The sequence below is a fragment of the Aptenodytes patagonicus genome, chromosome 5 (assembly GCF_965638725.1).
Source record: "Aptenodytes patagonicus chromosome 5, bAptPat1.pri.cur, whole genome shotgun sequence".
NCBI lineage: Eukaryota > Metazoa > Chordata > Aves > Sphenisciformes > Spheniscidae > Aptenodytes > Aptenodytes patagonicus.
In genome coordinates, this window is record NC_134953.1 from 4,062,173 (window position 1) to 4,202,804 (window position 140,632).

The 140,632-nt window shown below is 42.1% G+C and overlaps 9 protein-coding genes and 1 long non-coding RNA gene across 18 annotated transcripts; 4 read left to right on the forward strand and 6 right to left on the reverse strand.

Moving 5' to 3' along the window:
* Positions 1-665: 665 nt before the first annotated feature.
* On the reverse strand, positions 666-9,470 carry PRXL2A (peroxiredoxin like 2A). The gene is made up of 6 exons (XM_076338354.1): positions 9,376-9,470; positions 5,987-6,166; positions 5,529-5,620; positions 2,487-2,627; positions 1,288-1,452; positions 666-1,150 (listed from the first exon to the last, which is right to left on the reverse strand). The coding sequence occupies exons 1-6, from the start codon at positions 9,383-9,385 to the stop codon at positions 1,052-1,054; spliced, it is 687 nt and encodes a 228-aa protein (XP_076194469.1). The 5' UTR covers positions 9,386-9,470; the 3' UTR covers positions 666-1,051.
* Positions 9,471-11,964: 2,494 nt separating this feature from the next.
* Positions 11,965-24,283, forward strand: LOC143160569 (uncharacterized). Its single transcript, XR_012995405.1, has 3 exons — positions 11,965-12,227; positions 22,248-22,428; positions 24,105-24,283. It is a non-coding gene; the product is annotated as an uncharacterized LOC143160569 (long non-coding RNA).
* On the reverse strand, positions 22,015-25,377 carry EXOSC3 (exosome component 3). Its single transcript, XM_076338355.1, has 4 exons — positions 25,072-25,377; positions 24,829-24,978; positions 23,777-23,928; positions 22,015-22,311 (listed from the first exon to the last, which is right to left on the reverse strand). Exons 1-4 carry the CDS (start codon positions 25,351-25,353, stop codon positions 22,110-22,112), a joined length of 786 nt encoding a protein of 261 aa, XP_076194470.1. The 5' UTR covers positions 25,354-25,377; the 3' UTR covers positions 22,015-22,109.
* Positions 25,378-28,365: 2,988 nt separating this feature from the next.
* DYDC1 (DPY30 domain containing 1) lies at positions 28,366-37,583 on the forward strand. 5 transcript variants are annotated; one of them, XM_076338357.1, is made up of 7 exons: positions 28,366-28,390; positions 28,458-28,483; positions 29,736-29,888; positions 29,989-30,111; positions 31,873-31,953; positions 32,896-32,991; positions 35,426-37,583. In XM_076338357.1, exons 3-7 carry the CDS (start codon positions 29,742-29,744, stop codon positions 35,477-35,479), a joined length of 501 nt encoding a protein of 166 aa, XP_076194472.1. In that variant the 5' UTR covers positions 28,366-28,390; positions 28,458-28,483; positions 29,736-29,741; the 3' UTR covers positions 35,480-37,583. The 5 variants fall into 5 exon arrangements, with proteins under 5 accessions (XP_076194472.1, XP_076194471.1, XP_076194475.1 ...); XM_076338356.1 differs by lacking the exon at positions 28,366-28,390 and adding an exon at positions 28,402-28,420; XM_076338360.1 differs by lacking the exons at positions 28,366-28,390; positions 28,458-28,483 and adding an exon at positions 28,613-28,631.
* A 13,987-nt stretch (positions 37,584-51,570) lies between these two features.
* On the forward strand, positions 51,571-69,882 carry MAT1A (methionine adenosyltransferase 1A). Its single transcript, XM_076338361.1, has 9 exons — positions 51,571-51,903; positions 59,179-59,256; positions 60,116-60,238; positions 61,975-62,087; positions 63,619-63,762; positions 64,432-64,650; positions 67,658-67,840; positions 68,349-68,482; positions 69,114-69,882. The coding sequence occupies exons 1-9, from the start codon at positions 51,810-51,812 to the stop codon at positions 69,214-69,216; spliced, it is 1,191 nt and encodes a 396-aa protein (XP_076194476.1). The 5' UTR covers positions 51,571-51,809; the 3' UTR covers positions 69,217-69,882.
* Positions 69,883-73,119: 3,237 nt separating this feature from the next.
* Positions 73,120-77,978, forward strand: LOC143160573 (uncharacterized). Of its 2 annotated transcripts, none has more exons than XM_076338362.1 (6): positions 73,120-73,398; positions 73,720-73,799; positions 75,256-75,370; positions 76,053-76,159; positions 76,391-76,505; positions 77,343-77,978. In XM_076338362.1, the coding sequence occupies exons 1-6, from the start codon at positions 73,332-73,334 to the stop codon at positions 77,528-77,530; spliced, it is 672 nt and encodes a 223-aa protein (XP_076194477.1). In that variant the 5' UTR covers positions 73,120-73,331; the 3' UTR covers positions 77,531-77,978. The 2 variants fall into 2 exon arrangements, with proteins under 2 accessions (XP_076194477.1, XP_076194478.1); XM_076338363.1 differs by having other exon boundaries at positions 73,122-73,300.
* A 1,190-nt stretch (positions 77,979-79,168) lies between these two features.
* On the reverse strand, positions 79,169-93,520 carry LOC143160574 (uncharacterized). Of its 2 annotated transcripts, none has more exons than XR_012995406.1 (3): positions 93,116-93,520; positions 91,076-91,192; positions 79,169-81,233 (listed from the first exon to the last, which is right to left on the reverse strand). XR_012995406.1 is itself a non-coding variant. In XM_076338365.1 (3 exons), exons 1-3 carry the CDS (start codon positions 92,499-92,501, stop codon positions 81,054-81,056), a joined length of 342 nt encoding a protein of 113 aa, XP_076194480.1. In that variant the 5' UTR covers positions 92,502-93,108; the 3' UTR covers positions 79,169-81,053. The 2 variants fall into 2 exon arrangements, 1 of the variants encoding a protein (XP_076194480.1); XM_076338365.1 differs by lacking the exon at positions 93,116-93,520 and adding an exon at positions 92,457-93,108.
* A 1,498-nt stretch (positions 93,521-95,018) lies between these two features.
* LOC143160575 (pulmonary surfactant-associated protein A-like) lies at positions 95,019-100,866 on the reverse strand. 2 transcript variants are annotated; one of them, XM_076338366.1, is made up of 7 exons: positions 100,766-100,866; positions 99,547-99,636; positions 99,226-99,329; positions 98,176-98,255; positions 97,399-97,590; positions 96,674-96,751; positions 95,019-95,902 (listed from the first exon to the last, which is right to left on the reverse strand). In XM_076338366.1, the coding sequence occupies exons 5-7, from the start codon at positions 97,538-97,540 to the stop codon at positions 95,526-95,528; spliced, it is 597 nt and encodes a 198-aa protein (XP_076194481.1). In that variant the 5' UTR covers positions 97,541-97,590; positions 98,176-98,255; positions 99,226-99,329; positions 99,547-99,636; positions 100,766-100,866; the 3' UTR covers positions 95,019-95,525. The 2 variants fall into 2 exon arrangements, with proteins under 2 accessions (XP_076194481.1, XP_076194482.1); XM_076338367.1 differs by lacking the exon at positions 99,226-99,329.
* A 5,455-nt stretch (positions 100,867-106,321) lies between these two features.
* Positions 106,322-111,508, reverse strand: LOC143160576 (pulmonary surfactant-associated protein A-like). Of its 2 annotated transcripts, none has more exons than XM_076338369.1 (5): positions 111,190-111,508; positions 109,239-109,404; positions 108,554-108,619; positions 107,635-107,712; positions 106,322-106,882 (listed from the first exon to the last, which is right to left on the reverse strand). In XM_076338369.1, the coding sequence occupies exons 2-5, from the start codon at positions 109,387-109,389 to the stop codon at positions 106,506-106,508; spliced, it is 672 nt and encodes a 223-aa protein (XP_076194484.1). In that variant the 5' UTR covers positions 109,390-109,404; positions 111,190-111,508; the 3' UTR covers positions 106,322-106,505. The 2 variants fall into 2 exon arrangements, with proteins under 2 accessions (XP_076194484.1, XP_076194483.1); XM_076338368.1 differs by having other exon boundaries at positions 111,167-111,508.
* Positions 111,509-129,253: 17,745 nt separating this feature from the next.
* Positions 129,254-137,005, reverse strand: SFTPD (surfactant protein D). The gene is given in 10 exon segments (XM_076338370.1): positions 129,254-129,775; positions 131,918-131,933; positions 131,999-132,093; positions 132,727-132,834; positions 134,091-134,172; positions 134,174-134,300; positions 134,883-135,111; positions 135,996-136,084; positions 136,757-136,883; positions 136,970-137,005. Coding segments are annotated over 6 exon segments (771 nt in total). The 5' UTR covers positions 134,285-134,300; positions 134,883-135,111; positions 135,996-136,084; positions 136,757-136,883; positions 136,970-137,005; the 3' UTR covers positions 129,254-129,416.
* Positions 137,006-140,632: the final 3,627 nt, after the last annotated feature.

The window sequence follows — 140,632 nt, forward strand, 5'->3', positions numbered from 1 at the left end:
ACTGACCTGCTGCCAGGACAAAAGAATCCTTCCCTTTAATTCTTCTGCTAGCTTAGTATGTTCTAGCCCGCACATTTTCCCAAAGTTACCTATCCTTTTATATACACCAGCTAATGAAGGATACGCAACACTTGATAATCCTCTCTTAAGTGCAGTGTTAAAATTTTGTTTATACTTTGAAACATCAGCACATTTGGAAAATTCATGCTGTCCTGCTCATACTTCAGTCTAGGTACGTGTATTTGGCTATGTATGTATTGGTACGGGCTCTCATGGATCATATTGTGCAACACTACATCTATTTTTAGGAGTAACAGCCCAGCCATTCTACTGCAGAACTCAAGCCAGGATGGAAACTACCTAATCTGCTCTCTGATTATTGTTCCCTTTTTTTTTTTTTAGAATCTTAAACACAAGAAGGAACTTGCCCTCATGCCACAATTATCTTCTGAAGTGAACATTAGATCTCTTCAATCTTCCTTGCAAGGACTCACACAAAGAGCTGGAAGATCTAGAGCCAGTAGTTAACTAACAAGAAACTTACTGGGTAGACATAGTGGCATGTCTTGACTGTAGGATCTCAGAATAATCTAGACTGACAGGGTTTAGTCTTCTAGAAACACAGATGTGTTTACATGTTAATGAAAAAGCAAAAAGCAAAGGCATTTCACTCACATAAACTTTTATTATCCTTCAACCTCAGCTGGTACTCCATTTCTCCAGCCTTAGCAGAGTTTTGCTGCCCTAGGTAGACAGGTTTTCAACTGACTGTCTCTGACTGAAAACATCTAGGCTAGGTCAGGTTTTAGACCCAGCCTTTCATTAATACAGTCAGACACAAAAGAGCAGTTGAAATCCTGACCACCTGAAAGGCTGCAAAGCAACAAAAAAAGATCCAGGAGGATTTCCATCATTTTCTATGTTTGAATAGAGAATCTTTCCTCTGCGGTGATCACTAAATAGTTAAGAAGCAATTAAACTGCACGTTCAAGAAACAGATGCATTATACATTTCAAGCTGTGATCAGAAACATGTGCAACTATTTTTCCGCTTACAAAGCTTGTGGTTTTATCTTCTCAGCAGCTTCAAGGACAGATGGAAGGCTGACTTTGTCTCCAAATTCTTTCTCACGATGCTCCAGTAAAACACCCTAGTCAAAGACATAAGAGAGAAATTCATACACTAGTCTCCCTGTGGAAGATCAACTGACCAGCAACTGAACAATTCCAGAAATGAAACTTTTGGTCTCACAGGAGACATAAAAGCCTCCTAGATGGCCTGCAGTACCTGTCTTCCTGCCCCAATCACATATACTCCTCCCAGGGTGAATCCTTCTCCTTCCAGGTTACCACTATATCCACTTTTCCAAGCACGATAGAAATTTTGCCAGACTCCAAAGCGGAAGAAGCCTGACATCATCATTTTTCTTCTGCGTGGACCATAGAAGCCCTTCTGCAGGGAAACAGAAAATACCTCAGCAAACAAAGTGAAAAGGACTTTTCCTCCCAAATGAAACTCAGGAAACCAGCCAACCCTGTATCCAAGAAAGGTCGCAACACACAAAAACTAACCAGGCAGAGCTAGAAAGAAATTGCACCTGAACTAACCTCTTTAACGTACCACCTGACCACTTACCTCCACACAGCCAACTAGCGGTACTGCCACCATTCATGTGGATTTTAAGCTGATCCTCACAAGCATTTAATGTACATCTACATCCCTATTGCTGACAACAGGGGTGCTTTGTGATAAATGTCTTTTTTCTTATTTTTGAAGCATGGCAATAAAAATACTGGTAAAGAGACAGCAGTGGTGCCAAGTCCTGAAACTTTATCAGCCATCTGTTTTTTTGTTGGTGGTTTTTTGGTTGGTGGTTTGTTTTTTTTTTTAAATCAGCCTGATTCTTTCACACAGGCAGAGCGGGGAGGGAAAATAAAAGTATCTTCTAGTCGATTTTGAGTATTACGTATTCTTTTTCCTTCAGAAGCCAAATGATTTCTAAATGCGTCTTTTGGGTTAAGGAGTAAGCGGGGCTGTGGTTTTGTAGGACATGAGACTGGCAATACAGCATGTGCCAGTGTACTGGGTCAAGCCACATCACTGCAATTTGGCCCGTACTTCATGAATTAGTTATGTCTGTCACCTTCAGACCTTGACTCGCACATCATAAACACCAGCAAGTCACACAGCCAGTGGAAGAAAGGAATAAATATTAATAGGCCATATTGTTTACCAGTTAAAGAGGAGGGGAGGAATAATCCTGCGACAGCATGTTACCAGTGCACAGCTACAGAGCAGTCTGTAAGCCGAGCAGGAGATTATATAGAGAGAGAGAAAAGCAAAGCTAATTAACTTCTTAAACTACAGTGCTACTAAATCCTTTTTCATTCAGACCACATTCTAACTATATTATTTATACAAGCTCTTCAAAGAGGACGTTCATAAGCTCGTTTTTAAACAAAAGGAGAACACCAACTTCACTATACCTTTTCATCCAGAAAGATTTCTCCTTTGAAATAATGCTGAAAATCCTCCACTTCAGTCCCAATCTTCTCTTTCACAACAGCATAGAGAGGGACACCCAGCTTGGACAGCTGAGGTTTCAGAGAGGAAAGCTCAGAAGCCTCCTAAGAAAGGAAAAAACCCCAAACATTTCAGGCAGTCGATGGAGCTTGGAAAGCTTCACCTTGAATTTCAAGAGCATCAGAAACATAAATAAATTCTTGCTTGAGGTGCAAAACAGAAACAGACCTGTAAATCAGACATTTAAGCTAGCGCTACTCCTAGGCAGGTCGTCATTAGATTTACTAAAATTCTCTTCATTAAGCACGGACGAAGGAGATTTTTTGAGCATTTACTGGGTAAAATAGTAAAATCCTGAAGAAAACATATTTTTAACTCAAAACTGTAGATACACCTTGCCTGTGCTAGGGCTTCAACTATCTTTTGAAGTGTTTACAGAACAGTGGAAAGATAGTGCCTGCACATCACTTAACTTTCCCTGAGAAAATAATCAGGGAATTTCTTCACACATCTTCAGTATCCCAGAAGCAACACTGCTTTTTCTGGTGTGTAAGAGCGTAAGGTATTGCCACTCATCCACTGGGTTTTTTGTTCTGCTGAAGGAGTCTCAGCTCCCACAGTTTGTACAAAGGCCTCCGAGGTTTCCAACAGATCAGAGTGCACACTGCAGATATGTTTCTTCTCATCTCCAATGGAGAAAGGTCATTTTTACCGGACAAACTCCCACAAAGAACTCCACACTTTAAAAAATGGACACAGTTTACGTGAACACCCTCAGCCACCTAACTGAAATGCTTTAACTCAAAGGCTTGCGGGGTATCTAGAATTTACTGAGTATCAAGTAGCAGACAGATAGGGGTGACCAGCCAGGAGAAAAGACATTAGAGAAAGACTAGGTGAAAGGTTAAGGGCAGCTTTCCAGTTCACTACCCTCTGTCTTTTTCAGAGGAAATGAAAAAGGATGAATCAGCATCGCAAGCAAACACCGAGTAGTGAGTGCGAGAGTTAAAGGATCATAGCTTACACTTGTTAGATCTTTCCCCACTTTTCTGTTCTTAAAGATCTGGTAATCATTTTCTGTTTTCCCTCGACAAAATGCCTTATGATCTTCCTAAAAGAGGGGTTAATAGCAATTTTATCTGGGATTTTTTTGTGTAGTTCAAAACTCTCATTATCAACAAAACAAACAAAAAAAAAAGTATTGCGACCTAACATGTCTGAGAACTGATGTTTCAGGCTAGTGCAGCGGGGTGCCCTGTAAGACCAGAAATCGCTGTCTCTGGATATCATGTCAGTGATACCATCAAACCTTCATTAGCATTTTGGAGAAAGGCACTTCAGCAGTTTGGTGGGGTTTATTTTGTGTCTCCTGGCTTGGCTTTTGGGAGGGGAAAGAGCAGCAATAATGTAAGAGCATAGTTAAGTTTTGAAATTCTCAAGAGAGAAGACTTCAAGCAGCATCTTGGGACTAGACCCGACTTGTTTTTCTTTACTGCTATTTAAAAATTATACAATAAGAGAAAGCAAAGAAGTCTATTTTTGTGGGCAAATTATAGCACATAACAGGTGTAGAGCCTTACGATGTAAGCAAGTGTATTTTGTCTCTTGCAAAACAATAAAAACCTACTGCCTGCAGGTTAACATATATGGCAAGTCACCTGTACTAAACCATTCCACCAGCTCAGAGTCAGTGACAGTGGGGAAAGAAGCAGCTTTCATACTATGGAAAAACATTAAGGGACAAAAAAAAAGGGCAGCTGAACTGTTTTTAGGAGAAAGGCAAGAGTCAACTCACAAAAATGGTTTCAGTATACAACAACCAAAAATAATTTCAGTTTAGACAATCTTAAAACTTTTTCAAACACTTTCACAGTTAAAATACAAAACAATTCTTTACCCTAATTAGCTGATCTAATTGTGGCAGTGTGACTGCCTCTGTTAAAAATTTGAAGTTTTGAGCCAAAAATAAGAATTAGAAAATTAAATTTTTCTCTCATTTTTTTCCTGAAAGAAAAAAAACCACAATTCTTTGAATTGGGCTCTTTATTTCTACGTAGAAAGTTACCATTAAAAAAAAAAAATCATTAATGAATTCCTGTCTGACTGTATGCGAAAGGCACAGAGTCAGGCACGTAGCACGTTCTCCTCCTGCCTACGCTACACCTGTTCAGAGAGCAAAGTACTTTAATCTTTAACCTTCCATGAATTCTACACATACTTAAGCAGTTACTACTGATGGGAGCAGATCCCTTAATTAAGTGGTTGCAATATTAATTACTCCATGTTATAGAGTAGTGAGTAACAACATAATAGCTATTTTTCCCCATAGCTATGAGAAAAATAATGACCAACGTGCAAGTTATGGCTGTTCCCAGGCACACGGTACACTCAAATGGTATTTTAAGTGTCTCCTCTCACCGCCACCCAAGGAGCCTAATGCCAACTTAAGGGTCAAATTTTGTTTCCCATCTCACCTTGTTATGGAACAGTAACTCCTTGTCTTGAGACTCCTTACCTCGCTGCCTCACATTCAGCATCCAGAACAGCGAGGGACTCCCCTTTGTGCACATCTCTTTTTTGCTGATGAGATTTATCTGATGGCTTTCTGCCAGTCCAGTCTTGGGCTGCTTTTGACCAGAGACTACCTGGCTCACAGAGATTTATTCTGGACACAGGGAATGCAACTAGCTCATAAGACTCATTACCAATTGGATTTTGTGTAATCTCCCATCCTAATAACCATGGGCTAGGTCCCTGGCAGATGTAAAAATCGTGTATCCATCGCCTTCAGAAGGAAAATGCTCAGGACCTAGACTATACAAACCAGCTGCAAAGAAAACTAAGTATGCTGTTAGCTGGCAACCAGTTTGGGCTAGGAAACAAGACCTTTCAGATACTTCAGATGCATTTGATGACTGCCCTGTTCACCCCCTCCCTTTATTTAAAGGGAATCTATGCAAGTAGAGCTCAACTCTTCCTAATTAATCCCCAAGCCCAGCAAGTACCTCTCTGCACAAAAATCATCCAGGTCTTCGCACAGCCATGATCACTGCACCATTCTTCTTCCATAGTTCACCTGCTTTGAATGTTCTTTGTTCTGTTTATACAGGAGAAACAGCATCAACAATAATATCAGCTGTTCTTTATAATGATTAATGCTTTAAGGACCAACACAAAGCATTGCAGAGAATTCCACATTCAAATACAGTTCTATCAGAAAAAAATTCTGTATGCATAACAGGGTATTATTGCTTCATTGATTTTTAGAAGTGTGTCATGTTTCATCCAGAAATAATGAGTTTCAGTTGTTTTTCCTTCAGCAGAATTATCTGCTATCAAGGGCACCCAACTTTGTATTATAACTAGGAAACACTAAGAAAAACTCTTCCAAACCTGGCCTTACAAAGGTTCTTATAAAAGCCCAATTATCAAAGAATGTGGGCTGAAACATCCAGAATCTTACCTGATCCCAAAGTTTTTAGCTCTATCTCCTCTAAAAACTCCAGCGTAGCCTTTTCTGGCTTGGACAAAAATATGTCAGTGTTAGCAAGGACGATCCCTGTCACAGCTGCACCAATGGCTCCAAGACCAACGGACCACATGCCCATGGTGAAGATCCCAAAGTTGGGCAGGAAGGAGATTTCTGGAAAGAGAAAGAAGAAAGCAGCTCTAACACCGGACATCAATGATGCCAGACAAGGAGGAACTGGATTAAAACAACAACTGAAAGCTCACGTGGATATTTTTGGTTTGACTGGAGACGATCTGTATATTTATTAATGTACTGAACTGGGTTTTAGAAGATCTAGATTATGTTCCAGTTCTGCGCCTGACCCACATGAAAAATATTAACAAGATATTATTACCTTTTCCTGCTACCAGATTGACAAAAACATTCATGATTAAATTGTTCAGGTGCAATGGGGAGAAAGATGATTGAAGTATACGTGTGTAATAAAAAGCCTCTAACAAGATGACCTCTGTGTTAGCCAGTAACTTAAATTATTACATTAAGACAGTGGTTTCTTTAAAAAAATAAGCATTTGTAGATTAAATGGGGTTTTTTCCCCCCCCACTAATCTATATTAAACAGTGAATTTTACAAATATACCACAGAAGACTTTAAAAAAAAGTAATAACCTATATCTGGTTCACCATAACTGGTGACCTTTCCTGTTCCTTAGAGTTCCACACTAGAACCAAGGCAGGCACCAAGCCAAAATTAGAGCTCATCAGTCATGCCTGCAGACAGAAATATGTAGACTTGCAACCATTTTATTAGACACAGTGATCCAACATTCATGCCCTGGACAGCACCTTCTATATGCTAACCAATTTCCACCCTTGCTAAAGCAGAAATGACATCAGGAACAAACAACTTAAACTCACACCCATCAGTTAGAACTGATAACATTGCAATGGAAGCCATTACATATGCTTGCTCGAGTCTTAAAGTACAAACACTGCTTGTTATTACCAGTGACTCTAGTTCGGTAGCAATTTTATTTAACCACCATCCATCCACAACCCCCCCGCCCCCCAGCCCAATCCTGACCCTTGCACATGTTTCACAAGCCTGGAAAGGGCTGACAGCCACCTTCCAGTGAGGCAGTATCAGTTACGAGGATGTAGGAAAGCACAGTTAGCCCTGCCTCGTGGACACAATTCAAGATCCAGCTCTGAGCAATAACTGGTACAAGAGTCACTGGAGTTTTGGCAGTATAAGAAGTCACTGCACGCTTACATCACAACAGTTATATGTTACAAAGGGCTGTAGATTTGCAGTCACTCAACTTTAGTATTACACAATACGGAGAATCAAATTTTTTCCAGAGCCATCTGCAAAACCCTATTCCCTGACAGACTGTTTTGGTAAATACTGCAGTCTGTATATACTTTTGTATGGGAGAGGGTTTTTTCCCTCATAAATATAGGAAAATATTACCATTTTGAACTGTGACTGGCAATAAACCAGAGACACACATAATCTTTATCCCCACAGCTAGCTGTTGCCAGAATTCAGAAAGTAAGAACTAGGAGTAGCTCCTTGCTTTTGTGTCAGAGCCACAGTGCCCAGAATTTTCTGGGAGAAAATCCCTTTCCATCCTTAACACTAGCTCCAGAATACTACTGACAAACAAATACAACCACCTGCCTACCTGCCGAAATAGGTAGAAAACATTTTGAAGAAAAGATCGCTTTGATCTTTTAACAGTATACTTGGTTCCAAGGAAGACAGTATCGCAGTATCTAGAAATGCAAATAATCCATAATCCCAAGCAGGAACCAAGGCCAGTTTACACAGACATAACGCAGATAAGAGAACAGATTCTACCCCATTTCACCACTTATTTCTAACCAAGGGAAACCTTCCTTGACCATTATCTGCTTTCACTATGCACTTTTTTCAAACATAAAGTCATACTGTAATGACAATTTTTTGATATCTGCCTCTGACTCGTATCAGAGACCATCCTGACCCCAGCCTTTGGAAGGACCAAAATGTAACTCAAAATGTATTGCTGTAATGCAGCAACATCCTTGTGTTAAGACTTAAAATCTCTGTGGCATACCCAAAAGACTACAGCCCTGCTCCCTCCTAGCGTTTGATTATCCAACTATTCTTTGGACTTGAATCTTGGCTGGTCAAGAACTGTTTTTCTCTTAATTCTTAGTTACAAGAAGAGAAGCGGGGGGGGGGGGGGGGGGGGGGTAAAACCCAAGTATTAATCCCTTGTGCATGTCATTTGCGTACAAAAATGTTGCCAAATTTGGCAACTGATTCATGAGTAATTCTCACATAGCTTTTTATTTTTATTAGCATTATTATTATTGTTAGCATTACTAGCAGCGCTAAAAGCCAGCTTCCACTCAGTCGTAGTTGATAGAGAGGAGATCATTAGACTCATAGAATCACTGAGGTTGGAAAAGACCTCTAAGATCATCGAGTCCAACCGTCAACCCAACACCACCATGCCCACTAAACCATGTCCCTAAGCGCCTCGTCTACTCGTCTTTTAAATACCTCCAGGGATGGTGACTCAACCACTTCCCTGGGCAGCCTGTTCCAATGTTTCACCACTCCTTCAGTAAAGAAATTTTTCCTCATGTCCAATCTAAACCTCCCCTGGCGCAACTTGAGGCCATTTCCTCTCGTCCCATCGCTTGTTACTTGGGAGAAGAGACCGACCCCCACCTCGCTACAACCTCCTTTCAGGGAGTTGTAGAGAGCGATGAGGTCTCCCCTCAGCCTCCTTTTCTCCAGGCTAAACAACCCCAGTTCCCTCAGCTTAGTCAACACACCTCTTTAGTTTAATTGGACTCTTTGGTCTCTACTCAGTGACAAAAAAACCCTATTCAAATATGCGAATCTTTTGCTATTTAAATAAATAGGGGAATGGAAGAAGCGGCTCTACATGGTGATACTGAAATTCCTCCCCTGCTAAGCAAACACCATAGTGAGCCACTTTGAAAAATACGTTTGGGAAATAGCAGCCAGGATTATGAAAATATTTGCTAACAAGGCAGGCTGAACCCTTACACATCTATGTCACTGAACCCCAAATGAAGAGACTAAATGGAAAACAGCTGAGCGTTTGCAACTAGCAGCTTCATTTCTGTTTAGCTGCTGTTCATCAAGGAAATCTGAAGCTCAAAGTAACTTCACAACCCTCCACCCCACCTTCAAGTACAAATGCTATTGCCTTGTGATCAAACTCTATGAGTTTTTAAACATCACCCGACAACCCACAATAAGAAGATACAACAAAGCATCCCGTAAGCCATAATCCACGAGGAGAAGATACAACAGAACATCCCGTAAGCCTTTAACATTTAGGTGCACGCACTCACCAGAACCCATGCAGCCTGCGGGAGCATCAGCCACCACCAGCTCCCCCTGAATGCGAGCGCAGGCAGGAGAGAAGACAAACTGCGCTGCCACGGGTGGCGAGTGGGCAGGACTAGGCAGGAGTCCAGCTCTGGAGCTTTTGCCCTGCGGCCAGGACCTGGCTCTTGGCGTCTCTGAGCAATCCGTGCCAGAGTCGCCCTGCGGCAGTTACGAAAGAGCAGCTGTCCAATCCACAGCACCATTGTTTTAAAGGTATCTTAATCATTCAACATTTTTTTTTTTTTTTTTTAAAAACCGAACACATGGTTACCCTCTTTATGGGGTGGGTGGGTGCAGGGAACGGGAATTACAGAAAGCTTTTCTGAAGCTGGGAACACAGCACTGAACTTCTGCATGCTAAACTGTGCTTTTCTGTAGAACTGTGCATTTTTATAAGTAGTATTTTCCCTATGTTTCAGTCTCTTCTACTTCTAACCCCCGCCCCGCACTCCAACAATACAAACAACCCTGGAAACAACTAAAAAGCCATCACAATGCACAATGTTAGAAAAAAGCTTCAATATAGAGGCTGTACTGGTGAATTAACCCAACTAACCCAGCGTTTCTATGCTAGGCTACCTACTTTAGTGGCAACATCCCCTCGCTCAAGAGCATCATTTTCTCTGGAATCAGATCTGCAAGCTCTCAGCTCTGCTAAAACCTCCAGAGGGGAAGGAGCACTTCTCTTTACAGAGAAGTTTCTTTGGCAGAGGCCAAGAAAAAAGGAAAAACATCTTTTTGTGTGTTTTTGTGGTGACCACAAGAGACCTCCAAGATAACAGTGAGTTATTTTATGGTCTGCCAGTACTCCACTAACCAGAATTTAAACAAGCTTTGTCTTAATCCCGTCGTAAGTGCCAGCTGATGACCTTCACTTTGTGTCAAGACCAGTTAAAACATGGTTTTCTAGATGTCTCATTTCCCTTCCACCCACAACCAGAGACAAAATTGTCATTAAGAAGATAGCTCTCCTTAAACATTTATTTTAGCAGTGTAAACAGGACCCATTGCAGCTGTGTCAAAAAAACCTGGAAAGTCTGTTTTCAAGTTGTCAATAAAACTCAGGGTAGCACACAGATTTACTTACATACTTTTCCTAAGACGACAGCTGAGCAAAAGTGGAAACACTCAGTGGGCACTCTCACAAGCTGGACTGCACCAGCACATATACCCTAGTCTAAAATGGCTTTGACCATTGCTTATTCTTCCCTTCTCTCCCACTCCCAACTTCCCCAAGACATTCCGTATCGAGCCTAAAAATCTTTCGGAGCTTTGTCACAACTTGCATATCCCAAACATAAGTTGAGCTGATTATTTTTTATGAGACGTTCCCCCCAGAAATGAGTCATACGATTACAAATATCTTTGTACTCTAACTCCTATAAAGAAAATTTACAATTCACAATAACCTGGTAACATGCTCGTCAAGATTTCATGAGCTTTTAAATACCAGTAAGGATTACAAAATACAGCATCCTGACCGATCTTCAAAATGAGCCCTGCTTTAAATAGGGATTTGACTGGAGAAACTTCAGAGGTCCCTTCCAACATAAATTGTCCTTTAAACGCCAAAATCAACGCACAAAGAAGCCTCCTAACATTTCTGATGGCACGAATGTAAGGGACTTTCACAACACGAGGGACTTCTTTATTTTCTTTTCGCCATTGTCAAGAGCCTGTAACAAACCATTCCTTGTGTTGAGAATAAGTCATCTTTTCAGGTTTCTTCCCAGTCTGCGCATGTTTCATTACCGAATTCAGTACAACACTGCGCTTGGCTCTAGCTGAAGAGAAAGTTGCTGTGTCAAGCAAGCAAACCATACTCCTTCTTTTGAAAGGAAGTTAGTTGTTAGGCCAAATAATCCCCCCCATTCTGAGAATGTTTTAAAGAAACCCAGCATCTCAAGGAGCCTTTTCTTTTGAGCAAGGGAGAGCAAAGAGCTCTGGCAGAACACTCTGGAATCTTCCAACTCTCTAGGTTTATTCAGAGGGAACAGGCTGCTAGATAGCGTGTATGGGAGAATTCAAATCTCTGCTCAATCAGCAAAATGGAGGTACCACGGAGATGGGAAGAAGTACCAGAGCACAGAACTGCAAAAAGTACTTATGTGAATATACTACAGGCTAAACTCACTGCTGGGTCTGCTGGGGATCCAGAGCAGGAAAGCTGCACGCTGTGGCAGGCTGCAGAGGTGGGGGAAGAAGGGGGGTACCAACAGACCCACTAATAATGCAAATCAGCGTTCACCAAAAACACAGCGACCCGCTAGGCAGCAAGCGGCCCCTCCTGCTCCCACCCAGCCGTGCTCCTACAGATTCAAGCGTAAATTAAGAATTATTTTTCCACCTTTCTGGCTTCTTAGGCCTTGCTTATATTTTAACTTTCACATCCCTCACATTCCACAATTCCTAAGAGCAAAATTATTCGTTACTAAAAGCAAAAATACAAAATAATCAATACACGCTTCAGCTCCAACCCATTCAGCAAGGGCGGCCCTATGCATAAATAGGGCTGTAACGCATTCGGCTCAGATACGCCCAGCCGAGAACAGCTTCCCCACAACCTGGTTCACCCTTTCTGCCGCCTGCTATGAACCAGGTCTGACGGGGAGGTTGCCCCCGCCGTTCCAGAAGAGCAGGCTGGGAGGACCCTGCGCTGCTGACTTCAAGCAGCCCCAAGGCGCGTTCGGTGGATTTCTTCAGCCCGAGTAGCGCGATCGCACCCGGGACCAAACCGACGCGTCAGGAACGAAGCAGGCTGCCGCTCTGTCTTTCACCGACCTTGCCGTGCCCACCGGCACCCGGGTTAAGTTAGGTAAGAGAGCAGGGATCGACCAGGGTATCGAATCACCGGGCCGGGCGTAAGCGGAATTTCAGAGCCCAGACCGCCGGGGGAAGCGGCAGAGCACCGACGGCGAGCGCAGCAGGTCAAAAGGCCGCCACACGGCCGCTCCGCGGGGGCGGCGTGGGGGGGACGGGACTCAGCCCGCAGCGCCCCTCACGCCTGCCCGCTGCCCGCGAAGACGCCCCAGCCCCTCGTTGCTCGAAAGCCTGCAACCGCTGCGCGCCTCTTCCCCGCTGCGTTAGCGGGGCCAGCCCCGTCGGCCCGCGCTGCGGCTGGCACGCAGAAGGCGAGCGGGGACGGGGAGAGGAGCCGGCCGCCGGCCGGGCCGGGGCAGCCCGGCCCCCGCGGCCGGTGCGGCGGCGGCGCTTCCCGCGCCCCTCCCCGCCGGGCGTCTTCCCCCCCCCCGCCACCCCGCGCCCCCGCACTCACGCTGCCGCGCCCCGCCGCTCCCGGCCCCGCGGACCGCCGCAGGCCACCGCCGGGCGGGCAGCGCGCAGGCACCGCCCCCGCTGGCCTCCGCGCAGGCACCGCGCCTCGCCGCGCAGCGGGGACCGGCGGCGCCTCGGCGAGGCCGGCAGGGTTGGGCGGCTTCCGGACCGGCGTCCCCGGGGCTCCGCGCCGTGCAGAGCCGCGGGGCTCGACAGAGCTGCTGCGCGGAGCGGGGGGGTCATCCCCGCCGTTAGGGACTGCAGTGAATAAGAACCTTCTGTTCCCTCCCGGGACCCGTTTTCTCCTCGCTAGGATTTTTTTTAGCTTCTGGCCGAGCAAAGAAAGAAACGAAATGTATTATGAGACACGGTGCTTAAATATATTTGAGGCAGAAAAAAACCATAAAGACTGAAGTCCGAGAACGTAGTGAGCTTATCATTCAAGTAGTCTCATTAATGGGGCACTTAAAATGCTTACATATATATTACATTCAAGTACATACTTGCTCAGGTAAGCCAGCCAATAACATGTCACAACATCATTTAATGAACACGCTCTTGAGTTGCTTGTGGTCATTAGGCACCGCTCCAGCCAGAAACTCGGAGGACTCGTCTTTACTACCTTGGGACTACTTCCTAAGGTCTCCTGTTAACCTGGCACTTAAAATACCAAAAAACAAACAAAAAAAGCTAGTAGCGACGACAGCACAGTCTGGCCGCTAATGCACCAAGCAGCTCAGGAGAATGCACATAACCTCTTTGATGGTACCAGAGTCTACATTCCAAACGACTGAGAGCCGCTGGTTTTCAGCATGTCCCAAACTTAACTAGACCAAATGGCCTTTTCTTATCTCTCTCCTAACTGGGAGTCACCAGCCACTCTGGTTGGACCTGCTCAGTTTACCCCTTACCTGCAGTTTCTGTTTATCTTCAGTGCAGAACTTGTTTTTTTTGAGGAGTCTCACCACAAAACAAGGTCCCTGCTAACCAGAAGCAACAGCAGCGTTGCGGTTCTGACCTAGCACCGATCAAACTGGAGGCCACATCCCACGTGTGCTGGGATGCACCAGCAGGTGCTTCACCTGGAAGCCTGCCTGAGCACCCCGGCACCCCGCTTCCCAGAGGCTGGCTGCTCCCCGACCACGCTGCCCGGCTGCTGCAGGAGAGCACAGCGGCCCTGCGCTGCTAGACAGCAACACCGAAAGGTCGTTCTGCAAGACAGAGCCCCGTTGCATCGTGTTGCTTAGTACATGTCAGGATGGCACAGCCGCAGACAGTTGCAGGGACAAGATTTGGGGTCTTTTGGCCCAAAATTGTGGTAGCTATGCTTTTATCTATACATGTTTTTAGAAATCAAATGGATTATAAAAAGCACTAAAGTCACTCAGACTTACCAGCAATTAAAAAATAACCTAAGGAAACTTCATGGCAGAAACAGCGTTACCAGACTACCTGAGCTGGGGAATCTGGGAGGACCGTAGGGTTTGGGGCTGCTTTTTTTTCTTGAAAATACACAAAACCAAATAATATCTCTACTTCTCTTTAACCAGTGTGGGAAGGTTCTCTGTCAACACCAAACATAATCGGCTGAAGTGGCTTTCTCACTGTTTCTTAAGTGCAATCAGCATTAGAATGTATGTATCTTTGCCACTGTGCCACAGCAATCTTCAGAAAAACTTTATGACAAAAAAATATGATTGACAAATTTGGCCAGCCATCATCCTATAATTAAAACCCTAATTTCTGCAGGCTGTCAACATTCCTTTCTTCTGAATTTTAGAATGGTTGTAGCTCCAGCTGTCAACATTTGGCAAGGGTAGAATTGCAGCTCCATTATTTTTGTTGCCATAGTAAGCACACAAAACAAAAACCCAAACTTTTTTCTTAATGATACTTCTGCATGTTACACGTCTAACAGTCTGGCAGCTGGCCTTCACAATTCAAAGGTAGCCAGTATTCCTGAGGGAGAAAAACCCCACCTATCACAAGATGAAAACATCCTTTTTTTTATTCTTTGCTCCGAGTTGGAGTCTGTGACAAGGCATCAGGCAAGAACAGTAAGCAGTTAATCACAGAAGTGACTCTGACTTCATTTGTCCCTATTGTAAAAAGGAAAAATGCAGAAAAATCTGAGCCCGCACATCTGGAGTCCATCCAAGAATATCCTCCTACTTCACAAAGCAGTGAAATCCCCTTGAATGCACGGACACTTCTAATAGACGCAGAACTCAAGGAAAAATGGTGTCATGAAAACACTGGAACCTAACCTTCTCTGCCTACGGCTGCAGGAAGGCTTGCTTTCCATGAAAAGCTGCTGTGTTGCATAAGTGGAGCTGCAGCAACAATTACTTTGTCCTTCTTAGACTTCCTTATCAGACTACCTTTGCCTTCATTGCTTCAGAAAGGTAGTGAGATTTTGGCAGGAAAGCTGAATGGGAATTTGACGACTTTGGTTTTCTGTTTTTCCCTCTTGATAAAATCATATTATGATTGAACTATAATAGTTTAGCTTTTCCATACACCTGTTCAGATGTTATTCACACAGTTTTCCTGTTAAAGAGAATAATGAAGTCCCTAACACGCATGCGAAGAACATTTCACAGAGCAACAGGCACCAACATTTAATCCTCTAGTTCTCAGGTTTTGAATAGTGCTCTTAAAAAGCACACGGAGCCCTTCTCCTGTTTTCATCATTCGGTTTTACAGCAGTTAAACTCAATGAACAGCAAACTGCTTGTCTATCAGTTAATTAGATTACCCCAGCATGCCTGTGCATAAGTCACCCAGCATGCACTGTATCAGTATCTGTGCTAAAACATGATCTAGCATTACGAAACTTTCAATTCACGTACAGAATGACAAAGCTGTTTGTTACTTCAGAAGTTAATTATTTCTGTTTCTTGTTGGATCATGCTTCTATAGATCAGCTTTAGACCAAGGGCGTTGTTAGACGAATGGCTTATATTAAACAAACTGTCTTTTCTATCAGGAAACAGGAGATCGCAAAAGCAACGAGGAAACAGACAGTGGTGGGCTAAGCCAGGACCTAGGCCCTATGTCTGTAGAAGGATTTCCAGACTAATTAAGATTTTCAATATTGAGCCCATAAGATTGGATGCAGATATACAAAAATACAACTTGAACTTTTCACCCATGTGCTTCTAAAGGCATATCCACACAGATGCAGACTGACATAGGTTTCAGCTAGACCAGGCAACAGCCATCTCTTCTTTGGAGGCTGTCCGGCGATACGCACTCATGTGGTGGCGTTTTCAACCTCATCCCAATTCTCGGGAAATAAAAGCACCAGTCTGTCTACAGCCAGCCTGGACGCAGGAGCTTAGGTTTATCTTCAGTAAGATCAGGGTGCGGTAGTCACTGAAGAAACCAAAGGACCTACAGGTCTTTTGAACAAATCGGCTTCACCCGCATGAGCGGGTGTTCACAGTGGAACGCTGAGAAGAGATTGGTGCAACACCCTACATCTGGACAAGAGCAGGAAGAAAGAATTAGTAAGTCTTTTTAACGGGCATACAGATGCTTACACAGATCTCTTTTGGCAATGGTCTTATAAACACTGAATCCCAGAAAAGCCTACCATTTACGACAATGCAATGGATAACCTTTGGAAAGAGCGGATGAGGTCATTAGCCCTGCTGTCTGTCCCTCAGTCTTTAGGATCTTTACATCAGTGTCCTGGTTTCGGCAGGGATAGAGTTAATTTCCTTCCTAGTAGCTGGTACAGTGCTGTGTTTTGGATTTAGGGTGAGAACAATGTTGATAACACACCAATGTTTTAGTTGTTGCTAGGTAGTGTTTACACTGGTCAAGGACTTTTCAGCTTCCCATGCTCTACCGACTGAGCAGGCTGGAGGGGCACAAGAAGCTGGGAGGGGGCACAGGCAGGACAGCTGACCCCAACTGGCCAGAGGGACATTCCATACCACGGGACGTTATGCTCAGTATATAAAGCTGGGGGAAGAAGAAGGAAGGGGGGGACGTTTGGAGCGATGGCGTTTGTCTTCCCAAATCACCATTAGGCGTGATGGAGCCCTGCTTTCCTGGGGATGGCTGAGCACCTGCCTGCCCATGGGAAGCAGTGAATGAATGCCTTGTTTTGCTTTGCTTGCGTGCGCGGCTTTTGCTTTCCCTATTAAACTGTCTTGATCTCAGCCCACGAGTTTTCTCACTTTTACCCTTCCGATTCTCTCCCCCATCCCACCGGGGGGGAGTGAGCGAGCGGCTGGGTGGTGCTCAGTTGCCGACTGAGGTTAAACCACGACAGTCCTTTTTGGCACCCGACATGGGGCTCAAATGGTTCGAGACAATGACAGGTTTGATTGGAATGTGCTAGATCGAATTTATAGCTGTTATTGCTGTTTAGCTATTAATTGACAGGCTCCTGTGCTTGCCATGGGGCTTGCTTGCCTTACTGTATATTAGAGTCTAGTGCTCGTTAGTGGCTGCTTTTTGCTTTCGCTGCCTTGCTGTACTGCTTATCATCGTATTCTGCTGTGCCTGGGAACATTTTGATAACGCAATGGCGATGCGCCTGGGCTGGCAGATGGCCAGGGCATCGCTGCTGTTTCTGTGCTGCTGTGCTGGACAGGCTGGAACTCCAGTGTGAACTCGAGTCGAAGGGACTGTGACCTGCGGATGAGTCCATGCGGGAGCAGGACACCCCAAAGCGTCTGTGGCCGTGGATAAGCTCATGCCAGAGCAGGTACATCTCGAAGCGTCTGTGGCCATGGTTATGTTTGTGCTACAGCAGGTTTACTTCTGAAGGGACTGTGGCTGCGAGTAAGGCCACGCTGGAGCAGGTATATCTCTGAAGACATTGTGGCCCATGGAGAAGGCCGTGCTGGAACAGGTGCATCTCAAAGTGACTGTGGATAAGTCTGTGCCGCAGCAGGTGTACCCCTGGAGAGACTGTGGCTCATAGATAAGGCTCCACTTGGAGCAGGTACTACCCTAAGGGACTGCAGTCTGTGGATAAGTCCAAGCCGGAGCAGGGGCAAGGGGAGGAGTTCATTGCAATGTTAAACCCTATAGTTTGATCCGAAGGGACCAGGGGTGGAGATTGTAATGGAAACACCTTTAAATTGTTGTGACCCATGATTTGAGTTGCATGTTATAGGAATTACTATAGCAGGAACCACCTGAACCAGTGGAGGACAAGCCTTACAAGAAGCAGTGCAAGTGCAGCAGTGACCCGACCTGAGCTGGCAAGTGTCATTAAAGCAAAATTGAATCTCCATGGCCTACAGTTTTTCTTTGTCCCGTTTACTGCAGTGCTACCTACACTGTTATTCTAGTCCATTTTTTTTAGTTTTTCTCATACTAGGTAGGACACTGAGGCCTAGTAAAAAGAGTTCTTTTTAGTGACTATTCAAGCCACTAGAATAGTGATCAAGCTTCAGGCTCTATAAGCAAAAATAGGCTCCTGAACATCCCAAAATACCCATATTAATAGCACCAAAAAGGCAGTAAGTGCAATTCTGCGAGATCAGGACATCAGGGGAAAACGGTCATTCTGCAGCGGTCCTGGTTAACCGCCCACAACTACTACACAGTTTCTATTAAAATCCAGGCACCCAACATGTTTCTAGGCTATTTCTCTTTCAAGTTGTTGGGGTGACAACACTGACACGTTTAATTCCTTACTATAGCCTTCAATAGTAGCTATGCATCTTGCAATCTATACAAGTCATTAGCAAGGACAAGGCTGTTTGTGTTACTAATACAACTAAAGTGTTCCACGTTGTCCTTAAGACAGCTAGCTTCTATACTCAGTCAAATAACGTATCTCACCAAGTGGGTTGTATGCAGCTAGAAAAACTGGTGGGGTTTTTTTTTTATATAAGTATGTAAAGCTTGGAGGTGACCAGTTTGTAAGGTTTAAAATAACTTGTTGATTTACGGGTTGATTTAGCTGTAACTCAGAATTATTTGTTTAAGCACTAAGGAAGAGAACTGGGCTTTCTCTAACAAATCTATGCTTTTCCAGTAGTAGATGAGCTGCTCTTAATATTTAACATCCAAGAGAAAAATTCCATGACCTCTTCTGCTAAAAGAACATCCGGGTTAGAAAAACAAAATAACCCTGCTGTTAGAAGCGTTGATGCCAATCTGGGTCATTTTGACAGAACTTGGCTAGGAATCAAATACACATGCCAGCAAACCTCAGTTGCAACTTCTGGTGGTAAGGTGGTAATGAGCAGTTGGGCACAGTAAACTTCTAATGTAGCAGGGCTACAGCCACACTCTAACCATAGCCTTAGAGTTAAGCTCTGAATCCTCTTATTACATCGAACTATTTGTCTGTGCAACTTTCTTCTGCTAGAGGAAAACACAAACGTCTTACTATCACGCTTAGTTTTAACACTGCATATCTGTACGTTCTGTTAGCATTTATTCTTGGTCTTTATACAACACATCAACCTAGGAAGGGCCACAAACTATTTATTTCGTATTTTCAATGTATGGTTTCCACTTAATTCTTTGTGAACTTTCTTTTTAAGGGGTTGTGCTAATCTCTGGGGATACAGACTGTGTCCATGTTGACATCTACCATCTCTACTTCTTAACTTTCATCACAACTTGAAAGAAAAGCAATATAGCAAAGCACCCAATGCACAATCACCGAGTATCTGAAATGAATTACTCTACATAATGACTTAAATTATCACACAGATAAACGCAACAGAAAGACATTCTACTAAGCAAGGTACATTTCAAGTCCACAGCATCACTTCTGCAAGTTCCATTTCCCCGAAACGTACGTGTTTATGTGCCTTTAATGGGAATGTGAAGGACTTCCTGTAACATTTCCAGCAGAATACATAATTAACTCATGATCGGTCTTTCTTCCTAGAACCAAGTTATATTCTACGTCACTCTTTTTGGCGACACTGGTTTAGTCACCAAGCCAGAACTAAAAGTTCACGAAGACATCACATAGATTTTGCCTGAGTATTTTGTCCGTTAGATAAAGTTTGTCAAAGCTAGTAATTGGTGTAAGGAATGTAGTTTTCTTTTCTCCAAGTAAAAAAAGAAAAAAACCAAAACACCAACATTGCCGTCTTTTAGTAATGCATTTAAACGTATTTGCTTTCAAGCATTTTTTTCCCCACACCCATTTTGCTCACATCCACCGTCATTTTTGCCACTGCATAAATTGTCAAACAAACTTCAGTGTAGTACGTACTTAACATGATTGCGTAGGGGGTAAAACTCAAGTACCTTGTGGATACACCATTTTGTTAAATTAAACACAAGCATAATTTTAATGCATTTTGTTTCCTGCTCTTGGTTTAGCTAAGGTTACATTTGGGTGATAAGCAGTTGACAGTGGGACAGAACAATGGGTGGTGTGAAATAGGGCACTGATGATGTTGAAAACTTTCAAGGTCACCATTTGCTATGCTGCAGCACCAAAACAGCATTTTTCAGTCTGGGACTGTTCGCATATCTTGCGGGTTAGGCTTAAAACTCAAGACTTTTTGGGAGGGAAGGGAGGTTGCTTAGACAGGTAGAAGGGGGAGTGGTGAGGCTAATTGCATTTCAAGCTACAACTCTTCAGGAAGTGATCCATGTCGTTCCCCATTCCTGTGGGTTTACTATTATGATCCAAGAACATTCACCGAAAACAAAGTCAGCACCCTGAGATGATTTGGCAAGTGCTTTGCTGCTTATGCCAGCTATTGTTCTAACAACAGACAACCTGCAGGGGCTCTGGTTAGCTAAAGCTGAAAAAACAACGGAGAAGAGCAGAGTTCGTGAAATCCTTATTAAATTACAGCCTTTCATGTGTAGCAAGAGATAGATTATAGGCCTAAAGGATTTATGGGATGTGAATGAAAGTCACTTCAGCTGGGAGAAACGGGTGAAAAAAGATGACTAAAGATCTACCAAGCCAGATGAGCAATACCCTAAATGCTAAATAGGGAGGCCAGTGAAACCCAGAAAGAATTCTGAATTGTAGCCATTAGACTCATATGGAAACCATTAGAGCTGTGTTTTTACTGAATCAGGGGAAGCCCTAGGTAAGTGTATTAAAGATGAGTCAGAGGAGCGGCTCTGAACTGAAGCAATTTCTACATGAGAGAGATGCCAAAGAAAACCGTATCATCAAACACAACAGGCTGAACTTTGGATGAAATACAGAATAAACAGAAAGAATTTTGTTTCCACTTGGAATTAAGATTATATTCAGGCTTACTCTAATTGGTCCATTTTTTCTAATTTCTTTTAACTATTGCTATCAAACTACTAAGCTTATTAAGAACCACAAAACATCACAGATCTAAGTAACTGCTTAAACAGCTCCAATGCAGTTCATTGGGTACATACAGTCAAACTTTTCTCCCACAGGAAGCAGCCATCAGTAATTCCCCTTCCATTACTCCAGGGTTCTCTTTCTCTCTCAAAAGAACAGTAGCAAACTATGCAGGTACTAAAATAGACTGACAGTTCATCCTCCCTAGGGCAGCGTTTCCTCTACACGCATGTGAGGAACTACTGCACAATGAAGCCTAATACAGCTTTTTTCAGAAATGCTGGTTTTGTTAAACATGAAGCAAAGCTATATGGAATCTTCATGCTGTAACTAAACAACAAATCTAAAATGTCTAGAACTGAGAAATACCTGGCTATTGCTGCTTTACCTAATCTCTAGTTAAAAAGCACTTATGAAGAAGTTCCAAGTGACTTCAAACAGCATTGCTGTTAAGTATATTTTTTACCTCCAGTGAGCCATCAAGCCTCCTGAATGTTCACACTGAAGTTACATCCTAATCACCATTTCCTTACGACTACTAGCCAGGTTATCTTTTAGGGAAAAGTGGCAAGGTCACTGACCATATGTTGGGTCTTATCTGATCATTTGCTTTAACCATCCTATGATTATTTTATGCTACACCCTGTAATTTTTTTTTTCTGGTATTCCCCACCTGCGTTTCTATCCCCAAATTTTGTAAAATATTAAATAATCACTTCTTGTGACTGTATAAATAGAGCACCTGACCAGAATGAATGACCTGTAGGATACTTCCTGCTACCCCAAGTAAACATGTATTGTTTGAAGTTTTAATATTGACTAGAAAAGCAAATATATGCAGTTTACCAACTGACCAGTTTTCTTACAGAAGACTTGGTTAGACCTCAAAACTCAAGAGTTAATGGAAGCTTTTAAAGACTGTCTCCACACCAGAAAATTCATAAGCATAAACAGGGTTTCATAATCACAGAAGTGAGTAAAAACAAAGTTCCTAAACAACACAAGCTGAGTGGATAAAGAAGGGAACTGAAGAACAACAGAAGTCTGGTACTTCATTTAAAAAATGGCTTTTAATATAAATCTGAATACAAAAATAACCAAAACACCCTACAGTCATCTCAAACAAATCCTCAAGGTTTTCTCTTATCAATTCCCTGACAATCTGGCAAGTGCTTGTTTTCTCTGTTCTGCAGTCATATACTCACAGGCTTCCAAAATATTTACTATAATTAAAGTCTGTTGAACTGTTTTGGCTTTTACCCATATTCTTCCGTTCATTCCCAGCACCAGCTCAAACGGGTACAATTGTGACAACTCCTGAATTATTTCACATTTGGGAGCCAAGAGTCTGCAAACAAGATGAAAAAAAAGTCAGAGGAAGAAGTAAGCGCTCACTGCATTATTATCCATCAATAACTAAACTGCAGTACTGGTGTTACGGGAGCTATTGAAGCAACACCAAAAGGTAAGATGATCAAGCTGCACATGCATCCAAAACAGCAATACAGTATCAGATTTTTAATTCTCCTCTCATATAAAATCTACGCACCTAAAAAAATACAGCACTTGTGAATTTTGTCGTTTTTTCTAATTCAATTCAGAAGTAATACCTGACAAATTTAAAGTGAATCGATACTTTTACACAATTCTATGATTTAGTAAACTCTAAAACAACACTGTTTGACAAAGTGATGTTTTTAAAGTGCTGCTATTTATAAATTTGACACCAGAGTTAAAGATGTGTCTTTCAAAACACGACTTCCCTTCTCCTTCAGGAGACAATATTAACAGCAGTAAACATAGAATATTTTCTTTTTATTAGGCGACAGCATACTAAAAGTGTCAAGAATACTGTAATACATCTAGGATTAAATCAAGCTTCAACAGGCTTTCTCAAAGAAGAAACAAACATATCAGGATTTAGCAGTTTACTTGTAATATACTGTTATTTCTTTACTTGCGTACAGACAAAATTTGGAAAAGCAGAATGGCTGCAAAAATATTTTCTATCAATTCACGCTGACTTCTGATGGGACATGTAAACCAAACAAATCATTACTTAAAAAACCCAGGTATGAAATAGCTGCTCTGCATCTCCAGATTGCTTTTCCAAAGAACAATGAAAACAAACAAAAAACCCCACCCAAAAGCAACAACAAAGCTTGACTACCGTTTATCCATGTAAGCTGGTATTCTTTGATAGTCACAAAAATCTTGTATTTACACCAGCATATGTAACTCCAAAGTTCACAATACGTTTAAAAGCTTATGAAACGGTTCCTGGATTAACGTGTCAGTTTTAAATGAAAATTCCAGATTTTTTAGCTGTATCCTTACTTCAATGCAATTTATTTTTCTTTGGAAGTCAGAAAATAATGTGTATTGATGTGGAAAGACCCCTTTAATCAGCTGTCAGCCAAACTTACATCCCCCACTACTGCATTAAGCGGAAAAAGGACAGTAAGCGTTTCCAATTTTTAAACTCCCAGGTAGTAGGCACATACCTGAAACCCCAGCTTGAATGCTTGATTTTCCCAGGTCAATGGTTTTATTTTCCATGCTGCCTTGGCAACCACGTAACTTTCTTTAAACAGGTCACACAACACCATATAGAAGAGCATCTAAATCTCTTAAGGGGGAAAATACATGCTCCTTCTAGGTCAATATCCATACTCTGTTCGGTAAAACTGGTACAAATGCACTAGAACAATTACACACTCTACCAAATCGTCCACACTGCTCAGAGGAAATAGGGTGAATCCTACCCACCATATTACATGTTAGAGCAACTACTTACTTTTCTTAGTACTTACTTTCTTACTAGACCCAAAGAAACTTTAAAGAGGAAGCCATCTTGTCCAATTATTCCCATTCCACTTGATCTTCCACTGCTGTCTATACAGACCATCTCTGGTTCCATGTCTTTATTTGCTACAAGGAACTGACCATAAATAAGATCTCCCACCTAAACAAAGCAGTGTCAAAAAGAAAAAGTCTTAGAGGAGACCGTACTGCACATTTGTAAGAAATACTCAATTGATAAAGATCCTCCCATGAGGCTGCAAAATAGTTTTAAAATATTGGTGATAGAAAAATAAACTGGTATAACAGGAATTTTCTTTTTCTTTTCTTCTACTAAAGGAAACATCCTCTCGCAACAATTCTCGTATCGCTACTGGAATTTGAAAGATACAAAAAAAGTACAGAATTGTATTTCATGAAGCATTTCGCTTTTCTTTTTTAAATACCCAACACGAATTCCTCTTTCTTCAGACTTTTAAGGATATTAAAAGTCTAAGCAACCTGCTCTTGTCATCATTTATCAGGACAACAACAAAAAATATCACACTAACGTATTTTGTTTTTCTTTACAGTCCATTTTTGCATTCTGGTGAGGGTGTTTCAGTTCAATGCAGAAGCTGTGGCATGCATGTGCCACACAACTGTTTATAACAGTGTTCTTAAAAACCCAACTGTTTTCTACCAGTATCAGATGGTGTAAAAGCTTGTTTTAAAACCTTAACTTCAGAGTGCCCCCTTGGACGCACGTTACTCGTGACTGCCTCTATACTGCGGGCAGTATTTTGGGAAAGCTAAAACGTAAGGAGTGAAAAAGCTTGCCATCTGACAGATACCACACCGCACTAGTTGCACGTTCTCTTAAGAAACCTCAGAAAACCCGCAGCCTAATCGTGCAAAAACCTCCAAGGAGGGCCACAGCAAAACCACTGCAAATAAACCTGCGCTCCCCCTCTTACGCGCGACTCGTAATAATACCTTTTACTAAGAAAAACTGCTAAAGCGCAACAGAAGCGCCACCAAAGGGCATCGCTAACGCGTTACCTCCAATAAACGAAGGCATTACCTGCACGTTTGGCCTGTTCCTCTTCGTGGCGCCTTCAAAGGCCAAGTAGGACAGAGATGCCTGCTCGCTCCCACCGACGTCCAGCTTGAACACGTCTCCCGCTTTGGCCGTCACTATTCCTATGACGTGGTCGCCCTTGACCGGAACATACTGCAAGCGGGGTCCGTGGGCAAACAGGCCCGTTAGGAGCGGACAAGACGGGGGCTTCCCCCCACCCCGCACCCGGTCCCTCCGCGCCCCTACCCGCTTCTGCTGCGAGTCCACCCAGTAGGCGCCTCCCGCCGCCGCGCCGCCCGCCTGCCGGTGCCGCAGCAGGCCGCACTTGGTCACCAGCAGCCCGGCCGCGCACCGCCGCAGGCCCGGCCCGCAGAGCAGCCGGCCCCGCGGGGCCGCGCAGGCACCCAGCCGCAGCCGCTCCCCGTCCTCGTCGGGGCGGGCGGGGAGGAGCAGCACGTCCCCCGGCAGCACCACCTGCCCCACGCGGGCCTCGGCCTCCGCGGCAGCGCCGCCCGCCGCCGCCGCCATGGCCGCGCAGGCGCCCCGGGCGCCGCGCAGGCGCGGGGGCGGCCGGGCTGAGGGAGCGGCGGGGCTCCTCTGCCGGCCGCTGCCAGAAGGGCAGCCGCGGCCCGGGGCAAAGGCGGCTCCCGCCCCCGCTTCGCGGCGCGGCAGCGACCTCCTCCGGCCGCAACAGTAACACCGGCTCCCGGCCGGTGCTCTCCACCTTCCCTTACGTCCTGTGAGAAACACCGCAGGCAGCTTCTCGCCTTTCAAAAACGAGTTTTAACGCCTGCGTGCGTCATGACTCCGATGCAGCCTCTCACTCTGGAAAGAATTCGTTCTGCAGTCTCCCACTTCTGCGAGGGAAAGGCCGAGACAGTGCGATTAAGCTTCAGAACTAATACAGACGCTGCATTAATTCTTCCAATTAGAACGCAATCTGGCCGCTGTCGTTAAAGACAACAAAAAAAGTTTTTACAAATATATTAATGACAAGAAGAGAGCCAAGGAGAATCTCCATCCTTTATTGGATGCAGGGGGGAACATTGTCACTGAGGATGAGGAAAAGGCTGAGGTACTCAATGCTGCCTTTGCCTCAGTCTTTAACAGGCAGACCAGTTATCCTCAGGGTACTCGGCCCCCCGAGCTGGAAGACGGGGACAGCGAGCAGGATGAACCCCCCGTAATCCAAGAGGAAGCAGTCAATGACCTGCTATGCCACCTGGACACTCACAAGTCTATGGGGCCGGATGGGATCCACCCGAGAGTGCTGAGGGAGCTGGCGGAGGTGCTCACCAAGCCACTCTCCATCATTTATCAGCAGTCCTGGTTAACGGGGGAGGTCCCGGACGACTGGAGGCTTGCCAATGTGACGCCCATCCACAAGAAGGGCCGGAAGGAGGATCCGGGGAACTACAGGCCTGTCAGCCTGACCTTGGTGCCGGGGAAGATTCTGGAGCGGTTCATCTTGAGGGCGCTCACAAGGCATGAGCGGGACAACCAGGGGATCCGGCCTAGCCAGCACGGATTCATGAGGCAGGTCCTGCTTGACCAACCTGATCTCCTTCTATGACCAGGTGACCCGCCTAGTGGATGAGGGAAAGGCTGTGGATGTGGTCTACCTGGACTTCAGCAAGGCCTTTGACACCGTCTCCCACAGCATTCTCCTAGAGAAGCTGGCGGCTCACGGCTTAGACAGGTGGACTCTGCGCTGGGTCAAAAACTGGCTGGATGGCCGGGCCCAGAGAGTTGTGGTGAATGGAGTTACATCCAGTTGGTGGCCGGTCACGAGCGGTGTTCCCCAGGGCTCAGTACTGGGGCCGGTCTTGTTTAATATCTTTATTGATGATCTGGATGAGGGGATTGAGTGCACCCTCAGTAAGTTTGCAGACGACACCAAGCTGGGCGGGAGTGTTGATCTGCTTGAGGGTAAGAAGGCTCTGCAGAGGGACCTGGACAGGCTGGATCGATGGGCCCAGGCCAACTGTATGAGGTTCAACAAGGCCAAGTGCCGGGTCCTGCACTTTGGCCACAACAACCCCATGCAGCGCTACAGGCTTGGGGAAGAGTGGCTGGAAAACTGCCTGTCGGAAAAGGACCTGGGGGTGCTGGTCGACAGCCAGCTGAACATGAGCCGGCAGTGTGCCCAGGTGGCCAAGAAGGCCAATGGCATCCTGGCCTGCATCAGAAATAGTGTGGCCAGCAGGAGGAGGGAAGTGATCGTGCCCCTGTACTCGGCCCTGGTGAGGCCTCACAGGCTCGAATACTGTGTTCAGTTTTGGGCCCCTCACGACAAGAAGGACGTCGAGGTGCTGGAGCGTGTCCAGAGAAGGGCAACGAGGCTGGTGAGGGGTCTGGAGAACAAGACTTATGAGGAGCGGCTGAGGGAACTGGGGTTGTTTAGCCTGGAGAAAAGGAGGCTGAGGGGAGACCTCATCGCTCTCTACAACCACCTGAAAGGAGGTTGTAGCGAGGTGGGGGTCGGTCTCTTCTCCCAAGTAACAAGCAATAGGACGAGAGGAAATGGCCTCAAGTTGTGGCAGGGGAGGTTTAGATTGGATGTGAGGAAAAATTTCTTTACTGAAAGAGTGGTGAAACATTGGAAGAGGCTGCCCAGGGAAGTGGTGGAGTCCCCATCCCTGGAGGTATTTAAAAGACGAGTAGATGAGGCGCTGAGGGACATGGTTTAGTGGGCATGGTGGTGTTGGGTCGACGGTTGGACTCGATGATCTTAGAGGTCTTTTCCAACCTCAATGATTCTATGATTCCAGCTGCCGTTATTTGCAGGGTTTTTTGGCAACCCGATGAAAGGTTGCCCGTAAAGCAAACAGCTGGCCAAAGCCGAGGCGAACGCCGGCCAAGAGGTCCGTCAGCGAGGAGGAAAGGTCCGCCTGCTTCCGCCCCGCACTGCCGGTGCGGGAGCTCGCAGCTCTGTTTACAGAGGTACCCTGCGCTTGGCTGCAAACCCTACCGGCTCAGTCCTCCCTCGGGCTCCTCACGCTAAAATTCCAAGAGTTATTTCCTTTCCTAAACCGCTTTCTAGTCTTTATCTGCAGGTGTACACGCATTTATACACGCGCACACGGGATTATTTGATCTCCAGATTAAACAGGAGGGATCTGTACCTTGCCGGCGTGTTGCATCAGGGCCGATTAAAGATGTTTTTCGGTTTTGTGGAAACCCCGCCTGTTACCGAAGGAAACCGTTCGCGGAGAGATGGCGTCCAACGCACTTAAAACGGGTTTGCCCCTAGGAGGACCCCACCGCGACCCCAAGGAGCGGCAGCGGACGGCCCGTTCCCGCTGCCGTCGGTGGTTCGCCCGCCCCGCTCCGCTCCTGTGGAGGACGCGGCTCCCCTCCCGCGGCCCGCTACCGGCGGCCGCCGCTGGCACCGCCCCGCCGTACCCTTCCTCCAATCGCGTGCCTCCTTGCCCGGCTACGTAGGGGTCGCGGTGCGCTCGCGGGCGGTGTTGCTCAGCAACCCAGCGCGTCCTGGAGCGGCGCGCGCGCGCACCTCCCGCGCCGCTGTGGCCGTTACCGCGTTGGAGCGGCCGGAGGAGAGGCGGCCGGAGGAGAGGCGGCCGGAGGAGAGGCGGCCGGAGGAGAGGCGGCCGGAGGAGAGGCGGCCGGCAGCCGCTGGGCCGCAGACGGGCGGCCGGTAGGAGCGGGGGGGGGTGGGCGGTGGCGGCTGCCGTCCCGGGGCTGCGCTCGGGGCTCCGGGAGCTAGTGCCAGGGAGCAGCAGGAGCGGGGCTGCCCTCCGAGGGAAGGCGAGCGGGGAGCCGAGGGCGGCCACAGCGCAGGCCGGGTAATCGCCTCACGGGCAGCGCGCAGAGGCAGGGCGGTGACAGCACCGGGTCCTAGCGACAGTCCACGGAGCACCGGGCGAGGCAGGGCGACGTGCCAGGTCCACCCGGGAAACCCGAACAGCACCACAGGAGCAGGGCCAGGAACAGGTCGTCCCCCCCAGCGCGCGTAGCTCGGGGCGGTAAAGGCCCCAGCCTGCGCTTAAATGGAGCCCGGGGGCAGAGGGCGCGGGTGGAGGCTCCAGGTGAAAACGGTCAGGGCGGTTAAGGTCTGCCAGTGCCCTCGGGGCCCCGGCAGCGAGCTCCGGCCCCGCCGCCGCAGCAGCCCGTGTGCGCGCGGAGCGGGGGAGCGGTTGTACACCGGCGGCGTTTCACCCGGGGCAGCGGGGAGCTCTCTGCTGCCGGCGGGGCGCAGGGCTGGGCGGCGTGCTTAGGGGGACCTGCCGCTCGACGGGCGCCGTTCCTAGCGAGGGACCCGCTGCCCCCTCCGGGCCGGGGCTGCGCGAGACGGATTCGGTCCCCTTGAGGGAAAACGAAGGGTCTTTGGGCATTGCAGAAAGCGGGTTTCGGATGTGTCATCTGCTTGCTGCCGCGGGGCCGGTAAAACCTCCTGTGTGCACAGAGATTTGTTCCTTTCGTAAGCGTATAGAGCGATTGCTTCAGGCCCTGGTCTTGCATGCATATCCTGAAGATAGCTTTGTTAGTTCAAACTAAAACCTATCCTTAATCATTCACAGAAATACTTTGCTGTTCTTCAAATACCCGTATAGAAATTTTCTATGTCCTGTTGTGGTTTTGAGGTTTTTTGCTATCGTGCTGACCTAGAATTACCAGCATATTTCCAAGCAGTTTCTGAATTATACGTGCCTCAACAGTAAGGGGCGGGGGGGGTTGAGCATTTTTTCTGCAGTGCTTGGTACAACTGATCTATCGCCGGAGCTTTTAAGAACTAAGCCGATATTAAATTTAAATAACTTTCTTCTATTAATTGCCAGGTTAATAAAAAGAGTAATGTCATAATCAGTATTTGGTGCCTGAGGCAATAATTCTTAAACCCCCTAATTTAATTCTGACATTGATGGCTAATGACTCTCTGTTGTTAGTAGATGTGAATGGAGTCCCAGTATCTGAAGAGATGCCTGGGAACTTGCTTGAAAAAGGGACTGGCAGAGGTTGTGGAGCGTCGGCCAGCAGATCCAATAGAGTATCTGGCACACTGGATTTACAATTACAGAAGAATCTTAGATGAAGAAGAAAAGGTGGATCCATCTTGGGCAAAAAAAATTCACGACAATGTAATTCATGCTATTTAATCTCTCTTTATTTTTTTTAATTGATTCTGTATTATCTCTGAAATAGAGAATGTTGGAGAGGATTGAGCTGGAACAAGAACGGGAGGCGGCCCTGGTAGAACTCGAAACGTTAAGAAAAATGAAGGAAGAAGAGCTAATGATCCAGCGGAAACTTGAAGAACAACGTCAGGTTAATAATACTTAATAATAGATAATTAAAAATAACATATGATGCTGCGGCATCTTTTAGCGCTCTGTATACTTCTAATCTCTGTATAATGATTTGGATAGAAGGTAGCATAAAACAAGTACTTTAATCTCACTTTTCTAAATAATAACTGAAATGCTTAGTCAGCACATGGGAAGGAAAACCTACATACCGTGTGGTAAAATGTTATTAAAAAAAAAAAGAAGGAGCCTAAGGTAAAAAGCAAGCAGTTTAAGACTTGCATGAGAAGTAACTTAAAATAAGTAGGCTGTCTTCTCTAGTCAATTAGGAACAAGAGCTGGTGCAAATAAAGCTAAAAAATTTTTGACAGGCCTGCTAGGAGGCCTGGGTGTAATAACCGATCATTGTCTCGAGCTACTTCAATGTAGTATCAGTAAGACAAGAAAAAGGTAATGAGAACATATACACAAATGTAGAGTCCTGAAAATGGTTGGGAATCAGTGAATGAAGATTGCATATTTAAGCAGTATTTATAGCCTGGTCCAATGAGGTGCCTTTTTCTTTCCTTAGCTACCTGAGCATTCTGTTGGCATAAAGCAATTTGAATCCTATACTATGTGGACTTGAAATAAGAGAAAAAAAGATAACATCTGTGTTTCTAGCTATCCTTTATAAAGGAGTCATGTGAATTTGACCACACGTGTAATAGCCTCTGTTGCTGTGGTAATGTTGACATTGTCTGACTGGATTTTTGTGCATGGCTGACTTTCACGATGTTAAAATCAAAAGTGCAATTTGAAATCTGTGCTGATCTTGTTAAGCCCAGTTCTGGTGTAAGATGCATTCATTCTATTTCGCTTGCGCTTTTAAAATTTGGAATTTACTAATTTGCAGACCAAAAGTTATGTGCTTAAGGATTTCATGAGTCATTTAAAATAGTAAACGGAATCAAGAATATGAGATTGTGTCTAGAGATAACTCACACAGAATTAAATGAATTATTTCATGTAAACTAAGGGAAGGATGTTGAACAATACTTGCATTAGACACATTTTCAACCTAACTCATAATTTTGGCTATAGTCACATACTCAGGCATGTTTTGATTATATGTACCAAAAAGGAATGTGAAAACTAGTTACTACAATATGGCAATGTTTGTAGTAACTGCTCGCAAAATGCTACAGCAAACAGTGTTCTCTAGGCCCTAGTGTTGTTGAACGTGAACGCTTAGATTACGCCGTTTCTGAAGTTTTGATGCAATAGGACTTAGGGTCATAAATAATAATAAACACTTTGTATTAGATATTTCCAACTGGAAATTTTAAAGGTTGATGATTAATGTTAATGGGATTGCTTACCAGTCTTTTCTATAGATTTGATTCTATGTGTGTGCATAAATACTATAGGAAGTATAGTCTGTGCTAAATACTATAGGAAGTATCAAAGAGCTTAATCCAAAGTATAGGAGATAATGAATATAGACTGGTAAAGAGCATGAGGAATGAGACAGTGTCTTAAGTGTGTACGCTAACTTCAGTTGTCTATTTCTTCTTCCTTTTGGTAGTAAAGCCTTTCTATCCATGCGAGTCTAAAACCTACGAAAACGTTGAGTCAGATGATACTGAAAGGACTTTATGTTATTAACATTGCAGTTATGTTTTATGCTACCTTTTTTAATTTTATTTAAGATTTCAGTCATGAAATACACTGTAAGCAAGGGGGTGGGGAAGATGAATGTGTTTTTTTCCGTTTAATTTGTCCTTTCTTAAACCGACTACAGGGTCAGTTGGAACAAGAACGTGAGGAGCTGGAACTGCAGAATGAAGATGACGAAATGTTGTTGCAGCAGAAAGATCAAGAGGTTTAAGCCAAAGCTTAGTCAGTGGTTTGAAAATACTGTTAATCAGCTGTCTTTTCCAGATGCAGGCACTAAATACGAAACACAAGGCAGAAGCCCATGGGTGTTGAACTAACACGTAATTTTTAAAAAAAATTGTGAAAATGAGGGAAGAATGTCTAACACCTTGCTTCCAGTCTGGGTTTTATACTTGAATTTTGGTCTGTTCTATTAGGTTTATTTAGTTTATATTCAGAACAGAGCGTAAATTTATTGCAAAATTTAGTGTAAGGTCAGCTTAGTTGATGCTTTCACATTCCTTGATGATATTTATGAGGAAGTATTATAACTTAAGCATGTCTAATTTCAGTGTCTAGACAGTAATGTTTTACTGTGTGTCAGTGCAAAGTCCATTTGCTGTACCCGGAAAAGGAACTGTGGTTTGGAATTGGGATGCCTCTTGATTCTGAAATCCTCCTGGTGCACAGGAATGTATACTAACAGAATAATTCATATACAGATGTCCGTGTGAATGTATGGTCTTTTAATGCTATTTCAGTAAAAACATACACTGATAATTGGCATGTTTATCTCAGTAAAGCTTTTAAATGTGAATATCTTAAATTTATGTGGAGCACGTAGTATTTTAGAGATATGTATGTTTTCAGAGAGTTAAAATACTGACAGAACATAATTGTAGAAAGATGACAGTATGAAAGTGACAGGAAAAATGAATATGTAGAAATTTAAACCAAAATTCCTGTTATTTAAAAAAAATGATAAAAATAGTCTTAGCAAGCATACAGAGACCATATTCGCATACTAACGCATTTGTATAGCACACATCTAAAGTATTATCTTTATATTAATACATAATGTCACTTTAACACATCTGAAATATTCTCTGTAGATAATTATTCATGACATGGAATACTTTTAACTGAAAACTGGTGTTCATTACCATAGGAAAATGAAGAAAAGACGATAGCTGAACTTACAGATAGACCTGGAGCGCCTAATTTGACCAGAGTTGAGGAGCTAGATGAGAATGGACAGCTTGAGGTAAGTGTTTAGAAAGAACTGGAAGATTATAAATGGTTGATTCTTACAGATCTGCTTTTCTGTGCTGACATATCAAAGGTTAAAACTGTTGCAGTTAAGACTGTGCTGGTTCTCTCCTATGGTTTTAAGGGATGATATTTTGGCCACAACCTCCAAAATGCCCTTAGCCTCTTCTCTGGTGCAAGTTAAGCCATTCTAAAAGACTGTGTCGTGTTGGCTGACTAAATCCTCAAGATTTAAAATGCCCTTTTGTATTCAGGTATGTTAAAAATGAAAGTATGAATATCCTCAGAGAGGAGGCAGCCTTCCTTTGCCATGTGAACAGATAGTCATATACAACATGTACTAAATCACAAAAGATGACTCGGTTTTGAGTGATTGAAGTTATTTATATTTTTCTGGTTGGTGTGAAGCATGTTTTTTGTGCAGCAGAATGCACTCTTGTGCAGAGATATCTGAGCAAATATTTAACATAAAAGACCAGATACTATGTGCTCACTAGGGCTAGGACCTGCTGAGACTCAGGTTATCTGAGCCCTGTGTCAACATGAATGTACTGCTTTCAGTACTACAACTATGGCTCTATATTGTGATCCTCAGACATCTTCTATGCTCAGCTTTTTTTTTTTTTTCCCCATTCCTTTTATACTTGACAGTCCAGGGAAATCATAGAATAGTTTGGGTTGGAAGGGACCTCTGAAGGTCATCTAGTCCAACCCCCCTGCCCTGGGCAGGGACATCTTCAACTAGATCAGGTTGCTCAGAGCCCCGTCCAACCTGACCTGGAATGTTTCCAGGGATGGGGCATCCACCAACTCTCTGGGCAACCTGGGCCAGTGCTTCACCACCCTCAGTGTAAAAAATTTCTTCCTTAGATCTAGTCTTAAATCTACCCCCCTTTAGTTTAAAGCCATTCCCCCTTGTCCTGTCGCAACAGGCCCTGCTAAAAAGTTTGCCACCATCTTTTTTATAAGCCCCCTTGAAGTACTGACAGGCTGCAATAAGGTCTCCCCGAAGCCTTCTCTTCTCTAGGCTGAACAACCCCAACTCTCTCAGCCTTTCTTCATAGCAGAGCTGTTCCATCCCCCTGATCATTTTTGACCCTCCTCTGGACCCACTCCAACAGGTCCGTGTCTTTCTTGCGCTGAGGGCTCCAGAGCTGGACGCAGTGCTGCAGCGGGGGTCTCCCCAGAGCAGAGCAGAGGGGCAGAATCCCCTCCCTCGACCTGCTGGCCACGCTGCTTTGCATGCAGCCCAGGATACGATTGGCCTTCTGGGCTGCGAGCACATATTGCTGGCTCGTGTCCAGCTTTTCACCCACCAGTACCCCCAAGTCCTTCTCGGCAGGGCTGCTCTCAATCCTTTCATCCCCCAGCCTATGTTGAGACTGGGGGTTGCCCCGACCCAGGTGCAGGACCCTGCACTTGGCCTTGTTGAACCTCATGAGGTTCACACCATGAGAGGCCATGAATCACCCTTCATTCATTATAAGGCATGGCAGTACATTTAACAGATACTATCAACTCCTGCGAAATCACTCAGCTTTATGAGTATTCACTGGTCATAAAGATATTGATATCTGTCTGACTTTTTCCAGTTAGAGTATTCCAAGTGGTATGACTTGAGATTTCGATATACTAGTTTTAGTACATTGTTATCAGAACCCTTTTTCCTCTATTAGCCTTAATAATTTGCTCGCTTAATTTCTGGTATCAGTAGTGTAATTGTAGCTCAGAATTTATATTGTGATATTAATATGCTTTATGCTTAAGGTTACTTTAATAACAGCCTGTTTTATAAGTGTTCTCTAAATAGATTTATGAACATACTTACGACTGTTCTTAGGGTCAGGTTTTCACAGGTGTGTTTTTCATCAAGGTAAATCAGATGAGTTCTCAAGGTTTTGTATAGTCCCAATTTTTATAGTTTTCTGATAATTACATATTAAAAAGTATTCTTGAGGCTTCAGGCATATTTTATGTGTTCTTAAATAAGTGAATTGCGAAACCAGAAGTGAAAATGAATAGTAAACTTAACGTGCTTCTCCTTACATGTGCCATCTTCCAAGTTTTCATGCCAAAAGCCGTTTAAAGTTGGATTACCTTGGCCTTTGGTGATGTTGTTTCAGGTTTTACAGTAATATGTTTGTTGAATTACACTACAAATTAGGAAGAGATCAATAAAATTAAAACATACAGACTTGTTCTATTGAAACTATTCTGTTCTCAGAATTGTAATACTTCATCCAGACTCGCTGGATTTTATAATAAAAGTCTGGTGATAAACTTCATATTTCACTGAATGGAAGACTCCGTAATTATATTGATGAATACTGGCATGTCCGTCACGTGGGTTTTTTCTTTTCTCCTCTTTTTTTCTTTTTACAAAGTTCAGTTAATGCTGGAAACTGATAGAATTTCTTTTTTCTTTTCAGAGTATAACAGATCTCAAGGCAGAATCAGAACAAGAAAGTTCCCAACTGATCTGAAAGCTGTAAATATATTTTCTACTCATTACTTGCTGATCCTGAAGTGTAATGTCTTAATTTATGTATTTTATATAGAGAGCTGATTTATATACCTGTTGTTTCAGTTTCTGTGCTTTCTAGGTGTTTGTATAAAGTCTGTTAATTCTGGCATGGGATGCTTCCTTTTTGTTCTTAAACCACTGTAGCTAGCATGGCTGACTCGGAGGAAGAAAACTGCAATTGAAATGAAAGCAGTAAATATATTTTCTACTTATTGCCCATTGATTCTTGAAGTGTAACAATGTAATAATTATATCTATAGTTAATGTGTCAAGATTATTTTGGAGTAGAGGCTACAATATGATAATTTGAGTCAATATTAAAAGAATAAAAGATCATTGAAAAAGGATTTTCCAAGAATTTGAATGGTTTCTGATAGAAAGAATGAATGCTCTATAGATTAGAAGATGGAGAGAGAGTTCTGCACATCAAACTAGATGCAAAAATCAAATCAGAAGATTTTCCAATTTATCTGGAAGAGATAAACTGAACTGTGTGTGACTGAGTAGACAGATGTACTAAAGGATCTTGTCTGTCTTAGAAATCATGAGGTGCTTTTTGTAACACCAGGTGTTTGCTCTAGGCTTTATAATAACCTGATACTAGGTGAGCTGCAAGTGTCTGCATATCAGTTTTGATTAGTCAAGTCTTAAAATAATCTTTCCTGCATTTGTCTTGAATTTGCAAATCAATAAATTACATCTGTGTTGTCTTTACTAAATACCATATTAGTTCTCAAAGCTTCACTTCTAAAAAAATTTGAAGAATATTTAGCTTGATCCATATTTATCTATAAAAATAAATTTTATAATCCTTAAAGATTGCATTAATTTTTATAAGAAAAAATTTCTGTAATCACAGATATCTTGGTACAGGTTGTCAACAATGTTCCGTGTCTGTTCATTATAAATGGAAAAGACACCAGCATTAAGAAATCCTACGCTTCTTGGCTAAAACATGCCTTTGCATCTCAGTGTCTTCTAATAATACAGGTTAGTTGGACAATTAACATTAAGTCATTGCCAATATTGTATGATGAAAATACTCTTCATTACAAATTCAGGGCATAGTTAGTGCATTCACTGCATTTTTCAGTTTTGGGATGAAAGATTTTTGGGATAATTTCACTTTCATTTGTTTATATTATAGCTAGCTTTAAGGGATTTGCTATTTTTGGCAAACTGTTAAAAATATCTACATACTCAATAGGCAAAGGTCAATCATGTAATAAATATTTTTCTGCTTTAAATAACTTGTTCTGTTCATGTAGCTCATACTAGGCATAATCCTATCAATTTTTAAAAAGGTAAGCACTATTGATTTCTAGTATGGTAATGTATTATTTTTCCCTTAAAAATAATAAAGTACATTTATTAAAAAAAATCCTGTTGCCCTCTTTATTGCCATATTGCTTTTTGGGCAGTGTTAATTGGCATGTCTTATATGAACACCTTTAAAATCAAAAGAGAAAATATTGCTTTCCAGGTATAAATGATTAGAAATGTTTGTGTAACTTTTTAAGTAATGAAAAATGGAACTACTTTTGTGACTAGGTGATCAGGCTTTGCTATCCATGTTTATTCTGCATCGGTGCAGGTTTGCAATTTTTGTGACAGTCAAGAACCTTTTCTATGGAATGAATATGCCCTTATGGTTGATATTGCAGTAAACTGATTTTGTCACAGTTTATGATTATATTTATTAGTAACAGTTAAAATAGTATCATGTTAAGGCCGCATTTTAAGATACTACAGTTCTAATTGTATCCATTAACACTATATGCACAGCAGCTTCTTGTGCCAATCTCAAAGGGATGGAGTAACTGGCTAAATAGATGGAGTTTCTCTTTTGAGCCAGTATGTATAACTGAATCTTGTTATTTAGATTAAAATTTTCAAAAATTGATAAGTAACTTGTGTCCATTTGCATTTTACGTCCAATCATGTTGACTATGAAAATTTCAGCCTTCATATTGAATTAGGAAATATGTTCAAGTTGTAAGACCGTATTTTAAAACATGCTAGTAAATAATTCTAATTACTATTTCCAACATGTGGCTTTCATTTTCTATCTTTTCATAACGTTTGTATCTTTTTGTTATATGTGTGTCCACTAGAGTGCATCCTAAATAAACACACTGGTGGCTCTGTCAGTTACAAGCCATGAAAACTACAACTTTTGTTTGTCATTTTGTTTCAGCTTATTTTTGACTGTGACTTTTTCCTTATGATCCTGCGGTTCATATTCCCCGTTCTCTTTCTAGATAGGAATTGAATTTTTGGATGGACACTTTTATCAGAAAATTGCTTAGCAAGGGTCAAAATGAAATGGTAGATTCCAATTTACCTATTCCTTTGCTGTTGTATTATGTACAGAAGACTTAAGTTGTTCAAATGTTATTTATAGGAATTCCCATTTTTTTCAGGATTTGGTGTGCATAGATCTAGTGCATTGATCGCCTTCTACAGCTTTATAGGAATTCTTATGTTGGATATGGGACCAGAGGGTAAACAGTTCTTGGCTCAGTGCTTTCTTAAGGTAACTTGGAAATGTAGTTCAAAACAAAGATGACTTCTGCTTGGGTGTCTAAGCCTGGAGGGAAATAAGGGCAGCTTAAAATCATCTTTGCCTTCTCCTTCTGAACTTTAACCTTCTTTGGAGTATAGCAAGCTAGAGCCTGGGACAGGAAGAGAATAGAGGAGAAGACACTGTTTTGTTTTTACTGCACGTGATGTGATTCCAGAAGTGTTAATACAATTTAACCTCTGCATAAAATCTAAAGTCGTGTATTGAAAAAAAAACATAAAATGCAATTACTTAATTCAAGGTACAGCTTGCATTCCCTTTGAATACATTTTTGTGGAATGAAGAAGATGAAATTCAGAGGCAGATGATGGAAAATGTTGCTGAAAATAAGATGCTGAATACTGACAGAAGATTTATGAAATTGTCATTTTTCCTTTCTTCAGAATAGGAGCAGACTTAGTTAGGCTGCTATCAGACCCCATGTACAGATCCTCCAAAGAACGTGCTGGTAGTAACGTGCCCATTCACAGCTGTTCTCATTCCAGCAATACTGAAGCATAAGGATGAAAACAGATATGAAGCCCAGAATAGGACAAAATGAATCAGATTAACTATCAGTCTGCTCACAAGGATGGAAACTCAGCTCTGCAATGTGAGAACCTTTTCTCCTAGAAGGAGAAACACACGTTGCAGCAAGCACATTTTTAATGTTGTCTTTTAACAGAATAGGCTTTATTAAGTCTGCAGTCCCCTTTCTTATAATGGATGATTTTCCTTCGTAGTCTGAAGGAACTAACTTATCTTTTTGTAAGCAAAAGCTTTATACAGTAATTTGCTAATGGTAATGAGAGTCGGATGAATTAGTCTGGATTAAATGGAAAATTGAATTCCTCTGAACTTTGCTAATACAGTTTACTCATATTTGAAGTCGGCTATTAATTTCTTTACTTCTGTGAAGTTTTTCCTGTACTTAGTTTAGATGAAGAACAGTGTTGTCTATTGACTACAGCTAGAAAAGAGAGTCTAATCCTGTTATTTGCTGATAAGGACTGATCTACTTTTTAAAATATCTTACCAGCACACTTGTTTGATGTTTTTTTTACTTTTGTTTGTTTTCTGGCATTACCGTTATAAACCTTCATACAGTCTTTGTGCTTTATACTTGTGTATTTGTTTCAATTCATATGATGGAAGAAGCTATTCTATTATAAACATTTATATAGGTATTATTGGGCTAATAGTAGTGGAAGAAAGGCAAGGTAGAAGAACGTGTCATTTAATCAAGCTGTCACAGCGTAGCAAACTTTTCAAGAAGCAGAAGACTGATTCACAGAATTTGAGAGCTCTCAGATGTATATCCAGCTTAAATGCTGTGGGTCTTCCCTGTTAACCTGCACCTTGTAGAATCACTATCACAAACCCAAATCAGCGTTTAACTTCGATCAGAGGTCAGAATTGTTGTCGTTCATACTACGTTTCATTTGAAACAAGTTACTCTAGAAGATGCTATGTCATGAGAAATTACGTTCACTAGGGCCTGTGTGGAGATGCTCAGTGCTTCCGTTTTATCTTTAGTTGTCGGGCACCCAAAATCAATGGCCATTTTGAAAAAAATTGAGATGACCATTTCCTTAGGTTAGTCCTTTGACCATGTGGACATGAGTTAATTGAGGGGGAGGTAGGAAAAAAAGTGATTATGTTAAACCATTTTATTATTAATACCAAGCATGTTTGTATTATCACCGAAAGTAAATCCACAGGCAAACGGTCAAGTAATGTAGTAAGTAGAGAAGGTTGCCATTTGCTTCTTGTTGGTTAATCTTATTTGAGTTGTTACCTATTACAAAGGCTGTACTGATGTCTCTACTGACACAGAAATACATGCTTCACTAAAAATCAACACTCTTCCCCATCATTTTGCATCTGGCATAATTTAAAATTTCAGTGTACTTTAAATGATGATGCGAAGCTTGGGTTTGATTTAGGAACATTAATGTTTAGGAATATCATACCAAAGTTATCTGAATAACCTTACCCTCTCCAAGGAGTATTTAGAAGGTTTAGGAATCTTATAACAAACTCTCCAAGGACACTTTGCCACTTTCTGCATGTAGTCATTCATGGTTCTCAACAGAAGTTGCTATTACAAAGGATTTTTTTTTTTTTCTCCATAATCTTGGGAAATTAAGTGTGAAAAATATGTGATTTTCATTTAATGCAAGAACCCATTGGTGTTTGAGTTCAGCAAATTGTATTCTGGACAAAAGAAATTATTTTACTCAGTGGTTCCTCTATAATATACACATAGTCTAGCAGATTCCAGATAAAGAAATTAGCTTTTTCTGGGGGAGGAGGAGGAAGTATGTCTGAACTTGATCAGTATCTTGGTTAGTCTGTTTTTCTTAATGGACTGAATCATATTTTCAGCTCTATAATGGAGCTGCTTGTTGTTGTTGTTTTGTTTCCAAAAAAAATTTGAAGCAAAACATTTTTTGGTGCACTGAGGAAGTAGTCTTCCAAGGGTCTCAATTTTGTTCTCGCTGAAGTTGCTGGAAAAGCTGTGGTTGAAATCATGAGAGGATTGAGCTCTCTACCAACATGAGCATGAGTTCTACCTCTGAGAAGCCGTCTCCTATTTACTAAACTTTTAATATACTTAATATTAAAACATGATAGAATTGATTGACTCAGACTACATGTAGGGAAAGATACTGCAGAAGAAAACAGAGATTAATTGTTGCGGGGAGGGTGGGAGAGAGGAAACATTCAGATAATAAATCATTCCCATTGCAGCAAAGGGGCACTGCAGCTCCCCTTTGCGCAGTTTCAAGTCACATTCCTGGGAGTGTGTTGGGCTTCTCCAATCATTCTGCTTCATTTCTACTCCACCTCCTGAACGTACTTTCTTCCAGAAATGACTGGCTGCATGCAGACACACCTGTATTTGGTTCATTATTATCTTAAGCAATTGTGGTTTTGCCACTGATGTGTTTAGTAGATAAGTTAAAAAAATGCTATTTATTTAGGCGATAATTGTAACCCTGGAAACAGGATCTGTTGTTTGTTTCATTGTAAGCCTAGCTGCACTGAAAAGTTACCCTTCGGCACTGACAGCTGAAAATTTCTAGGGCTGGGACTGCTGTGAAGTTCTGAGGCAGCTGTTCTTCAACATTTTTCCAGTGGGCATATGTATTTATCGAAGCGGAGCCTATAGAAAAAATGCACCACTATTTTGCTTCTCACTTGAGCTTGAGTTAAGTGTTACTGTATTTGCTTGTATTTTAAAACTATTTAGTCAGGTTTCTTGGCAAGAACTATGATCAGTCATCCCTCTGAAACGCTAACTATTCTCTTATCTCAATAGATCATGTTTTCATAGACACTGATCTCTTAATATCTTTAGGATAAATGTTTTCACCACTGCTCAGACATAGGCCACTGTTAACTCAAACACATATTCCCCTTACCCTTCTGATGTGACTTTTCTAGCTTTTTTAAAAAAAAAAAAAAAAACTATCACTTGGAAACTCAGCATAGTTACATGATGCATGAATCTGTCTTAGAATTTGCCCAAGCTTTGCTTGGCACAAAGAATCAGGAGAATACAGCCAGACCTATATATTTCTATATACTTAGCCTGACTCTTGACATAGAGTACTGTAAAGGCAGGTTTTTGTTTTTTGTTTTTTTCCTGCAGTTTCTTCAAATGTCTCTCCAGCAGCTACAACTGTCTCACTATTCTGTGACTACAAGAAAGTTGCCACTTGTATGTGTGGTAAGCTCATGCAGCTGGGAGCAATACGCCAATATTCTTTTTCACACTTCCTTAAATCAACGGACCATCTAACCTTTAAAAAAAGATCCGTTGACTATGTTGTATTTTGCTTTGTTTAGTAGGATAAGTAAATTCCTAGTATTAAGCAAAATAAACTTCTATTGCTTACAGTATTTCAATGTTGTAAACACTGTAAAAATGAGACCTGCTGCTTTGAATAAGTTCAAATATTTGTGAATTCAAAATCTGGAAATGAATTTTGTATTCTCGTTTTCTGTCCATGTAGAGAATATTTTAGTTTCTAAGGAGATCAGGTCTGTGCTTACTGATCTTACTGGCAGGACTCCCACTTGAGTCCTGGCAAAACATTCATGCCAGCTGCATGGGAATGTCTGTATGTGTCTTAAAAGTAATTACACATTGCAATCACTTTGCTGACCTTGCTTCTGAAGACTTACAGAATCCCAGTGACATATTTTATGGTACTGCAGAGGTGGCGAGGTAGCAAAATAGGACTGATCTCCCAAAACCTCCAAATGCCTTGTTCTCTGACTGCTGCTGTTGGGATGCTAAGCCATCAGTAGCAGTTGGGAAGTGGTTAATAATAAACTGCAGCGTAGACTTACCATTAGTTTTCTCATTAGCCAAGATTTCTAAAGACACAGGAAAGAGGATGTCTTAGAGGAGTCGGTTTATGATGGGTGCCAATTTCAATACTAATTTTCAAAAGCAGAAAATGTGACCTTCTTTCACTTCACTGTCTATACCTTCTAATATGTACAGGTCAAATGCTTTTTCTTTTTAAAGTTGATAGGAATAGTTGATAGGTTTTGGTTATGGCAGGTCTGCTCTGTTCTCTATTTTCTGGTTGACTTCACTAACTGTTGAGAGGCCAAAGGCAATACTGGTCTTCAATTACAAGCAACATGGATTGTGGACATGAGAAAGGAGCAGTAGCAGGAACCCTGTAAGCTGTCAACCTCAGAAACAGGAAACAGTCCTCTGCCTAGGAAACGGAATCAATGCTTGGTATGAATTTAGGAAATTAAGGCACTCCTTAAATCCATTAGTGGGAAAAAGAAAAAGAACCAAGGGATGAGAAAATACTGGAGTGGAAGAAGAAGGAGATACACCCTAAGAGCAGCTCTTGCACATGTTATAGCTATGAGCTACTACCCGTGGGTACCCTATGTACCCATGTAGGGTAGGGCTTAGGATGGTAAAGAGAATAGTTGGTAGTTCTGTCCTTCTCCTTCCCTGCCTAGTAGAGCTGCAGGCTTCAGTTTCCCTTTACAGGGCTAAAACTGGGTCTGCTTCCTTGAGAAGATCTAGTGTTGCTGGTCCAGTTCCTGGAGTACTGTGATTTTTGTGATGAGCATAACTTGAACACTCTGCATTGCAGAAATGAAAAAAATTATCGATCTTAATCCTTACGAACCAAATTTTGAATTTTATAGTCTTAATTCACATTGCAAACACTGACACTGGATCATATTCAGGAGGGTTTTTTGTTAGTTTTAGTCCTTTTTGCATGTTTCAGTACAACAGGTAAGGTGTGACATTCTTAGACCTGACATTTCTCTTTGCTAAAAGTGTTCTTGTTGCTAAGGGTCAAAATGAGATGATTACACCTCACAAGTCCCACTTCAGTTCTTAGCTAGACCTAGTGCCATTTGGCAGAAGGGTAAAAATTTGCCCTCACAGAAAAGACAAAGCTGTTACACATCTACTTCTAGCAGAAGCGCCTGGGTTGGTTTAGCATTCTTCAGTAGTTTTTCTGTATTTTCCAATAGAGAGCGAGTAGGCTGTCAGTCAAAAAGGACATGGGGAATAAGAAACTACTAGGTGCATGTGTCTTTATTACTAATTATTTTGGAAGGATCATTAAAAAAGTCTCTTTTTTTCTATTTTAAAACTTTGATAATCCTGCATGTGACTTTTAAGAAATTGCTTTTTAAAAGGATATTACTTGCATTTCAGTCTCATCATAAGCATTCTGTTGCAAAAACAATGGCATAGATAACATGACTCAGTTGTGCACTTAGCCCAATATATATGAAAGTTTATAACAATAATTGTAACAAGCTCCACGATACTATCTTGAAAGTTTAGAGTCTAATTATTCTAAGCCACCTTCAACTCATCTATCTCATTTCAAGGTATCATCATGATTAGGTGCTTTCAGGCATCCTGTGATGTCAAAATACTTGTTTAGAAATGGAGAAAGTAATAGGAAAAATTCCTTACGCTGTAGAAAAAGTATGTGGATAAATATATATATATTTATGCATATGAAAAAAATGTTTGCAGAGACCTCTTAACCCTTATTGTTCCTTTCTAGTTGGTTATCAATGAATTCTTAACCTAATAATTTTAATAATTTTTGGAAAATAAAGCCAAAACAAAGATTGGGGGGGGGACATAGTGATATCCTGCACTGCACATCTTGTGAGTTTTTGCTGACATTCCCCAGAGCTTCCTCTGAACACAAAGTTTCAAAACTAATTCAAAAAATTGCATGGCAGCATTTCTGGAATGCTATTTACAATGTCAATAGCACACAGTAATAGATGTTAAACTCTTATTTGTCTCGTTTAAGAAACCAAATTTATTTATTTACAAATCTGGAAAAAGTCCTGAGACTTTTAGTTTGTTTCAGGGCAAAGGACTTGGGGAAAAAAAAAAAAGAGTATCCTAATGAAACTGTGAGATTGCGACTATGTCTATAAGCTTGAAGATCTTTTGGTGAGATTGAAATTTTCTATTCCATATTCCATCTATGAATGGGAATCTGTAGAAATGTTTGTGTGTGAATAACCCATGGATAGGAATCATGACTAAAAAAGTTGCTGGATGTATGTTGTATCTTTTTCTCCAGATAGCCATACGAGCCTGATTCTGGAGCTCACGCCATTGTGCAGTCATGCAAAATGAATGTAAAATTCTGCTACGCATTATTTACTAGATTAGTACTGAGTGTGTAAGTAGATGTGTTTGCCTGTATCAAGCATGCTGTTCAAGTATGTAAATATTTTCATTGTGAGCATAAAAGGTGCATCTGCAAATATTGGTTATTGTTTCACATACACTATGCATATAGGGTAGACTTACATGGAGGTTTTTGATCACTAAATGTTTCAGAAAAGTAATTGCAGTCCTATACCGCATGAAAGAAAAGTCTCTTCTGGCATTATATATCTAGAAAAAGTTAAAAGTGTCTGAATTTAACCTAATGTTCCTTGTCAGGAAGCCAGAATTTACGAATTCCACAACTGTTATTGCAGATAGGTTCCTGAAACCTGACTTCATGTACTAGAGTCAATATTTGTTTCAAAGTCCAAAGACCACCTGTACTGTAAACATCCATGAAACACTGCAGCAAAAACTCTTGGGTAATGGCTGTTTAAATGCATCAGTCTGTTTCCTAAGGTACTGAGGAAATCCTAATGGTTTACATATATACACTAATCATGTCGCAAGACACGTGAAAGCAGAAGATCATACGGATCCCAAGCTGCTGGAAGACAGCTGAAGTTCCCTAGCCAAATTGTTTTTGAGATCTCGATCTATGGCTGTAAGGGGGTTTAGTCTGGATGGGTGATCAGACCTCGACCTGTCGTTAACAGCAAGGAGCCCTAACTATTCCCCCAGAAAGGAACTGCGGCTGTGTGTGTATCTGATGTGTGGTCACACCCCACGCAACTGAAATTAGGGGTTGTGCTTTGATACATATCAGATCACAATCTTTCCCTAGCCAAACAATTGACCGTAGCAACTGGAAAAAATATCCAGGGAAAATACATGGATGGCTTTCTGTAAGGTTAAAGGGAGACCATTTCTAATTGAAGACTTTTCCATTCCTGTCCAAGGCATAACTTTAACAATGAAGGGGTTAGTTTATTAAATTTAGCATAATAGCTTATGAGCAAAATGCTAGAACTGTAAGTTACGCACTGTTACGTTTGCAAACTGAAAAAACTTTTAGCTGTGTGACGCGAAGATGGGATAGGGCTCCATTCTTTCTCATCTACCCCCTCGTCATTTATGGAGGACCCAGAGAATTTTTGATTCTGTTGTAACAGGGCTCCACGTAAGGACATAACACAGACAAATGCTTGTACGTTGCTCTGTACAGCTTATAACTTAAATAGGAAAAACTGCCAAAGACTAAAGGCAGAACTAATTATATACCAGTATGGTTTAATGCTGTTTAAATGAAGCAATAAAAACCAATCGGTGTAAGGGAAACCTTAAACTTTAATTAATCTTGCAATTTTTCCACCATTTCTGGTACAACAATGCCAATTTATGAAGACTGATTAGAAAATGGAGACTTTTTTATTTGTCATTATTATGCAGGAAACAGGTGTCTATCTATGAGGTGTTAAAAATGCCTGTGTTTGTAAACAGGTGTTTAGTTTACAGAGCCTTGAGGAATGATCTCGGGGTCGAGACATAAACAGCTAGGACTTTTATTAAGTGAATAAACAGAAAATTAAGTTGTATTCAATTCCGCCCAGTGTCCCAGTTCTGAGGAAATAATGCTCCCAGTGAAATTAGTACCAAGACTACAGCTGACTTTCATGAAAGCAGAATTTAGCCCCCAAAGTAGCTTTAATTATTTCCTAAGAAGCAACTGAAAGTTGCTACTTCATGTATAAGGCTCTGGCACGTGATACTTCATGACATGGCCATGAGCAACCTGTTCAAGTTGCTCTTGCTTTGAGCAGAGGGTTGGACTAGAGACCGTCCAGCCTCAAACATTCTATGATTCAGTGATGTATCAGAACAGAGAATTCGAGGTCAAACAGATGCAAAGAGGACAAGCATATGGGAGAGGAGCAAAACTAATTATTTTCTTTGATGTTAGTAATGGAAGAACCTGGAAAGACTTCTTAGGGAGTGGAAGGAAAGGCAGATGGGAGACACAGAAGAGGATCTCTCTAAAGCTGAAGTAACTGTGGAATAAGTTACATAGAATGCACACCAAGAAATTGCTGTGAGTGGAATTGGTATTCACGCAAAAAGTTGTATGAAAACTCAAGAATGAAAGAGCTGAATTGCTTATGTAGCGTGCAGAGGTTGCAGGAGGTCCCATACTCCAGAGAAGGAGAAAGGTGATATGAAAGAACAAATGCTGGGTGATAAACACCCATCTCAGAATACGTACTACCTCCTTTCCTTCTACAATCACAACTGGTTTTTTTCTGCCCCACAATATTTATTTTACCCTGAATGTTTATGGGCCGGTGAAATTCTACACCTGCACATCTGAGAGGCCTTGAGCCACTCTCATTTCAGGTAATAATAGATAGAGGTGAGAGTTCTGAAGCATGTGGGAGTTCTGTGTTGAGTTCCTGATGTTCAAGCTCTTGTTGCTCTGACAAGGATTGTCATTCTTCCTGCAAAGGAAATAAACCCAGCTAAACAAATCTTCCTTATGTTAACTTTAAAAACAAAACAACACATCCACCTCCCCCAAACCAAAACATACAGGATAAATCAAGTCTTTTCACCAACAAACCAAAAAACCCTCAAAGACATCCCTGTGAGGCTTCCATAATTTAGTGCTTATTTCCGATAGGAAAAAAAATGAACTGCAGTAACTTCTTGAAAACACACTATTTGTATTATAGGAACTACTCCTAGTGAATAGCACAGATGAAACTAGTATTAAAGTTGTTTTCGTAAACACCTGGAAAACTGTTTTATTTCCACAGGCATGAATTAGGAGTAAATCCCTCGCGTGATTTTGTAAAGTGAGAATAAAATAGCAAGATAAGAAACATAACTGTTAGCCTGTTAAACAGTTAACTTTAGTAAAATAAAGTTTTATCTGATGATAAAGTTGAGAGAACAAAACAAGTATTTAGGAAAACATTTTCCTATGTGCTATTTGTATGCATGAAGTATTTCTGTATATTGTTACAGTTAAGCGTGTTTGGGTCCTTTAACGATAATGGAATTGTAGTTTGAAGTTACTGTGAAGTGTGCGCTCTCTACAAATCAATTCATTGGCCTTTGCATTTGAAAGTCGTGGTGAGAGGGACAAATCGCATAGCTTTAGCAATGGTTTTCCCATGACTGATTCGAGTCATGTAGAAGTTCGTCAAGAGTTCTCGATACGATTTCCTCCTCACTCAAAAGAAGTCACCTAAAAGTTACCACGGTGGTGAAACAGTACGGGTGAATGTGTCTAAACCTGTACTGCTTCCAGTGAAAACACGATTCTTCTGCAGCTGAAGTCAGGACGACCAGGTCTTAAGGATACCTACTTCCTTCCTTCCCCTTCTGCTGTGACAGAAGTGTTTTATCTGTAAGCTATTAGCTCAAACTCGTTTTCTCATTTCTGCAGATACCATTCATCCACGCAGGCTCCATTCTCAGTGGTTTATGACATAAATGGGACGTCAGCAGAGACAGGTAGGGAGATGGAAAGGAGTAAGTAAAAGGAAAAAAAAAAAAAGAAGAAAGGGAAATGTGTTTTAACCAAAAGGATATAAGCAAGACAAAATGAGGGAAGGGGAGTAGAGGAGAAAAGCAGGTAAGGGTAGGAAAGGAGGTGAGCAAGTAAAACGATCTGATGAGAATACGTCATGAGAGGTCTAAGGTCAAGACAATTTATCAGTCATATCTGTCTAGAGAATCAGCAGCATCAATAGCAATCATTCATAAAATTCTTTTATCAGTTAAATCTTGTCCACTTCATTATTTTCAGGGCTTTCTCAAGGCTGTGGTAAACCCATGCCTTCTGACAGCTGTTAAGTGTTACATGGGCTAGAAGGGGGGTAGTTTTGCAGAACTGCTATGAGTAAAAGTACCCAAAACATGGGATGGTGCCAACTATGAAGACTCTTACAGGTAACAGAAAAGATTCACATTGCTATTCCAGTGGTTGGGATTGATTATAGCCAGTATGAATAAATACTTACAGCAATACAGAAGGACAGTGTTCTTTTTGCATCGTGATTTTCCCGTCTTTAGCCTCATCTCAACGCACAGGAGTCATACTGATTGAGAAGGTTTTGCCATTAGGTATCTTCTGAGTAAAGGTCATAGAATTTAGTCAAAAGATACTTAATACAATGATGGGCAATATAGGAATTATAAAGAGATTTGCAGAGAAACTGATTTTCTTCGGGCTCAGTCCCACAAAGCTGTTAAGTATGGCAATAAAGTTAACAGAAAATTTGGAAGCGTGTTACATTGATTGATGAGTCATTATCAATAAAATGGAATAGGGAAAAATGCTGATATCAATCACTATTTTACTATCATCCTCCTCTTTTTTTTTTTTTTTTTGGCCGAGGCAGAAGATCTGTGCCAAAAAGACATGATGGTAGAGCACTATCTTACCTTTTTACAAATATTTAACAAGTCAAACTGTCTCGGAAGAGAAGCCAAATTAAACATTACCTAACCCTACAGCGGTTTTGAGTTGGTCACAGATGTCCTAGAAGAGAACATGCTGAGGTGCTTCATGGCCATAAAGCAAATGTGTTGCTCTTGATAGTAAAACCACACCTGGAAGCGGTTCATGCTGGAGGTTTTCCACAAGTTACGTGAAATGCAGCTGCGTAGCGTTTCTAGAACGCTATTAGCAGAGAGGCTATTTTAACGAAGGGTGACCCTCCAAAGGTCTCAAGCACCAATGCATTTAACTAGCCAGAAGTCAGTCCAAAAAGAGGAACTGTAAAAGCAAAATCAACAATGGGCCTGCAAACTCATTACTTACGTATGTCAAATTATTTGCACTCTCCAGCATTTTAAGAGCGCGCGGTTTTTCATTTTTATATGGGATAAGAGGATTATGTGAGAGGCCTGTTTCTGCATTCTGCTGAAGTGTTACCTGAAAAAAAAGAATGCTGATTCCCAAACTACAATTTCTGTCCTTCAGTGGCATTGAAAACCAAGAAAAAGCAAAACCAGAAGCAAGAGAGAGTGGAACTCACAGACTGACAATATTCAATCTTGTCTGCTTTTGCTGGAGGATTGTTCGTAGAATTAGAGTCAAAACTCTTACATGTGCAAAAAGAGTTTTTGCCAGAGGTGTTTCATCCATTCCCATCATGTTTTTCTGTGCTTCCATAGAGAAAAAAAAATCTGCATTTAAGAATGAATGCTTATCACTGGTGTTCTTTTGCTTTAAAAGTTAATATAATTTTTGAATGTTACCCATTAACTAGGGTTAATATAATTAGTCACTCTTTGGTCTTCTATTTTTTTTACAACTTCTGTTTTTCTAGGTGGTGTTAATGCGTAATTTATTCAGGCTGGGACAGAATCTTCCTGTCAGTGGGGTGATGACAGCTTACTCCAGAGAAAGCTATGCCTCATAATGTGTGTCTGATGTGTGAATTCTACATTTTTAAAGTGAAACCAGTGCTTTTCATTCCGTGAAATGAATTCTGTACAGCAGAAAACCAAGAGAGTGTCTTTGAAATGAACGATTCCATGTCAATGATAATTAGAGAGGGGCCAACGCTACAGCAGACTACTGGTGAACATTCACAGGCATTGGTTATTGTTTTCAGGAATGTAGGCAGAAAGTGAAAATTCTAATGAAATCTTACATAAATATGTAGCAATGCAGAAATTTGAATCCAAGGGGCCATAGAAAGTGATCTTTTAAAATAATACTGACCAAAGATTTGAAGTAAACTGTCGACTGAAGAGTGATAAGGATTTCATTGCTGTCAAAATTGCAGGGGCTATGGAACAAGCGGTGTGTTGCTTGTTCCAATCCAAGTATCAGGTAATTTAAATGAACGATTAGGAGAGTATGATTCAGTGTTCATTGAAGTAAAGGGAAATTTTTATTTTGGCAGACCAATGATTTGGTCTGAGATTGAGACTAGAATGGTTTCTGTACAGGGATTAAGAATAATTACATTTTTTTATAATGGTGCAGTAGTGCTGGGCGTTTTCTGGATCTGCCCCCTGGGTATGTTTACCTGTTTTTTTGTATACTAACTTAATAGCACGTATACCCACAGAACGCCATCTGTCTTCATACCTGTCATACCATCAGCATATTCCAGGCGTGAGCCATCTGACTGTAGGAGAAATTTTCAGTAGCGGAGCTGAGCACTGAGTACTCGGATGTGGCAGCTAGTGTGTTTCTAAGGGTTATGGAATATAATATGAGAATATGATACGAAAAGAGAAGATGGATCTGAATTAATAGAAGAGAGGACAGGAAAAGTAAAGCAAAGGCTGAAGGGAGAGGTCTGCATAGATGAGAAACGCTCGTCATGCTAGATCTTATCAGATGTTTCGTCTCTCAAATGTGCATGAAGAATGAATGAAAATGAAAAAAAAACATTTCAGGAGAGAATTCTACTTGTCAAAAGATGAAAAAGTAAAAGGAAAATACAGTTATATGATGCAGAGCAAACTTCTTCCAGTCTCTTGCTAGGAAAGACACGCATTTACAGATTTTTTATGTATCCCTGTAAAACCACAACACACAGCTGGAAGCACAACATAGATCCCAGAATTAGGGGAGAGACGAACTGAAGAAGCAGCTGACCTGAACTGTCACCAGTGTTCCTGGATTACTTCACGCTCAGTTGAGTTGCTAAGATAACCAATCTTGCACGGGTTGGATCCAGAATGTTTCCAAGAACTGAGTTAATTAGTGAAACACCCTGAAGTTAACTAACTCCCCTGCCAATAAATGGGCTCTTCCATTTTCCTCACATGATTATCTAGGCACTTTCACTTTTCCATATATAGGAGCAGCTCAGGGACTGACAGATCAGGCTAGGTAGGGATACAGGCTTCAGGCACATGCATACTCCTTGCACGCGTACGCAGATGCAGGCACATGCTGATTCCACACGCTGAAACCCAAGTTAGTGTAAGAGGTAGTAGGTGAAGCCAGCGACGGTCCTGCTGATAAAGAACCTTCTCCTTTAAGAGAAGGCACTAACGGTAGAACTCTTCAACCACTGTTTGTAATAATCCATCAGGAAAAGCATCACAGTCATGAATGGGCCAGTGGATGGTTTATGTGATTACACGCTGGATGATGAAGGGGCTTTCATGTTCACATCGGAGTCGGTGGGAGAAGGACATCCAGGTAAGAAACCAGCTCTGGCGAATGCGTAAAAAGAGTAATATTTTCATTTAAAAATTTTTAAAAGCCTGAAGAAGAATTCATCTGCTATTAATCTGATTATAGAAGTTACAAATAACAGGGCACGTTTCGCTTTATTTCTATTGGACCTTGTCCGTACAGACTATAAAACCGCTATAACTCGGGTGCTTCCAACAGGAGTTTACGTGCCTTTGCAGGGTGTGTGTTACAGTGAGGAGGGCAGTGGGGTTTATGGTTGCTGCTTCTTCCTTTTCATCTGGATTTCTTTCAGTATTACTGTGGAGACACTACTGCATCTCTGATAGACTCAAGTTTCACGTACGGCTAAGAATGCATAGCTTGCTTCTCGAGTTCCATAGCTTTATGGGCCCTGTGAAACTGTCCGGCATATATGCTATGCTCTAAAACTGTTGTCACCCACAACAGGAATATCTCTAAGCAGGCTAGTTTAAAGCCTTTAAAAATCAATGGTCCCAGCAGCTGTACATGGCAAAGTTGCTGATTTTTTTTCCCCCCATTCCTTCATCTGATGCAATATATGGAATTGCTTAAGCAAATAGTGGACAGTTATTTGCTAAACTTTAGGTATGGTCAGCAGACCTTAGTTCAATTTTATTGAAAACAAATGTTCATCCGCCATAAACATGTACCTTATGTCAACAGCAAGTGTTCCCCCAAGTGAGGCCAGGGGACAATAGACTGTTTGATGTCCTGAAAAGTGTATTTATTTTAGAAGCCGATTTGGCGTCCTGTGCCTTTTGCTATAATAAGGCTTTTTCAGGTCTGTACTCCGTGTTATGTGAGTAAATCATAAATGGGTGGAATGACATAGCAGAGAATAAAAAGGTCAGAAGTGAGAATTTTATGTCTATAATTGTGATGCTCTTCTATAATATTAACTTATTACTGCAGATCAAATCCATGGCTGATGCAATTGAGTACATCTCTGTCAATGTCAAGGCAGCTACAGCAAGTTAAGCCAGTTGGGGTTCTTTCTGATGTAACACATTCAGAAAATGACAACCACATTCGGTCCTTGGGACATAGGTCCCATCTCAAATTTATATATAATTATATCCAGCATCTGTAGCGCAAGGTAGTTCCATAGGAAAAATAACATTATACAATATGGTAATTTTAAATCGATGATGGTATTTCCAAAGATGACAGGTCACAGTTTATGCTACTCTAATCATTATTTTTAATCCCCCCGGGGCAGTAATAGGTAAGTCTCAGAACAGGCAGAGTTCAACTGAGTCCCCAGGTTTAGCTTTGTCCCTTGGTTGCCTTCCTTTACCAAGTCTCTTTTTGTCTTGTTTCTTGTTTTGGAATGTGGCCTACTTTTTAGTTCTTATTCACATTCCCTTCTTTTTTTCCCAAAACTCTATTGGCCCTCGGTAGGTTCTTTTAAGCCCCATGGGCGTTATTTTCCCCTTGCGCTGAAATACTAGGCAGGCCTTTGAGAAACCATGTCAGCACTTGTTAGATTTGTGCACAGCCTCTCATCTGGCAGAGGTTGCCAGATCTCTGGGTGCTGTGAGATGCAAAGTGGGAACCCAAGAGGCTTATTGTAGGGGGAGCGGGAAGCTGAAATTTACTCAGACATTTTCAAGACTGTGATGCTTATACTTTCTTAAACAGCCGAGGTCTTCGTGTAGGGTACTGAAAACCCAAACGCCTATGGCAAAGGAAAGATCCACGTTTTCCCGACCAAGGGAGGACAGTGAGTAACTCTGGGTGGTCCTGCAAATTCGTGTTCCTGAGCACAGCCCAGCAATAGCTCTTAATCGTCTCAGCGATAGCCCTCGTTTCTGACAGCAAGTTGCTCACCCTTAACATCCTGGCCAACCCCCCTTTTCCCTGCCTGTGGTTTTACACGGGAGGTGTAGGCGTGCCATTAGGTTTTTATCTCCCAGGAAAATCTTGGCTGTTTCTTAAAATGGGGCCCGGTGTCTGAGGCTGTAGTTGGGCTTCTGACATTATCAGTAGCGCTAGAATTTTATTGTGAGCTTTGAGTTCCTCTGTTTGATACCAAATGGATAACTCGTGTGTTCTTGATTATTTCTCTTCTGTATGTGACAGTATAATTTTGCTAGAGGGCATTACGTGAAGTAAAGATCCTGAACCAGACCTTTGTCTGGTGGAAATTTGAATTGTTCTGATTGTATTAGCTGAGGATCGAATGCTTTAATGGAGACCTCCTTCTTAATAAACAAAGCAGGAGAAATTACGTGCTTATTTTTTTGCGTATACAGAGAACTGCCTTATACCTGTGCAATGCCTAAGAGCTGTGCATCACTAAGAAGCCCCGATTCCATAGAAGCAAGTAATAGCTGGCAATAATTAACGTACAGGTATTACCGATGCTCCCCAAAGCCTTTATAGAAGACTCTGTTTATCCCATCTTCTCAGTCCAAATTCTTCAAAATCACTTGGGTATAAAATTTGGGACTTCCTTCCAGAAGGTCTTTAATCCTGGCATTTAGTGGGGTAAATGCCAAACTCTCTGAAGACTTACATGTGACTTCTTCATTTCAATATAATAAAAGCACATAGATAGCAGCAAGGGGAAGAGGAAGATTTTTTTTTTTTAGATAGCTGGGTTTTGTCACTGCTCCATTTTGCTTTGTCCAGTAGTGTCTGTCCGTGCTGCACAACGGTTTCACTGCGCTTCGAAAGGCATTGTGTGTTTCTCTGACCCACAATGTCTTACAGGTGCCAAACCACTTAGGATTAATTCCTTCCCCTATCTGGTGTGACTTCAGGTGGAATTGCCTGCAAACAGAATGTCATTCAGTTTTCCAGTAAGTATCAAGGGATGTCTTTAAAAAGATAAGAGAAAACACCTGCTAAAAGCACCCTCAGATTTTCAACCATATTAAAAACATACGTCTATCTTCTGAATATTCACAGAAAAAAAATCACAAAAGAAAAAACCCCCAGAAAATGCAGATCTTTCCAGCAAGTTGATGCTTGCATGTCTTATATCTAACATTATATACACTTAAAAATATCTAATATTGTATATACTTAACAATATACATAATACTTCAGTAAACTGTGTAGTGAACAAAGAGAACAGATGTACAAGATATTTAAACAGTGTAGTGTTAGCATTGAAGTTATCAGCACTCCTCAAGAGTCTTTTAAATAGGAAAAATGTAATACAGCACAATTCAGCTATTCAAAGTCTTTCTAGTGAAACTTTTTTTGCTGGAAAGCTTATTTTTTGATGAAGTGCTCACGATAAGTATCTGCTTTCCTTGACTGTTTTAATTTTTTACCAGAAAACTGAGAATATATTTTGAATATAAAATTTCACATTCTAGTTTAAATTTTTTTTTTCTGTTGATATAAATAATGTATCATTAAAAATACCTAATGTTATGTTGATGATCACAGGTTTTTAGGAAAATCAACCTTACCTTTTGAAATGTTCAATGTTTATTATATTTACTACACCATCAAAGCCAGAAGTGTGGTTGTACCTGTTGTGCTTCAAAGGGCGGAGCTTTTTTGAATTACATTTTCAGTTGTTACTGCTGTTCATAGATTGTTTTGGGGGGTATGTGGTGAATCTGTGAAACTGAATTCTTGGGGAGGTCCTGAGAACTTGCAGATGTCACGGCTTGTGTTGGGCTCTTACATAGTCTAGATTGATGTAACAAACTTATGTCCAACTATCTGGAAAACTGTGAAGCTCCTTTTAATTATTGGAGATCATTTTTGTTGTTGAACGCCTCCTTTACGTCATCATTTGACAACTGGGCATTTGAGTGGGGTTTATCATCAGCTCCCCTGGACTCATTCATTCCTTTTATAGTTAGCAAGAGCTGGTTTACGGCCAGTTGGCATCTCTGCCATGAGGCTGGGTCTGTGGGATGATTGGATTTCATTAAAGGAATTCATGGTTATCTAATACTTTCCTGCTTAGTCAAGAAATCCTCAGCCTGGACATCCCTTCTGCAATATTTATCCTATTGGATAGTAGTTCACTACATGAAGGTATGCATGAACCGAATTCTTACCTATTACATCATTTTTTTAGACGATAATGCCTCACCAGAGGTGGTCCATTATGCTTTCCCTGTTTCCAAAAGAGAAGGAAAAAAAAAAAAGGAAGGAAATAATGGACCAACATATCCTGTCACATTTAGCGGCTAATAAGAGAAATGGGACGGTTGAGATGAGAAATTTAAATAACAATGAAGTGTGCACAAAGCCTGCTAAGCATTGCTAAGTATAGAACGCCTGGTTTTATTTTACACCAGAGACCTTTACTAATAGACATGCCTTTAATTTAATGCATTAATCAGTCAATCATCCAGCTAGATTTCTCTTTCCAGTCTTGATAGGCGTATCTGTATCTGTATTTGGATCTAGTTGCACTAGAACTGTTGGCTGTTGCGCCAACAATCAGATATGGCATGAATTGTCAAGCTGATTTGTCTCAGCCTATTTTAATCTAAAGGTGTGCTATCAGCGTAGTAGATTAAATTATTCTAATTTATTATTTTAATTGATTAAATTCTCGCATAGGTTTTAAAGACCAGAAGGAACCTCTTATATATAATCTGGTTTGACCTTCACACACAGGTAATAATATTTCATGCAAGAATTCTTCAAACACGCTAGTAAATGATGGTTGAATTTCATTCATACCTTTTAAAAAGATACCCAATTTTCATCTAGAGGTTTGAAGGAACAAGGAATCCTGCATTCCTCTAGATGAATGGTTTCAATGGCTCTCACCCTTTTAAGATTTTCCTTATTGAATCTTTATCTGTCTCTTTAATTTCCAGCTATCAACTGCAGTTCCATTATTGTCTATCAGGCAAAAACTTTTCTCTCAGCATATTATTTTTAGGTTCTTAGAGACTGTCATCCCAATGCCTGTTAGGATTTCCTCTGGTAGGATGCCTTTCCTTCAGTCTTTCAAAACTAGAGTGAGCTTGACTGATTTCATCCTGGAAGATGTACTTTTCTGATTTTGGGGCATTCTTCTCAGTCTGTCCTAAACCTTCCTGCAGCTTCTTAACGTCGTCTTTGGAATACCACCACCAAAATCTAGTATTTCTGTAGCAGTCTCACCAATGCTGTTGTATGGAGATAATTTCATTTCTATGGGTGACTGTTCATCTGGTTTTCTATCATGATCTTTTCAGAGTAACAGTTTTGTGAGACAAACTCTCCCCTTCTGTAAATGTGGACTACGCTTTTTGTTCATGAATGTTGGCTGTGTTATTTCTCTGACAGGGAAGCAAAAGAGCTGCTTTTCTACCTATCAATATCCATGAAATACTGTAGATACTAATGATACAGTTCATACAAAAAAAACCCCAAAACATGAAAACATCCTGTTATATCTTCACTTACTGATTTCACTGCCTACTATGGCTAATGCTCCCTTGAAAATTTCATGAAAGTTTTAGTTCATAGATTAATTTCAACCACAGCATGCAAAACCAACATAAGGTTCTTTGTACCAGATAGGTGCCACGAGGAGAAATGAGGATGAATTAGTCATATGGGATTACCTGTACTCTTCTTGACTGTTTTGGAAAGAATGCATATAATATCCCTGTATGTCCCGACATGGGACGCTGGTATCTAATGCAAGTGAGACATGTTTCATGTGGAACGAGGACAGGGATAAAGGTTGTTCCTGGCATAGAAACTCTGGGTGGTGAAAAAAAGACTACAAAGTAGTCCCGGTCACTAGGAGTTTACTGCAGGGCATTGGACCTGCACTAAGAAGGTCATCCTATCCCAGCTGCTGTGTTGTCCCACTCAGGTAATCAAAAATTACATATTTTTGTCAACAATGTTTGCTTTTATGCTTGAAAAGATGGCTGTATTTCCTTATAAAAATGAAAACTTTGAAGAGAGCAAGCAGAGATACATTTTAATCACTCCTGCCACCTTTGTCCCCAGTCTTGCTAAACAAGCTTCATTTGGACTTCTAACTAAATTGCAAGAATGGTGTCTGATTCCTGTTTGGTAATAATTGTCCCAAATTTAGTAATCTATGTACAGTTCTTGCAAGGCTGAAAGTTCCCATGCAGCCTACATTTGCTAATTGTCTTTTGTGTTCATTCTTTTTGTGTTGAAGTGGTTAATATGGGAGATAAGAGTGTCAGAATCACATTAGTTCTCTAGTCTTTGATTTGTTCCTCTTAGCTAAATGTACACCTTCCTCATGAAAATAAATGAGAATTTATTTTGAATTGAGGTTAAATGTATTAAAAGTCTCTAATGACATACTCTTACAAAACATCGCTTTCCAACAGATTGTGTTGCAAATGGCAAGGCGGGAGATTATTTTGCCACACAGCAGGTTACGGCAACCTCTAAACACAGTATGCAATATCAGACATTTTTCAAGAACAATAAAATTAAAATACATGAGAAAAATTACCATTTTCACATGGAAGGCATTGTTATGGGTGCTGCCCTTTTGTGTTCATTAGAATAGCTACATTATTTGATTAGGATTCATTAGTCATTAAAAAGGTAAGAAAAGAAAGAAAAAGAGAAAAGATTACTATGAAAAACCTGAGCTGAAACCTTTGTATTTGGGATGTAACTGAAGATAATCCTCAAGAATTACCTCAGGCAAACTTCTGTTGGTAACCCCTTCTTGCTTCCGTGCGCGCTGCTCTCTCCCCTGTCTTAGGTGGGTTGCAGGGATTATTAGGAGATGGCACTGCAGGGTGGTAGGGAGCAGTGAGAGGCAGCAAACCTGAAACGGGCGCTTGACTCTGAGCTGTGCATTATCTGCAGTGATCTAAACTCTTGCTCAGGCTTTACCAGCAGTGTTCTTCAGGTTCGTTCTAACTTTCTGTTGGGCAGATGGAAGTTGATGGTGGAATATCACCTTCATGTTAGAATACCACTGATGCGGAGTGCATGCTGTATTGGCTTGTGGTGTTAGAGAAGGAGAAGGCTGGGAGTAAAGCCTCTTAGCTTCTCAGGTAATTCTATGTATAACATACTTGTTTCACACCTAAGTGCAGAAAACTACAGGTAAAGTTGTAGTCAGTATTAGTTTGCACCATGGAGTAAATTCCCCATTGTATCTACTGGCTTTGCTTGCAGGATGTTTCATATGTCTTTCTATTTAGTTAGCTTAAATACTCCAGTAATAAGTAATAAAAGAATTCCTTGCTGAAACACCTACCTATTCAAAGTGATGCAAACAGTCCGTGTTTTGTATTGAGTGCTATGGTTTTGAATCACAGCTTTGATGCCTTGCAGATAAAATCTGCGATCAAATCAGCGATGCTGTACTAGATGCCCATCTCAAACAGGACCCGAATGCCAAGGTTGCTTGTGGTAAGTTGTTTGCTGCTTTGCTTTAAGTCATCACCCAGTCACCGTTCTTTTCTTATGATGTTTGCATAGCGCTTGATGCTATCATTTGCTAACTCAATTTACTCTCTAAAAATTACATAAGAATTACAGTCTTCAAGAGAAGGAGAGATGAGAAGAAACGGTAAAAGTTTTTATAAAGACTGGAGCCTGTAGAATGGTGGGATAGTTAATTATGTGTGTGGACTGAATTTTCCTGGGAGAAACAGACTGGGCTTCATTACAGTGGATTTTTGAAAGACTATTTGAATGTTTTGTTGAAAAGTTCATTGACTGTATTTCATAAAGTACGAATTTTTCAGTCCAAGTCCCCATAACTCCTTGTGTTTTGAAATCTCTTCAGAAAGAGTTGTACCATCAACCCTCAGGTCATTACCCCAATTCATGTATTATGTAACTAAATCCCATCTTCAGATTCTTCCTCCTGGGACTGGAGGCAGGTTTTCAAAATATTTCATCACTGATGAGATTTATTTAGCCTCCGTATGTATCTTAGAGTGATTAAGGATTAAGTGGATTTAGGAATCACAGCTTAATGCTGCATTTCCCTAAAATCTGTGTGTATCACTGCATCATGCTCAGTGTTTTGACTTTCCCATTTGTAAGTTGGACATACTAGTCTTTTCCTTACTTTCAGACATATGGTGAATATGAAAGGAATTTGTTGTCGAAGGAGCTAATATTGCTAAAAATATGGGTAGAAAGGACTTATATACTGTATATACCCAGTAGATCTCTCAAAATCACCATCGTCACATAGTTATTTGTCACAGTGGGCTGGGTTATTCTACTGTTGCAATCCTGTTTTCATCTCTCTTTTCAGAGACAGTGTGTAAGACAGGAATGGTGTTGCTCTGTGGGGAGATCACATCTCATGCTATTGTGGATTATCAACGAGTTGTCCGAGATGCAATTAGACATATTGGCTATGATGATTCAGCTAAAGGTTGGTGGAAAAACTCATTAAATCCTTGAAGAGCAAGCAATAGGCAACTGCAAAACAGGTCTGTCACCACTTCCATGCATGGGCTTTAGCAAGCCTGATAAAAACTGAATGTCCTGCGTGAAAGCTGCTTACGTGGTGCTACGTGAATACACTTTCTGGCTTTATCCCAGTAAGTAGAAAACCCATCATATATTAGTTAAAACTGAAAGGGATTAGGCAGAACATACTTGGAACTGTGGTATTAGGGCAGAGTAGTTAACTGCAGCCTGAGCCACAGAACCTACCACTCCTCCAAACTTGTGAGAACTCGAATCTCGGTTATTAATTTGGCAAGCCGATTGATGCATCTTGGTGAGAAAGAGAGGGAAGAAGAAACCTAGTTCATTGCGTCGTACCATCGTATATTTGTACTGTGGTAGCATCTAGAATTCCCAGGTGTAAAGCAGGTTCTCACTGTGCAAGGTGCTCTGTTAGCTCTGAACAACTCCTCCTACGCTGAGGAGTGTGCAGTCCAAATCCGGTTTGTGTAACGTACAAACGATAAAAAAGACAAAATGCTTTATAGACCAGACACATTTAACTTTCTGATTTGCCGTGTATCTGTTTATACATTACAAATATTCCAAGTATACTGTTACAGTGAAGTGTATCTTTTAAGAGCTTTCGGTTAAAGAAAGTTGTTTCCTGCAGTCCTTTAACGGCTATTGAATTTACAGGGAGACTGTGGTGGGAGAATATTCTAGAAGCACAGCTGCAGATTACCTCCACCATCACGTAACAGCAGTGCTTTCAGAAAATGCTGGCAAATCTAATAGGTCGTAAGTCTCCTTTTTATCCTAACTGCCAAAAATGATAAGGGGAGATGCAGTGACCCAGTAAAAAACAATTTCTATGCAGAAGGAAAACAAAAAGCTAAGACAAACAATTGCACACAGAACTATAATTTTCTTCTCTACCTCGCGCATTTAAAAGAGGGCGAAGAGCATTCTTCAAATGGATCATATGCATATGGACATGTATATAAGTTGTATTGGCTGAACATGAGTTTGGTCAGCAGCTGCCAGTAGCTACAGTTCTAGGAAAGGTTGGATTTGGAGAGAAGCAAGTTGCTATTAATATACCTAGGAACAGGTGGAAAATTTTGCCACAATATTCTGTAAGTCTTTCAATTTCTTTTTAAAACCTTCCTTTTGGTCTTTGAAAGTAATGTAAATTGAATCCCCACTTCCAGATTTGCTGTGAGACTTGAATCTGTTTTTTTCTCTGTTTGTGGCTCTCACACAAACTCCCATGAGAGATTTATGTACAGACACTGTTTTACATGTATTACAAATAATGTGTCAGAGAGCAGAGCCTTCAGTTGCTAAAAACATCAGCTTCTAGGAATTTACGTAGAGGTTTTTAATACTATTTATTTGGGAGAGGCTGATTATTTACTTTTTTGACTAGTTTTCTGCAGTTAACAATTCATAATCTGAATTGGCTTGGCGCAGGGTGCCAATGCAAGAGAAAACAAGCAGTAACAAGCAATAAAGGCAAGCCTATATGCCCCAACCCCTCCCAAAAAAGGTTTCAAGTGCTGCGTTGACAAAAAAATTTAACTGAAAATAGCGGTTAGGTTGTGAGTTCTGAATGCGGTATCCTTCAGAATGAAAATTTTGTCATATGGTTCCATGTTACTTTCCTGAATTGTGACAGAAAAAGCTTAACTTGCCGCTATTCTTTTTTCCAAACAGGCTTTGACTACAAGACTTGTAATGTCTTAGTGGCGCTGGAACAGCAGTCACCTGATATTGCCCAAGGTGTTCATCTACACAGGGATGAAGAGGATGTTGGTGCTGGAGATCAGGTAGATACGACGTCACATCTAAAACATCAGAGCTGTTTGAGTGGAAAGTTTGCCCCATCTCATTGCCCCATTTTCTAAATCAAAATCCATGTGAAGATTTCCACACTTCCATCTTGGGCTAGCCCAGAATAAAAACCATACTTTTATTAAAACAGTTGGAAGTTCTTTGAGGGCAGACTTTTGCCTGGTGTTTGTTACAGCACTCCGTGCAAGTCAGGAGAGCTCTGGCAGTTTGTAGTAGCTGAGGATGTGTCCTTTAGAATTTAACAAAGGTTTTTTGCTTATGATTTCATGTTTTTGTTGAGTAGCTTTAGATTCATTAGACCATTCATCTCGCAGCCAGACTTGTCTTGTAAGATGGAATAAACAAAGGATCTTTTCATTTTCACAGAGCTCTTGAGATTTTACGCAGAAAAAAATTAGGGGGTTTCAACTGTCTGCAGCACTAGTACAATGAAGGCAAATACGCCAGAATACTTTCAATTCTGTCTTATTTCCCAGAGGCAGCTGTTGTAATAGGTGTTCCACATAATTAAGGCTGTCCAAGCTGCATTTCTATGAGCTAAATAACACATGTAGGTAATTATGGTGTGTTCCCAAGAGAAAGATGCTAACATAAAAACTCCATACTCTGACTGATGCCAGTATGAGCGAGTTTAACATTTACAGTCGTTATCATTAGTAGTAATATCTAGTTTATAACAATGCTGTTGAGAACCATAAGTGGAGATATCAGAGTCCAGGAGCCAAGCTAATATTGTTCAAAAAACCCTTGAGGACTAAATTAAAATGCTTTTATGCTGTCATGGGGACATAATACTACATAAGATGAAAAGATACCTGACTTTCTTTGGCATTTGATGGCCTCCCTTCCCATTGTATCAAAGTACCTTCCCGTCTTTATTTTTTTTGTATCACAACATACACTGGATAAGGAGAAAGAAGATGCTGCTAACTCTATTTAACAAATAATGTTCTGATGCAGGGAACGGGACTGAATAACACTAGAAGCTGTGACTAGAAGTGTGTGGCGCTGCGAATCTGAGGCAGGTGCCTTAGACTGTTGAACGGTACCTCCTTTATGTAGGATTCAAATCCCATTCCACTGACATGTCAGATCTGAGCTGCAGTATACATGTGTCTGTATTCATACAGAAAAGCTTCTACAACCTGTCCAGGCTAACGATAACACTATGACAGAATAGTCCTGAAATTCTTTTGCTCAAACAGATTTCCTTTCTTAGGAAAGAACCTGGGTTTTTTTCGCAGAAATGTCTCTGTTTCTGCCCAGGTTTCCAGCTCAATGTGTAAACCTTCAGGCTTTCAGTGAAAAATTCTAGGAACGTGGTTTGTTTCTCATTGCACTATAACATGTTGGAGCCTGATCTGAGTTTAAGCTTCTTGGACTGTAATGTAAAATAGTAGAAAGTATACCTGAGGGTACTGTTTACTCTTTGCTTCAGATGAAATCTCGTTGCCTTTGGTTGTGGTGCTTTTAGCAGTGACTGAAGTATCTCTTCTCCTCCTGTAGGGTTTGATGTTTGGTTATGCAACAGATGAGACAGAAGAATGTATGCCTCTAACAATTATTCTTGCTCATAAACTGAATGCCAGGCTAGCAGAGCTGAGGCGTAATGGAGAGCTTCCTTGGCTGAGGCCTGACTCTAAAACACAGGTAAATACTAATTTCATTCCAGTTTTTCCTCTTTTACTAACGCAATAGCATTCCAGACACTTATGGATAGTCCAGATAGTTGAAAACTACCACTTTTTCATTTCCAGAAATCTTAAATATTTTTAAAGACAGCAATTGAAGGTGTTCGGAGTATCAGGATAACCTGCAAGTAGCAGATATATAGCCTACAAGTAGCAAATAAAGCATTTCCACTGCTTATGATACCGTCTCCTTACAGGTTAACCTGTAGCAGAGTGCTAGGAGCACTTAACCACCTACCCGTCAAGAAACATTTAACATTTAACATATGTATTTAGGGATTCGGGCTGGCTTTTTTGAAGATGCACTGAGAACGTAAATTTCTGAGGCTTGGGAGCTTGGCTGGAAATCCCAACCGAAAGACCCATTTTGGACAATTTCATAGAAAATCAGATCGTCCATACTGGGTCTCTGGTTTTTTTCTCACCGCTGCAAAAACGAAGAATGAGAAAGTAGGCTTCATTTCTCATACCGTGGCAACAACGTGAGCAGTGATCATTGTAATGTCAGCGTTGACATTTTGCTACAATTTTGCTCTTGGAATAGCATAGCATGACATTTGATGTAGGCCAGTAATACATTTTATAGCAACTTTGTTTTTTTCTTCCTCCCTTTCCCTGTTCTGTTCAGGTCACGGTTCAGTACATCCAGGAGAACGGAGCAGTCATCCCAGTGCGTGTGCACACCATTGTGATATCTGTGCAGCACGATGAAACTATTTCGCTGGAGACTATGCGCAGAACCCTGAAGGATCGTGTGATTCAAGCTGTTGTCCCTGCAAAATACTTGGATGAGAAAACTATTTATCACCTTCAACCTAGTGGGCGTTTTGTTATTGGAGGGCCTCAGGTTTGTGTTGTATTATTTTGGTGCTTTTATCAGCTTGCCTTTGCCATTGTCTTAAAAGAAATGCTCAGCTTTTTGGCATGTCCGTCCTAAGGCGTGAGAAGCAAGCTGTCTAGTGGAAGTTTTAGCTGCAGTTGTATGTGGGAGAAGCACCCAGGCTTTCACGTGCTGTATTTCAAAGTAACCTTTGAGGGCACGGTTATATCATACACGCGTTGTGACTAGGCAGGCAGGTTGAGCTGAATCTTACATTGCGTGTGGAGCATACGGCCCAGCTCTGGGTTTCCTCCAACCCTCTCGAGTCCAGCACCGAGTGAGACACGCGATCCTTTCTCATGGAAGGCATGCCTTCCAGAGAGATGGACAAGAGAAGGCAAGAGAAGGTTTACTTCTCTTACAGTGAACCTGGTTTGCAGATCTGCACAGTTTGCACTGTTCTGCCTGACACCAACGAGAGCCGAAGGTGTTCATCCGTTCTGAAAAATCAGCCCCTGATAGGCTTCTCCTGGTGAGAAAATAAATGTTGCTTTTGCTTTATCTAGGCAATGCAGGAGCTGGGATTTATAATTTGATCCTGCGCTCACAGAAGTCAGGCAGAACTACCGCTCTCTGTAGCATCAGGACTTCTGAGATTTGGTTCTTGAAAACAAATTCACCATTCCCAATGTTTTAGTCTTCAGTTCCCTTCACAACTGTCACAGCAAAATTCCAAAGCTCCTTCCTGAAATTAGGTCCAATTTTACAACAAATCCAAGTAGACATTGTTTTTCCTTTGCTGTTCAAATTCATTCATTTACTGGAATTTGCCAGAATTATTTTTAAGGTGCTGTGTCTTTTTTACATTAGTGCCATGGAACAGGCATGAAGGTGTTGAGATTAATCATTATAATAATGATTATACAAAAAATATATTTTTGTGTAGTTGCATTGGTTGTATCACTGTAATTTTGTGTATCATTGGCATCCTAGACTACGGACAAATGGAGAGGCAAACTTGAGCTGTAACTTGGAGCAAATGAACCAATGCAGCAATCATAGCTACTTGCAAAAACAAGGCTACACATACGAAAATTTTCAGGTGTGCACTGAACTGCACCCATTTAAAAATATAATAGAATTACATTTGGTAAGCCGGCCAGGAATAGCTTTTCTACTCTTGTGGTGGAACTGTATTGCTTATGTTTGCGCATACAAACACAGGCACGTTGCAGTGTATGTTTGCAGCCTTTTAAACCTGGGATAAGATTGCTTTGTGTGGGTCAATCTGCCTGTGTGTCCGTGGCCTTAAAACTGCTATCGTCACTTGTGCAACTTACAATAGCATTGCAGCAACCAGAAAGTAACTATTTCTTTCCTTGTCTTTTATGTCTTGAACTTTCTGATTACTTTTCATAAGAGTATTACTCAGTTTTACTTTTAACAACGCTAGCTATGGAAGGCTGTCTTAATCTCCAGCTCAGTTCATCTAAGGAAGACACACGTATTTCACTTGGGATTTCCACCTTATGTTTTTGAGCAGGGTGGTACCTTGAATTCTGGCTATGGCAAAATTAGTAATTTTGCTGCTATCACCGTTTTCCCAACAGCAACACCCGCTGGTACTGTGAGGACATTACAGCTCGTCGCAAAAGTGACTTCCACACGCTTTACAAAGGCATTTGTGCTCTTTCAGCACCTTCAGAAGTTAGAGAGGTGTTTTTTTTCCTTTCACCTGTCCATTTCTCTTCCTCTCACTCGGTCCTGCAGTCAAGTCATGATGGCACACAAGGTGTTCTCGTTGCAACTGTCTGTGCCATCAGAAATTAAGGTTTGAGTCAAGCAGAAGAACCCCAGGAGGACAGGATCCTTTAGACAAGCTCAGCTATCTGCAATTCAGATTTACATCCCGCTGCTTTCTTAGTAGAATGGAACAAACAGTGCCAAAGGTTTTCTTCTGTGTATATGCACAGTCTTTCTAAGAAAAACTTTGACTCTCCACTTGTGTTTGCTGTGCAAACATTCCAGTAGTTGAATTTTACTGACATGATATTCTGTAGACAAAGCATTTCAAACCTGCCTGCACAGGTGGAGACTGAATTTCAAATTTGACCATGTTTCCATTCACACCAGAGGGCTTAAGCATTTAGTAAATCGGGGCGTCAGACGATTAGTCAGGTACTGATCAGCTAACCAAGATCAAATGAAAATATCAAGTACTTATGAGGAGCAATCAGGATAGCTGGGTAGGCAGCTAGAAGGTTACCTGCGCTTCCTTATTTAATATTTTAGAATATTCATCTATTTGTTCTTAGAAAGAAGTAATCCTTCTTTCCCAATGACCTATAACTGCCTACTACTCCATACCCATTGTGTATAGTTTAAATTAGACTATAAATATTTTGGGATTGGAAATGTGTTTTTAGTACATATTTGTATGACAGTCTCTGTAATGATACTGCACTGGAAGTGTTGGGTGCCAGGCTCCATGCAATGGTGTAGGAGGTAGCAGTGGCATACCTTTCAATAGTAAATACAAAAAAGACATCTATTATTTAATAGTCACACAATTTCAGATTTTGATCAAAAGATATGAAAGCCTGCTTTTAAAATTTTTTCGTTAACAGTGTAAGATCTCTCAATTGTTCCTATACGCCACGTAGTGTGTTAGCAATATTCTGTATTCAGTTTGGATGTGGTAGATAAGTAACTTCTAAACTAAAGTTCCCATATTGTCTGGAATATTTACTTTTGGAACAGGCAGTGCATGCTCTAGCTATCTGGGTGTAAACCTGTTTGCTTGACTACCAAACGCTATTCGTGAATGGCTTGTCTTATGAATCGGGCTTTAAAGAACATTTATAGCCACCGTTGTAGCTCGGTGAGACAGATTCATTCCTTCAGCTACCCCACAGCAATCCATATGTGGTGAACTGACTGACATGTTGTTGTAGTCTTCTGAAGGATGCATAGCCTTGTTTGAGACTTATATTAAAAGGGATCGTAAAATGGACAAATTCTTCTACTGATTCAGGGTGATGCTGGTGTTACTGGTCGAAAGATCATTGTGGATACTTACGGTGGCTGGGGAGCCCATGGAGGTGGTGCCTTTTCTGGCAAAGACTATACGAAGGTGGACCGATCAGCTGCGTACGCAGCCCGTTGGGTGGCCAAGTCTCTTGTGAAAGCGGGGCTCTGTCGCCGTGTTCTCGTTCAGGTATGGTTTGCTATGAATGCTGCTTTTCTCCAAAAGATTTTTCCTTTTCAGCTTTACCTTGAATACACATCGTACGAGACACTGTAGTAGAAGCAGTCGTGGTGATGGCTTGGGGTTGAAGAAAGGAAGACCTTGATGTGCTTGGTTCAAGACCGCTGTAATGTCACTAATAGCCCATCAGCTTCTTGAAGCTGGAACTTTTCGTTTAGCTTTCATTTTATTGGCTGTTTTTCTGGACATTTATCGAGCCCTCAGTCCTCTGATGCTTACTGTCATGGAAATGAGCACGGGGTGACTGGATAATGGGGAAGAAAGTTATCCAGAGACCTCAGCATTTTCAAAGTTTTCTCTTTTTTTCTACAAATACAGGTTGCGCAGATATGGGAAGCGAAGGAGAGGCCTTAGTTTTCCTAAGATGGTTCATGAATGAATGCTTTCTTCTGCTGCATACTGTTGCCCACTGAGGTGCCGTGTTTATTTGCTAACTGTAGTGTCTTTTTTGCCATAGGTTTCTTATGCCATTGGGGTAGCTCATCCACTGTCCATTTCACTGTTCACTTATGGAACTTCCCAAAAAACAGAGAAAGAGCTGCTGGACATTGTGCACAAAAACTTTGATCTTCGGCCTGGAGTCATTGTCAGGTATAGAAACACACAAAAAGGAAAATATTTTGGTGATCACATCCTACAAATGATTTCTTGCAAAACTGTTAGGTGTTACAATGTAAGAGTCAGCCTCTTGATGAACTGGCATGGCATTGTTCCATGCAGTACAAAAGAGGCTTTCTCTCGTTCTGTCACTCTGTCAGTCTTCACAGTCGATACTTTTTATGGATCTACCGGTGTGCCGTATCTTTTAAGATAATAGATGTACTTTTCAAGTTTCGTATGAAGCATATACTTTCAGCATTTGACCTTATATAGTATGTGGAATGCAAATAAAATAAAATAACTTTTGTATTCCAAGAATTTTAAGTTACTTTACTGTGAAAAAGGATATGTTTTGTTTTACAAAAGGAATTGAAGGTTATTTCATCTTTTCCATTAAAATTAATAATTCTCAATAATAAGGACTGTTCCTGTAGCCCTAAAGTACTTCACATTTAAGTTCTGTTGTCACTTTTATGGACGTGTTCACTGGTATGCTTGCATCTCCAGAATATGCGTGCTTGACTAAGGGTGTGAAATGGATGTCGACATCAGGATTTTAACGGTAGCTATCATGAAGTATCGTAATGTGAAGAATTTTCTCTTGTTTTTGTCATACACACAGGGATTTGGACCTAAAAAAGCCCATTTACCAGAAGACTGCATGTTATGGTCACTTTGGAAGAAACGAATTCTCATGGGAGGTGCCAAAAAAACTTGTGTTTTGACACTAGCAGTCACCCTTTAAAAACAGAAAGGAAGAGAAGTCCGCTAATGATGGGGATGCTTCCAAAAATCAAATTTGACAGCTTTGTATTCAACAAAAGGAATTTTAGATTTTAAATGGAAAGAAAGAAAAGGATATTTTCTTGGAAATTGATTTTTTTAACCCTCGGTGTCTTTCATTATCTAAGATATAAAGGACAGAGTCTGTTTTTTTAATCAGCATAAGACAACAAAATACAGTTTACTTTTTATTGCTGCTCTGTTGGTTCTTTTGAAAAAGGCAAAGTATGACTCAGGTACGCAAACCAATGGCTGAACCTCAAACCTTTCATGGGCAAAGGCAAAGACGACTTTCCCAATTCTGACTAAGGATCAGCAGATCTCTTGCTTCTAATTAGACAATGGGAAATTCTGGGGTCCAATTTCCTTACTGGAGCTAGCGCTGCATACAGCTGGGGGTTGCTTTGATGGGAGAAGGCTGAATATCACGTAACTGTATCTCGGCCTCTTGTGTAGAAGATGTTAACATATATGTAATATTTAAATCACCTTCACTGGGTATGTGCTGTTGATGTTGTGTTTCAATTACGTATGTTTTTGAAACATAAGTGTTCACCTATAAAACAACAATCATTGAATAAAAAGCTTTTTCCTACCATGTATGTAAAGGTGCCTCTTTTTCTATTTTTTTTTAATGTTGCAGTATAATGGTCCATCTCAACTCAGCCTCTTCTACTCTTGTAGGATTTTAGTTTACCAACACAATTGAATTTTATTAGATTTTGGAATTGTGATATGAATTTATCTTTCACCACATGTGTGATCACTGTTTAGTCCTTGTGATTAACAGAAACTTGGTGAAAAGGTATTAGATTTTTATTTTTAACTCTTAGGTTTGTGCTATACAGTATTCTCTCGTAATTTTTGCTCCCAGATGTTAGGTTTATTGCACGGCTTACTAGGTTTGATGTCATTCTGGAATAAAATAAAGTGCATAGAAATAACTGCAAAACATCAACAAATATATATATAGCATGAGGTTAAAATTTGGACCGCTACGCTGTCCATCAGTCTCTCGCCGAAGAACTAGCCGCTAGATGGCTGTGTCCCCCGCGGCTGCGGGAGCAAGTCTGTGCAGAAAGCGTGTCCCTGTTTGCGCCAGTACTCAGCTACTGAGTCTGGGTACCGGTTCCCTGTTACTCCTGCTGGAGACAGTGACAGCCTCTCCTCCTGACAGCTCGAGGTAGCTGGTGTGCACGGTGGATTGGCCATGATCTAGCCTGAGGACAGGGACGTTTCTGTGCTGGTGTGCTATATTGTCATAGAAAGTGACAAAGTACTTCTTTTTGCAAAGGACTGTGGACTAATCCTGGGTTTGTTTAAGTTGGGAAGATGTGAGATCACGTCCAGCCTCTGTGGTCAGTTTTGTTTGTCAATAGGCAACAAGGATGAACTTAATCCTGCAATACCAGGCTTACCTATGTATGGCCCCCAAGAGTCGCTTAATCCTAGCTTTGTGGTTTAAGCAGCAGCCTGTTAGATCTTCTACGCTGGAGAAATGCTGCCACCCCATGTTTCTCTCCTAACTAAACTCCTTTGTACAGTGTCTCCCAAACAGACGTTGAGGTGGAAAGAGAGTGCCTGACTGTGATGATCATTAAAGAAAAGTTGCCGTTCATTCTCTTCAAGTACATCACAAACACAACTTTCATCTGTTCAAGCCAGAAGTTTATCCACTTTATTAATTACGCTAATGTGTTATATGTACTGTGTAAGTTGAGACAAACAAGTAGCAGGTTTATGTGTAGCTCCTGATCTCCTGAGGGCTTAGAGCATTAATCAATGGCCCTCGTTGGACACCCGGATACATTTTGGCAGGAAAATAGCTTAAAATGCAGCGCATCTTGAATGTATTGGCAAACGTTTCCCAGAGACTGGTTCCCCAGCAGCATACTGCTCATCTTGCAAGGAAGAAGGTTGTTGTGTGTGTCAGCCTCAAAACTGTAAAGTGTTTGGAGCCAGGTCCTGTTGGTCTGGCTGCCTAGAAACATAAACCTTGGCCTTCATTATTAAAGACTTGTTTTGCTAATGAATTTTTACCTATCTGTAATGTATACAAAGGCATTTTACTAACGATAAGGAACTCACCATTCATACTGCCACAGAACTGTTTTGTGGAAGTGTTACAGTCCTACACATACCTGTTTATCAAGACGTCCCTGAGACGGCGTAAGAAGGCACAGCTTTGTTAATGCGATGGAGGCCTCGCCATTGGCTTCACTGCTCCAGGATCTCCTGGTCATAATGTGTTATAACTAGCAGAAGCAAGCGGATGAAAAATAAATAGAAAGAAACCTGAAAAAGTTCTGTATAAATAAATGTGTTGCATAATGTAACATGAAAGCAGAATGTCCCTGTCTCAACAAAAACAAACATCTGCAGACAAAATGAACAGTTCTGCTCTGGCGGTGACAATAACAACCATTACCGAGTTTGCCAGAGAGGGAGAGTGTGTCTGTCTAGCTGGTTTGGTGGGCAGGCGAGGTCATAGAATCATAGAATGGTTTGGGTTGGAAGGGCCCTCTAAAGGTCATCTAGTCCAACCCCCCTGCCCTGGGCAGGGACATCTGCAACTAGATCAGGCTGCTCAGAGCCCCGTCCAGCCTGACCTGGAATGTTTCCAGGGATGGGGCATCCACCACCTCTCTGGGCAACCTGGGCCAGTGCTTCACCACCCTCAGCGTAAAACATTTCTTCCTTCTATCTAGTCTCAATCTACCCCCCTTTAGTTTAAAGCCATTCCCCCTTGTCCTGTCGCAACAGGCCCTGCTAAAAAGTTTGCCGCCATCTTTTTTATAAGCCCCCTTGAAGTACTGATGGGCTGCAAGAAGGTCTTCCCAAAGCCTTCTCTTCTCCAGGCTGAACCACCCCAACTCTCTCAGCCTTTCTTCATAGCAGAGGTGTTCCATCCCCCTGATCATTTTCGTGGCCCTCCTCTGGACCCGCTCCAACAGGTCCGTGTCTGTCTTACGCTGAGGGCTCCAGAGCTGGATGCAGCACTCGAGTGAGGAGGCTTGGCAGTGGGGTGTGCGTGACAGGCTGTTGGGCGAAAGGCCGCGACTCTCAAACCTGCGTTTTACAGATGGGGGTCCGTCAGTCACACCCCTAGCACGTGAGCATTGTCTAGATCATTGGACTAATCTGCTAGTAAATGTATAGGGTAGAAATGATTGAACTTCTGTGGCAACTTTGCTAGCTATTCAGTTTTTCCCGTCAATGGATATAAGCATATGAGGTTCCTGGCCCCATTAAAAAAAAAAAAACAACAAAACTACAAACAGAAACATCATGTAATTGCTGCTATAATACACACACAGAGAGCAGGCATGCCGTTGGCGACAGAATATACACACAGAAAGTAGGTTCGTGTTCTCAGGACTTTTTTTTTTTTTTTCTTTCCCTTTTCTGTTGCTGTTGCTGCTTCGTTGAATCTGTATTTAATAACCCAGAAGCTGGAAATTGGAAACCATAACTTGCCCTCCCAAGTAGCTAAACTCTGGATGCTACAGGATATAGAGCACATCCCCTTGGTCCACATCAGTTTAGCCATTACCTGACGTTCTGAGCTTCCTCTTGGAGCATGAGGTACAGGGTTGAGCCCTTAAGTAAGGCATACTTACGTCTTCTGTATGAATGTGTGTGTGTGTGTGAGCGAGACAGACAAACCCAGACAGATGGAGGGGTGGGGGAGAGAGCAAGAACATGACAGAGTGTGCATACACTGAACTTGTTTACAGTAAACCAGTTAATCTGAAAATTTCCCGGTGGGGTTGGCAGCAGCAGGGAAGCCAGACCGCCTCAGTAAGGTAACGAGAAACCTCCCCTTGCCCTCCCTAAACCATGCTGGCAAACTCTCCGCTGCCTTCCCAGCAAGTTGGGCAATATGTGCATCCCCCCATCCGATGCTAAACGCCTTATCACAGCACTGCCTCGGAGCGAGGCACACTGTAAACAACCGGTGACCCACAGACATGCAGCTTTCTGCCCGATTCCAGCGCCTCAGCTCTTAGGATCCACGAGCAACAGGTAACTAGCCCCTGATCTCCTGCAGAAAATAATGCTGTTCAGCTCCTGCCCGCTCTGGAAAATGCTGGTTTTTATAAGTTTAGCAGTGCTTCTTGCAGGTAAGACATTGCCATTCTTGAATATGACTAACAATTATTTAACTAGTGGCTGTCTTAGAGAAATGAAGATCCCACTTGGGAACCCAGCCCCGGGTGGCCACAAGCAGGTGATCAGATTGCTGACTGTTTAGAATAAATCAATATTTGCGCAGTTTATTCACATTTGAGGCCTGATCGCCTCAGGTGTACAAGGTAGCACTAGGACTGCAGAATAGTGGCACAATTCCCATAAACAAGTACTGTTATGCGGTATTTGGGGTTTGTTCATCTGTCGGGAGGGATTATTAACCGGCTACGTACCGGCTCCTGTTTGTCTTTCAGATTTTACTGAAATCGGAGCTTTTGCCAGTCCAAGTGAGTGTAAAAGTGCAACCATAGATGACATGAATGAGACCCTTGAGGTAAGAGGTTGGCTGCATCAGCCAACCCAGGACCCGCCTTGCGCACACCTTCGGTCGGTGGTGGGAGGAGCGGGGCCCCGCCGGCTGGGCAAGCACAACCTGGGTATTGCTTCGGCAACGCCTGGCTCAAAACAAAAGTACATGGGGGGTGGGGACCGAGATGGAAGAGCAAAAAAAAAAAAAAGATTAGTGCCATTTGACCTGCCATGTCTTTGTAGGTGTGTTTTCCAGTTTGGCTTTGCTCCAGAGGTATAATGTGGCTTGAACATAAACAGTTATGTCTTTTGCCTTACATGTATAATGTTGTTTCCCACTTTCAAATATAAAGTGCTAAATATTTTAAATACAAGTAAAGCCAGTCAACTGAAAGCCTATGTTTTATGAATGAATGCCCCTGCCTTCTATAGGCTAGGGAGTTATCAGACAGTGACCCTTGAATATGGCAGCAATGGTAAAGAAATACCAGGGCAGGGCCTGTAAAGACATTTTTTCACACATGGTCGAGACATCTGTCTGTGAAACATCAAGACAGAAATAATAGCTAGAGTTGGGTCCACATATCAGTACATACTGTGAGCTTCTGCCTGGAGTATCGTTCTCATCACACGGGTGAGGAAAAAAAAAAGGCCGAGGGCAGCCCTTGCCGAGGAGGCGTTCTCCCAGGCGTCTGAGATTTTTTTTTCCCCCAGGGATTTGAATTATATTATTTTCTTTGTATGACTGTTGCCCATCACTTTCCACGATGTTCCTGAGCTCTTCAGCCCGAGAAGCAGAGTTAGCCATGGCCGGGTAGTGCTTCAGCAGCCGCCACGGAAAATTGCGCTTCCTCTTTTTCTTGCATCTGTGTAAGTTCGAAGTAATTGGTGTCTGTTACAATGATGGCAGGCACTTGCGTTTTGGTTGTGGCGTTTACCACAGCTCTGCACTATCCACAAATGTGCACAGGCACACGCATATGGACTGAAAGCTATTTATATGGGTACAGAGCAATAGCGAGATAAAAAATACGGGAACTTCTCTGTTTACACGCATTCACAAATGTGTATTTTTACACGCACACATGCACACACACACACAAGAGAAAGTCTGTGAGATGCCAGCATTCAGAAGATAAGAATAACAAACCAGTGTTTTATATAGAAAGAAGATACATACAGTTGTTTATAAAGGCATCTTTTCATATATAGGAAAAAAAAACCCCAACCCGTACCAGTCCTCCCTCTTGAACTCAATATAATGGAAAAACCCTATCTAGCCACTGTTTCCAAAAGAAGTTACTGGATTTCTTCCAAAAACATTGTGGGAAAATTAGTGTTACTTAAAACTATATAATTTTCAAGATGGTTCTTGTTCTGCATTTAAAAAAAAAAAAAGGAAAAAATATTTGACCACTTTCATAAATTAATTCCAAGGCCTTTCCTCTTCAGCTTGGACTTTTTCTCCCCTAACTCCATAGAAATATTCAAAATGCTTTCATGAAATGATCGCCAAGGGTGAAAAAGCTTCAATCAATTTCCTTGTCTGGACACTGCAAGAAACACTCGATCTCCTGCGCCCTGTTCAAGAGAAATGTGAGGCCCCTCCTGAACCGATGCTCCTCTTTGCTGGGTGTTGAACAAAGTGGCAGTGGAGAAGCACTGAGAAAATTTTTTTTTACCTACAGTCAGAGTGAGCTGGGAAAAAAATACAATAAAAGACATCTCAGCAACAAGCCAGAAAGCAAAGGGTGCTTAACCACCGCGCTGGCAGGCATCTGGGAGGCACGGCAGCACCAACGCAGGGGGTCCCACCATCCCCGCGGCCCAGCCGCCGATGCTGAGCAGCAGCGCGGGGTCGCTGAGGCAGCAGGGCCTGCTCTGCCCTCCGGCAAGAGCCTCTTTGGTGTCTGGGAACGGGCACGTCAGTCATATTTTTCCAAGAAATATTTGGATAGGTTTGGCCACAATAGTACTGAATGTCAGTGCTGCGAATGCAAACGCCACTTTGAGCCACTTTTAAAGTGTAACGGGCTGACAGGGACTTCGCTGTCACAGTGACAAGTGATGGAAAAATTGGGTGTTGCCAAAAAAAAAGAAAAAAAGCAAATAAAAATGCTTACTTTGACAAAGTCAGCTAGTGGGGGCAGTTATCATCCATACCCAGGTCAATGAGTATGCCTATGGTTTGCTTGGGGAGGGGGACACTTTTATACTCACTTTCACTCTGATATGTTGTTTTCTCGCTCTCTTTTTTTCTTTTTTATCCACTCAAAAGTTTGCAGGCAGCTGCCTCCGTGCCCACTCCCACTAGCCCCTAGAAACGGCGGGCTGGTGTGTGTCACCATTGACAATACTCAGTACTGCAAACCCATGTGCAACGAGGTAATATTCATGGTTTACTGCTGCTATACTGCTGGATCTCTTCATTAATTTACAAGTGTTTATTGTGTAATGCAGAATTTTCCTTGTTAATTTTTTTTTCTCCCTTCGGGCAGGGAGAGGTTGTAGAGTTTGTATTGACCTTCACTGGCTGAATGTTTCTTCATCTTACGGTTACCATGATGTAGCCTAAGACACCGTTTGTTTGTTTTTTCCCCATCTTTGTCTCCCAAGCATTATGACTTTCAATTCCTCAGAAGAAGTAGGCTGTATGAAGTATGTGGCAACGCCACCGGGTTTTCCTGGACAACGCAGCTTGTCGGAGGAAAGGCACTGGCTGTTTGTAACCGTGAGTATTTCTCAAACACATCTGGCCGCAGGGATGGGTGGCTCTGTCTGTTCTGTTTAAAAAAAAGGAGGAAAGAAAAGTTTCTCTTTTCTTGGCATGTGTGCCATTGTGAGAGCGGACAAACGGCTGAACCAGCAATCACGTTAGCTTTAAAACTACCACGAAGGCCTGGGCTGGTGAGCATTGCTATTTCAGTTTGGCTTAGCAAATACGACGTGCATGCAATGTTTGTGGGGAGATGCACTTTGGTTTTTTAAACAGTAAATAGGTATCAACTTAACACAAACCCTACGTTGCACAAGGGCTGTGTGACCCACTGGACAGACAGCAGTAGAACATAAAACTGCTGTTTATCTTGCAACAGTAGTCGAAGACCTCAGCAAAATTGGCCAACACCTGCACTATTCACTGTATGTACACACAATAAAACCCAGCAGCTGGCCCCAGCCAGCAATGCTGCCTTTTTCATGTGGCAGCCCAAGGGTTTTAATACTGCTTCCATTGTGTCCAGTGGGCAATCTGTGACCTGAAGCAGGCTGTCTGACTCCATTGTTATTGCCTTAATTTAAAAATAAATGTGCGTATACATACACAAAAGGGCCAACCTATCTCTCCTGTGGTTAATGGAAAATATTTTACTGTTGACAGTGCCTTGTTGCTAGAGCAGTTGTTTCCCAAGGCTTACCAAAAGCAATCATCTAGGCATTTTTATTCCAAGTTGAAGTCTAGTCTGGAAAATGGGAATGCCTGCGCTTGTTTAAAGATCAGGGCAAATCTAAGCTAAGTAATTCAGCTGCCTTTTTTTGTTGTTGTTGCTGTCATCTTTGATCTTTCCAGCCTCTGAGATGGCCATCAGCGGAGCTACATCTGCCTATTTCCCCACCAACAGCACCTGTCTGCGCACATTAGCCTTCACTAAAACTCAGACAGAGCAGCTAAACATCTTCCTCAAAGAGCTTGGTGAGCAAGGCATCGACGGTTCCAACCGTGACAAGGAGGCTGACTGTATCATCTGTGGTTATTAGCACCAAAACGCCCGTGCCACAGACCAACCAGCCATCTGCGATTTGACATGGGTATTTTGACAAGAGAAGCGGAGCAGTGAAATCACTGCAAAGACGTGTAAACATACAGCTTTTATTTAGTTAAAGGACTAGAGACCATAGTCATGATTTGACCTCAGCCCTTGGGTACAGATATATAGGCTAAACCTAATCACATAGCTCATGGCAGGGGTGTTTCAAAGAAAGAAGATCACTTTTATGGCTTAAATTTGTCTAGCTGGAATTAAATAAGAATTAGAGTTGTTTAAGGGATGCAGTCATTAGTTAAACACAATAATTGGTATCAGAAATCATCTTCTGTCAGGGGTCATCTTTACTGAGAAAGGACCATGCTTTTAGTTGCTTTTACAGTTGCCAGTTAATCACTATTGTTGCTCTGATGACCATTAAAGCAATGCAAGTCACAACAGCTACTGGCTGTAGGGGTGTAATTCTTTATTCATGCGCCCGCTTGATTGGGGGTTAAATCAGGCTGTACATACCGCTGGTCAAGGCGCTGTGCTTCGCATGAGCTACAAAGTTGAAGCACTGCAGTTTGCTGGTGGGACAGCTCAAAGGTTTTTATCACCTTGAGGACATCCCACAGAAAGACGTAGCCTTTAGATACACTTCAATGCATTGCTAGGAGTCAAAAAGCGTCCTGCATGCTTGCTGTAACCAGGCAAAATGGCAGGAAAAATGTAACATCTCCGTCCAGTATGAAATGCGAGAACTGGGATTGCCCCAAACTAGCAGATATTTCATCAGGTCTTCTCTGCCAAAAAGATGAAGGAGGCGGGTGTTGAGGGCCCTGCAGGAGAAGCTCTCTGGTTAGAGTGCCAGGGATCAGCTTCCTCCGTTCAGTCCCCGTGGGGCAAAACCATGGTGGTTCTGGAAAGAAAAGTCCTATTGACCCTTGGTTTGCTCTAAGAAGAGCTGTGCCCACCCTGTGGGATCTGGGGCTGCAGGTGCTCTTCTGCGCTCACACTTCCTCGCGCTCCCTGGGCGTATGCGGCACACGCACCTGCGGGGCCTCCCTTAGGCAGAGGTTGCGGTTCCACAAGCTATGGCTCAGCTTCGGAGGGAAAGTACAAAAGCAGCCGAGGTCTGGCTGGTGATAGAGTTGGGACGGGCCATATGTGGGTAGAGCTCTGGGGCTTTGGACTGAGCACAGGGCTGACCAGCTGAGATGCTCTGGTCTCAGCACAGTAGTGCCAGGGCAGCTGCTGGTCCTAGCCCAGTATTTCCACAGCTTCTGGCTAGTCGTCCTCCCCATTTTTTCTCTCCTCTTCATTCTATTTCCAAACTGGGGCAGGTTTGGCCGTTACCAGAGTTCGCAAAAATTTAGCCGGTCATCTGAATTTGTAACAGCTTTAAACATGAACCAATAGCCAAGTGATTTCTTTGTCATTGATTCTTCTCATGAAATATAAAAACTTGTTCCTGCTCTAATGCCCTTCCTTCTGTGAGCTCTCTCTCTCTTACACACCCCCCGCAACGCCCCCTGAGCACGTGTGTGTACTCTGAAAGACCAAAGCCACAGAGTAAGTGTAAAGAGCAGAAAGCCCAGGCCGTTGTCCACCTGGCACTTGGTGCAAGTGAAGACCAAAGACAACATAGCACTGGAGATCCAGTTTATTTGTGGAACGTAGCTAGAGAACAGACGTGCATGTGAATTATTATGAAATCTAAACAAAAAGCTTAGCTAGTGCTTGCTTGGTTTTCAGTGGAATCTGTGCTTGGGGTTTTGTTTTAATTTTCTTCTGTTGAGCAAACACTGAAGCCGTAGATCTGAAGACAGCCAGCTCATCTGTTTGTGTTTCCTTTCTCTTCTTTACCTTTTCCCTATTCCTGTGAATCTCGCAGACACAGACAGCGTAGTTATGTGGTACGCGATGTCTAATTGACCTTTACCTCATTAATCAGTTAAATGATTTAGATATATAAAATTACACACTATCTTTCAGACTCAGAATCCAGTCATTACAAGCAAAAAAACCCCATTGTTTGCTTTTGGGCCCAGAACCAGACAGTCATATGACTGTGAGTGTAGCAGACAATTACACCAACAAAGGGATGAGTTGGCTGCTTTGGCTGCTTATAAACTATGAGGCAGTAACTGAAGTCATTGTCTTGGAGACAAAAGTGCTGCAGTCTTAAAGAAAAGCAATGGTTTTTCAATCACTGGTGGGTTTGTTTATTTCTGGCAAACAAATAGTCTCTTATCAAATGAAATTATAATGTCTTCGAGTCTTTCATTTCCAGCCAATTCATTTTCCGCTGATGCTCAGATAAAATATCTGAAGCACCGAGCACTTTCCAGTATCATTTTCCTACTGGTGCTAAAAAACATTTTTCTCTGAGTTACATTAAGCTGTTCAAGCGACTTTCCAAACCAACCAACAAAAGAAAAGAAACCCAGTATTAGATTTCATGAGGAGATCAAACCCATTGTTCTTGTAAACGAAGAGAAACTGTTAAATCTGTCCATCAGAAATCCTGCTAATGAGCGTCCCATAACGTGGAAGAATTAGGCTGGAAAGCTTTGATGTGGCATGAATTTGATATTAAGCGGGAGATCGGGTTGTCGGGGTTTTTTTCATAAACTTGCAGAGAAGCAGTTTTGTTCTCTTCCCACCATCCAAGTTATTATTTATATATAAGAAAGGGAAGTTGAAACAATAAGCGCATACGACACAGTTAAAAACTGAAGCAAACTTAATCACATTATTTCCCAGAGTAAATTTGCGTAATGTAATTCAGGCAAATAGTTGCTGTATGTCTCCATTAACTTACAGTCGGTGTCTGGCCGGGCATGTCTGAGCATCGGGCCATCCCTCATGCTCCTGCTCTAACCCTGGGATGGGGAGGGCTTTGTGTTCTGGCACTCGGGATTTCCAGAGAGAGGAAAATTCATATAGAAGGAAAGAAACGAAAAACATTTTAGGCCAGTAAGTTTTCAGATCAGACAAAAGAAGCACAAGATGCTTATTTATTGCACCATTCTCTGTTGGGTTTTTTTTTTTTTTAGGTTTCACAGTACAACCAGGCTAAACCACTGCCTCCCCAGAGTATACTGCCTGCTTTTGGTATGTCCACCTGCATAACTGTCAGTCATCTCAGCTAAAGGCTTTGGTAATATTTACAGTGTAACTATAGAAAGGCAGGCTTTCTTGCTATTAGTTAAGGGAACACAGTGCTGTGTTACGCTTGCTTCTCTTTCAGTCTTCTTTTCAGTCCATTATAATGCAAGAGAAGAAGTCAGTCAAGGAACTAAGCCAACAGTAATTGCAACGTAGCCAAAAAATGGAAGGCAAAGTGCTGAGAGCTGTAGTACATGAAGACAAAAAATTACACACATTCTCTTTTCACAGGAACTTAGCAGCAATAGACTGGGAATCCCATCACTTCTGGATGGATCCTAGGCAGTAACAGTGACCCTGAGAGATGTTCTGAACCATCCTTTAAAGGGGTCGGTGGTGTTACAGCTTGTGCCGGGGCTGGCTCACACCGAGCCATGCAGCGAGATGGGCGGCACGCGCTTCATTCTCCAGATCACCACCGCAGCGGGGGGCAGAAACATGAGAAAACTCATTATCAGCACTGCGGCAAAAATGACCAGCAGTATTTCCCATGGGGCCAGGATCGCTTCCACCATGATTTCCTCCATGTCAAGAGTCTGAAGCTGTAAAGCAAAAAATACACTGCGTTACTTTCTTGCAAATAGGCATTACAACTGTATAGATGTGTTTGTTTTACCCAGCATAGGGCTGTCAGCCTCTTTGGCCTATTATTTTCTCATCCTGAAGAAGGAACCCATTTTCCCCGGCTGCACGCCCCAGAAGAGCTCCTGCTCTCTCTGTTTCTGTCCCCTCGAGAGCCTCCGTGGAGCATCAGCCTGCCTTTCCCTTTTGGCTCAGTTGCAGTCGCTGATGCTAGTGTAAGACACCGTGTTCACCCCGACACGCCGGGGCAAGCCTTTGTCACCTTCTCTTTAAAATTTTTATTTTTAAGGCCCTCCCCTCCCACTTAGAGCATCATTACACAAAATGATTATTACACTGACATGTGTCAAAGCTAAAGCTGAGAATAAAAGGATACGATGGAAAGAAGGGAGAACCGTAAATTATCTGCCATCAGGATGTGTATTTTAACTCTTCTTTTTTTCCCCATAAAGTAGGCTTTAGAAACTTTTTGCTTGCCAGAGAGCTTCAATGGACACTCAGTAAAGAATTATGTGCTTTGAGAATGACTACAGATGTATTTTAATGAAACTGTTAAATCTGTTGAAAACCTATTTCTATGTGAAATGGTTTAATCATAGAATCATAGAATCACTGAGGTTGGAAAAGACCTCTAAGATCATCGAGTCCAACTGTCGACCCAACACCACCATGCCCACTAAACCATGTCCCTAAGTGCCTCATCTACACGTCTTTTAAATACCTCCAGGGATGGGGACTCAACCACTGCCCTGGGCAGCCTGTGCCAATGTTTCACCACTCTTTCAGTAAAGAAATTTTTCCTCATGTCCAATCTAAACCTCCCCTGGAGCAACTTGAGGCCGTTTCCTCTCGTCCTATCGCTTGTTACTTGGGAGAAGAGACCGACCCCCACCTCACCACAACCTCCTTTCAGGTAGTTGTAGAGAGCGATGAGGTCTCCCCTCAGCCTCCTTTTCTCCAGGCTAAACAACCCCAGTTCCCTCAGCCGCTCCTCATCAGACTTGTTCTCCAGACCCCTCACCAGCCTCGTTGCCCTTCTCTGGACATGCTCCAGCACCTCGATGTCCTTCTTGTAGTGAGGGGCCCAAAACTGAACACAGTATTCGAGGTGCGGCCTCACCAGTGCCGAGTACAAGGGCACGATCACTTCCCTACTCCTGCTGGCCACACTAGTTCTGATACAGGCCAGGATGCCATTGGCCTTCTTGGCCACCTGGGCACACTGCCGGCTCATGTTCAGCCGGCTGTCGACCAGCACCCCCAGGTCCTTTTCCGACAGGCAGCTTTCCAGCCACTCTTCCCCAAGCCTGTAGCGCTGCATGGGGTTGTTGTGGCCGAAGTGCAGGACCCGGCACTTGTCCTTGTTGAACCTCATACAGTTGGCCTGGGCCCATCGATCCAGCCTGTCCAGGTCCCTCTGCAGAGCCTTCCCACCCTCGAGCAGATCAACACTCCCGCCCAACTTGGTGTCATCTGCAAACTTACTGAGAGTGCACTCAATCCCCTCATCCAGATCATCGATAAAGATATTAAACAAGACCAGCCCCAAAACTGAGCCCTGGGGAACACCGCTCGTGACCGGCCGCCAACTGGATGTAACTCCATTCACCACAACTCTCTGGGCCCGGCCGTCCAGCCAGTTTTTTACCCAGCGCAGAGTACACCTGTCTAAGCCGAATCAAACAAGTATGAGCTTAAGATGCAGAAGAGGTTTAGCAGCCAGGCAGCGGGGCATACGTGCGGAGCAGAAGCAGAGCTAGTAAGTCTCAAGTCTTTAGTTTTGCAAAATAGAAAAAGAAAGAATAGACCAGTTAGGAAGGAGTTAAATCATGTTGGTTTTGAGACAAGGAGCCCGGCCTGTTAACAGGTGTGTCCTAGTTAAGGGAGGACTCAATGCAATTCCTTCAGCACAGGAGCCACGCACCTGAAAGCCGTAAGGAGGGTGAATGTATAAAAGGTGGTGGCCAGGGGCTAAGCAGGGTTCCCCCCCAGCTCCTTGCCCCTGTGCCCTGGCAGTAAGGGGGTTTCCTGAGGGGCTGCAGTGCTGCCTTTGGCCTGGGAATTTGGCCTAGATTTCACCAGAGGAGATCTCAGGTTTGTCCGTTGCTTTTCAGAGGGAGTGGTGTAATGGGTTTCTGTCGCTAAATCCTGACCCTTATGAGAAGGAGAAGACCAAAACAGGGTCGATAGAATATGCTTATTTGGAGGGAGTATATATGGGAAGCTAGTGAGCTGCCTGCAATTTTGTACCTGGCTTAACAGTTGTTAAAATTGTCCTCAGCTCAGAGCTTTTTGCTGTGGCCTGTGAGGAGAAGCAGCAGATGTCTGGTAACAAATCCTGGAGGAGTTAGGTAGGATATTCCTTAATGAAGGCCAGCAATCTGTTAGGCAGACTCTAGATGGAGTTTCTCTTGGCTGCTGAATGAATTGGACTCTGCTACTCAGTCAAACCTTGGCTCTCTGGTGCTAACCTTCCTTGTATGTTTACCTTCTCCTCTAGCTATTGAGGTACCAGTTCAGCCTTTTTTGAGAGAGAGACACAGACCTTAACAGTGGAAAACATGTTCTCTCTCCAGACTCAGTTGTGCCTATCCAGGGTCGGTGTCTGCCTTGCAGCAGTGCCGAGACCTTTCCAGAAACCTCAGCTCTCGCAAGGTTCTGTCAAGTTTTACAGTTAGATTGATGTCAAGTCTTGCAAACTGGGGAAAAGTATGGAGGATGTGGGTGCAGCTCCCCCAGCTCAGAGCCTGGAGCGTGCTCAGGGCTGCTGCCTCCCCGCCAGCTAAGCCACATACCTGCGGCAGGATGGTGGCTGGTGCTGGAATGCTGCCCACCAGCTTTGTTCCCTGCAGCCGGCTGTGCTCTGTGTCCCGCCCGTGTCACCTGAGCTACAAAATAGCTGCTTGGTTATGCTTGTTTTTCATCTGCTCAGGCCTGCAGCTCTGACTGTTGGGGGCTGTGCTCTGGAGCTTGCTAGGCTATGTGATATTCTGACCTTTCTTGTGGCACTCTTGATTTTTTTTTTTTTTCCCCCCTTCCTTTTTCCTCCTCTGTTGGTGGATGAAGGTAAGTGTGAGGCTGTTTGTGCCAGGGGAGGCAGCTGTGGGAGAAGTGATGTTTGTGCTCAGGGAGCTGCCCCGTGCTGCTCCATTGCTGCACACAGCTCCTGCTCTGGGAATAGCAGAGCTGGGCCTCTTGTCCTCTAATTCAATTTTCTTTGCCCATCAATGAATTCCTTTAAATATCTTAATTTCTGACTTGCTTTGTGGTCTCTTCTTCCTGCCTTTTTCTCTTGTCAGGTGTTTTCTGTTAACATCTTGCTGCTGCTACTTTTGCTTCCTTCTCCAGCTTTCATTTCAGTTCTTGCTGTTTGTTATTTCATTCTCATCCTCATTACCCTCTTTCAATTTGTTGCAATTCCCCTGTTGGGACAAGCAGTTATTCAGGTATAGTTTGCATGGGAAATCCCCTGTCCCTGTTTTCTGCTCTATTGATCCTTCACCAGCACCTGGCTAAAGGAAAAAAATCCAGTAAGAGCACCTGCTGCTCCCCCAGCAGCCTGATCTGGTGAAGAGGAGAGCAGAGTATTGCCCCTTTCCTTAAATCCTGGCTGTGAGGGAAGGTCACACCAGTTAACTTCCACAAAAGAAACTTCCAGTGATCTTCAGCTGAACTATATAGCATGTTGTGTAAGAAATAGAGGTCCTAAGGCACCCTGGATGCTGAGGATGAAGGAAGGCTCTGTTCTTTTCTTCTGCTGAGGAAGTAAACCCTGTGGTTTGAGGTGAGGAAGGTGAGGTGTCCCTGGGCACACAGGACTGTAGAGGCATCACGGGGAGGGCACCCCTCTGCTTCGTCCCTTGGTGAAGAAGGCATAACATGTCACTATGCTTGGATAAGGGACTGCTATCCTGGCAGTTGTACCATTGGCAGCGAAACAAAGGTCGGACAAAACAGCCCTGCGTGCGTCTGCGGGCGGGGAAGCGCTCACTGGGAGGCATTGCTGGGTGTCTGTCTGCCTTGGCCCTTCTGAGGTGCTGAAATGCTCTGCAGCCAGAAAATAATGGTGAGGGTGACATTGCAGAAGCAATTGGGAAGTGGTGGGAAGGTCTGTGATAGTGAGGAGACAGCATCAAGGAGTCAAGGCTGTGTAGTTCAAGGCTGTAAAGAGTAGCAGTTCATTTGCCAAGGGCCTTTTTGCCTAGCAGAGCTGTTGACTACATTGGCTTTAGCTAGAAAAGCTGCTGATGGCTAATAACTGATAGTAAGACTGGTATAATGTTCCCAAACTATTAATTTGTCCTTCACCTACCTATTCTGTACTTTCCCTGCACTCATGATGTTCTGGTGTTTTAAGGCTTTGGGCTCTTTAGCTTGTAAGTGAGCGAGTGCTGCACAGCCCAGGGGTGCGTCTGCAGCTTGCTTTGGTCTTTGGGGGACTGAATACATCAGCAACTCTTCATAACTATGCCTATATGACAAGAGGGTCGTGTCATACATCAGTATTACTATATTATGTAATTTTCAGTAAGATACATCATAAATAAGGTACATTCACGCCAGCGGAATCCATCCCAAATAGAAATAGGTGCACTGACAAGTGAGTCTGCTAAACTGTGGTGCTGTGCAGTCAGCAGATACAGAGGCTGGAGGCCATGACTCAGTGACCCTTCTAAATGTTGCTTGCCTGTGTTTCATTCAGCACAGCTGTGTAAGATCTGGGACTGCTGCTCAGTTAAAGAGGTGTTTCTCATATTGGCAGTGTTTGATGCACACAGGCTGTGTGTGGTTAAATACTCTCTCCAAACAGCCAGTATCCCTGCCAACTTTCTAGACCTCTAAGGTTTGATTGTGGGAGGGTAGGAGTCAATCAAAATAGTGGTCAACCAAAACATAGCTCTAGAAATACTAAAGCAGTGGTATTTCTTTCAGAATAAGTACATGCTGTCACTGGAGCTTTGCAAGTTCTCTATCTCAACTAAAATCCTCATCAGTGAATGTGTGAGCATATCAGATCTGGTCTTTAAACCACAAAATATTTTGCAGTAAAGGATGCTTTAGATCTAGTGCCTAAATTTAACAACTGGGTAGAAGAGTAAAGGCCTCTGCAAGGAGTGGAGCTGAAGGCAATAAATGGCATGCAATAAATGACTTCTTTAGAAAAGTATACAATAATGAAGGCATTTGGGGAGGGGGAAAAAGAGGCCTACTAGAGAAGTGTGATTTCTGGTTGTACCTTCCACTTTTTCATTTAAGGTTTGCCTAAAGCTATGCAAACTATTTTTTTTCTGAACTATACTTAATGGAAGACCTTTTTGGGCACTAAAGAAGGGGTCATCTTAGCACCGTGGACAGGATCCTTTCTTAGAATAATCACACTTCTATCCTTACACCCTGCACAGAAATTATAACAGTTTGTTACATAATTCTGGAAATGAAACTGGTATGCTTCATTAACTGCATACGTTTAATGCAATCTAAAGTAGGCCTTGTAAAAATGTATGTCTTATATTGTGGATTGCTTCACTGCTCCCCTTATCTTAGCACAGATCCATTTATGAATTATAATATCTTTAAGATCATGGCACACAACTGTTGCAGAGGACTATATAAGCAGGAAACAAAAGACTTGTGCAATAGTATATTTAGCTGAGGTACCTGCCTGTCAGCTTACAGCCTGCTGCAATATAGAAAAGCCAGAAAATATTGTTTGGCCACTTGATCTGAAGCCTTAAGTTTTGATTCTTAGGAAAAAGCAAAAACACATGTATGCAGACAGGGTGATTTACTCTTTGGCATGGGCTGCTCTCTTCCAGTGAAGTGGATGGGCAGGGTGCAGCTGAGACAGCTGCCCTGTGCCTTCTGCCCTGCAAGGAATCTACCCCCATCTTTCCCCACCAGCTGAAACTATTTAAGAGTGCTTGTCCTGCCTGCTGCAGGCATTGCTGTATTGAATGTTAATCTTGGATTCTAGCTGTAATGAACCTATGTTAAAAAGTCAGTTATTTTTCTCTGCTAATCTTGCATTTTTTTCCTCCAAGTTAGTCATGAACATCTTTTGATTTTAGAGAACTAACAGTAGGGAAAACCTTATGAAAACCCTGATGTATTTATCCCCCCTGTCGCAACTGGGGGGGAAGCTATACTTCCACAACCGATGATGAGGCCCAATGCTGAAGGTAGCAATACTGTTATGCAAAAAAGGCTGACTTGCAGTCTACAGCAGTAGTGTAAAGCTTTAGGACAGCCTTCTGAAGCTTATAGGGGTCACCGTAGCATGAGAAGATCCCCGAGCGAGATTCTTGTGGGAGGTGGTGGCCTCCCAGTCTGTTACTTGCTCTCAGTTGTGGTTCCTCTGAAGACGTTTTGCATGGGGCAGAAAGAGGGGCTGGTATCCGAATTGGCATCTATTTCTACAATTTGCCCTCTTCCAAACTTCAGAATAATGGACTATCACGTAATAATTTTTTCTATCTACTTGGAAAGGTCACAAATCTAGTACTGCTGGCTAACCTCTGGGAACAGAAAAACAAGTTTTAAAAAATTCCTTGGGAGCCTAGTAAATTTGTAAGTGCAGCCACCAAAAGGCAGGATGGATCAAAGTCTGCAAGGCCTGTTTCATATCAGTGAATTGAGTTATATTTTCTCTTGTTTCTATCAGGATAGTCTGATTAATAACTACAGCACTTAATGTCAATCAAAAAGTACCTGAGAGCAAAAGACTCACTCAGTTGGAAGCAAACAAGAAGTGTGGGCAAAGACTGTTTGCCTTTCCCTCATCTTCAGTTCCAACAGAAAAGGTGCAATCCCTTCGTCTCCCCCAACACAGCATTTCAGGTTTACACCCATATTTACATGCTTTTGGAAGGAACTGATTCTGTGTAAATCCTGTGACTCTTAAACGATTTCTGGAGTTGGATGACTTCAGGCAGGTGAGAACCTCAGCGCCTGCAACAGAACAAATTCCCCACTGGTGAACTACTCGGCGCTCTTCTTACCGAGTAAAAACCTTGCTGCTAAATATTTGTAAAGCAAGCATAAAGGTGCCTCAGGCTGACACTTGCTTATCGGCTTGGGTGTCCGAGTATTTATGGAAGCACATCAAGGAAATTAGACCCTTGACTAATGTCCAAACAGGTGAATTGGGTGTTTAATTTTGTGCTGGGTGGCCTGCTCTAAGATTTTTTTTTCTAGTGTTACTTGAAACTCTTGGCAACAGCATCAGGTTCTACCCCAGATGTTCTTGTAGGCAAGATAATACTGACAAATGTAGGCATATGGGTCTCGGCAGTATCATTTGCAAAGACCCGGCTGGAAACACGCATTGGGAGGCTTGGTTTTGCTGCTGTCCCTGAAGCAGGTAGCAGGGCACTGCTGCTTATCATGTATCTTGTCAAGTAATCACAATTTGTTTAGCCTCTTCCACATTCCATGTTGGGGGGAGGAGGAGGAGGGAAGAGAAGAACTATTCCGACATCAAAGAAAATTATTGTGGCTTGAAGAAAGACCAATCAGCCAGGACAAGTTTTCTACGGGAGCTCTAGGCCATTCATTGTACTATTCAGTAGTATTTAAGTGAGAACCAATCCTTCCCTTTTTCTTCTCCATGCCCAAAGGCAGGGTCCTATTCAGCATAACCTTGGATTTTCATTATTACTAAAACAGACTGAAGCTAGAGCAGACGGTACGAAAGAACTTCTACATAATGTAGTTGTATTAGCGCTTTTGGGAATACCTTGGTCACAGACTTACCTTGGTGTAAACAAGTGACAGTGCTCAATTACTAGTTTGCCTGGTGGAGAGTAATCTCCTGGTGGAGATTAATACAGTCAGATTGGATGAAAAAACACAATCAATAGTACTAAACAAAAATATATATCTGAAATGTTCAAGACTGAATATTAGTTATCTCTCTACACAATCATTTTTGATATTTTAGCAGGTCAGCAATTCCACTAAAATATGCTAATTAAAGATATCAGAGAAAACCAGGTATGTGATATTGAATTTCTGGTACCTTATAAAAACAGGGCTTATAGCTCTTTATGTGGAGAGGGGTTTTTATTATCTAGATGTGTGAGCTGCCTAGTTGGATACACGGATCAACTCTCAGTTGCTGTAGCACAGCCGGAGCTGCAAAACACTTCCCGTTTTGCAGAGGTGTGAACACCTCTTCTCCCAGGCACGTGCTTATTTTAATGGAAGAACGACTCAAAAGGGCTAAACCAGCAACAGCAATGAACTTGTTCTGCTTCCTGTTCCACTCGGTCAGTGATTTAAATCTTTAGCCTTCAAGTGGGGAAAACAAGTGTTACTGTGTACTTGTTCTAACGTAACTGCCAACTTCCTATTAATATTTGATAAATACACATGCCTAGACTAGTTTTCTGAAGAGGTCATCACTGCTGCAATGTCCATAGCGTGCCTTGTAACAGCGTGCAACTGCAGAAAGGTGAATTCCTATGCCACTTCGGTGGCTGGATGTTATAAGCAGAGGTAGCAAACGGTAGGAATGTGTAAAGTTCTGAGAACTGGATTTCTTGCACAGTAATTGACTCAAAATGAGGGTGATGATCAAGAGATAACTACTACTGCAAGTTAAGTGTCACTTAAAACTCCTGTAAAAAACCAGAAAACAAATTGATGAGTTGAGTACCTTAGAGAAAAGGCTGTATTTCAACTATGTAAAGCCTCAGAAAGATCTAGTAACACTGCTTTGATCCCTAGAGGGCCAAACCTTTCAAACCAAGAGTGTTATAAAAATGCTCAGAATCATAAAATATTAAAAGAAATATCACTGAATTTGCTTGTATTATAAATGTCTCCTCTACAAGTAACAACTGAGTAAAGTGCTAATTATAAATATTTCAGTATTTGTTTTTAAAAGGATTTCAGCCTTTAGAAAGCATGCTGTAGTTTAGTCTGATTACTTTTAAGTAAAACCTGTGTACTTTCTGTGAGTAAAGCCACTACAGGATGCAAATCTAGCTTAAAGAACTTTAAAAACAATATGAAGTTTGGGTGCAGAAATCAGATGTCTAAAATTTGGGAGAAGATGTTAGAAAGGTCTGATGAAGACTGAGCATATTTAATAATGCAAAAGTAGTATAGCACACTGCTGGGATTTTGCTGATCGTGCCTTTAGTTACAGTATGTTTCACCTCCCTTCCAAAGTAAGCAGGTGACTACGATGAAAGTTAAAATGCAACAGAAGTGTTTCTCTGCTGTTGTTTAAAGTATACATAAATCACTTTTTCTGGACATGTAAATTCTGATTTTTGTATTTTATTTAATAAGGTGGCTTTATGTGTTATCTCAGAGTTCCTGGCATATGTCTTAGTTTTCTGACTCGAGTGTATTGCAGAGGGAGGTTATATACACCTGTAAGTCAAATAGACTTTTCCTGTTCTGAAATATTTAGACTTCAAACACTTTTGAATAAACTTATACAAGCTGCCGGTCTGCTAACTTGAAAAGAAAAATAAAGGATTGCCTTATGCGGTGTACTTGCAGATGTAACTCTATAACCATTCAGCAAACTATTTTGATATTAGTGAACTTAAAATAAATTACGTGAATAGCAAGTCTGTCTTTTCCTCTTCATCCCTTCCCTGCTGACAACCTCGTAACCAAATTAGAAATAATTTAGCTATCCCCTTATTTTTGCAGAAAGGCCAGCAAGTGGTTGAATTGGAGTTGAACGTTTGCATCTTTCTCAACTGGACTACCTGAAATAAATTCTGGCTTTCTCTAAAGCTTGAGTGGTCCTGCAGTCATTCAGCTCTTTTCCGTCCACTCTTACCTTCTCAGCGTCCTCAAGGTGTCTTGTAAGTCTTGCAGATAAAATCGAGTCGCTTTGTCTGGGCGTCCATCTTCCGCTGTCAGGCAGTGAGAGTGTGTGTTGGAGAAGGCGTTCAACCTGCCAGACAAACCAGGGAGGGTGAGGGCAGCGTCCCCTCAGCTGCGTGAGGCTCAGGTGAGCGCGGCAGCGTGCACAGGTACTTGTTTGTACAGTGGTGCCTGTATCACCTCCCACTTGATGTTCTTAAAGTGGCACAATCCTTCCAAAGAAAGGATGAAGCAGTTCTGCCTTGACCGCAGTTTGCTCAGGATCAGCAAAACAACAGCTGGCTGTTCACACATGCACAAGCTGCTTCAGGAGACAGTCACTTGTAGTGAAAAATGATGGCCCTTTTTTTCTTTGCCAGGAAACCACTTGGGGTTTCCTTGTAAATCATCTTACTTACTCAGAAGCGAATAATCTGATAATAACCACGAGTCAGAATCTGAGTTGTTTAATGAGTAGTACACATAGCCTTCAGAGCATGAGGGCTGATGCCCCTCAGGTTATTGCAGATCCAAGGGGTTCAGACACCCAACTCTCTCTTACAACTATGTAAATTCAGCAACCTGCTTGCTACTTGCAAGCTTGCTTTATTTAAATATTTGAAAAATCACAGCTACAGTCTGGCTGCTGCAGTATCTATTATATGGAGTAAAAAGCACATAGAAACCCTTTCAGAGGCTTTGCTAAGCCAGCTCTGGCTCTGCTGCATGCTGTTGTGGAGGTGGCACTACACAGTCACTGAGAAATGGCCCTCTTATCTATACGCAGTACTGCATCTCGCACTTGGCTGACAAGGAAAGATGCGAAGGCTAAACTGCAGCCTGGGTTAAAAACCCTTTGTTGGGGACACAAAGGGTCTGTGCAACTACCTGCCTTGCAACGGAGCTATCCAAAGGGGTGTATGTTTGCACCTACTGAAACCAAAGTCCAGACTTCGAGCCGTGTCCCTTTCGATCTCAAAGTCACCCAACTGGCAATAGGCTTTTTAAACTCTTACAAGACACAGACAATATGAACTGGGGTATTTTTACAGAAAATAATGACTTAAGAATAATTTTTGTGATGGATAATTTTTATAGAATTAAAAACAATTTTCTGAACATTTGTTTGGGGGGAAAAAAGTTTTCCATTATACAAAGCAGAATTGGTAACACTTTCCCCCCCAAACTGACGTGCGACTTCCATCTCTCTCGATATTTGATACTCTTTCATTGGTCTCGCCAAAGCCAAGTTCCTTTTTAAGTTTCTTTTCAAGAAATCTGCTCATCCTGTTTTTCACTAGCTTTTAAGATTAATAAGCTTTTAATCTTAATCCTGGTGGTGGTGTCATACTAACCTCTTTGGAAGTGGTGCTCTCCATTGGCTGAAAATTGAACATCATGCAGTTTGGTTTGTCAGCAAGCCGGGTGGTCTGCTACACGCACAAGTACTGGTAAATACATGGCAAACGGTGGCAGTCTTATAAGGCACAGCTAGTATTTAAGGTTAGGATAGGGTGGATTAGGCTTTTAAAATAACTTCATAAATGTTTTGGAAAATAACTTTGAAGTAAACGGTTGCCAGCTTTGGGGATTCCGCCTGTCTTTTACAAATCAGATGATGCTGTGCTGCCCTCTCATTCAGATTTAGGAAGTAAATTAGGTGCCCGAATGCCAAACCAATCTGCTTTTCAGGCCAAGGCTGCCGTTTCCAGACCTGCCTGCTGTCAGCAGGGTTGCTGGAGGGAGCAACTTCAGGCAGGGTGAGAAATACTTGCTTGCTTTGAGGTTTTAGGTCCTCATCTAGTACCACAAGTAGCTAGAGCGTCCGAACAGGGCTAGTAGCTGTAGCTGTGGAGTAACACATTAAGTCCTTTCCCCTCTTCCCTGGGAGTCCACAGGGGAAAATGCCCAAACATGGGGTGGGTGCGGGAACATTTCTGCTGTGGCACACATTCATTAGACTGACACTGAAGGCAGCCACCTGGAGATAAGCAGGATAAAATAAAAAACTTACCGTGGCTTTAAATGTTTGGGGCGGGGGGGGGGGGCAATTTCATTCTCAGGCTGATGTTCACCATGGTAAACTTCCTAAACTTTATTGGAATATGATGAGTGGAAAACTACTGTACGAGGCGATGCCTGTGTCGCTGTTTCCTCATGCTTGTGGCAGAGTTAGTTTCACAACAGGAGTCACGCAAGGCTGAAGACTGGGTGGGTGAGCTGATGGGTGCAGGCAGATACTGGTGAGCTGTAAAACATTTGTGAGTAAGAGTAAGAATAGCGTTTGAAAGTGAAACAGCGCCTATGGACTCCCGAGTCCTCATTTCCCCTCTAGATACCTGTTTCAACTGGGTTAACGTAAGAACATAACAGTCTACCTAGACCTTACATGATACAGGATTCAGTAGTCTATATTTTGGCTAAGTTGTCCAGAAATAGGGCACTAATTAACAGCTTGTAGATCTCCTTACGTGCTGAACAGATGCATTGGATAAACTGAGGACTTTGCTCACAAAACTTTTCTCTTTGCATATGTTGGGATAACTTTACGGCTCCTGGAACAGGGAAATGTGGTCCTATTTAACATGCGTTATTGTGATGAAGGATTTTAATATTGCTGGAGTGAATAATTAAGTAATCTATGGAGGTAGACCACCTGTAGGCACCAAATTCTTTGGGCAGAAAGGTGTCTCGGTTCGACGTTAGCCCTGTCGCATTAATCAGCTTAAGTAAATACCTGTAAGATAAATTGCTTAGTTTGCAGACAGTAATAACAAGAATGATTCACAGGCCATGACATCAAGCAGAGGGCTGAATGGAGGCCAGGAAGGTCCATGCCTTGTCATAGAGCAGGTGGTGAGAACATACCCAAAATATTTGTGTAATTGAATTTAAGCCACCTCAGGAATGTCGTGCACGGCCAGTTGCCGCTCTGGAATTAAGCGATGTGCACAGCTATGGGGCTCCAAGCAGCCTCTTAGCTGGCCCCCTGCATTCATACCAGCTGTGAGCATACCTTCCCTCCCCAAGTACCTTCATAGTTTGACTGTTCTGTCTCCCTGTTGCACAGAGGGTGAGCCAGACCAGCTGCTCTCTAGAGCTGGATGTTTCCCTGCTCAGCTCTGCATGACCAGGCTGGAACTAACAAAGCTCGTGTGAGTGAGCGTTACCGATAGCCAGGCATTTGGCTTGGTGCATATGGCAGCATGCCTGCATGCGCAACCAGCCTTTGTACCATGTCATGGAGCTTATGCGGAGCCTTCGTTGTCTAAGCTAGGTTGACTCCAACTGCCCCAGAGGAAGGAAAAAATCATAGACGTCTCTGGATGTGCCTCTTGCACTGCACAACTGTGCGTCTAACCTTGGGAGTCTAACTTCAGTGGGTGACTGGACCCCAGTAACAAAGTTGTTCAGAAAGCTTTGTCTTAACCCTTTAGTTTGAGGGTGCAGGCTCTGAGCAGCTTCTGCAATGAGAGCAGAATATAGGCTCCTTCAGCAATGTAGGCATCCACTAAGCTTAGCCCCAGGGAAATCCCCATCAGGTTTTGCCAAGCAGCTCTATGGTGCCCACAAATTAGCTGTATCTGAATCTCTCTAGCTCAAAAAAATTGACCTTGCCATGGCTTTACTGATCTCCCCAAACCACGTGGGCATTGTAACATCTCAGCTCTCGCGTGTTTTCTTCCACACGCATCCCACGTGGCATGGGACCTTGGGCTTCTTGTGCTGCTACCACTTTGAGTCAGGAAAGAGAGCAGGAGTTGCTGGAGGGGCTCAGGACAGGTGGCTTCTGGCCATCACTTTTCAGGTATATGAAGGTTAAAGACCTGCTGACTAAAGCTTTCCCATGGGAAATGTAAGGTAGGTGAGTCCCCCTTGTGCTCATAGCTCTGTGTCACCCTAGCAGCACTGCTTATTTCTTCTTTCAGGGGATCTCTCATGGGTGAAGATGGCCAGAGAAACACAGGCTGAGCAACAGCAGTGGTAGCAGGAATGTCTGTACGGGTAGGTTTGGTAAGGGAAACTTAGAGAAAGGATCAAAATACGCAAAACTTAGAGGCTCATGGAGAAAGGGGTGCTGGAAGATCTTGTGGCCACAAGTCACTTTAGGTATGTGCCCAAGAAATCTGCTTTTTGCTCTTGTTGTAGTAAGTCAGCAGGTTAACGGCGGAGTAGGAAGCCCTAGGCAGGCCTATCGAGAAACTCAGTGGGCAGTGAGTAACAGAACAGACAAAAGGGCCACTGCTCTCGTGAGAAGTAATTTCCTCTTTATGGCTGGCACTTGTTTAAAAGACAAATCAGGCTGGGGAAGAGTGACTTGTATTTTTCCTGCTGCGTTATCTGAGTTCACTAGCTACAAATTAAGAGACAAGGATAGGAGAGCGTATTGCAGGGAGCCTGCCAGACAGCAGCAGGGGGAAGCACTAAAACTGACAGACAATGAGGCGATTCTGGTTGCACTTTTTGTCATTCCAAGTGCCATCAGTGTACATCTCCACACATTCCTCTTTCCCTTTGCCAGAAGGTTCGTTTAAATGCCAGTTAGCATAGCTCAGTTGTGTGCCATCCAGGAACTGGAAATTGCTTGGAATTAGCGATTCCTTTATCCCCAGGTAGGCGTAGGTATTAAAATTTTTCACAAAGTACAGAATGGCATCGTTCTCGCCTGGGTTCCTTGGAGTGGCAATAGACCCTCCAACCTCTCTGCATTTTTTCAGTGTAGTTTGGAAATCAGCTTTTTCCCCATTGGTAGCAAATATTTTTCCTCCAGATGCAGTTATCTTCTTTTCCAAGGAGAGGACTGCAAGATGAGGTGAAAGCTGTTAAACTTCTATGCATTGTTTTGCGGTCACTTTGCTGCCAACTGTAATTCCCGCTATTTTCCTCCATAACTTTAGACTAAATCCAGGAAAAGGTAAAGGAAGGGAAAACTTGAAATCAAAGATAAAAAAAGAAAAGAAGAAAGCCAGCCCCCAAAAGCAAGAAGAAATCTGAAAAGGTGAGGAGAGGGGGGAAAAAGGAAGAAACACATAAATATACAGACAATGAAATAGGAGAAGCACAAAAGAAGTTGGAGAAGGGAGGGAAGGAAATAAGGAATTCTACATTTGGAAAAAGTATATTTTTTTGAGTCTCTGTACTCTGTGTAAGCTCTCTGAGACGGTTTGCAGTATACAAGGGTGTATGTCAGTCCTTAAGTGAGTAGGATCTTAGCTGTGATCTGGTTGTGACTGTTTTGGTATGGTTTTAGTGTTCCGCTTATTTGTCTGTTAGGAGCATGAGGTGCCCATGGAGCACTTCTGCATAAGCAGGGATTTTAATCTGATATATTTCTGACTTGCTTGCACCCATATTTCAGAGCTATTACCTAGGTGTCTCCCACTAGTTATGAAAAACTAATCCTCCCTTCCCCCCCATTTGAGAATTATCACTCTCCTATCTACCAGCGAACAAAAGACAAACGGAACGCAATAAAAGCGCAGAAAAGTCTGCTTTTTTCCGAAGAAGCCATTTTGTTGCTCATCTTGTTTATGCTCACTAATCCAGCAGAAAGTAAAGGCAGATAAATTACCTCCTGCAAGTCTGGAAATCTGATGTTCTAATTGACGGATCATGTCTCCCACTTCACTATCAACCAGCGGTAGGAAACCTGTGAAGAAAACCAGCTATTATGCACTTTGTGTTACAGTTTGAATCTTGGCTTTCGAGATAAAGCAGAGGTAGTCACACGAAATTAATATAAGCTTTTAAAATGTTTGTTTGACCTGTTTTAGTTTACTGCTGTGTTTTAAACAGGGGATCTTTTCAGACATTGATCTTTGTAAGGATAGGGAATACATTCCCGGAAACTACCTGCAGAGCAGTGATGTTTATGCAAAACTCAAACTGGCAAACTGAGTTAGTCTTTGCTCTCTAAGTGATTAGGCCAGTCCAGGCAAAACACTGGCACTTGTGCAGTAGGTTGAGTTGATTTTTAACTGTGTCTAGGGACTGTTGACAGAATCCTTCAGGCTGTTCAAGCACTTGCTTGCAGCTCCAACCTAACACCTAGCAACGAGTTTCTTGTGCCCTGTGTTATGGAAAATGATATCCTTTTCTCTGTGAATTGAACCATTGTGTCATTAAGTAGGAGAGATTTAAGCGTCTTACTTGATACAAGGAATTAATAAAGATCTGTTTATTTTCTATCAAGTAGGACCCACATCAGATTATACAGCATAGCATTGAGTTTACAAAGCATAGCAATGGAACGCGACAGTACATCTAGATAAAAATGGAGATGGTAACTGCATGTACCTGGTATAAAGCCTTCATCGTATTCAGGCAAGCGCACAAAACCGGGCAGTGGAGGAATTCCTGCTGGTTTACCTTGAGCACAGCACAGGAGCAGGAAAAAAGCTACTCCAAAGATTTTGTGGAACAACTGTGGAGACAGCATTATTTAAAGCCAAATGTAAAACAGGCTGTTTTACTCTCCGGTGTAGAGTCCTGCGTTTAAAAAAAAGAAATGCAAGGTTTCAGAATTTTGCTGTCTGGGTTTGAAGTTTTAATGTACCTTAAGCTTCGCCCTCAGTGATGTGAATGTCATTGATGTAGTTGCGAAGTTAGGTTATTACAAATAATTAAAATCTTTTTCCAAAAGACTCAGTCTGTTAGTCTACTTAAGAGTTCAAGCTACAGAGCAAAAAACCAAAGCATGCCCTTCAAAGCTTTTTTTTTTGTACAGCAGATATACCATTTTTCCCATGCAAAAAGCTATCCTTTCAGTCTTAATTATACAGGGGAGCAATAGACGTGTCTGCTTTAGTAAGAGAAAGTCAGGTTAAGATAAACTGGAACATGCTGTCTTTATCAGTTGGTTGAGTGAAACAATTGTTAATGCTTATTCTTCCATTATGGCATCCTTCTTTTAAAGTACCTTCACCTGAGGTCATAATCCTCTGTAAAAGTAGGTGAAAGTTTTAATAAAATTGTTGAGACACAAAGAAAAATCTAAAATGAAAGGTTTGTGATACAGTTTAAGAGGATTCAACATAATTTAAATGGAAATCTATTTAAAGATGTTCAACTTACCTAGCAGCTCCAATATGAAATGAGAGACTCTTTAAATGGTCTAATTTATAGGACATGTAACTTGAGATTTGTCTTGTTACCTACAGGAAATACAAAGAGCATGTAATATGATGTGCATTTGCATATGAATAGAAATTTAATGAACTTTAACTGGAATGATAGGGGGTTTGTTTTCTTTAAGAGGTAAACACACTTAAAATGGGAGGAAAATATTTGAGAGTGCTTTCTTGATTTGTAGAAACACTTTCACACATTTCAAAAAAAACAAAACCACAACCCTGGAGCAGAACAAAGCAATTTCTCAATACATACTTGAAATACCTAACATTTCCACAGAACAGCTGTGTAAATGTTAAATTGTAAATGTCACTGAAGATAAGCCAAAACAAGGAGTTCACCTGAAATACAATATGCAGTAGGAATACCACCATCACTTTCATTACAGACTGAGGCCATATCGGTGATAATTACTGATGTTTTGTAGCTAAACAGAATCTCATGATCATAGCAGCAAAGCCGAAAGACAATGGTACATCTGCAGCATGTGCAGGGGCAACAGCCACAGAAGCACATACTTAGATAACCTACAGAATACTCCAGGGGAAGCTTAGATATCATAAATAACAGTTTTACAGTACTAAGTACACTTTTATCCAACAGAACAATGACCTTTCAGTGAAGGAAAAAGCTGCTCTAAAGCAGTCCTGTAAGTAGAGAGGCCTCAAGATGTGGAGCATTGCTGAAATGGAAATGCATTGCCATGCACTGCTAAGTTATTCTCAGCTGAGAGTTGTTTCTACCTAATGGAGACTTTTAGGAAAGGAGTTTCAGGCTGTGCTCCAGTTCAAACAAATAGATCCTCGTCCTTGTGGGGTCAGGCCAGCATCCTGATGTTGCAGCAAGGCTAACAGCCGAGTCAGCTGAGGAATTAGGTGCTTTGAGATTAGATGGGGAATGTGAGCAAGATCCATATTAGTCTAAGATGCTACTGGATCTAAGCAAGCCTGGATCACCTCCACAGGCACTCTGCACCTGTACCTTCATACTGACCTCAGTAACTGATGTAGAGTCCTTTGTCATTGGTGTAGTGCCCACAGAGGCCTGATTAATTCCTGCAGCATTGTTTATTGAGTGCCCTGGAAAAGGCACCAGTCCTGTGAAAAATAAATAAGCGGTACCCAGTTGTATGTACCTTGACAGAAGAGGGCCGATTTAAATTTGCATGAGGAACCTTTGTTTAATGTTTCTTGTTAAATTTCAAGTTTCTTAGCTTTTGAGCGTTTGACTTAATGCTTTTAACGTTCTTTTGGCTGAGGTTTTCTGATTGTTTTATGAAAAAAACCAAAAACAGAATATGAGACAAGCCATTACCTGGGGCCAGATGAGCCCTAGAAAAGGTCACTGGCAGAACCTTGGGCCTTTGCATCCGTGGTAAGAACAACCTTAGCGCTTCAACTGCATCTGGAAGAAACCGCAGGTTAGGCGAGTGTGAGAAGAGGATGAGGCTTGGCCTCCATTAGTGGGTTTCACACGCTGACTGATGGCCTGGGAAACCTGGAGGGAGACAGAAGCTTTCTTGTGTGATAGACCCCTGAGAAGAATGGATGGAGATTTGATAAATTCTAAACTTTTCTTCACTTGATTGTCATCAGCATATTGATAAGATGGAGCAAGCTAAAATAGATATTTAAAAATACTTACATTTCTGCTACGCTGGTTTATGATTGCCTAATAGCATATGCGATATAACTATCATAACTTGTAAACTATTTTCTGATCTTGCTTTGAGCTGCACTTCACAGAAGCTCAGCAAGATTCAAGGACACAGATCTGCTAAAGAACAAACAATTTTTGAGTATCGAGGCAACTTTTCTTCTGTGTTTCCCCATCGATCACTAAGAGGTTTTAGAATTTCAGTGCTAGTGAAGCAAATGAAGGGTATTCTGAGAGTAGGTTCAGTGTTGCACAATGTAGGTAGGTAAATGCAAAACACGCTAAGGACAAAAGTTGGTCAATACTGCTTTCTTAGCTGCTTCAAGAAATACAGACACTAGAGTTGAATTTCAGCTTATGAAAGTGGGTGTGTGTTCCTTCCATGAGCCTGTTTGTTAGCCTTTCCTTTGTATACTTAACCTCCTGAAAGTTGGGGATTTTTTCCTTCATAGTGCTAGTCACACCTCAGATAACCTTGAAAATTCTTTTCTTATTCTCTCAGTTTGTATTTAAATGACTGCAACCCCACTTATATTTTTTTGTTTACGTTGATTTTGTGCTGTTCTGCTGTTGTTTCCATCCTACCTTGCTGCCACCTTGTCCTGTGCTTTCTGCATTTCCTTTTCTCTTCCAAATCACTGTCAGACTGTCCCCAACAGCTCCCTTATGCCTGGGAATATCAGGAAGAGCACAGAGCATGTGGGACCTAGTGTCTCTCCTTCTCAGAGGAGGGCTGAGGCTATTTTTGCTGCGCTTTAAAAACAGGAAGCAAAGAATTCAGCAAGACATGGACACCTGGGATGGCAAACTTCAAGGTGACTTTTTTCTTTGGAGTTATGAGCAGCATTTTAGAGCAGAAAGTCTTAATTCATTTTACCTGTAGACAGTGTGATCAGTGCTCATAAATGCTACTGCCATCTTGCTCCACTGACTTAAGTTACATGTGAAGCATCCAAGTGGAGGTCACTAGGTGTCTCTGATATGTCACTTGGGGCAGCTCAGCTGAAAAACACAGAAAGAAATAAAGAGGGTTTTGTGTTAATAACAAATAGAAAGCAAGACAATATCTCATCTCTTCAATAGTTCTTAGTAGCAACATAGCATTCTAATGCGAGAAAAAAAATACCTCATGAACCAGATGAAACTATTTTTCCATATATTCTGCAGTTGTCCTCCATTATCTGCAGAAGGTTAAATTGTTCGCTACAGTCTTTACTATCATAATCATAGAACCATAGAAAAGTTAAGGTTGGAAGGGACCTCTAAAGGTCATCTAGTCCAACTGCCCCCTGCCCTGGGCAGGGACATCTTCAACTAGATCAGGTTGCTCAGAGCCCCGTCCAGCCTGACCTGGAATGTTTCCAGGGATGGGGCATCCACCACCTCTCGGGGCAACCTGGGCCAGTGCTTCACCACCCTCAGCGTAAAACATTTCTTCCTTAGATCTAGTCTTAATCTACCCCCCTCTAGGTTAAAGCCATTCCCCCTTGTCCTGTTGCAACAGGCCCTGCTAAAAAGTTTGCCGCCATCTTTTTTATAAGCCCCCTTGAAGTACTGATGGGCTGCAATAAGGTCTCCCCGAAGCCTTCTCCTCTCCAGGCTGAACCACCCCAACTCTCTCAGCCTTTCTTCATAGCAGAGGTGTTCCATCCCCCTGATCATTTTCGTGGCCCTCCTCTGGACCCGCTCCAACAGGTCCGTGTCTTTCTTATGCTGAGGGCTCCAGAGCTGGACGCAGTGCTGCAGGTGGGGTCTCACCAGAGCAGAGCAGAGGGGCAGAATCCCCTCCCTCGACCTGCTGGCCACGCTGCTTTGGATGCAGCCCAGGATACGGTTGGCCTTCTGGGCTGCGAGCACACATTGCTGGCTCATGTCCAGCTTTTCATCCACCAGTACCCCCAAGTCCTTCTCGGCAGGGCTGCTCTCAATCAATGCTTCATCCCCCAGCCTGTGTTGAGACCGGGGGTTGCCCCGACCCAGGTGCAGGACCTTGCACTTGGCCTTGTTGAACCTCATGAGGTTCACACGGACCCACTTCTCCAGCTTGTCCAGGTCCCTCTGGATGGCATCCCGTCCCTCTGGTGTGTCGACTGCATCACTCAGCCTCCTCAAGGGTTAAAGTACCCTTGCTGTACAGTTCCTCTTGGCTCCTGAGCCACAAGGGTGGAGATGGGTGAAAGCTTCATTCCAGGTTTCACCTGTCATCGCACTTGGCTTACCACCCTTGAGCCAAATTCTGCCAAACCCTGGTTTCCTAACAGGGACTTCAACTCAAATCCAAGTCCCCTTATCATTTTTAAAGGTGCTACTCTAATTTCCAAGCATCCTGTATTGATTGTGCTTTAAACCCAGGTATGTTTGTATAACTGTAGGTTAATGTGATTTTATAACAGTACATTTCTACTGCAGATAATGAAAATCACTTGCAATCTGACACGCTTTGAGGTCCAAACATGTCTGTTATACCATTACACAATACTCCCAAGAACATTGTTTTCCTCTGGTTCACAAAAGTTGTAATAGGGCCGTTAGTCCTTCTACCACTTTTCAGTGTGGTTTCAAAACCAGCTAACAAATTTCCTGGTGCCAAATATTTCTTCTCCTATTTGCACTTACTGTTCTTCTAAAGAAAAGCTGCAAATAAATGTAAAACATATGATTAATCTTTACCCTACTTAGTAATGCATCACTGCTAGGATATTGCAGCAGCAAGTACTGGTATTTTTCCACCATACATCATCTTTTCTCCAAAAAGAGCAAAGGAATAACATCATTATTCTTTAAATTTGGCTTCAAAATAAAAAAAATAAATAAAGGAGGCACTGGTCACAATTTATACGAGATAAGGTAGCCCTGCTAGTCTGTGTTCCATCCTGCCAGTTACTATGGTCACATAGGGTTGAATTTGAACTCAATTTTCCCAAGAACCATAGGGTTTGGGGTTTTTTTAAATCAATTTTCTACAAAAACCAGAAGGTCACAAAAAAATTGCTTATTTTCTGTAATCTAAGGTCAATTTCTTTACATGTGGTAGGGATTGATGGGGGCAGGGGAGAGGTTTTTGAGTGCTCAAAATTGCTAATAGTATTTCTAAGCTAAAACACCTAATCAAATTATACACTTATAAAAGAGGCTATCGCTCTAGACCAGAAAGAATTCTCTCTGAAATCAATATCCATCATTTTTATGGCCAGACAAAACTCTCACTATTAAATATACTGTAATAACAATTGTATTAAATTTCTCTTATGTGATACGCAATCCATTTGCTTCAGAAGGGACTGAATTTTTGTGACCTTTTAACTTGTACTAAGCTCTTAATTCTCAAAATCTGCTTTTATAGCATTTGAGAAGTGAAAAAGTTATTTTCCAAATTGAAGATTTTACTGTTAGATTGCTTTTTCTGTAGCAAATGATTATTACAAATTAAGAAAAAAAATACTAACCTGGATTTTTCCTGGTCTGGTCATTATGCACCAGGGATTATTTTTGCTCATTGCATTTTTAAGGAAAGATTTTTATCAAAATTACTTATCCTATAATAACAGAACAGAGGAACCATTTATTCTGTTTCTTCTTGCGCCTGACCTCTCTGTCCATTTAAAAAAAAAAATCCATGCAGAATTTGGATCTTTCACAAAAAAAAAAGACTGAAATGCTTATAAGTAAGTGTTTTAAACAGCATTTGAGGGTTTAAATTGATAGGGTTATACACACACAAAAAAAGCCATCTAAAAGAACAAAATAATGATTTCTGGATAGGTTTCTGTTCCTCTGTGGAACTGCAAAGAATAATCAAGTTACATTCTACTGAGTATGTACCTTCACCAGGATTTTAATGACCACATGTGAATCCCGTGAGATACAAACGCATTCCAAGCCTGTCTGTAGAATATTGCTTTTATCAGGGAATTTTATTTCTTCTACACATGATGGTTGCCACTGGACTTTTTTTTTTTCTCTGTAGTTCATCAAAGTTGGGAGATAAAAGTCCATGCAAAAGAATGTGGACACAGTTGTGGGGTTTTTTTTTATAAAGAAGGCAGGAAACTGGCAGATGTCCCCTTGATATCTTCAGGTTTATATGAGAGGCATAGTCAAGACCTTGGACACAGAACAAGGAGGGCTGCTTCAGAATGGTATAAGGGGAAGGCTAGAGCATAGGAAGAGAAGACTCGAGGATGATGTTATATGGAGATATTTTATGAAAATAACTGAGGAGTTTAGTTCAATTACCTGAAATGCTACAGATCTTAGGGTGAACCATAGAAGGGAAAGTGCTGCCTACCAGTTCTGGGAAGGGATCTGAGGAGTTTTTATTTTTAAGCAGTGTGTGTGTGTGTTTGATTTGGGTTTTTTTCCTAATAGTAATGGCTTAAGCAGAAAGAAACTGGACCCTGAGACCTAGCCTAGATGCTTTGCTTACTAATGTAATAAAAATTAGCTTTTGACTGAAAAAATAACATTATTTTTCTCAACTGGATAAAAAGCACCCGAGTGTCTTGAAGTCTAAATCTGTTTAGAGATAGGTGTAATGTAGTGTCAAGCCATTTGTAAGATTTTACACATTAAGGATTTTAACAAGAGTTGTATAGTTATTTTGTAAACACAAATGTGGTGGAAATAAATCGTTGATTAACTAAAGGAATGGGATACTCCAAACCTAGTTGGAGATCTGTGTAAACGAATATGTCAATTTGGTTCAGATAATAAAAGATCATGTTAGTAGAGTGAGTTGTTTTTTTTTTCTCTTTCTCCAACATGATGCCTTCTTATGCCAGGTAATCATCTTGCTCTAGCAAAGAATCTGTACGGTTGAAAGACTCAAAAATTGCTAACAAGGTTTACTCATTAAAATACTAATAATTAAAACGCAAGAGGTAGAGGTATTTTTTAAATAAACCTTCAGCTCTTTCCAGCAGATTTAGTGCAGCTGGTCAGAGCTAAGCCTAGGAAAATTAAAAGGTATTAGTTTAGCCTTATTTTTTCCCAAACTAACCTGAGGGTCAGAATTTTTGTCATGGCATGATCTATTCCCTTCCCATTTGAAATTTTTTTGGCCAAAAAGCTATCGTGGCCATAGGTCTCAAAGGAAGCTATTTTGTAAAGCAGGTTCACGCTTTGAAATCTATCCAACATGGTACTGGGTGCACTTTTCCCATTTCAAAGTCCCTGTCCGCTCTCAGATCAGCTGGGGTGCTGTATACAATGCTGGACACGAATCCTCCGCTGCCAAAAGTGTCCCTTTATCTCCTGCGTCTGAAGATGCTGAAGCTTTCCTACTTGACAGGGCTTGAAATGACCGTGTGAATAGATCCCATCTCTTCCTCAGTGCAGGTTAGGGACGAGGGACACCACCGCCCAGAGTCAAGTCGAGGTTCCTATGGGGTCTCTGCACAGAGCCAAATGGGGAGGAGGAGAAGATGAAGTAAAAGTGTTTATGCCTGTATTTCAACTCCAGTGCTTCCTTTTTTTTTTCCCCTCAGGTGGTGTGAAAATGATAATGGATGAGCCCAGGACTTCCTCGCTGCAAGGTAAGTGTGTGAGAATTTGCTACTCGTGGTACTTTACTGAGGTCCCGTTGCTCACCAGCTACCCAAACGGAGTAGCGGTGGAAATATTTTGTGAAAAGATGCTTCTTGATCCTAGCGGATTTGAGTCATGGTCTGGCTGCGTGGTTGCTTGGCATGACATCAGCAGAGAAATAGCTTGTGTTTGAACTGATTGAACTTCCAATCTCACCTGCTCCCCCAAAATAGTATGTGGTTGTTCAGTGGCTTGGGAGAAGGCATGTGGCCTTCTAACACTGCAATGGTCATAGTTTTATGAGGGAATGTGGTGTTCTGGCAACAAAATGCAATCTTTAGTATTTTATACACATATTTCTATGTCTACGTGGATCTAATGCCGTGTTTATCTTAGTGTTTTATAGAGAGTAGCTTCTGAAACTAAGAAAATTAATTGTAACTGGTACTGTTAATATTTTTAGAAAAGTTAAATATGGATGCTGACTGAATCAGTGCATGCTTCAATGTAACACAACACAAGCCCTATAATTCAAAGAGATGTACAAAACCTGACACCATAATTGCTCCAGTGAAGTCAACCTCTGTGCATCTCTTAAGGCAGAAACTATTAGATACTTGGAAATGCTTCCACTGTGAAGCCACGGGCAATTTTAACTTCAGACTTTTCCAGTATTTGCAGCTTTTCTTCAGAAGAACAATAAGTGCAAATAGGAGAAGAAATATTTGGCACCAGGAAATTTGTTAGCTGGTTTTGAAACCACACTGAAAAGTGGTAGAAGGACTAACGGCCCTTATTACAGCTTGGAATTTTCCTCTAATCTTCACAAAGGCACAGTGCACAGAGACAGTCTGCCGTGAAAAATGACTTCTGAGCTATTCCCAACCCTCCAAAAGAGATAAACACATCAGATTAGGCAGATTTTAATTACGTTAATCACCTACCACATTGGCATTTTCTTAAGGATAAAAAATACTGTAACATGATTAATTTTAGATTTTCTGAGATAGAATCATTGCAGAAGTTGCATAGACCTGAGACACAGGATATTTTGTTGTCTCCATACTCTGAGGTGGCTGAAAGGCCATTCTTTAAAATTCACAGATTGTGAGGCGATACAGGTCGCATTTTTTGTCATTCCAGCTCCCATCAGTGTACATCTCTACACATTTTTCTGTCCCTTTGCCATTAGGCTCATATTGGTGCCACTTGGTATAATTCAGAGGTGCACCATTTATATACTTAAATTGACCTGAATTCTCGCCCTCTTTAATGCCCAAGTAAGCATATCGGTTATACTGTTTCACAATACCCAAAATAGCGTTATTCTCCTCCTCATTCATGGGAGTTGCAAGAGTTCCTCCAGCCTCTTCACAGGATTCTAGTGCAGATGCAAAGTCAACTTCCTTCCCATTGCTGGCAAGTATTTTATCTCCTACTTCTCTTATTTTCCCATTCAAAGCAAGCACTAAAACATGAAAAGAAAAAACCTAGTTAGCTTTTTTACTTTCCTATGGCATAGTGATGAGAAAGCAAAGAAAGAGAAATCAAGAGATGAAGAGAAAATTAAAAGTGGTGAGAGGAACAGAGGAGGGAATAGAGGGCAAGAATGAGAGTAAAAGATGATGAGGAGTAAAGATCTTCAAAATGTTACCAATACACAAGTCGTTCGCTAAATATATCGTTATGCTGCTTGTGACCATCTGTCATTGTCTTCTCCAAGACAAGGATGCCCTGCTAACATTTGCTACGTACTCTATCAGCCCTATCATTATATTGTGTGTACTCTCTGAAGAGGATCAATTTGCTTCAAATTCGAGCAAGTGAAACAGAAATGATAATTTTTGTGAATTCCTTCTCAGTGCAAAACAAGTTACCACCTTTAACAATCTGGTTGCTGATAGATAAAACTGCCAGCAACGTGGTACAAGGCTGAGGCGTTCCCATAAATCCATGTGGAATGTACAACATCAGTTGGAATTTTTTTTTTTAATAAATTAAACTTGAATAAACGCGCATTGGTGTTCCTGAGAGAAATCTGCTTCTCCTGGGAAAATGAGTCCTGATTGCCCGTGCTTTGGATGAGAAAATGGACTTTTGGGATGTAGTACCATTTTTCAAGTGCTATTTCTTTCCTGCAAGTCATGATTCTGGAATTAATTTTGCCTATTGCACTTAAAACTGATTGGGAGCCGAAAAAGTTAAAATGGGAAAAATTACCGCCTTCAAGTCTGGAAAGTCGGTGCTTCAAATTTACTAAAACATTGTGGAGTTCAGCGTCCAGAGAATCAGGTAGATCTACACAGATACAAATGAAAGTTATACAATTAACTTTGTAACTATACAAAACTAGGCCCTGCTGATAGAAACAATTCATTGGATAAACCCAATCGTTTTCCAAAACTAACTAGGACAAAATGTAATTTTTTAACGTCATCTGGCATAAAATAAGTATTTTCCCAGTTTTTTTTTCACACTGTTGTTAACCTATATTACAGCAAACAAACCAACCCCTCCAACCCTCTGAAATGCTGATAATTCCCCTCCGCGCAGAAGAAAATGAATTTTTCTCGGTTGAAGCCTTATGTTTGTCATGTCTGTGAAAGTGGCTTGGCCAAAGAGAATTTGTTTCATTCGAATAATCGTTAGTGAACAGGCACAAGGGAGATTTTGGGGCGGGAACAGTTCCTGCGGCACCATACCATTTTCTTTTTAATCTGCTGGGTGGATGCTTTGTGTTTTTACAGTGGGATCTTATGTTAATGGAAATCATAGACACTGGTATAGGAGGGTTACTGCATAGATTGTGAGAAATACAGTCCACCCAGCACTGCTTGCTAAAGGTGGGAACTCGCTGTAAAGGTAGGTACTTTTCTCATACAAATTTCCATGGGTAACAAAGGTCCTACACGTAGGATAAAGTTACTAGCGTGCTCCCACGATCGTGTTCCCATTGTTGACAACTAAACCAAATGGCAATGTAGAAGCACAAAATATTGCTGCATCTCCCTCTCTCCGAAGTGCAACTCTTGCTGCACTTCACAGTCAGTAAAAAACCAACATATTTGACCCAATAAAGAGAGAGTCCATTTGACTGACAGACCATTACATGGACATCAGCCTCTTTCTCCTTTCTCACCTTGCGGCCAAGGAAGATCATCTCTTCCACGAGGCCACATCAAGCTTCCAGAGGGTCCCATGAGACCTGGAAAAGAGAAGCATAATTTTCTTTCCAATTGATGCATATTCTGGGGACTTCAGGATGAAATAGAACTTAATCCCAAACTGAAATGTGTTGCACGTATGAATAATTTTGATAGTGCTTTAGCCTTGGTAATGGCCCTGGAGAAAGCATTTCTACATAGAAAGAAAATTACACAGTGCAAAGTGTGTTCCTTACCAGGCTACTTTTGCACATACTATCTTTGAATACTAGAGAAACATGCCAGAGGCCTTTTAATTACACTTGTAAATACTGGAATAACATTTCTTTTTTTTTTTTTAAGTATGAAGAAAAAAGCTTCTGCTGTGAAAGCAGCAATTCCCTTTGGAAAGTCAACAGAAAAGCACTACAAAGATATGTATCTTTATATATCTTATAAGTTTTAAGTATTGATAACTTGTTCATTTCCCCTCTTCTCCCAGAAGAGAGAGGAAGCCTATGTTTTAGAAAAAAAATATTAAACGGACCATTTCCTCCATTCAGTTTTCCCTCTTCTGCTTAACGCAGCTGCTTCCTTGAGGGCACATCTCCTTCTGTGTTAACCGTGTTTATTCATGCAGCGTTCATGACAAGGATTTGTTGCAAAAAGAAGTTTACTTACGTGGTAGACGTGGCTGTCCTTTCAGACCATCTTTTCCAGGCAGTCCAGGGACACTGGGTAGCTCAGGAATTCCTGGGCATTTACACAGTGCATGGCAAGTCACTAGCAAAGCAGCTACTGCTGTGAGCATGTAGGATGAGTGAGACAACATGATTGCTCAGGCCAGCTGTAAGAAAACCCACAGGTTTGTCAGGCAATGATTCTGTAAGAAATTGTAGGCATTGGCTTATAGAATTGAACACCTCTTTTTTTTTTCCTTCTGTTCATCCCTTCTTGAATTTACATTCTTTCCTTGTTTGAATAAAGTCTATAGTTTAGGTATAAGAGATCTCCCAGATTTACTTTGCTACCATGGCATAGCTTATACACAAAACTGTTTCTAGACTGATACAGATTGGTGTGCTCATTACAGAATGACAGCTACACATTTGGGAGTAGTGAAGACAAATCATCCTTTCTGCTGTCACTGACTAGTTGTTGGATTAATCCTTGAGAAATGATGGGCTCAGAGGTAACAACCGATCACCCTTAAGCCATTGGTTGCCTGTAAGGGCTATAATCACTCAATGAAACATGGATGCATGTGCTGCCAACCTGAAAGGTACAATCTGTTACAGCGGCGGTTGTGAGGGTTTGGAGCTAGTTAGCAATCTCTTTAAGCACAGTACTATTTAAGCACATTTATTTGAAATAAGCAGACTGGTATTTTATAGCTCAATTGACATTCCTATCTTGTTTTGAACAAAATTCCACAAGCTTGAAAATGTCAGAGTTAGTCTTGTAGAAAGTGCATTTTTGCTGGTTGGCAATAGGCCTATTCATCTTATTTTATCCTTTCAGATATAACATTAAGTAGGGTTATAATCTCAGTGCCGAGATATGACCAAAAAGCACTCTGAAACTATAGATCATGGGTTTATGACGCAGCTAGTGGGTGTGCAGCATTGGCAACGCTGTGCGGTTATAAAACCTGAACTGATGGACTGTAGGATGCTGTGGCATGGAGATATCCCGTTATTGGCATCAGTCAGTTAAAATAATAAGAAAGCTAAAGAAAGGTTCAAGGTTCGAGATGCCAGAAGGGGTATCTCTTGCTAATGAGATGACCCCGGTGGGTTGACTCTCATACGAAGGGTATCACTTAATACCCATGACTTAACTTTTCTTTTGGCACAAATTAGAGAGGATCATGTATTACACTCTCTTAAAAACTTCCATCCTTAAAAAACCCTCAGAATTGACAAGATCATTTTAATTGACACGCAATATGTTCTAAATCCAGCTCTGCTTACAGTTGAGAATAAAATCTTGGTTGGCTTGAATGCTGCGAGATTATTAACACCTGGGTTCATCAGGGGTTAAAACAAGGAATTTGTTTCAAAGCATACATGCCAAGCAGAATCAAAATATCAGTTTATTATTACCATTTATTAAAACGGGTACGCTAAAACCGGACTGAGCTTTTAAAAAAAGGAAGTATTGTTTGCATCTTCCAGACTGACTCTATCGTAGAAGGCTTTTGACGTTATTCTAAATCTGCATCAATACCAACTATTTTTAAGGGCAAAGCTCCCTTGTTTTTCTAGAGGAATGTCTCATCAAAATCAGTTCAGTGGGACATACCCTGGAACATAAGAACATTCAATTATATCATACATTTCAGTGTTTCGCTGCATATAGAGTCTGTTTAAGTAATAGCAGCGTCTATTCCTCATGGTCAAGAACTTCCACTTGTTTTAACGAGTGCAAATTTCAAATCCACCTGAGAACACACGTGCTGTATTAAAAGTGCTGTTGAGTTTGGTGTGTTGAATATGAAGTGTCCCAAGCTGTTTACCCTTCGCTATATTGAAGGCTAGCAGACACCTCTGACAACGCTGGCCAATGACTCAGAGCGCGCGTTATTAAAGTCTCTAACAGAAACCTACCTTAGGTGGCTAGGAATACTTACGTCCCCGAGATAAGGAAATGCAATTACAACAGGTACTCTTCGTCTGGTGCTGATCATTCAGGGAGTTGCATTTGAATGGACTACTGCATCCAGCTCATAATTGGATTATGATGCAGAGTCAGAGTCCTGATCAGTTATATAGCAAAATGGAAAAAAGAGCTCTTCAGTTTTAATCCAGTTTTAATGACCTTCATCAGTCATTACTATCTAGTGTCCTTCAGGCATCTCCTCATCTACTAAAATTGCTAATACAAGCAAAGTAAAAAAATACTAATAAGGGAAAATTTAATTTTAAAATGTAAATACGACCACGGAAATGAAAAGGAACAGGTCTGCCTTCTAGCTGAAGTTCCTTGTGATTTATTAAAAGGAAATTCAACTTACCCTTCTGCTTCAAAGTGAAATGAAAGAGCAGTTCACACAAGTCCCCTTTATATAGAGTCGTGTTTGTTAAATGACACCGCTGAAGTGGAGACTGGATAATGAGGGCACGAATGAGCCTTTTCAGTTTTGCTTACACACTCGTTACGCAAATGCTGAGAACAATTTTAAGGATTGAGAAATTTCTTTTTCTTTCATAAGAACAGAAAGCCAAAGTTGGAGAAAAAACAATCTAGAACTAAGAGATAACTCCAGATTTGTAGACACGTACGAAATGTATAAATATTTCAAGAAACTTTCTGTGATTCTGATACTGTAACATTTTTTTTGTTTAAAAAAGCAAAAAATGGCATATGACCACCAGTGGCTTTTGTAGAAGGAAAGGTGCTCTTGTTAATTAGGGAAGCACGTTACCTTCCAGGTAGAGTCTGACCTGATAATCAGAATTCTAAACTTTGCTTCCCGTCTCCGTATCTGATGTACTTACCTTACCTTAATATCATTTTCTAGTTGTGTGTATGCTCAATGTTTCTGTGAGCATCTGGTCTCTTTTGCATGTCGAGTACAGCTGACCCTCACTTGGTCAAAGACGGATCCTGGAAAAATCTGTATACATGCACAAAATCCTCAAATGGGCAATGTTTTCAAGTAAAAAAAACCGCAGGCCTTGGTCCTCTGGTTTCCCAGCAATAAAGATCGGGATCTCGTGAATAACTTCCTCCTGGTTCTGATGCCTTCCGCTGTAAGGACACGTATGTTAGATCCTAGCTGAGGTTTGTTTTATGAACCCCAGCAAGCCAACACACCAGTCCCTCACCTGTAAGACACAAATACCTCCGCTTCACAGCTTCTCTCTGCTTTGCCAATTTACACTGTGGTGTCCTAAGGGTAGAACAGTTTCTACTTTTCATTTGCATTTTACTAAAACTACCCAAGTTTTGTCATGATCCCTAATTATAGTGTCTTTCTACCCAGCAGAATTCACAGCTGCAAGCTAACATCTTTAGGCTCCTTGTTCAACAAATAAAGAGACGTCTAATATCAACGGGCTGACCTAGCTAAGAGAAAATCCCAAAGGAGGAGGTATGTTTCGGATCCCCTTTAGAAGTAACTTAGTCACGTAAGTCCACTTCCATTCACAACTGTGAGCCAAGTCCTGCGGTTAAAAGTGCTCAGCATGGTCTGTCCTCCCAGACAAAAACCAAAACAGCAAACTGAGGAGATGATATCAGTGTCATTTCAGGGAAATGATCAATCAACACTCACAAATGTATGTTATAAACAATCTGTCTTCAAGTCCTTCCTCTAGCTGATACGCAGCAAAACTTGGAATGCGGGTTAGTCATTTTACAAAACCTCTAATCCCACCAGTTGAAACGTATTTCCTTCTGTAGTCCAAATGAGGTAGACGAAAAGAACCGGCGTTAGGTGTATAAGATGTGGATTAGATAGTACTCAGTGGGTAAAATACCTTGTTTCTGAATCCTGCTGCGGTTTGGGAATAGCACAGATACGAGGCAATTCAGCACAATCAAGACATGGGTAATTCTGTTTCTGAATGGCAGCAGAGCTCTGGGGTACCTACAGCGCTAAGAAATTTCTGCAGCTGCAAGATAAGATGGAACTTAATGGATCCTGATTTTGGGAAGTAATATTTTAAATGATTAGGTGCCCGAGTTCTTGGGAATCTAACTTACCAGAGCACAATCTCATACAGATCCAGTTTTTAGGCAACTCTGCAACAGTTGTAACGGCTAATACCGTTCTGTGGTATCACTGCCCATATACGTCCTCCCCGCGCATATACATGCAACTTTAATACGTGAACAACGTGATAAATCTTTGCAGATTTGTACTGTTTCTTCCACCTAACACAGTTTATACTTAAAAAAAAAAAATTAATAAAGAATTGGAAACATTAATCGGGGAAGTCTGTAAAGCCCCGCCAGCTACACGCTATCTCTGTCCAGTCAGGAAAGCGTGGCATGAGCAAAACGTGGCTTATAACGGCTTAAGATGTAGAAAAACTTTATAAATTATTATCTTCTACCATAACTTTCAAAGAAACATACATTTGATAACAGTTCTTCTCCCATGAGTCAGATTATACTTACACAATGGAAGCTGATAAGAACCTAAAACAATCCAACATGAGAGATTACTTAGTCATTAGATTTACTTTCCTTAGTTATGTGGCAGAGAATTAGGGAAAACAAATATACTAGAATAAGGAAGAAAGTAAATATTTTTTCTGCAACTTGGCACCCCTGTAGAATAGTTCCAAGGCTCCGTATTCTGAAATTTACAGGTAAACCTGTGTGGTAATGGCTGAAGATCTTTATCTGGGTAACGCCCACAAAACCCACCCAGGGAACTCGAGTGGTTTCAGTGCGCCCCAGATAACGACAGAAGGAAGGATGCAGTAAGTAGAACGATAAGATTCCTTCTGATGTCCCCCAATGCATTAGATATGCTGCATCGTTAATGCCAGTGAATTAAACCCAAATCCCACAATGGCCTGCTCAGCTATTAGCAAAGGAGAACTTGGGAAAAAAAAAGGAATCTGATTTTCAAAAAGACGCCGTGTACCCAGAAAGACTGCTTCTTTGTACAGCAGCCGTGCACGCTACCCTCAAAAAAGTAATTTGAAAACTAGTAACTGCCAAGGTGGTTTCAAAACCAGAACCGATTTTATACAGCCTTCAAACCTCTAATTTTCAGAAAACAAGGTGAAGTCTCCATTTTGCTCAGCACGCTGTTTCGAAATGAGCTGATTACTAACAACCTTATCAGAGCCCAATCTGCATAAAGCTATGCCGCGCTCTTTCACGTAAAATGCAGTGCTGTACAGCCACGCTAGTTTATTTTAGCAATCTGTGAGACACTAATCTTAAACGTGTCACTGTGCTGCAAGTTCCTGATATCAGCTCCCTGAGCTTGTCCTTGGCACAGCATCTATGTGGTAAGCAGGTGTGGTCAATTCTCCATCTTCACCTTGTTCAAAACAACATTCATTTTTGATATTTGTCTAGTGTTTTCACTATTTGCTCTGCTGCTGCAGATCTTAAAATCATCCAGACTTAGGTGCCTATAGTCAGTTTTAAGATGACTCATTGGCATCAGCTTAAGCCCTCATCAGAAATATAGGGAACTAAACATACCTCACCTATTAAGTAATGAAACAATCCAAAGGGTAAAGTGTTGCCTCCTCCCCACCTGCAGTTTAATTTTCTTGAGACAAATCCAAACAATAAACATGCAAAGGCCAACAGTCCCCCTGCCTTTGGAAAAGAAGAAACGCTGATAAAATCATTTTTATGCTAGTTGACAGTGCACTGATGCAGGAATAGGATGAAAAATGCAGAGAGGATGGTACCTTACTACACTGCTAATACTGAAGGAATACAAGTTGTGGGTGGGTCTTAAAATTTGTATTATTGCTGTGTGTACTCTAGACTTACGCCGCTTTAACTTGAGGATAAGCATCTTGCAAGAATGTAATTGCTGATGAGACATACTTGTATTTATGAACAAACACGGTATCAGTGACGTGCTGTCAGCTTAATAATACGCTGTTATTTTGGGGAGTGGATCCCAGGGCAGAGATTTCTAGGTTTAAGTGTAAGCAGGTGGATGGAGGAGAAGAAGGAATGCTGAATATAGATGATGAAGTTCCTAAAGAGAGGACAGCAGAGATGGGGAACAGAGCTCGGAGTAGCGGATTTTTGAAGAGCTGGCTCCACCAGACTGTACTGAACAGCCCTTGCATAGCATTGTTCTTGCAAAGTACAGAAAATATAAGCTTAAGACCAAAAAAAAGAAAAAAAGCCTTCAAGCAATTCAATTAAAAAATCCCCACATCCCCTTCAATCTATTTTCCATTCTAGGAAAAGCAAATTCAAACTCTACTATCAAGAAAAGGGGTGACCAGGTTTTTCAGAGCTTTTGGTAAAACAAACAGGCATGGTCCTCTCCTGCCAAAAACTTATAACCTTAAAACTATGTTCACAGAAGAACTACTTGTCCTTTGTTTTCAGATTATATCCGATTCCTTCTTTCTTATATACTTGAAGCAATTGATTTAACACTGCAGGTTCATAGCCAGCATACTACAGGGCATCAGCAAAGCGGCCTCTTGGATGATACGAAAGCGGTAGGCAAATTGCTAGTCAAGTCATTTTGCCCGAATCATTATTTCTATGCCTTGAAAAAAAAAAATACGAGAGAAAATCAACTAGAGCACATTAAAGCAAAGGCAGCAAGCAGCTCCTGCTTTGACATAACGCGGCAGATTTTTAGACACAGCCTTCTTCCTTCCTTTGGGCAGGACAAGTACTCTTCCCTTCCCATATTCTCTATCCAGATTTAGTAAAAATTTAACCATACTGTAATCAGCTTCTGCCTTGTCCTTTTAGAAACAAACAGAAACCCAGAAGTAATCTCATTCTAACTTTACAACCCAATAATGATTTCCAGAAGGTCTGCATCTTCCCCGTTTCACAGCTAAAAACCCTAAAGCTTAGAGAGGTGCTATCCCTATTATTATCGAGGAAGCCCGTTTGTTTTTTTCCAAAGCATCCATGCACTTTTCTCTCCTGTAGGCCATGTTACCGACTTCATAATTCCTCCTTGCATCTTCCACGCTAAGCACGTAGCCCTCTATGGGAATACCACACAACAGTATGGGAGATTATTTCTAGTCCTCGGTCAACAACACAACAAAATTACCCACTGCAATATCAATTAGTGGTGTCACGATGGAGTAAATTTTGCCTTTTTTTACTGGAAATAGTACAAAGAGTTACCGCAGAGGCGTCCTGCCATATTGTGTTCCCATGGAGATGAACTGTACCGTCTCCTATCAAAAGCGGTAATAGGAAGCAATTTGTGCTTGAACAGCCACTGGCCAACATTGCCTTGGAAACATATGCTTGTAATTCATATCTTGCCCTTATAAACAGCCACCTGGCCCTTGTTATCAATTTTAAATAAAGATAATCTAGCCTGCAGATAGCAAAAAAAAAAAAATCCTGCTAAGCTGTTATTACGTTGTTATTGCTGGGAAATGGCCCATCTAGTGTCTCACTGGTAAATGTTACAACATATACATCCAAAAGCATTGTCAGCGTTTTATTTGCAATTGAAATTCAAAGTCCTTGGGAGAAACTTGTTATTGAAAACACATGGCAGAAAATGCAGAGTTACAAATGAAAATAATAAAATCACCAAGCTGCTGTTAAGGTCTGGCGGTCACAGTAAAATGAAGCTGCTTTGCATCTTACTGAAGGGACCCCAACTGGTAATGAATTCCCAGGAAACAGCACGCGTCGTGGCTGTTACCGCTGTTATGAGCTGAAAATTAAGACAACAGGTATTACAGAATTTCATTTTGCACAGAACTTTTCAGGAGATTGAACACAAAATTCTGTATGTTTTAGCCAATTGTGTTCTTTGAAGCATACAGTATTTAATATACTGAATCGGCTTCTTTTGTAATGGCACATTTTTAGATTCTAATTCGTGCAAAGGTGTAGAGGAACACTTTATATCTCCTTGGTAGCAGACAGATATTAAGGCACTTCATTATTTCAGTTTCCACGAAAAAGCAGAGCGCCTGAGCACCTGGCTGGGCTGGTGAAGCACAGCCGCGCGTCCATCCAGCTCCTGCAATCCAGCGTGGTGGTTTTGTGCTTCACCTCCAGAGGAGTGGATCTCGCTCCCCAGGGGCAGGGGGGATCGGGCAGCAGCAGCAAGCGGTGCTTCGGGGCCCCCGCCCTTGCCGTGCTCCGCTGCTGCATCGCGCTCTTCCTTGCAGCAGCGGCGTAACGCAGCGCGGGCGCGTGGCCCTACCTGCAGCTGCTGCCCGTAAATCCCCGGCAGCTGAAAGTAGATTCATCTCCTTGCCTTTCGTTGATACCTGAGTTGACCTGAAACTACATAAGGTGCAGTTATTGCAGAGGCTTCGGGGTAGAAATATTCTTGGACGTTTCACTGTAAGGGATGAAGAGAAAAGAAAGGCTCAGCTACATACATATATTTATTAAAACCCTTTTGCTTTCACCCTGAGCATTCCCTGACTGTAGCTGGGCATCCAGAACAGAATATTCTGGAGCCCAAATACTAAAGAGAGTTATTTTGTAGATTTCTGCAGGCATTTTATTTATTACTAAGTTTTCAAAAAGCTTAAGACTAAGAAGTTTATTGCTATTTTGAAAGATGCTTATAGTTTTACTCTGTAATTACAAGCCAATTTCCTTGCTGAGTTCTCTGAAAGACTTTGCAAGGCAAACTCTTAAAGAAAATAAACGCAGCTTGTTGAAATCGTTTGGATTTTCCTATAGAGTGAGATTTGACCAAAACTACTCATCTACTACCAGAGATAATACAGAGGGCGTAACTGGAGGAAAAGTTTACTTCATAATTAGCAGATGGGTAAGTAAATAGGTTAAAATTGGGAGGATTCTCTCAATAGAAGTATGGCTTATTTCAAAACCAAAGTGGCTTTGTTTGCAACACTTGTTGCCTTGGTTCAGCATACACGTTGAGCTGCTCCCTGAAGAATGAGGACTCGTTTTTTTCACCATCTTGACGTAGTAAAAATGGCAAGATTTGAGCACAGAAATCCTTCACGTCCAAAATAAAAGCTTAAGGCCTGTGTCTGGCACCCTAATAAAAAGTATGACCTCTCCCTGCAAACACGTGCCGTGTTTATATCCTTGGATCATCGCTGCTAAAACTACACTCCTGTTACACCGTTTTGCTCGTTATTATTACAGTCTGGGCTATACCGAGAGTCTTTTGTTCCAGTTCTAAAATGTGAAAACTAACACCCAGAACTGGAAAGATTAGCGCAATGAACCATATGTATTCATTCATTTGTGAGGATTAGAAGACTGCCGCAATGTAACTGAAATTCAAGGAGCTGAATCTATGGCATTTTAAAAAGCATTGCAACGCCCAATAGTATTTTTTCCTTGTTTGTTTCTTTGAAGATTTCGGTAAAATATCCACATGGAACAGACCAGACCAGTGGCAAGTTCTTGAATTTTTTACTTTTTACCCAGTGAAGAGTATTTTTGTACTGAACAGAATGATTCAGGGAACACTACATAATAAGGTAGGAATGTGCAACTCACTTTGAGTCTAAAACATAACACCTGCACTTCTAAAATCTAATTTCCAGTGACCTTCAAAGGGAATTTGGTACTTAATTGCCTTTTGGAAACTTCCTTAGGCACATAAAATGTTGAGGAGAAAGATGAAAAACAGTAAGGAATGGGAAAACTTGGAGAAGGAAGGTCTGAGAAATCACTGGGAGGAAATTTTTCTCTCTAATCAGATACCAAGAGGGGAAAAAAGTGGGCTATTCAATCGTTGGTCAGGAAAGCAGCACTGTTAGCATTTTCCCTATGCCAAGGCACAAGCCCCTGCAACCTGTAGTGCAAGTTGCATGAAGAAACACCTTCCCATCTGTTTTCTTCCAACTCAGCAGTGCATTTCCTTTTTCAGCTAGCTAATTAAAGCCCCTCGGAGTTCATCTAGTAGATAAAAACAAGGAACAGATGAAGACCCAGAGAAATAGAAAGAAAACAAGAGGGAATGAACAGAGCCCTACAACCTCAGAGTCTCTCTGGAGAGACTGGGAGATCTTGAGTATTGAGGCCAGAATGATTCAAACTAAAACTGTTTAGTAGGTTATTAAAACACAGAAGACTTAGCTTGCATGGCAAATCAGAGAGAATGTTTAATAACCCCGAGAAATGTACTAACCGTGGATGTCAGCTACTTAACTAATAAAATATAACTCTCTCATTCCATGGAGGAGGTGTCACTCCTTACAGCCTTTATAGCAGCAGCTTTATATGCAGTTTTGAAGCTTCAACATTATTTTCCTTTGTAAGACAAGAGAAACTCTACAAAATTATTAATAACCATTTCAGCTACCCGTTGAATTGTATTTATTTATTTATTTATTTATGTTTAAATTCGGTTTGGCACTCACTGCTCTGATTTGAGGACTCGTTCTCGCAGGTTGGCATGCAGAAATCTAGCCCCTGTACGCTCAAGCAGCTCACTGCCTGGTGAAGGAGCAGTTGTCCTGTTCTTCGTGAGGCAGTCTGAACTACAGCCTGGCCCGGAGCTTTCAGATCCATTCTGCTAAGCATGACAAACATACACATACCGGTACAATGGGCTACGTGTATCTCCATACCTTTTCTGTCCAAAATGCAAAAGTACAAACAGCAACTTCTGTTAATTTTGTCTCAGATCCCAACGTATGTACGTACCATGCAACTACGCAGCCGTTATCTCGTTCAAATATTAACTTCGCAGCAGTGACTACGAAAGATGTTACAGATTGCTGGCCTGTACGCACCGTTCTGGAAATACAAGCAGCAGCACAACCGTGGGTACCCTTTTTGTTGACTGGGGTTTTTTTCCATTCATTTTAGCAGAGATGTGAGCTTCCACACAAGTACTGAACTAAAACAAGCCTTTTCACATCGGTGTAGCTCACATGCCACGAGTACAGTGAAGTTAACCTAAAGGTCTAGACCAATAGCCTCAGAGAAGTATGCTAAATCACCGGAGCAGCTGTTGTCCTGCTAATAATATTTTCCCTTTCCTGTCTTTCTCCCATCTCCTGAAGCCCTCCGTGGCTTCTCCCATCTATCACCAGTCACGTACTTGCCTGTTCGCTGAATATCCTTGTCTACGTTCGCGAGAGGGAAGCAGGTCGTAGCATTCCCTCTATAAAAGCGGGCTGTGATAGCTTATAACCTCTAGCTTGTGAGGGAACGGACTGCGACAGAGACACGGCTGCAACATCAGCAGCTGGCAGGCAGGAATACGCATGTTTGTCAGGAGTGGGAATCTACACAAGAGCGCTTCAAATATACGCTTATTTTTGAAATAGTCTCATTGCTTGTCTGTCTTACCAGCCTGTCTCAGGGGTTCGAGCTAGAAAATAAGTGTAGCACAGGTTTTTCCTAACTGTGCCTTCTCAGACGTGCGTTCAGCCCTGTGCGGAGCCCGGCCTGCCGAGTACACGGAGTGCCCCTTTCACAAGGTCAGTCCATATCCACTGTTATCTTGGACAGTCCTCTAAAGCTGAAGTGGAATTTAAGTATTACCTTCTAAAAATTAGTTTTCAAAACCTGCAGAGAACAACTGCGCTCCCGACTGGCCCGGTACCGGTGTTACCACGCAAACGGTACGTTGCATTTCTCTAGCATCTATTTCCCCAGCTGTGTTTCATAGAATCATAGAATCATAGAATCATTGAGGTTGGAAAAGACCTCTAAGATCATCGAGTCCAACCGTCAACCCAACACCACCAGGCCCACTAAACCACGTCCCTAAGCGCCTCATCTACACGTCTTTTAAATACCTCCAGGGATGGGGACTCCACCACTTCCCTGGGCAGCCTGTTCCAATGTTTCACCACTCTTTCAGTAAAGAAATTTTTCCTTACATCCAATCTAAACCTCCCCTGCCGCAACTTGAGGCCATTTCCTCTCGTCCTATCGCTTGTTACTTCGGAGAAAAGACCAACACCCACCTCGCTACAACCTCCTTTCAGGTAGTTGTAGAGAGCGATGAGGTCTCCCCTCAGCCTCCTTTTCTCCAGGCTAAACAGTCCCAGTTCCCTCAGCCGCTCCTCATAAGACTTGTTCTCCAGACCCCTCACCAGCCTCGTTGCCCTTCTCTGGACACGCTCCAGCACCTCGACGTCCTTCTTGTAGTGAGGGGCCCAAAACTGAACACAGTATTCGAGGTGCGGCCTCACCAGGGCCGAGTACAGGGGCACAATCACTTCCCTACTCCTGCTGGCCACACTATTTCTGATACAGGCCAGGATGCCATTGGCCTTCTTGGCCGCCTGGGCACACTGCCGGCTCATGTTCAGCCGGCTGTCGACCAACACCCCCAGGTCCTTTTCCGCCAGGCAGCTTTCCAGCCACTCTTCCCCAAGCCTGTAGCGCTGCATGGGGTTGTTGTGGCCGAAGTGCAGGACCCGGCACTTGTCCTTGTTGAACCTCATACAGTTGGCCTGGGCCCATCCATCCAGCCTGTCCAGGTCCCTCTGCAGAGCCTTCCTACCCTCGAGCAGATCAACACTCCCACCCAACTTGGTGTCGTCTGCAAACTTACTGAGGGTGCACTCAATCCCCTCATCCAGATCATCAATAAAGATATTAAACAAGACCGGCCCCAGTACTGAGCCCTGGGGAACACCGCTCGTGACCGGCCGCCAACTGGATGTAACTCCATTCACCACAACTCTCTGGGCCCGGCCGTCCAGCCAGTTTTTGACCCAGCGCAGAGTCCACCTGTCTAAGCCGTGAGCCGCCAGCTTCTCTAGGAGAATGCTGTGGGAGACGGTGTCAAAGGCCTTGCTGAAGTCCAGGTAGACCACATCCACAGCCTTTCCCTCATCCACTAGGCGGGTCACCTGGTCATAGAAGGAGATCAGGTTGGTCAAGCAGGACCTGCCTCTCATGAACCCGTGCTGGCTAGGCCGGATCCCCTGGTTGTCCCGCTCATGCCTTGTGAGCGCCCTCAAGATGAGCCGCTCCATAATCTTCCCCGGCACCGAGGTCAGGCTGACAGGCCTGTAGTTCCCCGGATCCTCCTTCCGGCCCTTCTTGTGGATGGGCGTCACATTGGCAAGCCTCCAGTCTTCCGGGACCTCCCCCGTTAACCAGGACTGCTGATAAATGATGGAGAGCGGCTTGGCGAGCACCTCCGCCAGCTCCCTCAGCACTCTCGGGTGGATCCCATCCGGCCCCATAGACTTGTGAGTGTCCAGGTGGCATAGCAGGTCATTGACTGCTTCCTCTTGGATTACGGGGGGTTCATCCTGCTCGCCGTCCCCGTCTTCCAGCTCGGGGGGCCGAGTACCCTGAGGATAACTGGTCTGCCTGTTAAAGACTGAGGCAAAGAAGGCATTGAGTACCTCAGCCTTTTCCTCATCCTCAGTGACAATGTTCCCCCTTGCATCCAATAAAGGATGGAGATTCTCCTTGGCTCTCTTCTTGTCATTAATATATTTGTAAAAACTTTTTTTGTTGTCTCTAGTGACAGCGGCCAGATTGCGTTCTAGCTGGGCTTTTGCCTTTCTCATTTCCTCTCTGCACGACCTAACGAGATCCCTGTACTCTTCTTGAGTCGCCTGCCCCTTCTTCCACAAGCGGTAAACTCTCCTTTTTTTCCTGAGTCCCAGCAAGAGCTCCCCGTTCAGCCAGGCCGGTCGTCTTCCCCGCCCATTCTTCTTACGGCGTACAGGGACAGCCTGCTCCTGCGCCTTTAAGACTTCCTTCTTGAAGCATGTCCAGCCTTCCTGGACCCCTTTGCCCTTCAGGACCGTCTCCCAAGGGACTCTCTCAACCAACGTCCTGAACAGGCCAAAGTCCGCCCTCCGGAAGTCCATGGTTGCAGTTTTGCTGCCCCCCCTCCTTACTTCACCAAGAAGCGAGAATTCTATCATTTCATGGTCGCTAAGCCCAAGACGGCCTCCGACCACCACATCTCCCACCAGTCCTTCTCTGTTAGTAAACAGCAGGTCGAGCGAGGCACCTCCCCTGGTAGGCTCACTTACCAGCTGTGTCAGGAAGTTGTCTTCCACACACTCCAGGAACCTCCTAGACTGCTTCCTCTCTGCCGTGTTGTATTTCCAGCAGACATCCGGGAAGTTGAAGTCCCCCACGAGAACAAGGGCTAGCGATTGAGAAACTTCTGCCAGCCGCTTATAGAACGCTTCATCCGCCCCTTCATCCTGGTTGGGTGGTCTATAACAGACTCCCAGCAGGATATCTGCCTCGTTGGCCTTCCCCCTCATCCTTACCCATAGACACTCAACCGTACCATCATCACAATCGTTGAGCTCTATACAATCAAAACACTCCCTAACATACAGGGCCACCCCACCGCCTCTCCTTCCTCGCCTGTCCCTTCTGAAGAGTCTGTAGCCATCCATTGCAGCACTCAAATGGAGTGAGTGAGTTTTTGTTTCCACACAAATGGGGCTCAACTGTCTAATAACTTCCATCTTTTATGTTCTTTTACCTTTCCAGAGTAACGTACTGCGCCACTGTAACAGAGATAAATGATGTAAACTATTATACTTTCCAACGACTCTCACGATTTGCCAGAATAAAGGCCAGATTCAGAACTATTCTGAGAGCATTTGGCAAAGATAAACTTCAGGGCGGCAGCATTCAAAACCACTGGAGAGCTCCCAGTAACTCGAGACAGAGTGTAGTATACAATTTTTCAGTGAAGTGATATATATAATACACTTAAGCGTTGTAGACAACATTCGAACCATTTCTTAAATAGCTTTTACAACTGCTATTGTGCGATGAGCTGGCAGCTTTTCTTGCCAGAGTCCTGCCATACTGTTCCCGACACTTAATCCCCTTTTGTTAAAAATACAGGTTCTGCTTTAAGATAGACTTTAAAATAGGAGATTAAAAGGAAACAAACATTTTCACTTTGTAGAACTCTCCAATTGAAAGGCTTTTAAGCTTTTTTTTCCACCATTAGTCATGAAAGCTAGAAATGCACTTTAGTCTTGAAAATGAAAGCTGAGATCCTCCACATGCTGGCAACTGCAGCTTTAAGCTAAATACCAGGTACTAGAAAATAACAGCAGATAGAGGGCAATCTGAGGCTTCAAGATAATATTTGCTTTGCTAGTTTTTGATGCACAAATAAAAGATCTACTTAGCAGGCTGAGGAAGTACCATTAATACCCCCCCCCCCCTTTTTTCAGTTTAGCTGTAGCTCTCTATAATAAAAGGTAAAGAGGTAAAAAGGTTTTAAAAAAATGCATCGCTTCTTCCTCCTGCCTTTCTCTTTTCCTATCTTCACCTTCCTTCTGTGAATGGATATAGCTGCTTAAGCAGGGTGGAGGGGGCATAAGAGGATAGAGGGGTTAAAAGGTTGTGATCCGTAGGCCAAGTAGCGTTGATCAAACCACTTCTGAGTGGGACGCCCTTGCACAGGTGTCACTGGATCCATAAAGCGCAAGGTAGGAGATAATCAAGAGAGTAACCAATGTATTCATTATGATGTTGCTCAGGAGGTTTCAGGGTTTCCAACTAAATTTGGTGAAGCGCTGCGCCCATCTCAGCTAAAGCAGCTTGTAGCAGTTCCGCTTCCCTTTTTGTATCAAAACAAAAGTTTGAATCAAAAACATGCTTGGGAGTAAGTCTTGGGGCAGGGGGGAAGGTTGCACAGAGCCTTTTTTGGTACGTATCTCAAGCACAAGGCAAAAGTGGTCAAGAGTTGTTGCCCAACAGTGCAGATGGGAGGAAGGGGGAGAGAGGCTGTCCAGAGCTCTCCCAAGAGAGCACAGAAAACCTGATGGAGAAAGCTGCAACAAAGCAGCAGGACCAGATGGTTTAATCCCTCCTTCCCCTTCTCGCGGCCTTCGGCGCATCTCTGAAATTTGTTCAAGTACCAGCTGTGACATGGAGTAGGACAGTTAGGGATGTAAACAACCGGGACTCGTCGTGATACAGTTGCTGTGAGCATCCGAACAACGGGGTAAATAAGAGACCAAACTGAGGCAAAGCAACGCAGGAACTGAGGGCAGCTCTGGGGTTTTGAATGTTGTGAGACGGTATACATACGCATTTTTTGCAGCTCTGTAGTAATATTTTCTGTTAAGGCTGCAATGAAACACTGAAATTCAGTCTGCTGCACCGCTGAGCTGATGCGGGCCCTTTTCCATGAAGCCCAACGTTAGCACGCTCAGACTCTCTGAAATCAGACCCTAAATGTGGGTTGACTACTGCTCTCACGTTCTGTATACTTAGTCCAGCTGCTTGAAGTTTTGTCTGTATTTAAACACCCTGGAAGAGGATGCCAACTAGTTAGATACTGTAGAGTCTTCCTCCCACTGCAAAGGTGCCAGAAGCTTCTAGCAGGATTAAGGCACAGGCTCAGCTCGGTGGGACAAACTGTGCCGCTAGTTGCAGACGTAAACAGACCAGAGCACGCAGCCGCCTACCCTGAAGCACCGATCTAAACAGCTCAAGCTACCAATGTCTGAAACATCACTAGGGTCACAGACCATAAAAAGAGATGTTAACTGTAGGTGCCTCAGGATAAATTCATTCCCTAGAGAGAACACAGAGGATCCAGTCATGCTGCTAGTGCCGAGAGGTTTGGCAGAGAACTTAAAAGAGAGATGAGACCGCACCTAGGTTTCCAGGCTCTCCTGCATTATTTCTTCTGCTGGGCATTATTGGCCAAACTACAATCCAGGACCTATTTTTCTTTCCTTATGCCTCCAGGTGCTAGGCCAAAGGGTAGAGCCGCTTTGGTACTGCTAAAGCCACAGTCTTCCCTGCGTAACACTTCTCCTCCGCGTCTTTCGCACAGGAGGGTGATGCCTTCTTCCGTAACAGGAAACGAGCCAGAGCGAAGGCCACGTTTCTCCTCCGCCCTGAGCATAAGTTAACCACCCCTTCCCCCATATTTATGTGTTATAATTAAAAAATAGAGCAGTAAGTACAAGTCGCTACTGATTGAAATAGCTTCCCGTTTCCACCTTGTCGTTCCCACTGAAAATTGCCACTTGAAAAATAAAGAGAAGGAAAAGAGCTTTTCAGAGATGGTGTTTTTTTTCTCGTGTGACAGGATAGCTCTTCCTAAGCCTGTACTTAACCTGAACTTGTGCTATGTTTTAGAAAGATAAACCCAGCAGCTGATTAACAAATGCTGCTCTCATCCCGAATTACTCAGAAGCTCTGCGGAGGTCACACTAGTACCAAATGAGATGGTTCTAATCAGGGGTATAACGGCAAATACAGATTAGTTTATAATTAATGCAAAATTAAGTGGTCATCAGGGATGCTGATTTAAGCCTCTTGGAAGATAATAGAACACAATTTCAAACTCTTTCTTCTTTCTTTTCAGCATCTACTAAAGAAAGGTGTCCCTAACATGCATGGTAAGAAAGGTCAGAACTTAGGGCGCATCTGATAGTACCTTGCCGAGTTTAAAAGTTTCAAGTAACATGACTTAATAAAAGCTCATTTTCTATTTCCAGGTCTTGTTCCTGCCCTGCGGACTTCTGTCCAGTCCGAGAAGATGAGCCTGCCCCCACGCAATGCCTTGCCAGAGCTCACAGATTTCAGCACCGCTATTCTGCTCCTCTGAGCAACGGTTCGGGACAGGACAGTTTACTGGGTAAGCCCAGACTAATAGAGCTGTACTTTCACTTACACAGCTGCAGTTCCAGGGCAGCTCCACCAGAGATGGCTTTTCATCACTGTAATACAGAGCAGAGTTTTGTTTTCGAGAAAGGAAGGGAAGCTAGCGGCTTCCCTTCTGCACAGGAGGTGTTTCAGCTGGGGAACCATTTTCCTTGAGATGGTTTACACCAGGGTAAACCTACAAGACAGGGAATGCTGGGAACAGGAGGAGTGAGACCAGACTGAAGCCTGAGAGCTTAAGGACCCAAGAGATGAGCTGACCGGGCGTTTACTTCAAGCAGATTCAAGACATGCAGCTCAGATTTGCTATTTACACCATCCTTGCTGGGGCCAAATACACCTTTCACCTACACAGCCTGGTAAAAAACTTAGTTATCTGATAACTTTGGACTGTATGGAACTGAGCATACAATATGAAAGTTCTCCCATTCTGCTTTCATGAACTCCCAGTGTTTTTAGCATAAGAATATTTTTGCACTTACCTGCAAACAGTTTTGCAGTTTGTATAGATGCCATTTGAATGAAGTGTAGTGCTCTCCGAACTCAAACATAAGGTTACAAGAAGCTTCATAAATTTCTAACAACCGTATTGGAGATTTGCTGGGCAATATCGTATAAAAATTAGTCTAAATTACATTTCAGAGCTGGACTCTTGAGAGAGTGACTGACATGGCAATTAGGAATAGTATTTCTAAAAAAATTCAGTTGAAAGAACACAACCGTTCACATCTGCAAAATACTACTCCAAATCTTTTTCAAATCAGCAGTTTAGTCATTGTAACCTACTGGCTGATGCACTGGGGGCATAATACGTCATTGCTCTTAGTCCAGCTCCAAATGAAACGCTCACAAGACATATCACAGGGTTTTTTGGGTACAATCGCAAAGTAGGCTTGCATAATCATTCCAAATAAACGCACTGGCGGCTGACTTACCACTGATCCCTAAACCTGGCAGCACAGCAGGATTGTATCTACTCTCTAGAATGTCTCTTTCTTGTCCTAAATTAGCCCAAATCTGTCTTTTAAATATTGCACCGTATCCTGCATTTTCATATAATAAATATTGATTAAAAACTCCCAGGCAAAATTTAAAAAGTTCTTGTTTTCATAGCTGCAGGACACCAATTAATGAAGAAAAGGAATGCAGTTCACTTGAGAACTGCAAAGATACATTGCCAGTAATGACAAGGAGAGCAGGACGCAGATCAGCAGATAAATTAGACTCTAGAAAATTCATACCCTTCACCACTCTCAGTAATTGCTTTTTTGCTGTACCTGTATAACCTGGTGCAGAGAAAAGAAATGTCATTACTTACAAAGGTAGACATGGAATTAGGCAATGAAAATAACAGCCATAAAACAGATGAGCTGGGCACCAAATGCTCCTCCGTACAGATATGTTCCTGTGTTCCGATGGGTCCACGTAACTTGCCAGTGTAGACACAGTCCTTCTCCCCGTAGAGGTACTTAGCTTACATGTCTTAAACTAAGCGGAAGCGGAACTGAAAATCTTCTACTCTTCCACGGTCAAAAACTTAAAGCCTGCATGAAAAATGTTTACATTTAGTAAACTTTTAGTTTTGGGCTTTGTTGTCATGGTATTCACCTATTCCTAGTTAATCCAGGCTGTAGTTCGCCTTTTTGTAGTTCACTTGAGGTGAAAGAAGCTCCCATCAAGAAAATCGTAAAAGCCTATGGTATCACTTCTCTCGCATTAAGGACCTATTCACATAAATAAGGCCTTTTGCTGTTTCTCTGCATGAGCTAAATTCCACTACAGTTCACCAGTAGGCTCTTGTGTTTAATTTAAGACAAAAATTTTCTGCTTTCTACTGCATTTAAATCTTGATCTATATCTCCTGTACTTCCAATGATGCCTATAGATTGCCAAAAAAGATCATCTTGTTCTCTTGTGATTGTTCTGCTGCACGCAAAGCAACCTGGCTGGGCGTTTTACTTTGCAGTTACAGCACTTTTCATTTTCCTATCACGTGGAAAAAACAGCACGAGAATAGCCCAAACTTCAAAAAAGAAATTATTTGCATGTCAGTAATCACTTGTGTGCAATGGACCTCTGTACCCACACGACAAATACCACTCTAGGCTCTAAGTGATCGTTACCAGTCAATTTTAGAACTAGAGTAAAAGCGCACTAGGTGCAAAGCCATCACTAAATACTGAAATTTAGTAAGCACTGTCCGTTATTTACATGATAAAAGAACGTATCAGAAGCAACACGTGGAGAGTAATCTCTCCAAGTTTACAGCTCAGCTCAAAGACAGAATATATAAAAATTTTTCGTTAGTTTCAAGATTATTAAAAAATGCTTCCCTCATGCTGCATTTACGAGGAACTCATAGGAAGGTATGACAACCAGCCTGCTGAGCATGCCATAACTTATTAGCCTTGTTACCGCTACGATAAGCACAATTCAATTAATAACGATTGAAAAACATTAAATCTGTATTTTATTAGGAGATTCAAAACTGAATGTCAAACAGAAAACAATTATAAATACACTCTGGTTCTGGTTACTCCAGGCCACCTTTATGGGAACAAGCTTGTATACCAACCACATAATTGAGAGCAAAAACTTTGGGTTTTCTTAGACTCATCAGCTCAAGAATTCACAAATAATTAAAGCACGTGAATTTGAACAATTAACGTCATTCCATTTTCCAGAGTCTTGTACTACTGCACAGTCTTCATTTTTTAGATTCTTTGGTTCTCCAGCATTCCAGTTTCTGTAAGTTACAGCCCCTCCATTCCGATACATGAACCTGCCTTCAGTCTGTTCGTCGGATATCCCCATATAAGCCTGCTTTGAAGGTCTTATTAAGTCTTCTAAAGCTGTATTCTCAGCCTCATTCCTAGGAGAGGCAAGTGCGCTTCCAGCTTTTGCACAAAGGGGTTTTCCATTGTCAAAAGTATGGTCTTTTCCAGTTGAGACAATTTTTTTTTTTTTTACCAATACTCTTCATGTTCTTTAAAATCAAAGCTAGAAACAAAAGTGAACGTAATTGTATTATACCAAAAATTTATCATGCTATAGTTATTTATCCATATCACAACTGCACTTCAGAAGTAGCTAATAGCAGCTATAAATAGACTATTTGTTGAAGCAGTAGGCAGAATCCGATAGAAGTCAAACAAAACAGACACCTGGAAATGCCAAGCCCACACTTCAAGAAAACTGGAATTTCACAAGAAACTGGATCACAAATCTTGTTCTAATGTTTTTCATTTCCAGTTCATATAGTATTACAGCTCTTGAATCAGGATCTGAAGGAATTCGCACTCAAATTGCAAGCGTGACAAAATAGCTTGCTAGGTTTCAATGCAAGAATCACAGATCAATTAAAATCATACAAAGGAACTGAGCTGCAATTATCATAGAATCATAGAATCATTAAGGTTGGAAAAGACCTCTAAGATCATCAAGTCCAACCGTCAACCCAACACCACCACGTCCACTAAACCATGTCCCTAAGCGCCTCATCTACACGACTTTTAAATACCTCCAGGGATGGGGACTCCACCACTTCCCTGGGCAGCCTGGTCCAATGTTTCACCACTCTTTCAGTAAAGAAGTTTTTCCTCACGTCCAATCTAAACCTCCCCTGGCGCAACTTGAGGCCATTTCCTCTCGTCCTATCGCTTGTTACTTGGGAGAAGAGACCGACCCCCCCCTCGCTACAACCTCCTTTCAGGTAGTTGTAGAGGGCGATGAGGTCTCCCCTCAGCCTCCTTTTCTCCAGGCTAAACAACCCCAGTTCCCTCAGCCGCTCCTCATCAGACTTGTGCTCCAGACCCCTCACCAGCCTCGTTGCCCTTCTCTGGACACGCTCCAGCACCTCGACGTCCTTCTTGTAGTGAGGGGCCCAAAACTGAACACAGTATTCGAGGTGCGGCCTCACCAGTGCCGAGTACAGGGGCACAATTAGGAGATCTTCTGTACCGATCAGCTTTATCGCAGAAACCAAAGCTGAGGGACTATAACGAAATTCAGGGTTTAAAGCAACAGAGCAGAAAGAGGAGACATAGGGACAGCTTTAGCGAGCCTGGGAAACAGTATTTCTCCAGAAAATACAAATTATCTTAGGAGAAGTAGTAATATATAGCTCACATGCTTGACAGGCTTTCACGAAAAGCCAATGGAAAGTGAAGCTCTCGTTCATTTAGCAGATAAAACTGCTAGCAGCACTTCTTTTGAAACACAGTTGCTGTCTTTAATGGGCAAGTTATTTTATCTTATTGTCTTTAACAGGTTTCTGGGACTAGCGTGAAGGGAGTCTACCACCTTATAACAATGATGATACAAAAACTGGGACATATGCATAGTTAAATCTTCCCCTGATGTTGTGGGGATGGTACCTGCACAATGCTCTTGCGCTACGCTCCTGTGCCAGGTAAAACCTCCACAACCGTTTCAGACACCCTTTTCTAGGGGGCTGATACATGAGCACAGGAGGACAAAAGGGAGATGGCTGAAGAGATTACTGCTACCCGCTGTTCAGCCTCTCCCTGCTCTTCAATTTCTTGCCCCAATTTCAGCTTAACTTTCAGGCTTTACACACAACTATGGCTTCAAAGTTGTGCTTTCTCCAGGGAAGACACCCCCTTGGAAGGATGGCCAGCGGAGCTATGTGACTTTATTCTGCTGCTGCTCGTGATGTGGTAAATTGCAGCCTGTGTCATTTCCTCCCAAGTTATTTTAAGAACAGTGATGGACCTTGTGCTTTTCCTAATGTGGCATTTGTACCAGGGCTAGTAGTGCACTGATGAGACGTTCTTTGAAAGTTTTCACACAGTATCTCGAGAAATTACTTGCAGCCAGGCCCAGGCAGGCAGCATCCCAATCCATGTCTGCTCATAGAAAGTTACCTAGAACTGAGGCAGTAAGAGAAACGTAATGCAATGCTTAAAGCACAAGCGCCCAGAGAACAGCAGCTGATCCCGCGGTCCATGTAACAAAGCCCCTGCCCTGGATGTTGGCAAAGTGATCCTTAAAGTTTGGCAGGTCAGTTCAGGAAGGACGTATTCAGTGAGACGGCATTTGATTAACGACTGTCTCTCATGAGCAACACAAGAGAAATTTGTAATAGTTGTTTCAACCTACTGGTTTCAGTCCCTTGTCCAGCACAAGCATGTCCATCATTTTACCGGGCCAAAAAGAAAACTAATCAATGATTGGACCTTACCTTTTCTGTATCTATTTAGTTCAGCCTCCAAAACCTGTACTTTTGTTTCCAAAGCAGTTACTTGTCTCTGCAGGTCATCGGTTACTACAACTAGGAGTTAAGGGTGTTATTTAGTAATTTATATTAAAACGACTACACAACAACTGTCTCTGAGGTGCTTAGCTCTCCTGTAACCCCATGCCATGTGAGCGCGCTGTTTGGTTTCCAGAGCAGAAACCACAGGCCACATTGCAGATTTGTTCCATGGGAGTTTGTCCCACTGGGAGAGCCTTATCCCTGACTGGGATGAATGCTTGGGTGGGCTTTGAATTTTCAGGGCTGCCAAAGTCATCTTCTATTCAGAGGGAAAAGCCCAGTTCTCAAAGGCAAAACACACACGTAAACATTTTTAACTGAGTTGAAGTTGAAATAAAACACACATGAACAGGCAAAGAATGAAAGAAAAAATGCTGTTTGTAACATGAGATAGAGGGTTCGTTATTTCACTCACAGACAACAATAAACCAGTGACTCAATCCAGACACTTTTTTCTCCCAGTTATGTTGGTCAACTCATCTCCTACGTGACCGACGGTTCATCTTTCTGCTACTCACACTCCTGAAATCACACCTTTCCTCAAATGATGTTATAAGAATACTGGACATTAACACAAATATTTTTTGGACAATATACTACTAAAAGTTGAAAACCAGATTATAGAAACATGAGAAATTTATTTCTTACTTCCACGTTCTCCTTTTTTTCCTTTCTCTCCTTGTGGTCCTAAAGCTCCTTTTATTCCCGGAGGTCCCGCTTTTCCAGGGAAACCCTGTAGACCTCTCAATCCTTCTCCTAGAGTTTGATTTAAAATAAAATTGTTTAAATGTCTTCTCCACTATGTTTTCTTAGTGCTTAGGGAGAGTACCAAACACTGACTCTTTTTTTTTTTTTTTACCCCATGAAAATAAAAAACATCTCAGGAAAATTGAATTGTTCCTGTGGAAAGCTTCATTTGCTAGGAAATGCATGACTTTCATGAAAAATTCTTTACTACACCTACTTATGGCACTGAAAATCCAATGAAATAAATGCTGTCTCATGTTATTGCAGAGGTACACATGCTCTAAACCCAGAAAGCCGATGTACTTCAGCTGTAATCCAATCACACATCACAGTATATGATCTAGAAAATGAGCTAAATCATAAGATTAAGGATACCTCTGAAGCAGTTTGTTGAAACAGATAGTGCTGGCTTTACTTATTTCAACCATGAAATCGCAGAGGGCATACTGAGGGTGTGTGGACCAGAAAATGTCTATACAGAATATCAATATCTGCCACTGAAATTTTGTGTCATAGTTCATATCAAGTGGTATGGCTAATGATGGGAGTTCGCTTGGAGGTTGAAAAGCAATTATCTAATTCCAAGATGTGTGGTATACACATGATAACACAGACAGGATACAGTAAGAAAGTATACGATTCCGTATGTACGTATTAAGTGTTTGGACAGAAACTACGATTTGGCAACGTGGGAGAGCAGATGACTTGGTTCTACCACATGACAGAAAGCACTTGCTGATCTATCTGCTGTTTGCAGCAGTGCATGAACAAAGTTGCCTAGCTGACAAATCATGCCTTGGGGGAATTCTGTTGCTGGGACTTAGTGAGTATGAAGCAATCGAGTTATGACCGTCAGATTAGTAGCCGACTCTAGCAGCGTGATTTCTGGTTTTGAGAGCTGGCCCCTGGAAAGAAAAAGCAATAATCATTTAGTGGGGTATGGTAGGAAACTCTGTAAGTGATTCAGAGTACAAATGGTAACAATCAGATTAAAATCTCATTACATCTCTGTTTTATGGGCTGCTGTGAAAATGTATTGTGGTTTTTTATTTATTAAAAGCCAAGTATCCAGAGTAGCGTTATAAATGCAGAAAGCATTTTCAGCTTCCTGAAATTGTGCGGGGCGTACAAAAGGTTAATGGGGCAGAAGAAAAGGAGAAAAGTAAAAAGGCAAAATGAAAGAATGAAGGAGGCGTGAAACAAGACTAAAGGGATGATAATGAGTGTCAAAAATACAATATTGCTAAATGGTCACAGCTCTGTACCTGGTTCTCCCCTTTCACCTTTGGGACCATCTCTTCCATCTCTGCCTGGTAAGCCATTGACTGCAGGAGCACTGCACTGACTTTACTGGGTAGGAATAAATTTTCTCTTCAGGTTTATCTGTGTTAACTGAACTTGTTACCATCAACAGTGAAAGCCAAAGTACCAAGGCATTGAAAGGCTGAAGAAGAGTCATCGCTAAGTTGACAGATCTGTGACAAATCAAGCAGAGTAATTGCATAAATTTCTCCATTTACATAATTTTAAAGGGTCGCCTAGGAAAGAGTTGCCTACGTTGCCTAGGAAATACACTCTCGTCTTCAGGCAAAAGACCAAGAACAAGGGATAGTGTCTGAACCGTTTCATCTAGCCTCTGATTGTATCTTTATGTATGGAAACCAGAAGAGAAACAACCAAGCTTGTAAGAATCTGAAAATCTCAAGGTGTAATGAAAATACCTAAAGTAGCAACAGTCATCAATCTCACCGTGCTGCAAATCCGTTTCAATGTTTTGTTCAGTATATGTCTAAATTTAAAGCATTTCTCTTCATGCCAAATGAGTCATACGGCATTCCAGTTTGGGATGAACCCTGAACTCTCCAGCTATTGTGTTTCCGCTGGGACTCTTCTTTCCACAGCTATCAAGATTGCTGTATGTCTAAGCTTAGAGCGATTAAGCTGTTTCTCTCGATAGCATCTCCACTACTAGCAAACACCCATAGCTTAAAGGACAAAAAGCTTAAATGCATTTAAGTAGTAACGATCTGATTGCCTCCCAATTCCTCCTTTCAGACCTTGTATATTAATGATACATTTCTTCCTCAGTATTACATCTCAGAGCCGAAGTCCTCTTGGATCCCAGCTCTGCAATACTTTGCTGCCCTCTCTGAGCGGTAACAGGCAGTAACATCAGAAGGTAAAGCTCTGCATGACGTTCTGACAAGCTGCACCGCAGTAATTGTCCTTGATTTTAATATGACGGTCAAATTTGAGGCAATCATGTCCCATGTATTCTGCGTTTAACTGGAAAAAACCAAAATGAAACTACCACAAACATGAACTGACAAACTTCTGTAGTAAATAAGCCACATACTAAAGTCAATTGGCCTTATTTTCTCCCAGTTCTACCGGTCAAAATGAAAAACAAGCCTAAGGAAGCACCGTTTGGTTGACAGATTGGGGTAAGGAGAGAAAATCAAATCCAGCCTGAATTTTGCTACTCACCTCAATTATTTCTCTTTATTTTAAGCTTCAGAAAAGATTACCCAGAGAGAGCAGCTTCCCCTGTCATGTTTCGTCTGATAAAGTACAATATGAAGCATAATCACTAGCCTATTACTGTGAGAACATTATCATTAGGATGAAAAGCAGAGTTTAAGGACCACCACTTTTCTATATACTTCTCTGTGCTTCCTCCATTAGGCTCACATCAAAATTTGGGGCAATGGCATACACCAAAATAAAATAAGGAAAGGTATTTAGCTAACTAGCATAACAAAACTTGAATCCTGGTTTATATTTCTTATCCAGCTTCAGGGACTCAAGCCAGTTCTTAACAGCCCTCCAAGGGTTTCCTTCTGCTGAATTTTTGTACTGTGTTAATTATCCAATACCAGGGAAGTTGACATTGCTGCTGCCTCCCATGAAGGCAGCAAGACAAAGCTCAAAATAATGGCACAAAAAAAGAAAACTTGAAAACAAAACATTAAGCTCTCAGAGAAGTCCACTCCCTACAGAGATTCAACCTCACACAAACCTTTGCTGGTTTTGCCTGCCAGGAGCTAGGATCTATTTACCTCCAAAGCTTTCCAAGTTGACCACCCCAATCCTTTATTCTAGGAGAGCCCAAGTGCCTGTTTACCTTTGGCAAATTGGTGGCAGGGTTTCCTAGCAATGAAATCACTTACCTAAGAGACTAATAATTTCCAACAATGGTTTAGATAAAAAAAGCAAAATGTTCCACATTTCTCACCAAAATGGAGTCAATCTTAGGGAGCTGAAATGGAAAAAACAAGTTTTGCAATCCATATTTGTATTTAGAGAAGATGGAGAATCCCACGTGGAGAATCACACTAAGCGTGGATGTAAAGACAGTCCTCAGGTCCTAAGGCTTACACAGTTGCAGACGTGCTCAGCAGAGATCAGAATTAGGCCCTGAAAGATGCCACGAAACTTTTGTTTTTAGGAGGTAGCTAGTTCTGGAGGTCCTATTTAAAGACATAGATCTCAGGTAATTCTTTTGTTCCTCCATAAAAAGTGCTTTAGTTGTTCCTCCATAAAAAGTTACCTGATTGACCCAATGCAGGTAACAGCAGGGAAGGGATCCTGGAAGAGGCAGCAGGGAGCCCTTGTTCCAGACCTAGTCTTGGAGGTGACAGCTCTGAGTCATTAGCCCGAAACCTGAGAGGAGCCTGACAGCACAGGACAGCCCCATTGAAGTCAAGTACTAGGGAAACTGCTCCTCAAAAGCAGATGTTACCTTTATGCAGAGGATACTCGGGGGCAGAATGCTGTTAAACTGCTAGATTACATCCTGCTAACAGTCCTCCTCATCAGCTTGCTGTGCTCCGGTAGGGCAGCCTACAAAAGTCCTTTCTAACCAGCAGGCCTGCACCTGCAAGGGTTGTATGGTCAAATACTTGTCACAGCAAAAGAGATCTTTACTTACCAACACCTTTACTTGATCAGTACCAGTGAAACTCTTATCGCACCATGGGCATCCCTGACAGCCAGCACAACAGAACGTAGCAGAGAAGAAATGGAACACCTGCTGGATTTTTACCATGAGGACGAGCCTGCCAAGAGAAAAAAAAAAAAAAATCCCCTACATTTCTACTGAAAGCCGTACTTTTGTGCTTTATTTTGGAAAGAGGTTGCTTACTGGCTTATCTCCGTCTTGCACAATCCTAACGATTGCCTACCTCAATCTTACCACCCCTATTTACAGGTACTGCATATGACATTCTGGGAGTGAGCCTGGCCTTGGACAGACATTGGCTGTGTTACAGTACAAATGAACAACCAAAAAAATCAGAACAACTGCAGGCACTGAAAGTTTTGACTGTAAGGTTTTTCCCCTTTATTCAGTCAATGGATTCATTTTTTAATAACCTCGGAGAGGGAAGGATATTCGAGGCTTGCTTGACTGCAGTGACTGCCTTTCCTGCAATGTATTCTGAATTATCCCTGGAAAAAACTTGGCCAACTCAAACATACCCATTTACGTTTAAAAATGGGATGTGGGATTTGGAAAAACAACACGGGGTGAAGGAATATCTCTTTAAACTTTTAAGTAAATCACTTACTAACCTGTCTTCCTATAATGCTAGTGATACAGTTAGTGATTAGAATAAACTTCTCAGTAGAGCTTGCACTGTCCAGCTGGCTATGGTACCATCGCGTGGACATGAAAAGTACAGTAGCAAGAATACTGTGAGGGATATTGCCACGGGTAGCTCTGCAAAATTAACAACAAAATATAACGCTGAGGAAGAGATGTCTCGGGCAATTCTGCCTGCAGAAAATTTCCTTACCCAGAGGAAGGTCTGTTAGACACCTCCAGCTGCAACAACCAATTCAAACTCTCCCTCCCTGCAGCAGTGGCAGGAGTGATTTTGTTCCCAAGATCCCATTTCTGGGGCTGTTCTCCGACGTGGTGGCATCAGATAGAGAGGATGTAGGCTGTCAGGCTGCCTTTGTATCTTTCCTGTTCAGGAGCTAGAATAAATTTAGTCTCAGTAAAAATAAAATGAAAACATCAGTTCAGAGCAGTGCTATTTGTCGGCCATGATTTGATAAAAACCTTGTAGAGCCAACATCGTTAAACAGAGATTTGGAATTAGACATCTATTTGTTTAAATGGGAAGCTGAAATGTCCACGCCGACCTTTGCTATTTTGGCCAAGAACCAAATGTGGTATCTGTATGCTGTCAACACATGGCACCCAGGGCTCATCCTGTAACCTTGTAACCCACAAAAATGTCTGGTTTGTTGAATGTCTGCTGAACTTCCCCGAAGGTTGCTTGCCTGCAAAAGCAGAAGTACGAAGCAGGTAGGATTCTCAGCAATTTCCCCACCCCTGGGTTCTCGCCAGGTCAGGACACCATCTTGCTGAAACATAGTTTATCACACAGTAGAAATTTTACTAAGCTGTGGCAAACCCAGCACGTTTATATGCAGTATCCAAACCTACAGGACTACTGTAAATACCTGCATCGAGTGACAAATAAAAATCATAAGGGCAGGTGGCTCGGTATTCACAAGTTACTAAATGTCTTTCTTCACTGGATTTGTAACTTCATTTTCTATCTCCTTATTTCTACACAGCCTTCCCTTCCTCCAGAATTACTTGGTTCTCCTGATTCCCAGTTTGAGTACCGAGTTCCTCACTATTTAGATCCTTGCATGAACCTCCTTTCTGCATATCATTCATCGGGGGGAACGGTCTTATGTCTGGCTGCTCTTTGATACATGGTGCAGCTCTCTGCAGTTTTCCTTGGAGAAGCAAGCAGCTCGGCACGTGAGAACACTTGGCTTTTGAAGTTTCAAACTTGCCTTCGGAGCCATCAGTTTTGAGTGTTCTTCACCAGCAGCGATATCATATGGGAATAAAAGAAGTGGGAACTATATCCAATTATTTTCATCGCAGCATAGCAGGGTGACAGCTTCTAGACACTTGCAAAAGAATATATGGCTAAAGCAGTGGATAGAAATGCACAGCTAGCTCATTGATTCACTTTAATGTCAGATCAACAGAGTGCTCTTATCCCCAAACCAGGAGTTTACAAAGTATTTCAAACTTTTCATTGAGACAACTTAGAGTCAGGATTAAAGACTTCTGAAGAACAAAACCCTAGGAATAACCTTGTTTCAGAAAAACCTCAGACCAGGCATTATGGAGCACCATTATTAATAGGTGCTCATACAGTGAGTTTAATTAGAGCTCTTAAAGAGATACAAAGTGGAAGCTGTCCCGCGCAGGATCTTTTTCTTCTGAATTAGGAGTGATTTATCCCTCGCCTGCGTAACCTACCATGCATCCGTACTTCTGCACAGTAAGAAGGATGGAGCAGAGCTGAAGCTCTTCATCTATTTCTTTTCACGTGTCAGCCTGCCACAGAGACTATGCAGATGAACAGTTGCTTCCCTGTTTTGGGCTAGTACCCTGAGTCAGCCCTCATTAATGACAAAAGTCCTTGGATGCCCTGTGTCCACTCTGTATATTAAGAGCAAGGTAAAAGTATCACCTGCTTGCGAGAGAGGAGGGAATTTATATAGCGGGACGCACTAGGAACGATGCCGTAGTAATAACACGGATAAGTAGGAATAGGAATAATACTGTAATTATTATTACAGAGTCTCACACCCTTCGTTCACAGTAGAAATTAGACAGCATAAGCTTCAGCACGTATAATGCCCTGAGTTCATGTCTATGTATCAAAATAAAGACCTAAACAAGCAGATCCCAGCAAGTTTCCAGTGGGCGTTAATGAGAGTCAGATATTCTTTAATTTATTTTTCTGTCCTGGGCCAGACAGCTGACAAACTAGGAACAAAGTGGAATTTTGTACCAGCTTCCCCTCCCTCAAACTTTAAATGACTGCATATTAGTCTGGACCTAAGCTTATAAACCAAAAACTACTCCTGTTTCTTATGAAAACCAGACTTTGCAGAGGGGCTGAGTCTGTACTTTGGAGCTTGCAAGACCGAGCACGCTATCTTTACAGAAGCTGTAAGAGAGTGAGACAGTTCTGAAGCAGACCAAACCAAAAAAATCCAAACAACCTGCTTAACTCAGAGGGAGTTCTGAGATTCAGACAAAGCTCACAACTCACACAGGATGCCTCGCTCGGGGTACTGACTATTAAGAACACACGTACCGAGTTTCTCCTCCTCTTTTGAAAATTTGGTGACTGAGCTTCCTGTCACCTGAGCTAAAAGAGGTCTGAGCTTTAAACGCAAAAGATTCAGAAAGAAGATAACATCAAGATGCTATTCTTACCGTCCCCAGTCAGCTGTTCTGCTTTACTTACGTTGTAAAAGTTTGACTATAAAGTCAAACAACTTCTGTCTTCACCTTCACAGAGATTTAAGGGAATTTACCTTATACATTTGTAACGTATCTGCGCATGGGTCATCCATCACTCAAGACTTTTATCCAGCCACCAGGCCACTTTTCACCCAGCTTTCTGTCTGACTTCTGCAAAGAATGCATTGCTTAGCGCAACTGGAAAACTAAGCACAGTGTAAAATCATGAAATATTTGCACCTTTATATTTGAGAGCAGCTACAATCTCATCCCAATATCAGAAGAATTAGGGAGGCTAGAGAGACAGGATTCCACGGGGGGGGGGGGGGGTTCTGCTCCAGCATACACACACACACAGAGATAAATTACAGTCCTTCATGATAAAACCACAGTTTACACCTTGATATTTACTCAAGTGAATCAAACAAAAAAATATGCTGAAGCTTACATGGATGTATGGTGCCGAACCATTCAGTGCTATATTGCTGCGTGCAAGAAGTGGTTAAATCTTGCCAT

Coding starts and splice junctions, on each gene's coding strand:
- EXOSC3 (XM_076338355.1), bottom strand. CDS start 25,353: ATGGCGGCGGCGGCGGGCGGCGCTGCCGCGGAGGCCGAGGCCCGCGTG. Junction 24,979..25,071: donor TGGACTCGCAGCAGAAGCGG/GTAGGGGCGCGG, acceptor CCCCGCTTGCAG/TATGTTCCGGTCAAGGGCGA. Junction 22,312..23,776: donor TCTTTGGGTCTAGTAAGAAA/GTAAGTACTAAG, acceptor TCTTGTTTGCAG/ACTCTTGGCTCCCAAATGTG.
- DYDC1 (XM_076338357.1), top strand. CDS start 29,742: ATGGAGTCCCAGTATCTGAAGAGATGCCTGGGAACTTGCTTGAAAAAG. Junction 30,112..31,872: donor AACTTGAAGAACAACGTCAG/GTTAATAATACT, acceptor AACCGACTACAG/GGTCAGTTGGAACAAGAACG. Junction 31,954..32,895: donor TGCAGCAGAAAGATCAAGAG/GTTTAAGCCAAA, acceptor TCATTACCATAG/GAAAATGAAGAAAAGACGAT.
- MAT1A (XM_076338361.1), top strand. CDS start 51,810: ATGAATGGGCCAGTGGATGGTTTATGTGATTACACGCTGGATGATGAA. Junction 51,904..59,178: donor GGTGGGAGAAGGACATCCAG/GTAAGAAACCAG, acceptor GATGCCTTGCAG/ATAAAATCTGCGATCAAATC. Junction 59,257..60,115: donor GAATGCCAAGGTTGCTTGTG/GTAAGTTGTTTG, acceptor CTCTCTTTTCAG/AGACAGTGTGTAAGACAGGA.
- LOC143160573 (XM_076338362.1), top strand. CDS start 73,332: ATGCTGTTCAGCTCCTGCCCGCTCTGGAAAATGCTGGTTTTTATAAGT. Junction 76,160..76,390: donor GCAAACCCATGTGCAACGAG/GTAATATTCATG, acceptor TTGTCTCCCAAG/CATTATGACTTTCAATTCCT. Junction 76,506..77,342: donor GGCACTGGCTGTTTGTAACC/GTGAGTATTTCT, acceptor TGATCTTTCCAG/CCTCTGAGATGGCCATCAGC.
- LOC143160574 (XM_076338365.1), bottom strand. CDS start 92,501: ATGATGTTCAATTTTCAGCCAATGGAGAGCACCACTTCCAAAGAG. Junction 91,193..92,456: donor AGAGCACCACTTCCAAAGAG/GTTAGTATGACA, acceptor TTTGTCTGGCAG/GTTGAACGCCTTCTCCAACA. Junction 81,234..91,075: donor ACCTTGAGGACGCTGAGAAG/GTAAGAGTGGAC, acceptor TTTGCTTTACAG/CTTCAGACTCTTGACATGGA.
- LOC143160575 (XM_076338367.1), bottom strand. CDS start 97,540: ATGCTGTCTCCACAGTTGTTCCACAAAATCTTTGGAGTAGCTTTTTTC. Junction 96,752..97,398: donor CGATGAAGGCTTTATACCAG/GTACATGCAGTT, acceptor TTTTCTTCACAG/GTTTCCTACCGCTGGTTGAT. Junction 95,903..96,673: donor GATTTCCAGACTTGCAGGAG/GTAATTTATCTG, acceptor CTCATCTTGCAG/TCCTCTCCTTGGAAAAGAAG.
- LOC143160576 (XM_076338369.1), bottom strand. CDS start 109,389: ATGTTGTCTCACTCATCCTACATGCTCACAGCAGTAGCTGCTTTGCTA. Junction 107,713..108,553: donor TGATCTTCCTTGGCCGCAAG/GTGAGAAAGGAG, acceptor GTATCTGTGTAG/ATCTACCTGATTCTCTGGAC. Junction 106,883..107,634: donor ACTTTCCAGACTTGAAGGCG/GTAATTTTTCCC, acceptor TTCATGTTTTAG/TGCTTGCTTTGAATGGGAAA.